Raw genomic sequence first — 144,179 nt, forward strand, 5'->3', positions numbered from 1 at the left:
TGAAGACCCCAGCACTGGGCACAGAAAACTACAGGAAAACACTGCTCACACCCAGACTTGAACCAGGGTCCTTTAGATTTATCAGTCTAACACTCTCCCAGTTGAGCTACTTCAGCCCCACTGTAGCACTAATTTTCACAAAACCTGTTGGAACATGATTATCTTCCAGACCTTTACTGTTCATACTGGCTCAGTGGACACTTTACTCTTGTCCTGTCACTGAACACTAGTGAGAAAAGCCTCAGTCCATCTTCTTTACACCCTCCCTTCAGATACTTATATACATGGATGAGATTGCCCTGAGCCTTCTCCTCTCCGGGTGTTCTACGGGATGTTGTGCGTGGCTGAACTGCAAAGGGTTTCAGAAGCAATGAGGGAAATGCAGAAAGTGAGTTTCATCAGAAAGTGTTAGGCGCAGGTTACCCTAAAACCTTTCTTCCCCAGTTTGAGAAGTCTTTAATCTACAGATAGCTAGGAGCTGTGAGAATAGACCAGAGACACTATTCTGTCATCTTCTTCTTGACATTGTAGTTGTTTCCCCTGAGTTCACTACTGTCCCAACCTTCCTTCCTAGTCTGCTATGCAGAAGCAGTGCCCCTACAAATAAAAGAGCCAGGGACTAGTGACACCCAGAGCTGGAAAACTCCTAAAGCCTTTTGGGATTTGGGTGTTTGACCTGCCTATTGTCCTGCAGGCAGTTGAACCATACCTTTCATCTCAAATACAATCCCACCACAAAAACTCCATTCAGGTTGTCTAAATGTACACATTCAGTACTATTTCTGGTACCTTAGGCTATACCAGCTATCCCATAGCTCCTACTCCAGAGGACTGTAGGCTTTCTTCATAACCCATCTCACATCTTTCAGCCCTTCAATGATGGCTTGAATGCTCTTGGGCCTCTTAAAAAGCACCAGGCACCTAGGAACACAAAATTTGCCCTCCTAGGTCAGATTAACGGTCCATCTAGTCCAGTTCTCTGTCTCTGAAAATAACACAGAGAGGTGCTCCATAGGAGATAACGTAAGTGTGGCTACAGTCCATTCCCCTTGAGCCATATTCAAGAAGCTGGAAGGAACATCTCCACCCGGTCATTTGGTATCTGTCTCTGGATCTATCATCAATGCTTAAGCCTTTCAGCTAATCATAAGACTGCAGAATAAGCCCATGAATTTGTATTATTTGTGGTCAAGCATAAGGAAACACCCAATACTACTTCTGAACAGAATGGAAACCTAAATTCAACTGGAAGATCACACACTCTGATTTATGCAATGAAATTAGTGTAAACTTTCCAGATTAGCATCTCCTATTGTTTCTGTACAGAGTTCTGTTGACTCAGTATTTCTAGGAATTTTCAAGGAAACTAGTAGAAAAATGGTTATTTAAAAAAAAAACACATTTATCAAGCCTTTATCAAGCATCTTTTAAAATGGTGAAATGCTAAAACCTTAAGTTTGTAATAACCTTGTGCATCAATGTTTGTTAAGTCATTTAGCTTGTAACTGCTTTTTGAAAATCTCAAGTATGCAACAGGTTTATGATGAAGAAATTAATCTAGGCGTAACACTCTACTAAGTGTTATGATATACTTGACTTTGCCTTGCTTGGTGCTAATGACAATTAACCAAGAGCTCAACATTAAAATTCAGGTTTGTTCCAGTGAGAGTGAAAGTGGGTACTTCCAGAATTAAAGACTCAATTTGGACATGCACAGCTCAAAAGGGGTAAACATATACTTTCATGATCTTTTAAGTGTTTTATCCAAATTTCTTAGCTCTTGATCTTTTTTTTTTTTTTTTTTGCTTCTATCGGGATTAGAATTCAGTTGAATTATGGATCAGATTTCTCTCTGTGATGAAAGAATGAGAAATAGCTTCCACGTTAGTCTCGTAGCAGGGATTAGTGTGACTTTGTCTATACTAGACAACTGAAAATGACAATGGATTGTGTAGGTTTTTTTTCTTAAAACCAGAAGCCCATTGGAGAACAAAAGGATAATAGCATTTCTGGAGTTCAGTGTCACAGAGGGTTGCTAGTACAAAAAAATTGTAGTCTTTTTTTTTTGCATCACAAGGTTAATTTGAACAGACAATCCAGATCAGCTGTCACATTTGGCTAGCATACAAGTCTTGTTGTTTCAAGAATCAGAATTTATTTTGCATGCATTCCCCTACATTATGAAGATTGAAGGTTTGCTTATCATCTTTCCTAGTATGATTAACATCCGTATTAGCAGATGTTTCTCAAGCCAAGTGAATGGAGCTGTTGCTGAACTATTTTCTCTGTGGAGCTCACTACAGGATCTTGTACTAAATTTAAGGGTTGTTTCTCTGAAACTCCCAAGCCAGTGTACCACTGAAGAATCACTAGCATGAACAAAATGAATGTTTGCAAAATGGTGAACTACATTTGGAATGCTGTATGAAAGACAAGGTGCTACTGAAGTCTAATTTACTTTTTAGGTTAAAATAAACTCTGTAGATGTTTACAACAATTTTAAATCATCCCCATTCTTGTATCCATCATGTCCATGGTGCTTTTTGAATTAAAAATATATGATGTGATGTGGCTGAAATTGAAGACATTGTTACCTCTTTCTTAAACTGATGTTCAGTCTGCAATAAGTCTCTGATTCTGTAGTCACTGTCCCTTTTAAAATTGAATACTCTGTTTCCCTATCCATTACTCCTTCTTTTACCTCTCCTAAGTTATTTCCCTCTGAAGGCCTCATATGGGAGTTTGTGTTTTGGCATCTGTGGAGTTCGTGCCCCAAATATGTCAGTTTCTTTCAAATTCTGGTGGGGATGAGCTACTGGCTAGTATATCCTGTGCATTTAAGTGAACAGCCAGTATCCGCTATAATTATGTGTACAGTGAAATGATTGTCTTACAGAAAAAAAGAAAAAAAAAAACTTACTTTTTTTTTCTGTCCTTCCACTTTAGAGTAGAATAGGGTGTGTAATAATTTAAATCTGTGGCAAAATATGAGTCCATTACAACCATGTGAAAAAAAAAAAAAGTTCAATATTAAAACATGTAAGGAGCTGAAGTTTCAGGTTGTTCAAAATGTTACTTGTTATCTGCTAAGGGGATTCACCCTTTTTTCAAAATTCTTGTCTTCCATAGTGGAATGGGGGGTGAGCTTGCTAATAAGTAAAACAACTTTTGACTTCACTGCTAAAACACTATTTTTCCAGATCAGTGAGGAAATGACTAACATAGGGAAGGGATATAAAATAATCCAAATCTGTTTTCTGTCATTAAGAAAATCTGTCATTAAGAAAGAGCATCTCAGAAGAGTATTCAAGGCAGCTTAGGCAGAATCCTTCTAGCAGGATATTTGTATGAAAACTAAAGTAAAAGAAATGTGCAATGAAAATGGAAGGGTGAGAAAAGACTTGAGGTAAACCATGTACCTGTGGTTTAGAGAGATCAAGATAAGAAGAGCACAAGGAAGGAAGATACCACAAATCACGAGAACAGAAATGCTTTATTTTAGCCTCACATCCAGTGTGGAACTTGCGGGGGAGGTCTCAGCAGGGTAGAGGAGCGCTGTACCGTACGAAAACCTGCAGTTATCTTGCATTGTAATACAACATTGATTCTCTCCCCTTGCCCCACCGACCCACGTGCACACACACTCGGGCCATTCAGAAGACTACCTACTTACCAGCTCCAAATATTGTGGCTGTTAGGAGAAGTACTGAGGTTTTTATTTGATTCTGTGAACTCACGTAGAAAACTGACTGACCTTTCCAGACTTACGATCCTGCCTGTCTTCTTTCCAAGTGGTCTTGTTTGTATTCACTGGCTGATGAAAGTGCTTTCTGATGAAACAACTACACCACTTCCAAAAAAAATGCAGCTAATCTTTAGAGGAGTGAGGAAGATGTGAATCCCTTAAAAAGCAAATGCTGTTTTACTGAAAGTTTTATCAAGTACGTTGAATTTTGCTACTATTTACTTAGGAGCCCAGTATCTGTAGGAGTACAGTGAGGTGCAAGTTTACTTAAAACCAGTCTTTCTGGTAGCAACCGAAAAATCAGCTAACTGAGGTGGTGATTTTATCTCTTTTTTTCAATCTGGCCTCTTGTTTTGATGTGTACTTTACTTATCACTTTGATTAGAATTTTTATATGCGTTTCTTTGCCTACTTCTATTCTGGAAACTAGCCATTCAGAAAGCCCTTGAATCATGAGGATTAGTGGAAACGGATCTTTCAGAGTTGCCTATGTTCATTCCTTTTTTTCTCCCATGAATCATTCTAGCACGATGAATGCTGAATCCCCCCTCCCCCCACCCCATAGGAGGAATTGCACAGTGACAGCTTTGGAAAAAATTAAAACAGAAGTGGCCAACAAAGGGGGGGTTGTTTTGTTTTCAAAAATATATTTCATTTTTAGATAGTCTGAAAGTTTGACTGTGAAAATACCACATTCTTATTCAATAAGATTGAATAAGATTGGACTGATTGGACCTGATTCTAAACAGTGATGATTCATTGTTTCTGTAACCATGGAAGGTTAAGTTAGGGTCTAGTGACAGGTAACAGTTAAAACTGGAGTATATTTATTCATTTATTTTACATTCTGGAACAAGTTAACTTAAGAATATAACCCAAGATACTGATACCTGTAACAAAAACCAGCATTGAAGACGAACATCTACAGTTCCTATAGGACCTTTTGTGGCCTGCTCAACAGATGAATTTGAAGGCCGCCTATGTAATTATTACCAGTAGAGCTCAACCCTTTTACAGTTCTGCTTTTAAGATTATTAACATGATTTTAATACATGTTACACCAGTTCAAATCAAACTACATTTAAAATATATTCTTGCTTTGTTGTTTGTGGGAATCATTGTATCATTTGTGCAATTAGCTTTCAAAAACAAGAATCCTAGATGGTTTTCAATGCATGTTGATAGCATTTTATGAATTAATGTTTCTTAAATTTTTGCTCCTCAATGTATGAGACAGAAAGACAATCCTTGGCCAGTCAGCCATGTGGAGAAATCCTATTTTTTCTTTAGATGTAACTCTAAAGATTAGCCAACTAATGATGATATATTGTGCAAATTAAGTATTTAACATTCCAAAACATATTGACGTATTTGAATTCAGCTCACCATGTAATCTTCCTTGTTCCTCTTGGCTGATGCACAGTCAAAAGTTCCATTATGTACTATTGAACTTGAAACCAGATTAATGTCTCAAACTTTTCTTTGTTAATAAGTTATATGATATTAGGGAGAAAAGTAGCTTTTTGAACTAATTGGTTATTAGATTGCAAACAACCACAAATAGTGCCCCTGTGAAATTCTACTGGCTGCTCATCAGCATAAATGCATTACAGCATAAACAGTGTCTTTAGAATTGTCCATCCATTTTGTATTCAGGGAAGAACAGAAACTAAGCTTAACGACTGGAGTCTTAACCAGAAACTGACAATGATGATAGCATGACAATTATTCTCTAGAATGCCCCTTTACTAGACTGATTAGACTATTATTATATGGCCTGCCTTTCCTTGGGATGATTATAATGTATTTATCAGAGTATGCTTTGGGGAAAAGTGGGATTCCTTATTCACTCCCTTCTGTCATCACTGTGTTCCAAGGACAGGGTCCCTACAGCGAGAGCACGCAGGGACTGGAAACCTGTTCGCACTTGTCACCACTACCACAGAGCAGTGCTGGGACTGTCCTGCTGGTCATTAGCGGTTGAGGACACTGGCACAGGAGCGGCATGTGCAGAAACGAATTCCCGAGGACTATCTTGCTTTGATTTCCCGTCATTTTTTATTATGTATGGTTGTTACTTTGCTTTAGTCTAGCAAAGTGAACTAATGTTAGTTTGCTTTAGTCCTCTTTGCTTTGAGTCAAAAGCCTTCTATTTTGTACTGAGTTCTTCAGGTCACAGGTCTTTGCTTGGAGCAAGATATAATTAAATTTAGCTAGCAGTAAAACAAAGAGAAATGGAGGGAAGAAGAGCTTGTAACATTTTTTCTCCTGATGTTACTAGTCTAGAAGGAAGCAAATTAGTTTTCAGAAGACATTTCAAAAAGCTGATCTTAGAAGCACTGAGATAGCATAACGACAGAGGTCACATAAAAGTAATAATTTGTTTTCTGTCCATTTTGAGGTATGTTTTTATACTTGACTCTGCTTACGCAAAATCAAACTCTGCATACGCATGGATTTATAATGGTAGCCACTCTTCAAAAGATCAGTGACGGATGGTGAAGTTGCACATCTTATCCATTTAGCCTCTGAGACTCTCCAGCATTCATAAAACCTTACACTGCCATCTAATACAGCTGCGGTTTGTTGTCATTTTGCAGTGCTTCCAAACAGTCTGAAGCTTGGGGTTAGCAAGAGCATTACCCCATGCAACAGCATTGCCTGCTAAACACACCTGGTATTTCACCTTCTGTTTCTGCCTCTATTGCTTTTTAAGTCATCAACGCGGCTGCTTATTTTAGGGAGTAAGAAGTTTTATTTGATTTCCCCAATGACTAGAAATCATCTGCACTTCTCTGAGATGGTTTGGTTTGCTCTGCTAAGTAACGGAGTAAGAGGCAGCTTCTAAGGAACAGCCACAATACGGGCAACTTTCCTCAGTGCTGAACTTCTTTTTTTCCCTCCTTAATTTCATGTATCAGTTCATGACAGGCATTATGACAGGTACTACGTTTGTACAGCCCTCGGGAGTTTGTCGACCAAGCAGGCATAAGAATTGGTTTGAGCCGCGGTGTGAATTTAGGACTGGATAAATTCATCCCTTCGGCAGTTGGTTTCTTTTCTCCCCGTTTTTCTGTGCTCCGAGGCAACACGGCTGCCCTGGCATATGAAAGCAGGTGCTCTCAAACTTTGTTTTTAAAAATACGGTCTTTTCAGAGGAACCTGCGCTCCCCTTACCTCGCACCCACGTCCCCGAGCCGGCTACCGTGACGGCGCCACAGCAGGTCGGCGGGCAGCCCCGTGCCTACCTCGGGGAAAGGCCTCGTCCCTCCGCTTCCCCGCACACCTTTACAGCGGGCCTCGCCCCCGATGCGCCCTGCCCGCCCCCTCCCGCCCCGTCCCGGCCGCCTGCCGCCCTGGGGCAGCCGAGCCCCCGCCAGGCCCGCGCCCTCGGGCGGGGGCGAGGGGAGGGGCGCCAGCGACCGAAGCCCAACGGCCGGGCCGCGCGCTCTGCCCGGCTCTGCCCCGCCCCGCCCCGCCCCGCCCCGCCCGGCGTCACGTGCGCGGCGTCACGTGCCGCGTGCAGATGGCTGCGGCGGCGCCGCTGGCCGGCAGCCCGCGGCCCTGAAGGGGAGGCGGCCCCCCCGGCCCGGCCCGGCCCGGCCCGGCATGGAGGTGTACATCCCCTCCTTCCGCTACGAGGAGAGCGAGCTGGAGCGGGGCTACACGGTGAGGGGCGGCGGGGCGGGGCGGGGCGGGAGACCCCCGCGCCTCGGGGGGGCGATGTGGCGGCGGCGAGCGGCGGCCGCGCCGGGGGCCAGGCCGCCGGGCAGGTGCCGGCCGGAGGGGCCGGCGGGGCGGGGCTGCCGTGCCCTGCCCTGACCCGACCCCCTCGGCGCGGGAGGGGTGGCCTCGGCGCCTCGGGCCTCTCCTCCCCACGCCAGCTTCGTGCCACGGAGCGGTGGCGGCAGCGACAGCGGCGAAGGCGGCGTGGCCAGCGGGTGCGGAGAGGTGTTGCTTCCTTGCCGCTCGGCCCTGCTGAGAGGGGCACGTCTGGGCGCTGGGTCCAGGTCTGGGCTCCCCAGCGCAGAGGTTGGAGCGAGTCCAGCGCGGGGCCAAACGTCACGAAGGGACTGGGGCAACTCTTGCGTGAGGAAAGGCTGAGAGAGCTGAGACTGTTCAGCCTGGAGAAGAGAAGGCTCCGGCGATCTCATCGATGTGTACAAATAGTCTGAAGGCAGGGAATGCAAAAGAGGAAGCCAGACTCTTCTGGTTGAGCCTGGTGACGCAACAAGTGGCAATGGGCACACATCAAAATATAGGGAATACAGTTTAAATATAAGACAAACCCATTTTGTTACCATGAGGGTGGTCAAGCATTGGTACCAGTTGCCCAGAGGACTGAAGTCTCCATCCTTGGAGGTTCTCAAAACCTAACTCGACGTGGTCCGGGGCAGCCTGCTTTAGCTGACCCTGCTTGACCAGAGGAGTTAGTCAACACAACTTTCAGAGGTCCCTGTCAACCTCAGTGGTTTTCTCATCCCATGAAGGTGTTGGGCTGTAACGCTTTTCCACATGTAGCTGGGTCAACACAGAGGATGCTCTGGACGAAAGCCCAAGGCGTTTGACTGAAAGTAGATATTCAAAGCTAGTGTCTTTTATTAAATGTATTCATTCGTAGTTCTGAGCTGTTAAGAAATACCAGGAAAAAAAACCTAATCCTGTAGAATTGCCAGAAGACTGATCCATGTAGGCATAGTTATATGAAACAAGTGCGTTTCTCCCTTGCATCTACGTGATACTAATGCTGCATATTATTTGGTCCTCAGTACTGGCAAGTATTTACAAGCCTTGTAAACCACTTTAGATGCATTAATGTGGAAGTGTAACTGCATTAATATTTCTGCTTCTTAGTTGAACTTAAATGCAAGTAGTCCCCTACAACATGTCTGCGTGATTTTGGGGAATGAAATTGGCTTTAAAACATTCCACTTGAGTGTGATTACAGTAGCACAGACTGATCCCAGCATATCCCAGTTGGGCAGGTTAGTTGAAGTGACAGAGTGATTTCTGAGATGTGCATATGACACAAATAGGATTTTTCATAGCAATATATATTTTTAGTATTTGTTTTTAGTGTGTTTTTTATTTCTTTAATAGTAATTCTGTCAGTAAATCCTGCTATCTAGGGGATTTGGGTTTTGAAGTTTTATAAATGTTAAGCTCTGTAAGCTTCAAAGAAATCAGAAATGAAACTGTCTCTTTCTAGAAGTCTTTCAAGAAGATGATCTTGAAAGTAAAAATGTTTGGTTATTACAGCACTGATAATTATTACAGCACTGTTCCTCTCAGGTCACTGGTGATGAGTCAAACATGCGTCTGAAACTTGTTCTAGCTCAATAAAGTTTGGTAGTTGCTCCTGCATGATTACTTGGCCTCTTCAATCAGATGAGGGGGGTTCTATGCCACATCCCATACAAAAATTATCATGCTTTATGCTACTAGATACATCAGTTCAAGGATTTCCCTGAGCGTGACACTGTACTAGAAGTCATAGCTAAAGTTCCTCTGGGTTGGGCATGCATGTTAGAGAGGATATGGAAGTCTGTTCTGATAATAACATGGTCTTTTTTCTTTGTGTTTTAAAGAGCTTATGGACTATGCATGAGCAAGACTTATTCTAATGTAATGTCAATTTGTTACATTGCTAAATAATTTGCATAAGTATTGTTCCAAGCATAGAAATTCACGGCCGATGCAAATGAGTACACTATAAGCCCTCCCTCCAGCAAAACTGAGGTTAATGAGAGCTTACCGTTGCTCTGCAATAGGTAGGAAGATACTGTCTAGGCAGATATTTACCTAAGAAAAAACAGTAACATAAGAATTGTTTTGTATTGAGCAAAAAGGTGATTTCACTTGGACAGTTGGAGCTTGTGAATGCTTCTGTGTTCAGACCACAAGAGCTCTCATTCTTGTGGACCTCATGTCGGGGTTAACAGTCAGAAGCTGTGGGTTTGGTAGATACTGCTATAAAATATGGGGATTGCAGGCTGTTGAAGACTTTGTGATTAAGTAGATGTTTCACCAGTTCTGTGCTACCTGAATCTGATGAATTAGAAAAGTTGAGATAAGCAGAGGAAGTGGCACTGTGAAATGTTGAATCTCTTTGAAATGTAACCTTCAAATTAAAGGGGATGGGTGCAGTCCTGGGCTAGTGCAGTGTATCTGAGTGAAGTATGTTTTCTTTCTATGAAATTGTCTAAGTAATTCAGTTCCAGTTATTTTGCATCATCAGGCTTATGTATAGTATTAACATATAAAACAGTATGGTGATGAAGGTCAAAGAAAGTGTACCCCCCCTCCTTCCCACCGATGAACACGACTGGCAAACTGGTAACCAGCGGACGAGGAAAAGGCTGAGGTACTCCACAACTTTTTTTGCCTTAGTCTTCACTGGCAACCTCTCTTCCCACACCTCTCGAGTGGATGGGCTGCAAGACAGGGACTGGGGGAGCAAAGTCCCTCCCACTGTAAGAGAAGATCACATTTGAGACCACCTGAGGAACCTCAACATGCATAAGTCTATGGGACCCGACGAGATGCATACCAGAGTCCTGAGGGAACTGGCTGCTGTAGTTGCCAAGTCACTGTCCATGATATTTGAAAAGACATGGCAGTCAGGTGAATTCCCCAGTGACTGGAAAAAGGGAAACATTGCACCCATTTTTAAAAAGAGTAGAAAGGAGACTCCGGGAACTACTGACCTTTCAGCCTCATCTCTGTGCCTGGGAAGATCATGGAACAGATCCTCCTAGAAGCTGTGTTAAGGCACATGGAGAGCAGGGAGGTGATTCGAGACAGCCACCGTGGCTTTACCAAGGGCAAGTTTTGCCTGACCAGCCTGGTGGCCTTCTATGATGGAGTGAGTGCATCAGTGGACAAAGGAAGAGCTACAAATGTTGTCTATCTGGATTTCTGTAAGGCCTTTGACACCGTCCCCCACAACATCCTGCTCTCTAAATTGGAGAGAGATGGATTTGATGGATGGACGGACTGTTTGGTGGATGAGGAGTTGGTTGGATGGTTGCATCCAGAGGATAGTGGTCAACTGCTCAATGTCTGGATGGAGATCAGTGATGAGTGGTGTCCCACAGGGGGCTGTACTGGGACCAGTACTGTTTAATATCTTCATCAATGACATAGACAGTGGGATCGAGTGCACCCTCACCAAGTTCACAGATGACACCAAGCTGAGTGGTGTGGTTGACATGCCTGAGGGATGGGATGCCATTCAGAGGGACCTGGACAAGCTCGAGAAGTGGGCCCATGTGAACCTCATGAAGTTCAACAAGGCCAAGTGCAAGGTTCTGCCCATGGGTTGGGGCAGCCCCCAGTATCAGTACAGGATGGGGATAAAGGGATTGAGAGCAGCCCTGTACAGAAGGACTTGGGGGTACGGGTGGATGAAAAGCTGGACATAATGTGCTCTCGCAGCTCAGAAAGCCAACTGTATCCTGGGCTGCATTAAAAGAAGCATGGCCAGCAGGTTGAGGGAGGTGATTCTGCCCCTCTACTCTGCTCTGGTGAGACCCCACTTGGAGTACTGCGTCCAGCTCTGGAGTCCTCAGCACAGGAAAGACATGGAGCTTCTGGAGCAAGTCCAGAGGAGGGCCACAAAAATGATCAGAGGGATTGAGCACCTGTGGTATGAAGAAACGCTGAGAGAGTTGGGGTTGTTCAGCCTGGAGAAGAGAAAGCTCCGAGGAGACCTTCTGTGGCCTTTCAGTACTTAAAGGAGGCTTATGAGAAAGACGGGGATAGACTTTTTAGCAAGGCCTGCTGCTACAGGACAAGGGGTAATGGTTTTAAAGTGAAAGGGGGTAGATTTAGGTTGGACATAAGGAAGAAATTTTTTAGGCTGAGGGTGGTGAGACACTGGAACGGGTTGCCCAGAGAGGTGGTAGGTGCTCCGTCCCTGGAAACATTCAAGATCAGGTTGGACAGGGCTCTGAGCAACCTGATCTAGTTGAAGATGTCTCTGCTCTTTGCAGGGGGATTGGACTAGATGATTTTTAAAGGTCCCTTCCAACGCAAACCATTCTATGATCACAGGAGTACTACTTTACACAGTTGATCTTTTACTATTCTATTTCCCACAAGTGCTAACTTTCACAGAATTAAAGTGTTTTCTTGGAGCAGCTGAAACAAGGAGCTATCAGAGATGATGTGATTAATAGCAGAAAAGGATGACAGAGCTTGGGGCAGATAGAAGATTGCTCGCACGCAGGTTCCCCACCAGCCCAGTAACGTGCCAGGGAGTTACAGAGGGTGTCTTCTGCACTGTGACTATCAGGGGCCATTGCAGAGAAACAGGGCTGAAGAAGGGGTTTTTGAGAAGTGTGGTGATGGTCATCCTAGTTTCTTTGCTAGAAACAGTGATGGTGGTGACCTCCTGCATGAAATGACAGACTGGAAGGAGAGTCCTTCCTCTCTGTGGTGGCTCTGCATGGCTACCAAAACATGCTTTCCTGACATCTCTGGGTTTCTGGTTCCTTATCCTTAGCAGAACAGAATCCAGTTCCTCTTGGATTCAGCCTGCCACTGTGTATTCTCACTGCCTGGAAAGGAAAGACACAAAAAGAGTGTCATTTTCTTTAAGGAAGCTCATTACCAACTTCCTGGTTTGTTTTCAGCTTGCTTTCCCTGAAACCTGTTGTTTCAGATGATTTCTGTGTTATGGCTAGGCAGCACTGGAAAAGTGGGATGGGCAGACACCCATCAACCACCGGCTAGCTGTAGAAGCGTAATGCAGTTCTGGGGAGAGGGTGGAAGTGACTTGCCACAGAAACTGGAAACTTCTCCTTAGCATCAAAGGGAAAACTACAGAGAAATTAAGAAATAGAAAGGGTGGGGTCTTGACCAGTGAATGGTCGGTTTAGGGAAAGAAAAGATTAGAAAGAAAAATAAGGGAAAAGTCTATGATGCAACACTTGAGATAGGGCTCTGTCAACCAAGTAAGTGGGAAACTCGCTCCTTTCAGTCTTTGTGTCAGGAGCTCAGCTTCACTAAAGCACTATTCCTCTGATATAAAACCTTGCAAGCCTTTTTTCCACCACTCCACCCCGCCAAAAAAAAATATAGAGTAAACTTGCAATTCTTCCAGTTCTGTTTAGGGTATACATAAAATGGTGAAACACAGAATAAGGAAAATGTCTGTTTTCCTTGTGGACAATTAGATTTCATTGTCAGTTTAAATTGATGACACTAGCTTCCAAACTATTGAGCCTGTGCTAATAAATGCAACAGTTGTTCATAATTTGGCAGTGAATGACCTTTAAATGTAGACGCTTACTAAGGATGTCCCTAGGGAACAATTCAACTTCAAAATGACACCAATGTGTTCTTGTTATCATTTAAATATGCTCCCTTTGTCAATAACAGAATAATAAATACTAGTTAGATTTCTAAAGTTGATTCAGATGCTAGGAAACTTACTGAATAAATTAGTGTACATTTGATTTATATTGACCAAAAAAATTTTACAATGGTATATTGCAGGTCAAGGTGACATACATTTAAATGTGTTGTAGAGCAGAGGGCATACTTGACTGACACATGTGCTTACTACGTTTTTAATTAACACTTCCAATTCTACTCCCCAAATTGTTCCTGGAGTTGCAAATGCTGTCAAAGAAAGATAGGACAGGTAAGATCCTAAAGAACTGTGGATTTTTTGAAAGTCCATAGACTTTACCTCTGTGGAAGAAGCAGTTTAATTACTAGGCTATACTCTTGTTTATGGAAGTATAAAACTACAAGGACTTAAAGTTTGGTATACCTTATATATTTCAGCATTCTTTACTGTTAACGTAAATGTGCATACAGTCAAAAAGGGAAGTTGTTAGATGCTCTTTCATACGAAGCCTAAGAATAAGCCACAATAGCAAGTGATAAATGTGAAAGATAAAAGGGGAATATTTATAAGTATTTTAGTTATAACGCATGGAGGGAGTAATTATGTGAATGAGTTTATGTAAAAACAGTGTGAGGTATTACTATGCTAACCCTTTCACTGAGTCTCTGGACTGTGTGAACTTGGTAGTTTTAGAAAATCTGAACAGGCTCTGTGTGCCTTGAGTATGAAATTTACCAGTGTGAAGACTTCTTGCTTACCAATCTGGCTTGTACAAGCTCACCAAGTGTTACCTTGTGTCACAAGTCCTATTGAAATCAGTGACAGACCAGCTATTCCAAGTTCAAGGAAGCTAAACAGAAATATTAGATCTGTTAGATCAATTAGATTTTTTTTATTGTCTTAGTGTCTTCATAGAGAATTTTTAGATGTCCTGGTATCTCCACAAGGGAGTCAGAGTGGGTCTGTACAGGTACTTTTCTTTCTTACATGGGAAGATGAAGAGGATAAAGATAACTTGACAGATGCCAATGATTCTGTAATGTCAGAAAAATGCTATATGAGACCATTGTTTTTTTCAGTTCCAATGAAGGAGCATATATTAGTGGAAGAAATAGACCTGATAATTAAGGCCAAAGATTGCTGTTATTGAAAATACTTTTTTGTTTTGTTTTGTTAACTTGTGCATTTGTCAATAGTGATGATTAAATTTCTTTCCTCTAGTCAGTTTTCCCACTGACAGACTTTAAGTTAGTGATATGAAACTGACCAGTCAGTATGCAACGGGAACTTGAAGGGTATAAAGTAAGACACAGAGAATTTTGCAGTGCACATGAAGGCAGCTAAGGCAGAAACTGGAAAAAGGTAAAACCAAAGTGAAGAACTGACTGAATGTATACATAACAATCAGTTAAAGCTGTTTCCTTTTTTTGTGTATTTAATCTGCTTTGGGGTGTAGACAGATTAGACAGAGACGTATAGCTCCAGTGATCTCTAATTGTTGTGCAATTGCTCAACCCCGCCTTGATTCACAGTCATGAAATCCTAGTGGAAAGGGCCATGCAAGATTTCTCTGAGCAAGAAATCACTTCTGATGTATTCCTGAGGGGGGGTTCAGCAGTAGGATAAAGAAGCAGCAGCCTGATTACCTATATCAATTTACCATCTGAAAGACCAAAAGTTGACACATTATGTCAGTAAACCATAACTGCAAAACATCCATTACCCAATTCTCTCCCAAGATGTACTGATTTGTGGTTGTGATGAGGAAGTTACATTTTCAGAAAGATAGGGGGTAGCAGAGCATTCAAACATGCATCACAATAAAGATCTATTTGAATTCCATTGAATCTTTGAGAGGTAGTAGTGGCAAAACTGTTAATAATATAACGCTACCAATAGAATTATTTCATCAGAGGGATTCATGCTTAACTGCTCCTGCTGGTGTTTTCTGTCTGTCTAGCATCAAGTCGTGATACTTGTAAAGTCTTGTCAACAAAGGCAGCGTTAAGCATATGTACATTCTTCACTTCCCAGGAGTGAGAACACAGCAGGCTTTAAAACGCAATATGAGGGAAGATGTAACAGATCTCTCCATTTTTTTATTACTGTAACGCACATTTTAATTGGTCTTTGAACTTTTTAATGCCTGATGTAATTCATTGCAGGTTTAATTGATAATTAGTCATCATTGTCATGGCATTTATGAAGTTCATTTGGAATTTCAGTATATGATACCATTTTTATGTTAGGTGACTGGTGAGTCCTGAAGAAGCTGAAGATGTGTTTTTTGTCTACAGCAGTGACTAGGTTATTAAATTAATTAAGTTAGTATTGCAGGAACAGTTTTAGAAAACTGTCTTTTTAATAATAGGTATTTATTTTTAGAATAACTGGAAACTCTAAATGACAATTCTTCAAACCATTACAATTCAAAATTATCCATTGGAAAATACCATCACATATCCCCCACTTACAGATTTTACTTTTTGCAGTCTTTGTGAAGAATGTTGTCTGTGCTACTAATTTACATGAACATATTCTTCTTGACTGTAGCTGTCTCTCTTTTTAAGTTCCTTCGTCAATTTTTTGTATGGAGGAATTTAAAGGATTGCTTGGAGGCTGAATATATGTAAATCTAAGCGGTTCTTGTAATGATTATCTTTGAATTCACAAGAAATAGGGAAGAAATGCAGTTGCTGGAAAGCCTCCATTAGCACACTTCCATGGTGCATACCTAACGTAAGTACTTCCACTGTACTCAAATGTAGCACTGAAATTCAACCACCAAGTGCTCTGCCACGCAAGCCTGTCTTCTCTATGTTCTCCCCACTGCCAGGGCACCAGGAAGACCGTTCTCCACCTCAGCAGAGCTGGGTCGAGACTGACTAAACTTTGTCTTCAGTGGCCTATTGAGTAAGAAACACAATTAGGTCACTAAGCTGCAGTATAAAGTCCCGTCGATTTCTTTCCATATTGTAAATGCTTATTGTAAGCAACCCTTATTCCTCCTGCTTACAAGAATTATATGAGGACTTTTATCAACTTTTCATTTCCACTTTTCTATAAGCCTGAACTTTCTGTGGCATGGGGAAGTCTAAAATAGCATTTTGTAGAGCATTTGGGAAGGGGCTTTTGATGACAAAGCAGAAGTGTGGTCATTCTCTTTGAAAGTGGCACTGTACCTTTAATGAGAAACGAAAGGGGAAGTGTATATAGTCTGTTAACAGGCTGTTTATTCTTAGATGTCCTGATGATAAAGATCTTGTAGCTAGAACATGGATACTTTCTTTCTGGGAATAGTCTATTTTTTTTTTTTTTTAAATTATTTCAATCTATATATCATGTTACAAGCATTTCACATTTCGTATACCAATAAACACTGTGTCTTTTTTTTTTTTTTTTAATAAAGTATTTGGGGCACAACAGTAATGCTTGGATACTTTTACGCATTGAAATAAGACGGGACAGAAAGAGCATGCCATGAGAAAGGAGCACCATCTCCATTCCAGGTTCTAAACAAAATATGTTTCCTCTCATTCCTCCTCTGCTGGTGCAGTGAGAGCTCCACCTCCTGTTCAAAACAACCTTCAGCGTATAAATAGGTAATCTGAGAAGATGCTTTTGGATGTTGAAGCTGCCACCAGTGTAGCTAAAGTAATTTATAAGAGATGACCAAACCTCCACTGCATCTTCCATTTAGTATATTATTTATTTGTATGTCACAGTGTTTGTGGGCCCCAGTTAAGCCCAGGGCCTCTAGGTGACAGTTGTTGAATTGTGTACATGGTACACAGAGTTTCAAAAATTGCTCTTGAAAGGGGTTGCCTGCACTTGGTAATAGTTGTTTGCCTGATGAGATGCTGTGGAAAGTAGTGTCTATCCAAAATGATATTGTTATTGATTGACTACTTAATTCTTTAATATAGTGAAAATGGTGTAAAACTTCTGTGAAAGTCTTTTCTCCTGCTATTCTACCTTGAAAACTGTGAGATAAGAATTACTGATCTTCATTATTTTATTTTTTATATTCCTTGTCTCCTGCTGTAATTGATTCACTTTTTAAAAATGGATTCCCTTTTTATACCAGGGCAGAAGGTATTCATGTGCTGCAGTATCTCCAAATTGGAAAATAATGAAATCTAAAGCTTTCATATCATCTTTTACATAAGGACAAACAAAGAATCTTGATTATGTGGTGAAACAATCAATTGTTCAGCAGCAAGTTTGTATTGATTACAGCAAGCTGCTTTTATGAAAAGCGACCATATGTACTTCAGCTAACTGCCTTTAGTTCTGGTCTTACACAGGCTTCTGTTTCTTTGCATATAGATTCCCTTCTGTACTCTTTACTTAATAATCAAGCTCTTTCTAGGAATAGGACTCCCTGGTCATGTGTCTTTCTTGCAGTCAAGCTGTGATGGTAGTTACAATCTAACTTTCTTGTTCTTTTGAGATGTGGAAACGTAAGGAACGTGTCTTCATTTTAATCATAAATTAATGGACTAATAGATTTATAGTAATGTCAGGGAAAGTTGTAAAAATATTTACTTTGCTTGTGAGAGGTGAAGAAATGGCCATTCAGGAAAAAAATGCAAAACAAATTTCGAGTTGAATGCTATGCCATTATAGAATTAGAAAATATACTAGCCTATTGCTTTTCTGATTTCTCCCAAATGCTAAGAAAAATTATGTCCCACGATGACAAACACTACATGAAATTCCAAAACGTTCCATTCTTAAAAACAAGTTAGAGAACAGTCAAAAGCTAGGTTTTAATAAAGGATCCATTCTCCCTGTAAAAGCCAAAGACCTCGCTTGCGTTTTTACATTGTAGTGAGGGAGCATAGAAAGTCAGTAAATACTGAAAACATCTATTTTTGGTATTGAACAGAAGATGTCAGAGACCTTTCCTTTTGCTGAGCGCTCAGAATGTGGATGTGTGATTGGTAGGAGTACAATCTTTGCACTATTTCCTCTGCATGTTTTAAAAATTCCTGTTTGACACAGAGATTACAAAGTTCAAGTAGATTCTGAAGTACAGCTGAGCATGCTTTTTTTAAATTTCCTTTCCATATTTCTCCTCTATATCAAAACCTGTTCTTGTGGTATTTTCGGTTTTACCTTCCCTTGGCAGAAATGTTACGATGTCAGACTTCCAGGTTTTACCATAAATTCTTAGTGCCAGTTGGGAAGAAGGAAAGAATATTTTTAGGTGTGTTTTAAAACAACTTGGTAAGAACTTTTTAGGAGTGTTATTGAGGATAGTAATTGTCTCCTCTAAAATAAGACAATCCTTATGTTGGCCTGAATTAGAGACAAAGCAGAAGAATATACTCTAAGTTAGCACTTTCAGCTAAGAAGTCCTTTAGCATTTTCTCTTTACCTTTTGGTGCCTACTTGCTACTATGTATTTATCTGAAAAATAAACATAAGGAGAATACATTAATGGGAATCAGAAACAGTTTTAAGGTACTGTTTAGAAGAAGGTGTCTTTAAGGTACAATCATTTTTTCTCTATGTGCATTTAGTCTTCATATTTGAATTTTTCCTTTACTACTAGATGGTTTGTATCTAACTGCAGCTTCAGAAAACCTCTAAACATAGTTTTAAGGCTGAAAGAACCTGGTGCCATCTGGTTTGTAATACAGAATTCTAAATTAAAAGCCTGTTTTTTGCCTAGACCATGGGAGAAGGAAGGGAATTTCTTCTGAAAGGCAAATGCTAGGTAAACTAAGAAAAGATGACTAGAAGTTAGTTTCTTAAACCGTGAAAGCCACTGCTTTTTCTATTTTATTTTTTTTTAAGTTTGAATGTTGTGAATGTCATTGGTGTTTTTAAAATCAGTGTCCAGGATAATACCACTAACAAAAAACTTTCCTAATTGCCTAGGTGTTTAAATAATACATTTTGTGAACTGATACAGAAAATGCAGTTACTTTAGTTTTGAAGTGTATTTGGTGTCTGGGAAAGAACTGGCAACATGCTGCACATTCAAAACTATTTTTTGGTACTTGCCAACTAAATTGTCAAAAATTGCTGATTTGAAAGGGGGTAAAAACCTGCTTAAAGTAATCACAGATATAACTGTTATCTCTTAAGGGCTAAGAACTTAATGCCTCGTTTCTCAAATGAGTTTTTACAATAACGAGATAGCTGTATCACACTCTCAAGTGAAAAGCTCATGAACTTGCCTGCATGGTTATTTCCAACCTCTACTCTTCTAACAAGCTCCCAAAGTTGTTGTTGCTTATAAAAGTGGAAAATGGACCTGATAAAAATGTTTAGTCTGCAGGGCTGTGTTTTATTTATCATATCACAAAAGAACAATGTTTTGTTGCATCATGGTCAAAATAGAAGCGACCTTGCTTGTTCATGAGTGCTCAAAGCCTAGAGATAAGAGGCAAAATAATAGAGTACAATAGAAAGAGTGTGGTGTAATTATTTGTGGCTTGTCAAGTGAAGCCCTCTCAGGCCCCAAGTGATTCAAATCTGGGAACTCTGCACAATTCTGTACACTAACCGTAGCCAGCATCAGAGAAATCTCACCCAGCTTCTCCGACAGTACTGAAATTGCATCAGTTTGTCATGCACTGAGCATGCCAGCTTCACACAATATCATTTGCTTGCAAATGGGCCTGGCCCCAACGCCCTGAGACACATTCTTTGGTATCTGACTCTTGGCCTGTGATTTGTCATGTCTCTAGTGCTATCGGCGTAAAGTAATTTTAATAGATTCTGATGGTTTGCTTGTGGAAGGTAAAGAATGCACTACAGATTGTGTCAGGTAGCTTTCTATGGCATGTAGCATGGTAGAGGCCCTCACGATGATGATAGCCAAACAAAGAGTATGGAGAAATGAGAACCCTATTTTGAGTGGTATTTAATGCTCCCCTTCTCAACACCCTGCTGTGGACATCCTTGCTAACTCAGCAGGTTCAAGAACTTAGCAGATCAACAAAGCAGTGTTATTTGTGTTTAAGAGTTGTTTACAGATGGAATATATAGCCAAAAATCAGTGGTTTTATTTATTCCTATTCAAAAGGAAAAGTATATAAGATGCGTAAAAATGTTGATTAATTTTCAAGAACTAAACTGTATATATTTTTTCCTTGGTGTTTAACTCTGTATTAGTTGTTCGGAGTTTTAGTACTCTCTAAATAAAATCACTGGATTTTTAACAAGTATGTTCTTTAATACTGTATTAAAAAAACCAAAAGCTTCTGCAATTTATACTGAAATGTATCTTGTATAAAATTACGTAAATATGGTCTAGAATATAGATTCCTGAAGAATTTCTTCCTAGATTTTAATTGCAATAGTTATTTGATAATTATTGGGTTACTAAGTCTTTGGAATAGTTTTCTTGCATTACGAAGTAAGTATGTGGCATTTTTTTTTACTCTTCCTTTGACACCACTGAGATGAGATTATTTTGCCATTGACAACTCTGATCTTTGCATCATTTTTTCAGCTGACTTCCTTAATTGATTGCTACTTTGGTGTTGGAGCCTGCAGCATAGCTCTCCAGAATTCTGCTGACACCAATCGATTAATGTGAAGGTGTTAATGTTAGTGATTTCATCTAAGAAACATTCAAAACCGTGTCAGTAATCTGGTCTTAAAAACTGCCAGATCATTGAATCTTGTTATTTTGAACATGTTTGTTTGGGTTAACAAGGATTTCTCTGGAGAGCCAAAAAAAAAATATTTTAGTGAATCCTGTGGGAAAAGCAGATTTTTATTCAATTGTTGTACATTAGTATAGCATACATGCACATGCCTTAATATTTAACAGACTGTTTTAAAATATGTTCTTATTAATATTTATGGTATCTCTGAGGAATTTATAAAAATGCTTGAGCACAAACTAGTTCTTTTTAGTTTTACCTAGGGAATTTCTGACAGCAGTGTAACTCTGAGCACCCCGCTAGCAAGTCTGTGCAAGTCTGCCACTTTCTTCCCCACTGTAGCTTCCACATTTGCTTAGCAGTTTTGCATAGCTAAGCAAAATTTTAAAATGAGCCTGTGTTTTTTCCTTTTTTAGTCTAAGTATATTCAGAAAAATACTGTTGTGTTATACAGTTCCTCAGAGGAATTCTGGGTTAGGATCAGAACTCGCTGTTCAATATTGCACATAAAAAGAAAGAAGGAAAGTTTCTTTTTCAGCTTGATGTAGGCCAGCTTTTTAAAGTACGTTTTGCTTTTATTTCTTCTTGGAGTTTTTTTATAGGATGACTTCTTAAAACAATGTAGATCTTTGTGATATTCTAGCTTGTGTGTATGTTATTTGTGCATCAGTAGAACAGCTCTGCCTTATTTCCTAGGCAAAAAATGTGGTTGGTTGTGGAAAGCACAAGTTAGTTGAATCCAGTGAGCATGCTGTTAACACCAGTTTTGTTTGTACTGAAGGCAATCTAAATCAGTTGCCACTAAGCAAGCATCAACACCAACAAAGTACTGTGGTTGGTGTAATCTCCTTATATTCAGGTGGGGACAGAACATAGACGTGCATGCACACACATCCACATATGTTTGTACATGTGTGGGTGCAGGTACACAGAAGCATATGCATATGTCAACAATGGAAGGATTTATTGGGTTGTATTGCAGAGGGGTCTGTCTGGGGTCCTGTATGAGTTGATGTTTTAATGACTTGGATGATAGAATAAGAGTGTACTTATTTAAATTTGCCATCAACACCAAGGTGGAAGTGACTGTGAACGTGCTGGAGAACAAGAGTAGAATTAAAAATAATTTTGGTGAATTGGAAAAATTATTTAATAAAGGAAAATGGAGTACTAATTCAATAGGAACTGGTGCCAAGTGCTATATTTTTCAAACATAATCGGTAGCACAGAGTGATCCGACAGATTAGGTAACAGATATTCCTGAAAGGATCTGGGGCTTATCGTGCATCACTAAATGGCCACATCACTGATGTCATACCGTTGCAGAAAAGGCAAATGCATGTTGGGGTTTTGAAAGATGAATGTAAAAAAGAGGTCAATGATGAGGAGTGTATAGTATGCATGGAGTACCATGTCCAATTTTAGGTACTGCATTCTAAGAAACATGTGAGTGTATGGGAAAGAGTGTTCACAGGAGAAGGCAGCGTAGGAGAAAATACGACTTGTTACACTGCTTTCTGGATCTCTGATCAGTATGAAGAATGAAATACACCAGGGGCTGTTTAGATTGAAAAGAAAACACTGAACAGGAGCTTCATAACAATCTTCAGTAACATAAAAGGCTGTTGAAAAAAGAAAGGAGGCAATCAGTCTGTGGACTGGAGATGCTGTGGTCCTATGCTGTGCAATTTCCTGTCCTATCCACCAGAAGTAAGAAAGACTAATTACGAAATGATGCTGAATAATAAAGATACTGCAGCACCAGAACACGCTTCAGGAGTAGCGTATGGAAACTCCCATCTGTATGAGGCTTAGATGTCTCTGTCAAGAATAAAAAGTGTAGTTGGTCCTGCCTGGAAGCAGCAGGGTGAGCCAGATAACTCCCAGAAATACAGAGCCAGAATAGACCTCAGGTCTTTCAGTACTGGGAGATAATATGCAGAAAACCTATGTAAGCAAATTGTGTGGATGTTCTGAAGCCCAGCTGTCTATCTCCCAGCAAAGTCTTCCACAAGCTTCTTTTTGTGAGCCGCCCTTGACACTCAACAATTGTTCTTTGCATTATTTAAAAAATTTTACCTATATTGATCCCCTAACCTCTTATCACTTAGAAATTCTGTGGCTTTCTAGAACTCTTGAGAGTTCACCCAAAGTAGGTCTGTTCTCTTCTTCTGGGAAATGTAGGAGCATCTCATGGTGGAACAGTTGCTGAAACAATCCTGAGCTTCTCCACCTCTGACTCTGCATGCAGGAGAAGAAACATCGTTTGTTAGTTTGCTCAAGAGAGCCTTTTGCGAGGTCTTCCTGGGAGGTTATCATTCTTTTCTGCTCCCAGCTTTAAATTTTGAGGTGACAGCAGTGCTTGGAGTGGACTTGTCACATCAGATTTTGTTGTTTGTTTTTTTTTTTTTTCTCATTTAAACACTGCTAATATTATTCAGTAAAGCATTTGTGTTCAGTATGTATCTTGTTTAGTACTTCAGAATTGGACCACCTATATGTGTTTCCATAACTGTAAATGTACGTAACAGTGAAGGGATGCACAGAACATTAGGGACAATTGTCTCCCTCTATAAGCTAGTCAAGAAGCTGCAAAAACTCAGTGCCACTCTTACCTCAGTACACCTCTTCCTATGTATAATATCTGCCATAAAATGAAAGCTTTCTAAATGTTTAAATTGCTAGATGGGTGGCTTATTAAGACATGACTAGATTGGTGGCTTAGCTGTGAAGCAGAAGGCAGGACAGGGACAGGAGTGACAGGAATCCTGATCAGAGCTCTGGGTCTCCAACCCCAGTCTAGCCCTTTGTCCTCATCTGTCTGTTAAAAAAGGAGACAGGCACATTTTCATAAGAGGGGAAAGCCATGCAGGAGCCGTTCCCAGAGTTAACACCTGAAGAGCACAGACATGTTCCACCTCAATCCTGTCTCATCTGAAGAGGCATGAAGGTAGACTGTACAAGTCTGGAAAGTTAGAAGGCTTTTCAAATTTACTAATGACAGAGATAACAGAACAAAGACGAAATAGTTTGTGCCACTTACTCCCAAATATTTTCAGAAGCTGATCAAAGAATTGTATTTTTTAAAATAGTATTCCAGGGGGATTTGTAGGGCAACCATTGTTGCCAAGTTACGTGCCTTTATCTGTGGAATTTATTGTAGGTATCACCTAATCTTGCATTTGGTTAATGAATTAGTCAAGCATGTATTTTTAACTTTGTGGGATGAGCTGCTGCTTGTTAGTGTGTGCTTCAGCGCTCAAAGATCAGTGTCATCTCCTTTTCCTGGTGTTTCTTGCATGTTCATTGGTAATGCAGACCTTGTCTCTGCCCTGATGCAGGAGACATTATGCGATGACTCTCAGTAAAGTTCTTGTGTGCTCGTTCCCATGTGCGTTCTGTTGGGCACTGACGTGCTCCATTGCGTCGCAGACTGTGTATTTTGCCAGAAGTCGCAGGCAGAGCAAGGCAATACAATAGTGCTCTGCCACCTGCCACTCTAGTCTTCCCTCAATCCTCTTAGCCAGACACATCCACAGATAGTTTAGCTTCACTGAATTCTTGACATATGTAATTCATTTATTGCTCATGTTTAGATGTAGCTTTTTGCCGTTAACACCAAGGAAATTATCGAAGAATCTTCTGCAGCTCCTGCAAGAGTAAAACCTTAAAACAGAAGGCTTGGTGCAAAATATTGGGTGTACAGCAGTATGGTGATATGCCTCTGTCCTGAACACTAAATATAAACCCCTTGTATTTCACTGCTGTCCTTGGTGTTAGCAGGATGTTTGATGTGAACTGATATAAAAATCCCTAGTACGCAAGAATCATGGTCACTAACAAGGAATAGGATTACACTGAAAAATTTTAATTCCTCATGGTTCAGGCAGACAAATTCTATATTTCTTAAGGTAACAGGGTGAGGTTATGGTGGGCAGTGTGCTAAGTAGGTAACACGAGTCAACATTTACTCAGTCCCCAGTTACAAACCCATTTCTACCTCCTGCATTACAACAGTTCTTAATTTCTAGTTTGTAGACAGTAAAACATTATTCCATTTACAAATCATGAGTAGACTTGCAGAAGAGCATTGGGGACTAATTTATCATTCCCCAGGGAAGGCAAGTTAGTAGCCAGGTAACCTGTCTGATGGCTGACATACATTGACTGCCAGCCTTTTGGAGGCCTCAATGCTGGATCACCCAAGTCCTGGAGACAGAAGATTTAACTTTGATTGCTGACTAACATCCAGTTAGTTTGATTAGAGCAGCCTACTAATGTACGTCTGGTACTGAAGCTGGCTTGGCAATAGCTTTGGCGTTGTGTTATTTTCTAGTACCACAGAGGGGGAATTGGGGTTTCTGATAGACTTAGGGCTCTTCTCTTGGCGTAGGCAGCTTGGAAACATAAAAAAATACCCTTTCATAGAATCATAGAATATTTTGTGTTGGAAGAGACCTTTAAAAATCATCTAGTCCAACCCCCTGCCATGGGCAGGGACATCTTTCACTAGATCAGGTTGCTGATTAGGTCCAACCTGACCTTAAGCACTTCCAGGAATGGGGCATCCACAACTTCTCTGGACAACCCATTCCAGTGTTTCACCACCCTCATTGTGAAAAATTTCTTCCTTATATCTAATCTAAATCTACCCTCTTTCAGTTTAAAAGTGTTGCTCTTTGTCCTGTCACTACGGGCCTTTGTAAAAAGTCTCTCTCCGTTTTTCTTACAGGCCCCCTTTATATACTGAAAGGCCACAATAAGGTCTTCTCAGAGCTTTCTCTTCTCCAGGCTGAACAACCCCAGCTCTCTCAGCGTTTCTTCATATCAGCGGTGTTCCATCCCTCTGATCATTTTTGTGGCCCTCCTCTGGACCCACTCCAACAGGTCCATGTCTTTCCTGTGCTGGGGACCCCAGCGCTGAATGCAGTACTCCAGGTGGAGTAGTGTCTCTCGCCAGAGAGGAGTAGAGGGGCAGAATCAGCTCCCTTGACTTGCTGGCCACGCTTCTTTTGATGCAGCCCAGGATACGGTTGGCTTTCTGGGCTGTGAGAGCACATTGTTGGCTCGTGTCCAGCTTTCCATCCACTGGTATCCCCAAGTCCTTCTCTGCAGGGCTGCTCTCAATCCATTCATCCCTCAGTCTGTATTGATACTGGGGATTGTCCCAACCCATAGGCAGGACCTTGCACTTGGCCTTGTTGAACTTCATGAGGTTCACATGGGCCCACTCCTCAACCCTATCTAGGTCCCTCTGAATTGCATCTCTTCCTTCTTGCGAATCAACTGCACCACTCAGCTTGGTGTTTGGTTCAGTTCTGTTTAGGTGGCACTTACAAGGCCTGGGATCAAACATGTGCAAGACCGACCACAACAATGCTAGAATGCTTGCTCACTGAATAGTGCCAAGATCTTGAGAAATGTTTTTTCATTAAGCCTGAAGGGATTGATTAAGTTGTACACCGACAGCATTATTTCTTGAATTCCCTGACTTTGGAGTACTTGACTTTTAACCTCAGTGTTCTTTTGTTGTATTTTTTTGACATAATAATGTCTAAATTTATACTTTTACAGTGGATGTTGTAGTACTCTGTATTTCAGTGAAAACAATAGCAAAGTTCACTGTATAGTTTTTGGGGAAAAAAAAAAAAAGCTGAGTTACAGGCTTCTTAAATGTTTTATGGCATGTCACTGTTTTTTTTCTTTCATTCTCCTTTGTATAACATTGTAAATATTTAAATATGGCTCCCAAAAATAAAATCTCTATAAAATGTTGAACTCCTGTTGAAGGCTCTAGGGATTTGGTGCACTCAGTTAGAACTGGTTGAATGCATTTTAAAAATAACTTTTGGCTGTAATTGTTCACTTCAACAACTTTGACTAGTGGTCAGAAGTAAGAGGCAGGTCGCCGGCCAGCCTGCTGGTGACCACTGAGAAGCTCTGAGGTCCAGGTTCTGCCTCTGGGTTTCAGCTACTCCTGAGCAGCTGGGTAGAGGAATGACTTTTGTAAGCTCCCAGTATAAGCACATATTGAGCAACACTGGGCTGACTTGGTTTAGACACCGTGGAAACTTGCATTCACTACAGGATATTCCTGTAAATTTGAAGGGATTTTGAAGCAGAGAGAGAAGACTGGATTTCTATTTCTATTGCTTAAGCTTTCTAAGCAAAGTTTTCCTTCAGGAGTGAGAATTAGAACTGCTTTCTCTTACTAGATTCTTGGGATTAATCCTGGCCGAAATAAATTAGAGGCAAATGTTTGTTCTCTTTCGTCAATCTCCTGTACACTTTATGTTGTAATCATATTTGTGTTATTAAAAAGCTCAATGGTCAAAGAAGTGCACTTAGAATTCACACTTAGCGTAAGCTTTGCTGCTTTCTAGTTGTTGTTGATCCAAGTTGGGTACTGATTTCACACATAACTCTGTATGTGTGTCTAATATACGTATATATTTATAAAAAAAGAGACAACAGTCAGCAGTTCAAATAAACAGCCGTACTCCTCTTTTATTAATCTGTGAGTGTACTCATATTAGTGTTAAGATCTTGAACTGATTCTCCTACATTAATTGCTTAAATTAATAAAATAGTGTATTAGGTGATAAAGAGTGTGTATTACAGAGCACATTATTGGTTACCTGGCTTATTAGTTAGTTGTGTATTAAAGCAGACAGTATTTAGACAAATAATTAGATATCTCTGGGACGTTGCTTTTTATGTATAAAATAAAAGAGTAGCAAGCACAGTCTGATTCATGGAGGCTTATTGTCATAATTGCTATTCATGTTTAATCGGGAAAGTACAGGAAGTATAAGTTTTTCTAATTTAAAACATCTAGTAGACTGAAATTTGTTTCTCCTGGGTGTTTGTTAAGAAAATTTTTGGAAAAAATCGAGACTCTTCATAATAATGTGGCTCTCGGCTATAAATACTGGTATATAGTAAGCGTTCTTTACAAGCCATTCATGTGATTATTTTGTTATTTATAATAACAAGAAGACTGAATGTTTAAAAGTCCATAGAAGGCACTGGAGTATTTTTGCCTCTACAGAGTTATTAGTATTAGTCATTCTGTAACTTGTATAAGGTATGCATGCTCTTTATCTGAGGATTGTCCATGTAAGTTAGCTCAGGTTCACTCCTTGGAGTGATGGTTTTTGTCGGTTTGTATCTTTGCTGGGGTGCCTAGCAGACCAGTAGGGGTCACTCTATGCATTGAATTTAGGAAATATGTAAGTAATTTTAATTAGTATGCTAGCACACTTGAAAATAATAAATCCTAGAGAAGGGTTGTACTCGTTATTCATTATATTACTCTATTGTCTTTGAGTTGGGAGTTATCTGTACAAAACATATATAATAGTTATCATTTTATAAGCTAACTGCAAAGTGTGGGTATGTCAGAGATTGGATGTCTAATGATACAGTTTCACTAGGGTCTAACTTTGAGAGAGTCTTCACAGTTTGCTGAAAAATTGAGTGTACTTAAAAGAAAGTGGTTCTGTTTGGAGCTGCAGTATTTCCATGCCCTAACACAATAAAAGGGGCTGGAAAGTCTGGTGAGGCAGGTCAATGGGCCATGTAAATGCTTCAGTAATGTTTTCTTCCATTTCACTCAAAAAACAACATTAAGGCCATTTTAACAAGTCTAGCAGAAAGATACCAAGCATGTTTTTCCTTCTAAAATGTGCATCTATTAAATGAAATAGATGGCTGATAATATCCTGCTCTTGTAAGTCAGGCAGTTAATCGTGCAACTAGTTGATAATCAATGTGGTCACTTCAAACCAATATATGAGATCCATCTGTTCCCAGTTTTTCTGTAGTGGCAATGTTGTGAAATACCTCCTTCCCTCCTGCCCTCCCCTAAAATCTATATCTTAGGATTTGAAATGTTTTCTATATAAGGCTGAAGAAAGATGAAAGGACATAAGTATCTTAATCCTTTTGTAAATCAGGCATTTATCCAGTTTTACATTAAAGACGAAGACTGAGATTTGTTGTTTGTAATACTTTCATTACTGAGATTTCTTAATGAGGGATACATTGCACATAATTAGATGGAACAAGCTATGCTGTTTTCATGTCCTTCCCGGGATCTTCTCTTCCACACTTATTGCAGTAGTTTCTGTACATATGTTATTCGGTGCTGTAGTTGTGCCTTCAGGAGCTCACATATGGATCTGGAGCCCTATTTCAAAATATTTTGAAGCCATTGAGAACCTTCAGTGTAAGTGGTCTGTGGAGAAAGCCCTGTTTCCCAGGAAAAACCACCCCAGTCTGGTGCCCTAGCTGAGATCCAGGACCTGAAAGTTCAGTTTCTGAATCAGGCAAGTCACAGTGGTCTGGTAGTTTGCTTCAGAAAAGCATGGAGAACCATGTGGAGTCAGGTGGAGCTGAGAGAGAGAGTAACAGCATATTTCTAATACTCATAGTCTTTGTTTCAGAGGCTGCCTGTAAGGATAAAGTGATTAATTTCTGTAATACTGGTATGACAGCAGATGGGAGCAGAAAGAGGTAATAGCAAGATGGTAGGCAGCAGCATTGCTTGTTTTTCTGTGCCTGCTGAGATTTGCTTAATGTGATTGATGAGCAGTATCTGTAAACTTGTGCTCATCACTTTTGCACGTATTCCACTCTGATGAGAACCAAAGATCTGCACAAGTGTGTGTCTTTCTCCCTTTTTTCAACAAATTGGTTGAAATTCTAGTTATATTGGTAATTTGTGCATTATAATAAAGAATGTCTTTGTTTCTTCCTTTCCTTAGCTATTGTCTCTTTACTGAGAGTTCTATAGCATGGGAGAGAGAGAAAGGTGGAGAAACAAGTGGTGGAAAAGGGTATAAATCTTTTCCTTGTATTCTTATTTTATAAAATGGATATTTTGCTTGATTAAGTATTCTAAAAAGTGACATCTTACAAGCACAGAAATGTCTTCAAATGACTATGATATATTTTTGATTGGAATAGAATAACAAATTTAATAATCCTGTAACAAAAAGCTAGGAGCATCTTTTCAGCAAATGTTACTTGAATTAACAAAATTACTTTAGCTTCAGTGTAAGTATTTTTTAGTGTAGCATGAGACTACTTGTTTTGTCTTCTTCTAATGTTTGTTCTCTGCATCTCCAGTGAAGTCACTGTAGCTTAAGTGAATCACAGCTTTTCTTGATTCTCTCTGCCCCCAAGTATACTGGTTGTTCTGGTCATCTAAGCCTAAAATAGTTTAACACCTTTATATGTAGCCTATATTTCTTCAGAACTGATCTTTGAAACAAAAGCTTGCTCTCCTTTTCATTAAAAATACATTATTGTCTTCTATTATGCTTACCAAAACTCTAAAAGATTGAACACGTGAATAGTTTCACCTGTTCAGTTGATCAGTATGTAGCAAAATTCTTCAGTGGCTCAAGTTAATGGCATGTTGCTAACACGGTAGCAACTGAGATTATTAGTTTCAGTTAGGTAATACTAATAGTTACCGTAGCACGTACTACTTGACATAACCTACGTATGATTTATTCTGACGGTTAATGACAAATGAGTAGTGATAACTGGGAGATTATAGTATGCTTTTTTAAAAGGAACTATTTGGTTAGGGCAAATGATTGTTGTATTATTCAGTGATTAATTGTATTACTTTTTGCAATTTTTTTCTTCAAAAAAGCTATCCATTCTGAGGTAAACTGAAATAAGTCTTTTCAGGAGAGTTCAGGGGTTCGACATGAATTCGGAAGATGACAAAATGTCAGCATACTGAGCTACACTTTCAAACAGCAGCTTGATGAACGAGATACTAGAAAAAAAAAAACCAAACTGCAGTCCTTTTGCTTCTTCATCCATGGGGGAAACACACACTTGTCTCTCTTCAAAATGTATCCAAAGAGTGGTTTTTGAAGTATGTTGACAACATCACCAAATTTGCATGTTCAGACCAGATAAAGGGACCCAGGATCTGAGAAGATAAAAATATTTTATCACTTTATTGACTGAAACAATGTTTCTGTGATTTTAAATGAACATGTGATTCTTTTTTTCTTTAGGTACTGCTTTTCTGTACATACATTATAAATTTTGATTCTATTTATGCTTTTTTTTCTTAAATCACAGATGTAGTGATTTACCTTTTTTAAACTCAGTTTCATTTTCAGGTATACATGCACTTAATGTAAAAAACTTAAAGTGAAAATTAGTAAAAAAAAAATAAAAAAAGAAAAACAGTTCACAGGCCCAAATGGTTAGTAATATAACTGAGAGCTGATAACAGTCGAGCCACCTAGGCAGGGTGAAAAGGCTTGTTACAACCTACAGTACTAAATGTTGTACTGTTTTTGGAAGTTACTGCTTGTACACTGAACTTTATACAAAACACTAATTGGTCATTTTGCCAAGGAGCAGAGTAAGAAGACTGATGCTGGAGGAGGGAGCAAAAAGTGACATGGAAGTCCACTGCGGGAGTTGTCATAGATCCTCAGTGTGGGTCTGTTTTGAATGATGTGCCTTCAGTGCAAAGATGAGCCCCTGCTCAAAGGAGTCCTCTTCAGTGATGTATTTTCCAATGGAAAGATCTGGTTATGTGATGCAGGTTGTAGTGTCTCATGCTTTAGGATTCAAGATAGCAGAGGCAAAACTGTAAATTACTGCAAATTAGTAAACCTTGTAAGTGTTTGTGACTACATGCATTTGTTTTTCTTAGTCTTTCAGGATTCCTTTTAAAAATATTAGGTTCTTGGTTTATTGTAAACCTTTTATAAGACAACAGCCTATGGCACTAAAATATATACTTCTCCACTAACAAAGAAAGATGCCTCTGATGCATAATGAATCCAAATATTAGTTTTTCTTTTGACTTTGACTTTAACTCCATTGAGTTTAACTAGGAAAACAGAAAAGTCATTGCTTCAGCTTAGTGTGCCTGTCTAGAAAGAAGCGATGATACTGCTACAGGCATGCTTTGAGCAATGGCTTGGGCATTTACCCAGTTCATATATCCCTGTCATAAAGAGTCAGTTTCTGTTCTTTTGAAGTCAGATGCAGTGATGTAGGCTTTTTGTGAATTATTCACAGGGAAGAAAAAATCTTCTGTCTCTTCTAGAATGGAAAGAAATGCCTGTGATGTATGCTTTCCTGTAATGAAATAAAGGAATATTAAAATAATGCCCTAAGTATGAGCAAGTCATTTAGATTATTGCCTGCTGCAGTTAGGATCTGCTTTAGGAAAATAAAAGCTGACTCTAAAAGGAATTAAGTAGTAACATTATCAGATGTGAAAGTCATTTTTTGTTATCTAAAGATTGAAAGAGTGAAGTGTATTTATTATAATTCACTTTCAAATTCTGCGTGTCCTCTGTGTGTCCATATGTCAGCAGCCTGTCACAGAGTCACTGTTTCCAGTCTTTTTAGCTCCTATTCTATTACAGTGGAAATGTATGGCTTCTTGCTTTTCCTAAGAGAACTCGCTCCAAGGTATGTCCAGCAAAATTTGGGAATGATTAATACTGAGTACTGTATCCTTGATTTTCAGGGTGATCCAAAATAGATTAACTTCATTGAATGAAGAGAGATGTTTCTTGTGCTTTGGATAGTTACTTTGCACTTCAAATAAAGCAAATTGTTCTAGATCCAGGGTTAATTTAAAAGTAGGTTCACTCGGGTTTTTTGTCTTTTTCATAATTGGTTATGAATTGCTGCCACCATCAGTATCAGTGTTAAGGCTTTGAGCCCAGATATTTATGCGTATCAGACAACTGAGATGAAGAGAATTTCCTGTTTTCTGTATAAGCACGAAGTACAAGAACCAGACTTGGAAAGGACAAAATGTAATTTTTCTGCAACTTCTCATCTAAAGATATTCTTCTTGATAATTTTCAGTTCTTAGGAAGAAAAGCTTATGTAGTAAAGGATTTTGTGGCAGACATGCAGAAGACTTCTTTGTCTTTGTTTTCTTTGTTTAAAAAAAAAAGTCAGTGCTAAAATAAGTTTCTTAAATATACATAAAATAGCATTCTATCTATACTGTCTGTTGTCTGGAGTACTTCCTCTTCCCTTCCTGCTAACTTCAAGAAGATTACAGAGAGTTTGCTTTTCAGACATTTGGCATCACATACATTGAATGTGTGACTGTTTTTTTATCTTCTGTTTCCCCCTTAGATCTGTACATATTAAATATGCATGTTTTTGTGTATGTGCAAACAAATGCTGACAGCTGACCATAGTATCTGAGATGACAGTTTCTGTTAGATGTGTATCAAGCTAGCTGTGGAAAAATGTTTAAGATATATTTGAAAGCCATTTGGTAAGATTAAGTCCTTGGTTTCATTTTTCTGAATCATTGTAAATATTGGCTTCTGGGCTGAAATTTTCCATCACAAGTAATTAGTACACGTTGAATTCTTCTTAAGTTTCAGTGAGATCAATTAATCTGCTTCTGAGAAAAAAACAAAGGGAAAAAAGTGTTTTGTCAGGGTTAATAAAATAAATTCAATCTTGTAACTGTTGTGCTGCTTCTTTTTTTTCCTTTGGAGTAGAAATTGGGAACTTCTATTAGAGTGGGATTTTATTAGAGTGGTAAACATAATTGCTCTGTACCTGGAACTCCATCCAAACTTAGCCAGATGACCTCTGAAAATCTTGGTTTACCTCAAGGTTTTATTCAGTCTGAAAGCAAAATTCTTCTAGATTTTTTGCAGCAAGTGCTTTACAAGAACATGAAGAAAAGAACAAGACACTTCCAGGAGTTATTCTTTTTGTCTGAAAGAAGTTTCAGTGATACAACTGAACTGAAAATAGCAAGACTGCTGTCATCTTTTTCCTTCGTTAATAAGTCATATACAGGATAGTCCATGTTGTTTCTACTGAGAAATAGCAGAAGATGTACTCTGCTTGTTTAAGGCATTAGTCACTTGCATTTCTCTGTTATTTTTAAAGCTTGGATTTCTCTAGTTGCATAGGACTTGGATTTAGTCAACCTCTGGTCTCATGCTGCTTGGCTAAGTCAAGGGATAAGAAATGCCTTCTCTGAGAACTGAGTCTTTTATCTCTTTCCCCTTAAAATGGAAGAAAACTTCTGAGTATCAGAGGTGGCCAATAGTTTTGTTTGGAATATGAAAATTGTTTTCAATTATGAGTAGTTAACCTGAATGTAAGGCTTAACTTAGAAAGGCTGAGCAACACTTACCCATTGTGAAGAGCTGCTTTTGGACCATCAGCATCTTTTCCCCTTCTGGACTTCTTTCTTTGAAACAAAGATCTACTTGCTCCTGTCTACTGTAAGATATGAAATGGACAGCAAGTTCTTCTGAGGTCTGTGCTGTGATCAGTGTACCCCTAGAAGTTTAACGATTTCAAGTTATTCAGGTACTTGTTGTAACATGCTGGCTTTTTTGAATCACTGCAGTTTACTTTGTACTAAAATTGCTTTGAGTTTTCCAGTTAGAGTGCTAATGCAAACATAGATTCTATAAGGTTGTATACTGTAATTACAACCTTACAGGTTACTCCGTGGAAAATGAGTTTACATTGACATGGTTTTCTACTCAAGATAAAAAAAAGAAGAAAGTAATAAAAATAAGAAAATTAATATTTTATCTGCAGGACAGTTTGTATGGAAAGCCTCTGTCCAAGAACTCTTCAGCATTTAAATCAATACAGTTTGAAAGACTCTCATGCAAGTTGATATAATAACCTCTGAAATACTAATGATGAGTTATCACTTCCATTGGGAAACTGTACCAGTCCCAAGCATAAAAATGGTCATTTAAAATGTCTTTACTAAGCAGCACAGAATTCTACAGAACTAAATCTCAAGTAGATCTGGCTCCCTAAATGGTAATTCCATCTTTTTTTAAAAGGTCAGCTCAATTAGATTTTGGCAAGATTGAGTCTTCAGTGTCTCCTAGTGTATTCATCAGGACACATTGGCTGGTAGTTTGCAAGTGTTCATGAGCAAAACAGGTTAGTAATACATTGGTACCAGTACAAATAGATTGTCCTCATCACCGCATAGACAAAACACTCATGAGAACTGTGCAATTCTTTAAGCACTAGTGGCATGATATAATGAAGTTGTATTCCATTAAGCACTTGTATACAAGGGAGCAAAATGTCATCACCTGAATGTGGCTGCATTTCTGTGATACAACCTCATCTGTTCCGTCAACTAGTTTTGCTCTGATCAATAAGCAGTTTTCTGTGGCCTTTCACTACTGTCAGATGTCATTGAATGATGTAAATACACGTCAGAAACTAGAAACTTGACAGCTCACCTAGACTAAAGAGAGAAGTATGGGAGGGGGTGTATTGCTGGGATAGACAGAAATGACAGCTGATGTCTGCTGTGTATAAATGATTTGATATTGCTACAGACAAGATTTTTCATTTTCCATAAGCATGCAACAAAATGACTGTGGCTTGTACAAGTCAAATCATTCAAAAAGACTGAAGAGAAAAAAAGGCTTTCCATATTACAGGATAGCACTGAACACAGTGTTTTAAATGGGCCACTTACAGGTTACCTCTTATTTTATTCTTGTCTTTTGATACTAAATCTTGTGTCCTACTTGCTGTTAAAATGAAGGAAGATTAAATAAATATTGAAAATGTTCTCCTGGGCAGCATACAATAGGTAAAACGTCTACTCATGCTAGCATACTCTTTTAAAGCATCAGAGAATTCACTTCTTCAATATTTCAGCACAGAATCAAAAAATGCAGGGGTTTTGGTTGGTTGGGTTTTTTTTTTCAGTTGAAGCTTAAAAAAAACTTCAAAATTGACAATAGGAGAGTAAAGAAGAAAATAGTTATATTCCAAAGTGGGGAATTGTAGCTGAAATGTGCCATATTTTTCTCATTGGAATTTTTTTGGTTATACCTCATGATTCCAATGAGGATCAACTGCCACAGGAGTTTGTACAAAGAGGGGAGAGCTTAGTACTATTCAGTATTTCATTTATAGTTGCTGTATTATGGGTCTTACACTGTGGGACAGGCTCTTGCTCCGATTTTACCATAAGGAGTTTACAATGCAAGTTCCAGATCACAATTTTCTGGGAGGAGAGGAAGTTTCTGTAATAGACGATTGGGGCTGCATAAACATTTAAGCTGTTTGAACAGGAGCATGATATTTGGCTTCTCATCTTGAAGGTTGGTTTAATCCGTCCTGTGCAGCACAGACGTCTTATCTTTACCATATTTGCTACCACATAAGAAGGAAGACGTGGACGTTGTGATTTTGAAGAGAAAGTAAATACATCAGTAAACTGAAATCTATTTCTAAAAAATCTGTTGTTTTAGTAATCTAAAGTAACACCTGCTGATGTATTAACGGAGAGATCTGTACTCTAGCCTACCTGCAATAGCAATCTCGCTGATACCAGGTTGTCCTCCACCCTGCTTTCCTGGCCACTGGCAAAACTGCTGAGAAGATAGAGGTGTTATCTTTGTGTGACAGTGCGTGCATGTGTACACAGGTGTGTAATGAAGCTACCTATCTATCATATCCAGTTGAGTCTTCGCTACCTTAATAACATTATCAGGCTTTAATATTCTTATCCGTTACACTGAAGCGTGATTTGTATGAAGAAAAGCTCAAGAGCCCTCAGATTTGGTGATGTGCTTCCCCTGCGGCAGGCTTTGGGCATGTGCCATGTGGCCAGTGCTTACGTACTGGAGATTGGTCTTCACCAGTCACTCGCTGTACTGCCAATGTGTACCAGGATGTCTCAGCTGAAGGGCCTCATCTCAGAGCAGGAGTCACGATTCCCATTGACTTCTGGAGTCCTTGGTTTGGACTCTCAGGTTACCATCACCTCTACATCTCAAAGGGGTTTTCTACAGGGCTTTCAAACAATAGTTGTCCTCAGCTGGAAAACTTAGAACAGGTTTCTTGAGAGGGGCATGAATCTTGGTTAAGAATAACCAAGCAAAAACACTCTAAATTAACTATATTCCCTATTTTCTCAGACATCAGGTCTTACCTCCACCTTTCCTTTACATTGTTAATTATTTGGTACGACTCACCTTTGTGTTGTATACACGGAATGGCTAGGTGCTCATCTGTCATTATACATTTGTAATGAGTGCAATGGAAAGTAAAGTAAGTGATGCTAAGTCTTTAATTACTAGTCTGCTAGCATACTTGAATTAATTTACTGTGTATTATGAACTATTGTGATGAAAGGAAGGCTGCTGGAAAGCTCTGTGTAGGCCTATGTTCATTTTAAATCAGAAAATTATTTTGATTTCTAATTTGGCTTATGAATGCACTCCGAGCCAGTATTGTTTCCTTGCAAATGAGAAACATTATCACTCTTTCTGATACATAAAATGACCAAAATGATTTTACATTAGTGTGAGTGGAATAGTTGTCACAAAAACAGTCGTGTCAAGGTATAGCTGTTAAGCAGCATTTTTGTTACTGACTTTATTGTGGCCAGGATATTACCCACTTTTTTGTGAGGGAGAAAGGGAGATGATTGACTTGTGGGATGGAGGAAATCATTACACAGAAGGAAAATACTCTAGCTGCAGCCTTCTGTGTCTGGACTCACATATCTTGAGAATGGTTACTGAAATTCTCTAGAAGTTAGCAACAGGGCTCTGGTGCAACTTAGTGCTTTCCTGTGCTTTAGGATACTTTTTAGGTTTAACACAATCTATGTGCATTTCCTACCTGTTAATTTTTTTTTTTTACAGGATCATCTTTATTTTACTTTGAATACTTGGTTGCTAGTACTGGCCAGTGAGATTAGATATCTCATAGTCCAGTATAATCCCTCCAACTAGTGTAACCTCCAGAAGACATTGAAAATCCCCAAATGATGAGGATAAAATGCCACTTTTCCATTGTTCACAATCCCACTCTTGATATGATATTTTAAAAATTCTTTCTAGACCTATTTCTGCAACAGTTCTGAAATACACTTGCAATCCTAAATACACTGCACAGTGATATAAAGATTAAAACTCATTTGTGGTAACAGGGAGTTGTATGGTTGCCCCAAACATATACGGATCATAGCAATTTTCCATACCATTCTGTTTTTTCTGTCTCTGTATTGTATATATTAAAGTAAACACATAGCTGGTTTTTTTTTTTATTTATTTACAGATTTTGCAGTGTTTCTGTCACTTCAACTTCTTGTTCCTTATTAAGACTTCAGTGATACAAACCAGTAGCTCAGTAATTGCTTTCTTGAATCTGCCTTTAATAATTACATTTAGTAAAGCTGTATCGAAAATTAGAAAGGCAGAGACTAATGGAAAACTAGATTTTTCACTGAATTAGAAAGCAAGACAATCCATATATTGACAACATTTCAAGTTGAAACAGATCAGGAAAACTGTTTTGGACTGTCTGTGCAAAGAGGCAAACACAGGCCTGATGTGCAGTGGCATCTGCATTTTATACAGGCAGAGAAACTATAAGAGATTTCATGTAAATAGGTGTCTTGAGAGGGGACAGTACAAATCTGATTTGGAAGCAAGTCACTTGAGGTTTTTTTTAGTCAGAGAACCTCTTTTTTTTGCATTAACAAAAAGTCTAGAAAGTACAACTTTTCACTGATTAAAATACATTGAAATAGGAGGTGGGGGAAAGAGGAAACATGTTTTATGTTCTTATTTTAGACTGGACCATAATCTGCAGAAGAATGTTTGTTGAGGTTGGTATGACAGCACTGTGAGTAGAAGCGGGTAGAAGAGGGAAGGTATTGGGTCATTGTTTAGTCATTACTGGGACTTTTCACCAACAATTTAAGGTATTTGAATTCCCATTTTTAGAACAAGCAAAAACATTAAAACTATTTTCGGACTTCTATTCTTGTTATGTTGAATGTTTTAAATGCTTCTTATTACAAGCATGCAGTGTATTTATTTATTTGTTTGTTTGTTTGTTTATTTATTTGTTTATTTATTTATATATTAGACACAGTGTGTTCATTAATAAATGGATGCTTTGTGGTACCTTAACATTAAAAAAAAAAAACAACAACTTTAAAATGTCTACAAATCTTGCAGTCTGAATAGATCGTCTCACAGCTATGTTTTGTTAGTTGGATATAAAAGCTTGTGCTTACAAGATGTGTATTTTAAACCAGGTTTATTTACTGTTCTGTCTCCACATGCTTTCCCTTTTCATATAGCAACTGAGCTGTTTTGTTGATAAAGATCATTCAAGTATGTTTGCATCTTCTGTAGTGTTTTGAGATTGGGCCTTGCTTCGGTTATCTTCTAAATAGACACTGTGCCTAACAAAGGTTATTTTGGTATCTTTGAGCATTGATGTACTATTATTAGAAACTTCACCTTAAATCCTAATCACGTAAGATTGAATTTAAATAGTAACTTTCATTGTGTTATATACATCTGTTAATCAGCATGTAATCTTAAATGAATGATTAATACATGTTGGTAATCTGATAAGCTTCTTCATTAATCCAGCAACTTTTACAACATACAGAGAGAGCCAGTTGTTGCTAGTTAACTTTTGAACCTTTTTTGAGGCAGTGTGCTATACTGTTCAGTGATGACAATGAAGGAGACACTATTAGATCACCAGCAATCTGAGAAATTTCATTCTTGTTTGTAGAACCCATAAAAGCTAATATTATCCTTGTTTGGAATGGAAATAATGAATGTATAAGAAAGCACTGCCGGAGTCACAGAGGAAATGGAGAGAACCACAAAGATGAGGCATGCTTTGGATTCCCTCTTGGCTCTCTGGAATTACCATTTGAGCAAACCAGCATTATTTGTAATTTAGGAAGGATGTTGTCAATTTTAAATAAATTCCTGTTTGAACAGTGACTTTTGGACCTCACTTTTTTTTTCCTGTACCTGGTGAGAAAGATGAAAGGCTCCTAAGAAGAGAAATAGTGTGAAGCTAATGGGAATATTTATTGTCTCCCATCCCACCTGCCTTCTTTAAAACATTGCAACAGGATCTTCACAGAAACAACAGGTTCAGGATATCATTTGATAAATCAGAATAAATTTAACTTTTCAAGGTAGTTACTCTGCAAAGCTGAAGGGCAAATTGCTGCTCGATAACAAAAACAGTACATGTTTGCGACAGAGGAAGTCGTGAATGTATAACTGTATCTTCTAACTGTCTTCCAAAAAATGAGCACAGAAAAGGAAGCAATTTTTTTTTGTTGTCTTTTTACTTTTCCTCCTGACTTGGAAGGAGCTTTCATAGGATCATAGAGTCATTTAGATTGGCAGGGGCCCATGGAGGTCCAGGCACCCCCCACCCCACCCCTGCTCAAAGCAGGGCCAGCATAGATCAGATTGCGCAGGGTCTTGTCCTATCATGTTTCGACTTTCTCCGCTACCTCTCTGGGCCCCTGCTCCAGTGTTTATCTAATGTAGACTTTCTGATGAAACTATTAAATAGGCCAGATTTGGCACTAGATCTGGTGTTAGTCTTATTTTTCTAGAAAAATCGAGTGAGCTTTGCATGCAGTAATTTTCCATTGGTTCTTTTAAAAAAATGGATAGGAGGACATTTGATAGAAAATGTTGTTTTCAGTGCAAAGAAAGATTTGGGAATAGGATTATACACTTTACAATATTTACTTCTATTTCTGATGGGTAGAATTTTACAAGCTATTTATTTTGCAGATTGATGTGGTGACGCATCTTGGGGGAAGACTTTTTTGAAACCCAATATATTGGGTAATACGTACATAAAGCAACAACCGTCCAAAAGCATTCAAGTCTGGGTTTTTTTTCTGAAATTATTTTATAACTATTATCTTGTCACTGTAAACTGCAGTAATACTTCATATCTTCCTTTAAGACCATTACAAATCCTGTCAGTCTTTGCTGTCAGAAATGTTATGTTCAGTTTTAGCAGAACATTACATTTTCATGTAGAATTGATGGTCAAGATCTTACAAAACTAATATGTAATACAGGAATAAGAAAATGTCACCCTTTTAACACTAGCAGTTTTTTACCTACACATATTAATGAATTGATTTGCTCTGTTTTCTGTGGTCTTAAAGAATAACAGAGAAGTTTGTTCTACTTAAAAATCCTCCACTGTTTTCATTCAGTATTTGTTAGTAATTGCAGTGATTAAGAAGTTTTGAGGAAAAATAACTTTTTTCCTTTTATGTATTTCAGGAATACCTGAAGTGTGAATACTTGTTGATGATTTTTCAGTTATGTAGTGTCAGTGCATGCCAAAAACACTGGCTAGAGCAAAATTCTGCAGTGGTTCATGGTTTTGCAGGTTAATGTCTTCTTTGAGACTTTTCTTCTCTCATGAGGTAGAGGAGCAAAGAGATATTTTTCACTGAGAGTCTCTTTCCTCAGGTAGAAAAATCAATACTGCATTCTGTGGAATAGCTCTTCTATTTCCTCCTCCACCTCTTCAAAATATCCTGGAAGGAGGAGTTGAGAAATGTTGGATCTATGTGTAGAACAACTGTGGTCCCTGCAGCAATACAACTTCTCATGTTAAATCAGCTAGATGCCAGCACCAACAGTGTGTGGAGGAGCTGACTTTAGGAGATATTTGGGCTTGTGTGTGCACTTGCCAGGTTTGGTGGTGGGGTTTTTTGATGGTTTTTTTCCCCACATTTTATGTGCAATCCTTTAAAAAGCCTTCCTGACAAAATCAGGAAGAAGTGAAAAAGTGCCAGGGTTAGTTTCTCATGTCCTGAAATAGGGATCTGTACAACAGTATGCGAGGTGGGATGTGTTTGCTGTCTGTGTGGGTGTAAGCACATTGTACATCTCTGCTCTGCACCTGCTGGGTCTCTGGGGGCTTGGGCTTGTATCCTCAGGCCTCTGAATTGTGCCCAAGTGGGATGCTCTAAGTAGGTTTTCCTAGGAAAAAGCATGAAATAAGTTGTTCAGCATTGCAGAAGCACTTGGATTTTAGATCTAAAGTTTCCAAAGTAACCATGATGTTACCATTTGCCTTAATCTCGAGGCCATACTTTCTGTACATACAGTTTTCCTGCCTTTTTAAATGTTTTTTAGTTCTTACATGAAAGGAGCCCCTAAGGACATTGTCCTTTGCTCATTTGTTCCCACAACACTCTGAGTCCTGCATGCTGAGCTGAGCGGACATACGGTGGGGAAAAGTAGCATGTGACTGACCGCTGCAGGTAACTATGCACAAGGATGCTGGGTTGCATTGTGTGAAAACCTTAAATGACACTATGAGTACTTAAATTCACAAACATTGTTTCTTAATGGTTTCCCCTTTTTCTACTTTTTACCCCTGAGCAGGCGACTGTGAATGAAGGGAAGGGAATATATCATTTGGATAGGTACTGCCCCAGACATACAACCAGTGGGCATGGAGCTTTTAGGTCACTAGTATAGACCTCTAGACTAAGAGGCACTGGAGTTTTTATCATCCAGCTGCCCCACCAGCATTGGAGGGAAGGAGAGGAATACCATGTGTCACCAATGGGTTTTCACAGCTAGCAGATGCAGTGACATATACTTCTGATTCATACATGACAAAATCATGTGTTCCCTTCAAGGTTACAGGAGCTGGAGTGCTTCAGACTAAAAGCCCCTTCTCCTGCTCTTCCTTGGCCTGCTTATTTTAATGGTAATGCAGTATGGTCTTTTCAGGTGGTGTTTCTCTGTGCCATAGCATAGATGCCTGTTCAGCATCACTTTCTCACAAAAACTTAAAAACATTCTCCAATCTTTTTTCTGCTCCCTAACATCATAGTGGCTCCTGAGTCGTAGAAAAGTATTCTGTAGGCCTGAAATTTGCCCTAACTTTGTGCAGATACCATAAACTTTCAGTCAGTATGGACGCACTGTGAAAATAACAGCACCAGCAGTGCTGATGCCGTTGGAAAACCTATGTTATGCACATACTCTGTGCAAAGTTTTGTTAGGAGTTAGGCTTTTTTCCAGAAGTTTATGGGTTGGCCAAATTTGCCTCCCAGCTGTCTTCCTGGTCATCTTGTCCACATCTTAGGGGAATTTGAGTGAAATGGTTTGGGTTTTGTTTTGGGTTGGATTTGGGGTTTTTGATTGTTTTTTTTGGCGTGTGTAAAGCAAAATATATTTTTCTTTAAGTATGTGTTTGGACTGTCTCAGCAGTAACTTTCTAAAAATATTTTCTGTCTGAATCACATACCTGGTATGGAACAACTAAGCCCAAAAATTAAAGATTGGCAAAGCTATAAGTAACTGAGAACAGTCTTGTAATGGAAAATATTAGATTATTCTAATTACTCCTAACACTTCCATTAACTCCTATAATATGTTTTATTAAATTAACTCCATTTCAAGTCCTCTTGAAGTGTTATTGAGATGATAATTAAAAATAGCAGTAGTGTGTGTGAGCTGCAGCATGGAACAGGAAGGTGAGGAATTAACTGGTGTAAGGTGAATGTCCCTTCATTAGCCCCTCAGATTTCTTACCTATGAAAAACATATGTGGGTGGAAGAAAAGGTAAGTAGGGACAGAGGCTGTACAGAAAGATCGGCAGCTGGAGATAAGATGGCACCTCATACACATATAGGATAAGGTAAGTCGCATTTTCTTTGCCCTGTAAATAGAGAAGTGCACTTTCTGCAAATACGTAGAAGAGTCAACTTTTGCTGCAACTAAGAACTTGAAGTAAACTAAGCAAAGTTTACATTCCTTCTGCAGGGAGGCACTAGAGCCTCACAATAATAGAGCCTTTGGAACAAAAAATATTTGAAGAAGTTATTTATGGCAGTGTTTTGTGTGAATAAAAATGGCAAAAGTTTTCTATTCAGTACAAAAGGTGAGAACCAGGAAAATGCCAAAATTCATTGAGGTTTGCATAGAGGAGTGAAGTTTTCACTGATTTCATAATAAGGCAAAAAGAAAATTTGAAGCCTCAGAATAAGGGAAGGAGTGATATCTGTGACAGTGCCACATTGTATCTGTAATGACTTCTTATTGCTGTCATTTTTTTCTTGATAATACTTTTGAATTTGTCTAACTAAATTTAGAGGTTTAAGTCTGTATGTATTTAAATAAGAGACTTGGTTGGTATCTGCAGGTGATGAACATCCAGAGTTTTCTAGTACAATAAATGAAGATTTCTTTTGCACCCAAGAACCAGGACATGAAATGTGACTCTCAAATTTCAGCTAAAAATGAGCATATAGACATTGTTTCCTCACAGTGCTGTGTTTAGGAATCTACTGGCTTTTATTACTGAAGCATTCAAGCCAAGTTAGATGTTCGGTAGTCTGTACTTGACTGTGTCTTTAATTTTGTTCTTCCTTGAGGAAAGGGCACTCACAGATTTTTAGACCTGTGAATGATATTTTTTGACTCTGATGCTTCTAGTTAACATTTGAAGAGATTGGTGCGTTGTGTTATCTTCAGTTCAAGCAACAGTCAGCAATTAAACATTTAGCACAATTTTCAATCATCCATTGCCTGTCGCTTTGTTTGCAGTATGCACGCTTTTATTTCCACATTTCCAGCATCAGACTCAATTTATAACTTATTTAAAGTCTTTCTGAAATGTGTTGGATACATAATACTTTATCTGGCTGAATACATGTGCAGGCATGTAATTACTTGATGTTTGCCTCACTATCTTCCAAGTGATTGAGAGGCCAGTTGCAAATTAACATAATTCTCACTGAATCAATTTTCATTGTCTTTGAAATGATAAATATTTAATTGTACAGCCAGTGTTCTCTGATAGGTTATTCAATCTTGTATCGCAAAATTGCTAATAGGATATTTTGATTATATATATTATCCTGGATATTGGTTTGTATTAGTTTTTCTACTGCCTTTGAACCTATACAATATGTTGACATAATTGCACTGGATGTAGCCTCCATAAGCAGTATAGATGTTGCCTTTTCTCAGACATGGATGTTTGAGTCAAATTCTGTGCTGCCTTAGCTCGTCCACTAATGCCAGTCCAGTCCTGCCTGAAGCGTCTGCGATTCAGCTACTTGCTGTGTTTCATACTGTAACTCTAAGGGAAGCAAATTAGGAAATATTTTTCTCTCTTCCCTGCATTCTTCCCTTGTGTTCAAATGCATCCCTCTGAACTTCGCACTCACCCTGCTCCCTTTTGTGGGACGCCTGCACCTCTGTGACTGCACCTCCTGCAGACGTACCCCAGGGTAGAGCCGGGCTGGTCCCCTCGGCACTGAGCTTTGCCCACACTTTGCCACGAGTTCTGCAGCTTGTGCTGCCCGGGCTGCTGCTACTGTTCTGCTGCCAGTAGTACCTGACCTAGTTTAAATATGGCTCAGGAATATCTGCGTTCCCTGTGGCCACCAAGCCAACTACAAAATAAATGCTTTATTAGTCACAGCATGTAAATTCAGAAGCTTAAAAACTTAAAGCTTAATTGGGGCACAATATTTTATTATTTTTGCACGCTGTTTGTGATAGCTGCTCTTGCGCTTTCTTCAGTAGTTGCACTGAGTTTGTTGCTTCCATTCTCTCCACCTTCCTTACACGTGAAGAACCATCTGGTTTTCTGCAGCTGAATGTATTGATAACTACATCCTGGTAACCTGTTTCAGGTCTTCTCTCAGTCACAGCAGGCTTAGTCCGGTAAGAAATGAAACTGCCCTATAGCTATTTGAGTTTATTTCTTCGTCCCACTTTGAATTACCATTCAAAAGAGATTAACCTGGCAAGGGAAACCTTTGGTGAGCAGGATGGCATTCTTTGATAAATTGATACGACTCTTCTTTTCAGAAATGAGTGCTGATGTTTGAAATAGTGCTGTCAGTTGCATGTAAGAATAACAAGTAATAGCAGAGGTAATTTGGTTTCCATTTTGGAAGGCAGACCAATGCTAATTTAGTGAAAGTTTGGACGAGTTAACTCCTTGGAAGGAAGTGCCTGAAAAGGTTGCATGCATCCTGACTGCTCATCTTCATTATTAACAGAATAGCATTTCAGTCCTCCAGTTTGGGGCTGAAGACAGGCTAATCCCAATATTTAAATGTAATATACGAAGGATCTTTGCTAAGCTGCACGGACATTTAGAAAAGCAATCTCCTTTGACTACTGCTCTTGAAAAATTATTTGGATGAACTGCTTATGTTGACAGGTAAAGTGGAGCAGAGACTTCTCAGATGGATTACTGCAGAGACCCTAATAAGAAAAGATGCAAGGTGGATATACAGTATTTCCTTCCCCTAGTATTTACTCACCATGAAGAATGTGGAGCTGATTTTTAATAGCTTGTGTATACTGTAACTTGACTAAATACTGTTGTGTTTCATGTTCATATGTGTTTAGTTAGTCATTAGCAGAGGAAAAGGCTAAATTCACATACCATGGTAGACATATTGTGGAATATGAGGCAAGTACAAAGCCAGCCCCTTTGAAGTTTAATGCTCATCACCCTGCTGCATGTGTACTTCTTTAGTGTGTTCTTTGACACCATTTGACATTCTTGTTTGTAAACAAAACATCTGTGCTTTGGAGGTCTTAGGTGGCCCAGATGTTCTCCATACAGCAAATACAAGTGCAAACAAAGTAACACAGACTTAAAGTTTCTAGAAAAAACTTAGTCTTGTGTCTAGCTTCTTGCAAAAAGGAGTTTCTTGCAGCTAGTTGGCTGCAGTATGAGGACACTTTCATTGTGGTTAGGAGTTGCATCCTGCCTTGAGAAGTGAGAGGACTCTTTATAGGCTCTCCAGATGAAATCGCAAAGGATTTTGTGACAAAATAGAAGAGTCCTTATATTTCATCAAACTTAGAATTCATCTGTTTCATGTAAATATACTTTTGCTGTCAGTTATTTTTTGCAATATTCAGTTTTATTCCAATGTAATATTTCTATTGGAAAGTTCATCTTTTCCATAAAAAGGCTCATGGCTGTTCTATTAGTAGAACACTTCCAATAAGAGACATTGAGATGATCCAGATGGACAAATAGAGCAGGCTAATTTTTTTGTCTGTGTAACTGTAGGCATTAGCATGTGTCAGGAACTTTTTCCTTTTTCAGTAAAAGATCAACACATTTTTCCTTAAGTTTGATTCTAGGGAAGTTAGCCAAATAAGTGACCACAGTGACAATGAGATTTTAAAAGGGTGTCATCTGTGTAACAGTTGTGCTCTGCAGAGCTAATAAAGAAAAATATCAAAAGCAAGTCAGATCTTGTAGCTTCTTGGTTTGGTTACAAATTAGATTTCCATAGTCAGTGTTTCGCTGGCAAGGGAGAGGCTTTTTAGCTTGGAAAGCCAAGTAAGTTATTTTTCAGGAAATGACAGAGAAGTTCCTATGGGATTTTATGAACCATGTGTTTGGAAAAGATTGGTTTAAAGAGAGTTGAAAAAATCAGAAAATTACTTACTCTTATATGTCAGCTACTCTTTCATTCAACAGTGACAGCTCCGTAGAAGCCTCCCTCGAGCTTCCCATGTTGTAGGAATTACAAAACTGTCTGACTGGGTTTCAGTATAAATTGTTTTACTACCTCTTCCTCTGAACCCTAAGAAATATGACATACACTTCTCAAAGGCCATCTTCAGAAAGAATACCCCTGAGTCTTATGCATGCCTTTTGTACGTAATTCCTACCAACACTGCCCCATTTTATGCGTGGAGGAGACCCATACTGCAAAAGACCGTAGGAGAGGGAATATCCTTAATTATTTTGTAGTATTGGTGTGAAAGACAAACTGCACACTGAAAGGTTCTTGAAGAGACTGTGATCTGTTTTAGCTAGGTATTGGTACCAGTAACACTGGTAAGTGTTAGTAAAGAGACAACTTTTTCAGTAAATAAATGGCTGAAGCTTACATAAAATTAGTAAGGAAACATTTGAAGTAGGAGCCACATTTATAAGAACATGTGCTTGTGCATGGTCTTAGTTACGCATCTTTTTTTTTTTAGTAGCGAAGGTCCAAGTTAGATTGCAGTAACACAAGATTTAACAGGAGTCAGTGAAACAACGTACGTGTCCTCTCAATGGGTTTATGTCACAGCAGAAAATCTCTTTGTTGTATTATAAAAACAGTAAAGCTGCTTCTCCAGGCCAGGAGAGGTCAGGTAACTGTTTCATGCAGGCTGGAGCTGTTGGGAATATTCTGTGGAAATTTTGCAGTGAACATTTCACTTCTCTGAGATGGTCTTTCTCCTTCACAGACTCTGCACAAAGGAATGTCATAATTGCATAATGTCAAGCCTTGATTTGTAGTTAATAGAACTATGTACTTTTTTTCTTGTGCTGTAACTTCATGTTGTACATTGTAATTAGGACTAAGCGAAACAGTCTGATTTCATATAACAGATGTGGCAGTGCTTGAGGTGGGGGAAAGGGGCTGTTTGTGGGTCCAACCCAACTTTTGAGCTGACTTTAGGTAATATAAGCATATCTTGTAATGGATAATGTAATGGATCTGAATCGCTTTGGGGCCCTTCAGTAAAAGTGAACACTTGTGTAGAGTAGAGCTGTACCGCTGGAGGTCGAAGCACAGGCACAAGCGGTTTCCCATGTCAGCAGAGAGATGGAGGAGCTGTGGGCACATTGCCGGCCTCTGAGGACCACTGCTCCAAACGTCTGCCCTAGCTGAGCTGCCCATCTGCGGCTCCTGCTTTCTGCCTGCTCTCGTGGCCGTCAGGAAAAAGGGTTCAGCACGTGTGAAGACTGCTACTGGGAAGGACAGATGGCTCTCAGCCCTGTCCCTGTTCATCCGCCCCCCCAACACTCTGATTACTCTGTTTCTAATATCTAGTCTTTCGCTTCTTTACTGTCTCTTACAGCCACTTTCATCCTTTCTTAGGGCCCCAGCAAAACCAAAAGGATCAAACAGAGCTCTTCAGGGCTGTTATGCTTCTTTCTTTACTGTGCCCCAACTTGTTTCCCAGTCCTGCGGCAGGAAGGGAGCCCTTTCCTTACATGAAGACCATGCAGGAGCTTGTGTAGGGGCTGCTTGTGTAGGGTGGGGAGAGCGATTGCTACAGGGAGGAGGCAAAGATGTGACTATAAGCAACCTACCTAAGGCACAGAAGGTCTTAAGTCTCAGCAAGTGAACATGGTGGGGATAACCCAAAGTGAACAGTGGGTGCAAGACAGGGGAGAACTAGTACTGAGGGAAATGTGGTTGGAGAGGAGAGAAAAAGGTTTTCCCTCACCTCATGCCTCCGTGACCCATGTCAGCCTCTCTCTGCGCCCTTGAGCTGCCCTGTGCCCACTGCAGAACTGAGTTTTGCTGCCTCCCTTCCAAAGGGTGAAGTCAGAATAAGTTAATTTGTTTTCATTTGGGGGATAGCGAGATTCAGTTTTATCAAGGCTGCTATGAAGTTTGAGTTGGCTCTGAATACCGTCCTCGTCTCCGCCTCTGCTGTAGAGGGCATTCAGAAGTATGGAGCATTGCCATGAGGCACTTACACCCCTGAGATACCGAATTGCTGCTGCAACTACATGCAGCTCTGGTTACCACCACCACCCAGCTGCTCTTACTGATTCTGTGGACTATCATTTTTCTCCTGGATCAGTTGGATGGGAATAAGTTTAAAGTCATCTTTTGATCTCTACTATATTCCATGGTCTTGTTCTAGTCATAGCACAACTGAGACAGAAAATGTGCCATTGTCTGAACAATAATGAAACACTAAACACGTGGAAATCCTATTAGTGTTTCATGGACCGTAGCTGTCATTTCATTTGCTCTGGAATTCCTTCCATACGGTCATGACAAAGGTTTAAGGTTGAGTTTCTTGACACTTTGAATGCATTAGCTGTTGCTCAGACAAAAGTCTGTCAAGCATACTGAAGCATCTAAAGGGATGTATTTCTTTCTGTAAGTAATATATTAAATAGAATTAGTGTTGGTAAGCTTGGTCTTGAGAGAGAAAAGCACAGTACTAGAATTTTGTGGGGTTTTCTTTCCTGGTGAATGTTAGACAAATGTATCTGTTTTTTGTAAACTTCTCTTTTTCTGCTTCTGGTTTTTGTATCTCCTCATTCTAAACAAGTCTGCCCTAAATCTCTTTCTCAATTGTAATTTTTCAGAAGTTTATATACTTTGCAATTAATTTTTCCATGTATAAATATACACAATATGATAGCATTAACTTACCGTAATTATAAACTGTGTAGTTAATGTAATTTCCATGAGTAATAAAAGTGCCATCTGTGTATTTCTCATGTAATAGAAAACCAAGCTGAGAAGTTACTGTTCTCGTTAATTTTCCTCCCTACCCCTGGTGATGTTTGTCATTCTTGTCTGTGTTTTTTGTTAAACTGATCACTCTGGGTTTTTTGAGACAAAGTTACTGGAGCTGCATATTTTTGCATCAAATCATCAGATAAAAGATGTCCTTTTGTATCCAGTGTAAGCATTTGACATAGGGAAGAAGTGAAGGAGGGCAGTATCAGTGTTATTTACCACACAGTTCTTGATGTGCACTTACAACACTGGTGTGTTTACAGGAAGGCATGAGTGGTTCTTGTATGTCTTATTGGTTCCTATTATATTCCATTTGTTCTTTCTGTCTTGGAAATTCACAGTGATAGAGTACCAATTGTTTGCCCATATATAATCCAATTTAGTTATTATGTAGTACTGTCCAATTTCTGCAGAAAGAAGAGAAATATAAGTATTATTCTTGAAAACAGTGAAAAAGGATCATTCAGTTAGAGGTTTGCTAATGATGAGAAACGGATAAATTCAGGAAAAACAGCAAAATTAGGCATACTTGCTAACAATAAGAAATGAAGAAAATGGTTTCCAAGATCTGAATATAATCCATATCATTGAAACAAAGTGGAGGCAAATAAGACAGGCAAAAAAACTGTTTTTTTTTTTAAAAAAGTCATATGTACATCTGTTTTGTAATTGGACCTGAAAGTTTTTACTATCTGATTAATGAAAAACCTTAGGAATTCTTCTTGAAGGGTTTTCTTCACAGGTTTGATGGTTATGAATTGCAGTGGCAGATCTGCAATTCTGCTAGGCAAAAGACCAACATTGTTCATACTGATATCCAGTCCAAATGTGTTTCTCCCGTACATCATTTATGTGGGTTAAATTCTGTTGGAAGAATGCTTTTAATGGATAATGATCTTCTGGCTTTATGCAAACATTGTTGATAACTGTTGTGGTAGTAATCGAGAAAGGCGAGTCATTTCTAGTTTCAGAGTAAAGCATTTTCTAATTGGTGTCTTCGTATCTATGGTCCCTTGTGTTCTAGTCAGGATGAACTGCAAATCTTTCAGTGCAGTGTAATTTCTGGTATTTCAATGACTATGGGAAAAGCATTTTACTTGTCTTATTCAATGATTAATTGTTGCATTTTTCATTTAACTAACTGTCACTTATAAAAAGTCATATGTCTTTTCAGAGTTATCTGTTCATAGAACATGAACATTTTTACAAGAAAAGTAATTTCCTTGCAGTGTTGCATTTTTTCCCCCATAGTTCTTCCGTCTTTATTTTGGCACTTCCATCTATGTTCACCAGTTTCCTTACATTGTTTTTCTGTCAGGGCCTGCAATTGCTCAGTTAAATTTGTGTGAGATTTGTCTATAGCTATTTTGAATCCATGAAGAGATCCTGTCTCTCTTGTAAGCTAATGTATCTTTCTGTCTTTCACACAAAGTCATGTTGTTATATGAAATAGTGGCACAGGAACTTACTTCTTGTGCTTTTAGTTTGCTCTTGTGAATTGTGATCTGGTAAACAGTGAGGAGGCAAACCTGGGATTTTTGCTGTCTAAATAGTCATTTAATAATATGAAGTTCATAAGCATAATATGTGTTATTTCACTTACTTGCATTTCTGCTTTGTAAGTTAATTTGTAAATCAATTTAATATTTAGATTTGCATTAAACGAAAACATTTACAGATTTTCCACTTACTTATCACAAATTCCTTTGCATTTCTGAAATACAGGTGCCACAGTGAGTCGGTTAGAAATGGCATGGGTTTTGTTTTCAAATAGTACTTTTCAACTTCATGCATAGCAGAGCTGTTGTCCAGCTTTGTAAATTTTAGGTGGCTGCTAAAGCTGGATCCAAGGGCTCTGGACGGTAGGAGGCAAAGTTAAAGCCTCTGTACTGGTACAAACAGTTGAGGGTGTAAAGGTAGCAGATTTGTGGTTTTGGAAATGACATCACTGTGCACAGGAGGCTGTGGTTCTCTCTTCTCATGTCTTCTGCAAAAGTGACTGGCAAATATATTCTTCAGTGTCATCTTGGTAGCTAAAATCATGCACACAGTAATTAGAACTTTACTGAGCATAAAAAGGAGGCTGAATAAATGCTGCATGCTTTTTGGTGTTCTGAAGCCATTTCTGAAATTCCTTAACCAGTGATGAAACACAGAACAAAACAGATACATGCTTTGAAAAGAAGGTCCACAGAGGGATTTATATTTCCTTTCTTCCCCATGTTCCAACTACTCTCCTTTATGAAATGACTGGTTTATAGACTTCAGAGGGAAAGACATTTCTCTGAAGTTGCACATATATGACTAAAAGCAAAATGGGACTGCACAAGCCAAGCGATGATTCACAAGAAAGTTACCTGTCAAAGGAGTGCTTATAGCTGAGGCAGGCGCCCCTTAGACTTCTCCAAATTGCTTGGCAAACCCTGTAGCCAACAAAAGTGCTAAACTAACAGTGGTGTGGAGGCTCTTAGCTGACTGAGGTGTAAGTGAGTGTTATGAGTTGCTCGTAATTGCTGGAGATTTAATACCAAGTTAATTCAAAACTGTTGAAACACCTTAACTAGTGACTCATGGTCACTTCTGACTTAACTAATTTTGTATTCTGTTATCCATTCTTCACACCAAGATATCCTTGAAACTCGTTCAATGCAGTGGCTTTCCTGTACAATCCAAAGCATTTTGTTACTTGCAGAACTATTTCTTTCATACTGTGTGTAGAATATAGGATGTAAATAATGCTTTCCTCTCATATAATTAGGATGTTAAGTCTCAACTAAAGAAAAAAGCCTACATTGATTTTTTCTTTGCATGTGATTCTCTTTACAACTCTTAAAACACATTCCTAAGGGTGCCTTGGAGTTTTTTCACGTGTAGAGGAAAATTGTTTCATAGCCAATAGCTGTTCTCCCAAAATAGTCTAAATAGATAGGGGGAAAAGAAAAAAATCAATGCACCCAAATAAGGTCATCTGCTCGCAGTGATTAGGACACAGAAATAGTCCTTTTCAAAGAGGTAGAATGTAGCACAAGTTATTTTGATGGATTACAACGATCTGAACTAATTTTGCTAATGTAAACATTGGTGTGAAATGACTGCAGTCCCATCCATACTGCATTCAAACAAAGGTAGACACATTTCAGTCTGGATTAAATAAAATGTTGTCTGTTTCTAATGTGGTTTGGCTAGCCGGTGAAAACAATAGCATTTTGACCTGTTTGAAAGGCAGGTTCTAGTGGACAACAGAAAATGTTTATCCAGCATGGTTTCTCTATGTTTGCTCTGATCAATGCTAGCTGAGCATGTTGTGACAGAAACCCCTTTTTTCTGCATTCAGGCATAAACACTGTTTGCAAATTTCTTTCAAAGAACTTTTTATTTGGCCTAAGTCTTGGGTCTTGATGTAATCATCTGTCCTGAACATTGTCTCTCGTTGTCCTGGAAATAATTATTTCCAGCATTTTCTAAGCAAAACAGAAAACAAAGAACTCCTAGATAGACCAGGCACCTTTTCTGTATTGCTTTTCTGCTGATCTTGTCTTTATTTAATAGACTGTGTTTTCTTGAGTTCTTCAAAATATTTCTCATCACTTGCCCTCAGAACTGACCTGGTGACCTGAGAATCAAGAAAATGTCATGTTAGTGACTACTAATTAGTGGATCCAGAGAGCTGCTTCTCCTGGCCTTTCAACCTTCCAGAGGCAGAAACAAAAGCTGTCACATGTATCATACAAAGAAAACAAGCATTTACCATGTTTGTTGTTTGTTTTTTTTTTCCTAGGGTGTAGATAGTAGCACAAGCTCAATTGAGACTACAGATGAATTTGTAGGTTAGGAGGAAATTAACCTGTGATATAGTGTTTGCATTTATTTATTTCTCCTTTTCCATGCATAACATACTGCATCTGTTATCCAGTTCTTACTGATCACGTGTGAGTGTGTTAGTATGCCATATTGTAACAGGAGAAAAAGAATGAATCTTTATTTCTTTTCTCTTTTTTTTTTTGTTTTTACCATGCTTTGTTTTAATCTTTTTTTTTAACTACTTCAAAATGTATTAAATATTTCTGAAAGGAAATATTTTAATGCTTAGCAGTATACATTCCAAGCTTAACTTGTCTTTTTGTATGTTTGTTGAACAAACTTGTCAACAGAAGATTCAGCCATGCTTCCCATTAATCACTGTTGTACTTCTACGCCTTGTGAGTCATCATGGGTTTTTTGGGACCACCTACTGGAATGACCATGGTAAAACGTGCAGTCACAGCCATGTCACAGAACTGTTTGTGCAAGTACATTAATCTCCTTTTTATTATTTATAATTTTCAGGTCTTTAAAATAGAGGTGCTAATGAGTGGAAGGAAACATTTTGTGGAGAAGAGGTATAGTGAATTCCATGCACTTCATAAAAAGGTAGTGATCTCTTTCTTTATAAGATGTAACTTTGTTTTGCCTTAGTTGTGATGATTTCCTCTCTTGAAGTTGTTACTATAAATGGTTTATCTTAAATAAATCTTGTGATTCATGTCTCTGGAAATGAGTTCCCAACTAACTCACTTTCTTCTCTATTTTGTGGAAAGGGATGATGACTTCTCAGATGTTACTAACTCCACTTTTCTTTTTGGTTATTGTTTATGTGCTGTATTGCTAAAATGCTGTCTGTAGTATGTTTTTTTCCTTCTTGTAAAATCACAAAATAAGACACATTCCTATAGCAAATAAATACGTTTTTGGTTTTTGTCCAATTAGGCAAATAATTTTTTAGTTCTATAAATTGTATTGCTAACCTGTAAAGCTGAGGAAACAAATTGTATACACCAGGAAAATAGACATGAAAAAGACTGAGTAGACCATCTCGCTCTGCTGCTCTTCATACAGTGAATGTGATATTTTATATCTGCTAAGCTTGTCTTACTAATATATAGAAGGGAACTCAGTACTTTCAAGATTGGTTATCCACTAATTATTCTTTAAATTATTTTGATCACTGTTAAAGGAAAAGTATGATTTCTCCTCCCCAGGGTGAACTGGATGCTGCTATACAGTTGTGCAGCTGAACGGCAAGTTTTACATTTTTTTCTGCCTTATGGAGGCCAAGTATTGTGAAGTAGAATTCTGGAAAAGCATTGCAACCTGTTACCAGTGGTGGGGCTGCAATGAAGAGCTTCAGTCCTTTGTTCCTAGTTCCTGGATCAACTGAACATTTGTTGGTTTGTAGCTCTCAGTGGCAGTGGAGTGTGTGCACACTCAACTGCTTTGACTGGTGCTGCTTGCCTTCAGTACAGAAAAGCTTCCTCTGCAAATGGCGGAGAGGAGCACAGGCATTTACAGCTCCTGCCACTGCAGTGTCAAAGGAGCTTACTCACACAGGCGTGTTTGCTGGTGACCCTGAATCAGCTCAGGAATCATCTCATTCAGGGAAGAAGCATTATCCTGGTGGCAGAGAGGATGGATTTTGTCAGCCTTATATAGTGTATGGATATAAGCAAACTTGGGTCAATGAAAGGCAACTATTGACCCATCTGTGTGTTGGCCCTCGAAAGTCCAAAGAATAAGAATATGTTTTGCTTTACTGCACTGTAATTAAGACGTACTAGTACTTCTTGCCTTTTTGTTTCTTGCCCCAGTTGTGGTATCAGCTGCCACTTTTTAATACTCATTTCCTTGTTTATTGTTTTAATTCAGATATGTCTCAGATATTTTCCTCCTGTGTTCACACTGAATGTGACACCACATGAGCAAGTGTCAGAATCAGTAGTATAACTCACTCACCCACCATCATGCCTTGTACTACGTGTGCTTTATTTTACACAGGAGAATAATCCTGCAATTGAAAGTAAAGCAGGTGAGTAGAGGTTATAAAACTAAATAAGTTAGGAAACATTAAGAGGGGAAAATCAGGATTTATATGCTTAAAATGCAGACCATCTCCTCTAGTTAGAATAGAATATATTTTCAGTTGCAGGGGACCTACAACGATTGTCTAGTCCAACTCCCTGACCCCTTCAGGGCTGACCAAAAGTTAAAGCATGTTATAAAGGGCATTGTCCAAATGCCTCTTAAACACTGACAGGCTTGGCTCATCGTCTACCTCTCTAGGAAGCCTGTTCCACTGTTTGAGCACCCTCTCAGTAAAGAAATGCTTCCTCATGTCAAGTCTGACCCTCCCCTGGCACAGCTTTGAACCATTCCCAGGTGTCCTGTCACTGGATACCAGAGAGTAGAGCTCAGCACCTCCCTCTCCACTTCCCCTCCTCAGGAAGCTGTAGAGAGCAATGAGGTGGCCCCTCAGCCTCTTTTTCTCCAAATTAGACATACCCAAAGTCCTTAGCTGCTCCTCACAGGACATGTCTTCCAGCCCTTTCACCAGCTTTGTTGCCTTCATCTGGACACATTCATGGACCTTCACATCCTTCTTAAATTGTGGGGCCCAGAACTGCACACAGTACTCCAGGTGAGGCCTCACCAACGCTGAATGCAGCGGGACAATCATCTCTTTTGACCATCTGGCTGTGCTGTGTGTGATGCTCCCCAGGATGCCATTTGCCCTCTTGGCTGCCAGGGCACGCTGCTGACTCATGTTGAGCCTGCTGTCAGCCAGCACCCCCAGATCCCTTTCTGCAGGGCTGCTCTCCAGCCACTCCTCTCCCAATTTATACTTGTGCCTGGTGTTACTCTGTTCTAGGTGCAGGATCTGGCATTTGGACTTGTTAAATTTCATCCCATTAATCATTGCCCAATGCTCCAATCTATCTAGATCCCCCTGCAAGGCCTCCTGTCCCTCCAGAGAGTCAACAGCACCTTCCAGTTTAGTATCATCAGCAAACTTGATAATGGTGCGTTCTACTCTGCATCCAGATCATTGACAAATATATTGAACAGAACTGGCCCTAGGATTGAGCCCTAAAGAACACCACTGGTGACTGGTCGCCAGCCAGATGTAGCCCTGTTCACTACAGCCCTTTGAGCTCTGCCTTCCAGCCAGTTCTTCACCCAGCACACCATGTACCTGCTATCCCACAGTTGGACAACTTGTCCAGAAGGATGCGGTGAGGGACAGTATCAAAACCCTTACTAAAATCCAGAAAAACTATATACACTGCCTTCCCTTCATCCACTAGGTGGGTGACCTTATCATAGAAGGATATCAAATTAGTTAAACAGGACTTTCCCTTTGTGAACCCATGTCGCCTGTGCCCGATGATTGAATTGTTCTTTAAATGCCTTTCAGTAGCACCCGGTGTGATCTTCTCCATAATTTTTCCAGGAACTGAGGTTAGACTAACAGGTCTGTAGTTCTCTGGGTCTTCCCTCACACCCTTCCTGTAAATTGGAGTAACACTGACTAGCTTCCAGTCATCAGGGACCTCCTCAGACTCCCAAGGTCTTTGGTAGATGATTGAGAGGGGTCCTGCCATAACATCCTCTAGCTCCTTCAGTACTCTGGGATGAATCCCGTCAGGCCCCATGGTCTTGTGAACATGCAGCTGGTACAGATGGTGCCTTACAATTTCAGTGTCCACAGATGGAAAGTCACTGTTTGCACACTCATGGTCCTGTGACTCAGGGGACCAGGCAGCCCAAGGTCTCTCAGTATTATTAAAGACTGAGGCAAAAAAAGCATTTAATACCTCCGCTTTTTCTTCTTCCCTTTGTTGCTGTCTAATTTCACTGTAATTTCTGGAGTTGCACAATTACTCCATATGAAAGTCACGAATGACTGCAGTCTGGCTCTCAGATTTGTCTCCTTGTACACTGCTTCCTCTGCAGTAACTCGCTTTGCAGAGATTTCTCCTTAGAACACCAGAAAAAACATAAATGATAGTCCTTTTGTCTCTCTGCAGAAACAGCAGCAAAATAAACAAACCTGAAAAAGAGGTATTCTAACCAGACACTTTGCACCACTCTTCAATTTGTTTCATCCTGCTCCTCATCTGTTTGCTGTCTGTTTATATTACTCTGCAAACTTGGTGGTGACTTTTTCTTATTTGTTCCCTGTACAGATGCACAGCACCCAGCATATTTTGGCAACAATATACCTCCTTTCTTAAGTTTTACTTTTTGAAGTTGTAGTAAAATTTCAGTAAACATGGTTGAACAGCTTGTGCTCTGAACCTTTCCTAGAGCTTTCAGTGTTACAGAAATCCTGGGGAAAGCATCCTCTGGTAATAACAGTATGTGGTTTCACCCTTTCTTTTCTTCTCTGTTTTGTGTTAGAGCAGAAAATCTCAAAGCTCTTAAAAAAGTAGGGTGTGTGTTTGTTTTTTACAGGAGAATAATATTTTGAACTTGTATCTCAGTTGTTCTTTTTGGACAATTTGTTCACATCCCGTGACACTATTTATACTCAGGTCCAGATACCAGTTTGCTTTCAGCATGCCAATAGGGTATTTATTTTTTGTTCCTGTCTTCCCCTGTAATTTAAAATGTAAGTTTCACTCTAAATTGCTGTGAGTACATGGCAATTGGAAAGGTATCTTTAGACTTCCTGCATATCCAAGGTGCCCTTAGTGCTGAAGATGTCTGTAGTGAGCAGGAGAAAGAAAGCTTCTGTAGAGAACAACCGTGGTAGAAAATGGGAATAGAGGCTGAAGGGGAGATGATGGTGCCTTTCACTGGAGAAGGGCATGCTCCACTGGCATTGTATGGAGGAAGGAGGACTCCATTGCTCATATAGGGTATTATTAATTCATCAGAATGCCAATTAATGTTTTGATTTTTTGTTGTTGTTGTTGTTAAACAAAGCCATTTCCAAGAACATGGCTGGATGTGTTTCCTTCCTGGGTTCAACCTTTCTCACATTCCAGTTGTGTAAAAAAGTAAAGCCCCACTTCCTGTGCAATCTGGCTGTAGTGGAAAATGTTCAAACTCTTTTCAAGACTACCGTGCTACACCAGGAGTGCAAATTATTCCCTTGACAGAAAACATGCACTGCTGTTGGCTTTTTTGAAATAGTTTGCATAGGCCATTATACTTTGACCTGGTTATGAATGACAAACCAGGCCTTTCAGGCTATGCACCATTCACATTGCAGTATTGTATTCAAGTCTGAACAAAAGTTTTGTTATTTTCATATGGAGAGTTTTTTAGAAAGAATTACATTCTTTCTATGTGTATAACATAGTTAAAAATGCAACCATTTATTCGTATTTATTCCCTAATTCTTTTTTATACTTTTTTTCTTTACATTTTTAAATATTGGTAGTTCTTTTTAAGCACCAGAATGCCAGAAGGTGACAGTGTTAAAACTGCTGCAGTGAAATCTGCACAAATCTTAAGTTCCATACATCTTGCTTTGCAAGTTATTTGTAATTTCAGAATAATTAGTGTACGCTCTAAATCATACTGACTTTTCACACTTGAACAAATAATTCTTCACTTGATAATCTGAGCCATCATTTAGTCTTGCAGGAAATAGAGTCTACAGTGTGTCAAACAGGGATTAGGTCAGTGTATGGACAGGAAGGTATTAAAGACAACAGTTGTCCTCAGATAAATATTTCCTGTGTGGGGACAGGTCTGAAGCAATATAGCTAACACATACATAGATTTGCTTAAGATTCTTTGACATTGTAATAATTATTTGTTGCAATATGTTCTTGGATTATTGTAAGCACAAGAAAGTGGGTTTATCATTTATTCTTTGTACCTCTGTATAGCATGTGCTTTATACCTACACACAGTACCTATGCTTGCACATTTAAGCAATTGTTTGTTGGATGCTTTATATAACAGGGCCACAGAGCACAAAAGGATTGTTAATCATCAGCTGAGGTACCAGCCACAGAGTATTTATCTTGTAAGCGGCTAGGCCTTGGTGGGCATTCATATTGTTTCAGATTTGTCTCCCCTCATCTGGAGCATTGTCCTCATTTGTTACTCATCTGCAGGTGCTGTCATAGTTCGCAACAGCTGTGACCATAGCTTCTTCAACATTCTTGACCAATTTAGAGGGAAAAATGAGGGTTTATATTCTGACTTTAAGATCAGTCAGTAAAAGTACATGGGTTTGGGGTTTTGTTTTGGTGGTTGTTTCTCTCACTTCACGTTTAATTGTAATTTAGCACTCTTAAGAAATAAGGAACTTGCAAAATGTTTCCAGAGCAATTGAGGTTTCCTTGCTGCAGCTTCGTTACTTGTGATTGTAGAGACGTTGATATGTTGGCACTGCTTTTTCCTATAGTGACATCTCAGCAAGCTCAAAGATGAAATGTAAATTCTCAGTCTCCCACGGGTATGCATGTCAAAGTCAATTTTGAGTTTCTTTCCTTGCCTTCCTTGCCTCGGATTTACTCAGAGGCAATATCCAACAGAAAGAATGTCTAATAGTCACCTTCTATTAAAATGCAATGGAATCTATTCCAGTTGTTATTTTTGCTCTGTAATTTTGAGGAAAACGTTAATATTCTTTGGTTTTGAAAAAATATGTTGCTTCAGCAAGAGGATTCTTACTGTTGTCAGAACGTATGTTTGTATCTGTCTATATACACTCGTGTATGCATATACACATTTCCGTATATATCTATAAAAGCTTTCCTGTGGGAATCTTTAGAGGAATAGTTATGGAGCTCTCTTGGAAATATATTCAGTGGCAATCTTGCTATTTCTCTGTGTGAGATATTAAACACAACTGTCAATCTGTTGGTGCAATTTGAGAGTGCAGATATTTTGCTGTCTTGATTGCCAGCTCTCCAGAGAAATGGTTAGATCTCCTCCCTGTACTTCTCTCACCTGTTCATAGTTGCCTAAATCTAGAGTTAGAAGTTGTCACAGTGTTTTGTCACCGCGCTTAACAAGGTCACATCTGGGTGCGTCACGGTGACGTTGTGAGGTATCATCCCAGGCTGACTAACAGGGAACTCATTTCAAGTATTCTCATGTAGTTGTTGCTGTTTTGTTTTAAGGCTGTTAGTCACAAGAAATTGTTAGTAGGCTTCCTCTTCAGGGCAGCTAGATGTGGAGATTTTTAACTGCAACCTGTAGGTATGAAGCCTGCTGTTATTTCAGTGAGCTGATGGTGAGTAACTTCATTGCTGTGTGTTGTCCTTTATGCATGGTTATTTTACCTGTACTGCTTCATCTCTAACATAAATGTGTTTACTTCAAAGGGATGCTATTATACTTTGTTTCTGTCTGTGTGTCTTTTCGGTTGCAGCTCAAGAAGTTCATAAGAACGCCAGAGATCCCTTCAAAGCATGTGAGAAACTGGGTCCCCAAGGTTCTGGAGCAACGACGGCAAGGCTTGGAGTTGTACTTGCAGGTGAGTCCCTCTTCAGCACTGTGAAAGTGAAAGCAGCATCCATTTTCAGAGTGGTAGTATCCAAAGCATTTGGAGATACGGCAGGTATGTTTTACTGATAGGCAATTTTAGAGGTGGGAAATGAACTGGGTACTTACCAGCAGTGATGATTCGTGTTCACTTAGCAAGACTAGCAGCTAGAAATCCAGACTGTTTTGCATTTTTTTCCTGATTCTGGCAAAAGCTGTTGTCCGACTTTGGGAAACCTACTGGTACCTCATTTTCTTGTGCCTAAAATGGGGAAAATAATGTTATTTTTTCCAAAGTTGTTCTGACTGTACCAATCAAAAGTGTTGCAGAAGAGATACAAGGAGGCTTTATTTAATTCACGTCCATTTAGACACACTAGGAAAGAATCAGCTCATCAAATTCATACCCGTTTACTGTACATGCATGGATCTGAATTGTTCATCTGGTTGAAGTAGGCACTTGTCATCCTATATTCATCTCAGTCGGTTTGGAAACTTGCATTTAAAGTCCCAGATTCTACGTATTTGGGTTCTGATTTTGCTACAGACTGTAAAAGGAGTGTTCAGGAATGACTTTGACATATAGACATCTAAATATACTAGTGATAAATCCTAGCCTTTTTTAATAAACGGAACTTCTACTCTTACCATGATTGCTTTAAAAATGCCCTGTAGTGTAGTTTCACAGCCGTTTCTCTGGTGACAAAGCCAGATTAAAGTGTTCCTCTAGACATGTTCCCAGTTCACTGCACCTTCAGCTGTACTGATGCAAGTGCTGTTTTATTGAAAGGGATCATAGAAATTATCTGAGTCAAAAAATAATTGTTTTGGGAGGAAGGCAAGAGTGAGAGTATTCTATTTTTAATCAGATCAGAGTAGTAAAAATTTCAGAGATCTGATTTATGTCATCATCCACAGTTGCAGTGGCACAACTGGAAAAATGGTGAACTGCAAGATAATGGACAGTGAGCTGCATTCATAGAAAATAGATGGTAACCTGCACCGCTCAGGAACCTCCCTGATTCTCAGGAAGGTTTGTAAAAGAAAACTGCTTAAGGAGGAGAATAAAATTATAGTGTGACATGAGACAGTATTACTTCTGGCATTAAACTTTTAAAAAGAAATTTGGAAATAAGGAGAAAAACACAGCTCAGATTTTGTTCTGAGATATATTGAGCATTTCAGGCAACATAGTTAATTTTTATTTTTTATTTTTAAATATTTAGTTAGTATTGTTAAATTGAAAAATTTAATCCTTTTTTCTTTCTTGCTCTATGATATTTATAGCATCTTTGGCATCTAAAAATTACATTTATTGTGTGGGTGAAAAAAATTGCTGTTGGAGAGACTTTGGTTTTGAAAAGGAATAGCGCCTTTTTGGTTTTGATGGCTGTTAGCACAGCTTGCTCCATCATCAGTATGTTTTTCTCTTACAGCCATTTGCTGTGAATTTTGTATTTTTTTCTGATTTTCATACAACTGTCTTTTGGAGAACATCGCTACTAAGGCAGATGTATCGATTTCTCTTACGAGGTGGATTTTGTTAAAAAAGATACAGGGATAAATTGGTTAGCACTTTTTAATTTCTGATAAACTTTGAAAGAACATCTCCCCCTACTGGAAGAGTTACTCAACTCTTGTTCTTGTACATTTAATTAACATTTCCCCTCTTCTGTCACCATTGGTTATCATAGGAACATGCAATGGTTTAGGTTGGAAGGGACTGCTGGACATCATCTGATTAAAACATGGCAAACCTCTAAGTTATATCCATACTAACGTGCATACTAAATTAAAACAAGAACAAAATTAATGTTCTTGTCAAAGTCAATAATTTCTGTTTCTGCTAACAGAAAGCAGAACTAATCATCAGTATAATTTTAACTTTAAAATCAGGCTCTCATTATTTTAAGACAATTAGAAGTTCATATTAAGGCACTTCAGTTATCAGAAGGTTTTTAATAGTGCCAAGCATTTTCCAAGACACTGTATAGGAATGTGCTACAATTTCAGAAGACATGATCAGTTTTTGATTTAATATCATGTATATAAAATATTGCAAGCATACTTTCAGGCGGTACTAATGGGAGTTCATCTGTAAGAGGAGCTTGGCTACTAGCATCACTAGTCAGTGGTGGTACTAGTAGCCAGCCATTTGTGCAGCTGGTAAACTATTATGGAGTCGTGGTAGTTGTTAACTGTTTTTTCACAGCCAGCCAGAATCTCATGCAGAGATTGAGCATTTACACAGATGTTGCATTCAAATAATTTGTTTTATGTGCTACATATTCGTTTCTCATTATTGCACTTTGTACCTTGAAAACATGTACAGGCAAGCAGTAATATGCCATGCAGACAGCAGTCAAATACGGACCTGTGTCTGACATGGGCTAATTGTACTGGCTTCTTAATATATTTTTAATTAAGTAGTCTTCTGAAGTTAAATGCAGATAAAAATAATTGCATGAAATTAGAATAGTAGAATCCGTCTGTATCAAGTACTAAAGAAAGCAAGAAATTCCCCTGTCTGAGCTGGAAGGTACTGCAGTTGCCAGTACCTTGTTACTTCTTTGTGACCTTTTCATGATGAAACCGCCCTCTTAAATAATTTCAGCACAGGTCGTTTGTTTCTTGGAGTGGATGGACAGAAGCTCAGAAACAATTCATTATATCTTTCTGAAGAATAGCAGAATTACAAATAAATCAAATATTATTAAATTGTGAGGTACAAATAGTAATTTTCTTAAATTTTTCAGAATCCACTGTCAGCTAATATTCATCAGATAGCTTATTTTTCTCTTGTTTTTGAAAGGCTGAGTGGGGATTTTTTCTTGTTATAATAGATCAATTTTCATGGAATTGTGAAAGAATGATTTATCTATCTATATTATTTTTAAGTGACTTTCATATTTTACAAGTTTGGCCGGAATTTACAACTTTCGTTTTTAATGCTATGGAACAATTGACAAGTAAGGACTAGTATGTGTAGTAATTCAACTGCATATATAATAATAATACAGAGCCCTTGTGAATACTGAGAACAATCAGCTGACTGACAAGAGGAAAGAAGTATTATGTTTAATTTATTAATGAGGAAACAGATGCAAAGATAAGTGAATGACAGAGTCTGGCCCCAAACATTAAGCAAAGCCTTCAGTCTCCCCTCTGTGCCTGGCAAAATTATGGAGAAGATTATTCTGAAAGACAACACAGTCATTGGTCCCAGCCAGCATGGGTTCACAAGGGGGAAGTCCTGCTTGACAGACTTGATTTCCTTCTATGACAAGGTTACCCACCTAGTTGACCAAGGGAAGCCAGTCAATGTAATCTTTTTGAAGTTCAGTAAAGCCTTTGATACTGTCTCCCACAGTACCCTCCTGTACAAAATGTCCAGCATACAGCTGGATAAACACATAATGCAACAGGTGAGCAATTGGGTGATGGGTCAGGCTCAAAGGGTTATAGTAAATGGGGTTACATCAGGATGGTGACTAGTCACTAGCAGGGTTCCACAGGGATACATCTTGGGGCCAGTGCTCTTTAATGTCTTCATAAATTACTTCGATGCAGGTAATGTCTTCATAAATTACTTCGATGCAGGACTTCCTGGATTCCTATCTAAGTTTGCTGATGACACAAAATTGGGAGGAGCCGTGGACACTCTCAAGGGCAGAGAGGCCCTGCAGAGAGATCTAGACAAATTAGAGAGCTGGGCAATCACCAACCGTATGAAGTTTAACAAGGGCTAATGCCGAATTTTGCACCAGGGACAGGGCAACCCTGGATGTACATACAGACTGGGGAACAACAGGCTGGACAACAGCCCCGCAGAGAGGGATCTGGGGGTTCTGGTTGATGGCAAGTTGAACATGAGCCAACTGTGTGCCCTGGCAGCCAAGAGGGCCAACCATGTCCTGGGGTGCATCAAGCACAGTATTGCTAGCCGGTCAAGGGAGGTGATTGTCCCGCTCTGCTCTGCACTGGTGCGGCCTCATCTTGAGTTCTGTGCGCAGTTTTGGCTACCAAAGTACAAAACGGATACAAAGCTACTAGAGAGTGTCCAGAGGAGAGCCATGAAGATGGTGAAGGGTTTAGAGGGGAAGCCATACGAGGAGCAGCTGAAGTCACTTGGTCTGTTCAGCCTGGAGAAGAGCAGACTGAAGGGCGACCTCATCATGGTCTACAGCTTCCTCACAAGGGGAAGAAGAGGGGCAGGCACTGATCTCTTCTCCCTGGTGACCAATGATATAACCCAAGAGAAGGCAGGAAGATATGCCAGGGGAGAGTTAGGTTGGATATTAGGAAAAGGTTCTTCACCCAGAGGGTGGTGGAGCACTGGAACAGGCTCCCCCAGGAGGTAATCACGGTGCCAAGCCTGACAATATTCAAGAAGCATTTGGACAGCAACCTCAGACATATGGTGTGAATTGTGGGGTTGTCCTATGCTAGGACAGGAGTTGGACTCAATTACCCTTGTGAGTCCCTTCCAACTCAGGACATTCTATGATTCTTTGAAATTAGGACGAAGCAATAAGCTATTGCTCCTCTGCTGATCCGTGGTAACTGTCTCTGTGCCTGATCTTAACCTACAATACACAGGACTTGAGCTGGTTTAGTCTTCACTAAATAAGAAAATGCCTGTTACTGACAGTGGAAGAGGACTAAACCAGCTCTAATTACCTTATGGTGGCTATCAACTAAAAGTTACTATAAATGAATTAGAGTGTGATGTAAGTTCTGACTTAATAGCTACTTATTTGTGTATTTGAGCTTGTAGCTTGTAATACAGCAGACAAGAGAAGCCAGGTGGTTTTGATTTAAAATTTGTAAAATACATCATTGGGTTACACTATTGCTGACAAAAATCTCTCTGATAGTAGTACTAGGTTGCACCAAGATTTGAACTTAGCTATGATTTGTTTATGATTATGAAATGTCTTCTCTTGATATGTTTCCTGAAGAGTTTGGTGTTAAGAAAAGGCAGAATATACAGATTTGAGATAGCTGGTGGTGTAGGGACCCTCTAATTTGAGAAAGGCTGCCAACTGGACCTGCATTCAAAGTCTGTGACTCCTAATAGTATGTGTGTGAGCCTGGAGAAATATGTTTGCTTGAAAGTACCGGAAGGTAAAGGTAAGTGTGGAAGATGATAGGGCAGACTGTTAATCAGCATTGTAGCTTCTGAGTGGTGGATGGTTGTTTGGTTTTTTTTAATCCACTGTATAATCTTGGACTGACCATGTATCACAAAGCAACACAGAAATATGGTCTGCTTTGGAAGTCTATTTAAAGGAGATACCAATCACTTGAAATACTCCCTTTTGCACAATTATTGTTGTGCATGAGTTCAATAAGTCATCTTGTGGATGAACCAACGGAACAGGTAGTTGAGGTTTTATTCTGGACATTGAAGACATTGTTGGGATTCCTAAGGGCAGCACTGAGGGACCTTATCTAATTGGTTATTGAAGCAGCTGCAGTTACATTGTCAATCTGATCAGTATTTGTTACAAATAGATTTTATATGATGTACTCTTGGAGGAGCAGTTTTTATGGAGCTTATTTCCAGTGAATTGGTAATGGGGAAGAATTTGATCTAGCCACCTGCTCTCTACTGATTTGGAGTTAGGTCATATCCTTGTCCAAGTAAGCTGACACTGGATGTTATTGCCATCCAGTCTCTCTGCCCCAGGGACCTGCCCTTTGACAGGTCTGCCTTTTAAAGTTCAATGGAATAGATATTTTCTAACCCCCTTGGGCAGAAGAAATCTCATCATTTGCTGATATCATCAGTCCAACAAGATAACAGGCATCGTTAACAGAATTCACTGTGAAGTGGCACCCACACCTCAGCATGAGACTGTGTAGCTGCTGCTAGTCTTCGCTGAAATGATTTGGTTATGGAGAGATATTTTGGATATATAGCCCGTATTTTTGGTGAGCTTCAGAATACTAACTTGTTTCTTGTGGTCTGGGTGACTTGAAGAAATTCTTCTTGTGACTGGCAAGACTGCAATATAAAACAAAGGGCTGTAAACCTTCTGAACTGCTCTGTACATATGTAGGGTCTGTATGTACATACATCTCTAATGAAAGTTAATACATAGAGCCAATATTTCTCTCTCGGCTGAGGTCAGGAAAACATACTTGCCTTTTGTTTACTCTTGAACTTTTTACAAAGAGAACAGTCCTGATTCCTGGAGATAAGATTGGTTAAAGTGCTGCTTGGCTGTGAGACTTGAAGACTTGATGAACTTCAACATTCCAGCAGTTTCGGGAATCCAAATCTTCAAAATGAATTATAGAGTTTATGAAACTGGACTAGATATTTGTTTTCCATTTAAGGAAATAATCTGGAAATCCGAGAAGCACTTTGACCTATATTTCAGTATTCCTTAAAATACAATTCTCTTTAAAAATATTTTAACTACCAATTCTTCCTGAAAAAGATAAGTAAAACCATATCTGTTATGATTTTGCTCTTAAGAAAGTTGAATCCAATCCTATACTCCTTAGCTGTCTTAGTTTCCAGCAGGGTGGAGTTAGGAAAACAGCGGATGGAGTGATGAATAATGTGTAGTTGCTTTATGAGTAAGTTCATCAGAAATATAAAAGAGAAAATAACCCATTACTACATTGCATTTTTTTACTCTTTTTTGGGGAACAGTTAACAGCAACTGCAAAAAAACAAAGACAAATGAGCTATTTCTGTAGTTAGTGATTGCAGAAGGAAAACTGTCTTACAGAAAATTTGCCCCAAGGTGTCATTTCTTCATGGGCCATGATGATTTTCTTTAATTACTTCAATAAGTATTGATACTAAATTTCTTGCGGTAAAGTTTAAATAAATAAATAAATAGCCTTTTCCGACTGGACAACAGGTATGAACAAATCAATAAATCTGGATGAAAGGATCAAATAACCTTCCCTAGCCCCAGAAAAAAACCCTCTGATTTTAGACATCAATCCAAAGTGTATTCTAAAGCTTTTGAACTAGCTTCTTTTAAGTTGATCTAGTTGTGTGCTGTTGCTTCATAAAAATTTAGATTCAATTAAAAAAATTAAAATACTGAAAGGATCTTTTTGTTGATTTGGAAACTCTGTTGCATAGCATTTCAGAACTAAAACAGTGTTTCATATTGCAACTGAGCATAAGAATCTGCTTTCTTTGAGTGTCAGTCATTGCCGCTTTTTGCTATCATTCTGGGGAGTGAGATAATTTGATTTCACAGGTTTTTTTATCTAATTGTGAAGAAAAAGAGTTTTCCATCACCTAGTGGGAAGTTTCATTAGTTCTTCGCTGCTTAACTGATTCAGTTTCTCTTGGCCTCTTGCTATCCTAACAAGCAGGAATGTGAACCCAGTCATTTATAACCTTGTCTATCCTCAAGAAGACTAGAGAGGTCTCTGCTCTAAGAAAAGCCATCTAGACTCCTGATGCCAGTCTGCAAGTACTCCACATTGTGCATTGACTAGAGTTTTGCCTTTCAATAGTCAAATACTCCTCCTCTGTAACTGCAGCTGAAACACTGCTTCAGAGCTGTTTTGGCTGCAGTAGGATCAGAAAGTGGAGAAAACAAATCCTTGGTGATGCATAGGAGTTTTCACTGTTTTCTCTTCTCTGTGAAGTGGAGGAAAAAATGTCCCGTGGTAGTACATAAAAGTCAGCCTGAGCTCTGCTAGGCAGAACGAAAGCTAGGATTTCATATAAAGACAGGGAGATCTTGGTTTGTGGGTTGGTTGAAGCTGACATAGTTCTCTAAGATCAGAAGCAATCTGTAAGTGCTTTCTAAATGAAACAGTTCTTGACATTCCATTATCAATATTAAAGAAGAAAAAAAATGTAATGTCTGTAGACGTAGACGTCTTTGAACCAGTGCTGTTGGAGCTGTTCAGAAATATTGAGATCTTTGTGTATGATATGTGCACTTTTATGAGATTTTTTTTTGCTTTTGCCCAATAAAAGTAAATCAAGTTGGTTACTATTTAATTCTCGAAATGTAATGGCAAAATGATCTTAGAACTATTCAATGATCATTCAGCTATTCAAATTTTATTTCTGTGCAGTTCACATTCATCACATTTATCCACTCTGTCAATGTTAATATTCATTACAATTGTTTTTCTTTTATATTCTCAGAAATGCATTCTGTATCAAACATTTAGTTATTCGTGTATACCTGTGTGTCTTTGCCAAAAGGTGTTGTGAATGCAAAATTTTTAATTGGTTCAAGGGAAGACTGGAAAGGTTCATGGAAGAGCAGTTTATATCCAGCGTAGAAGGTCCTCAAGCTGGAAATAACTTTCAAGGCTGCTGGAGTATTGAAGGAAAATGTCTCATATATTAGTCTTGCTCATTTATACTCTTCCTTGGTATCCATTTATAGCCATTTTTGGAGATGGGATACAGTGCTAAATGGACCTTTGGTCTGAACCATTATGACCTTTCTTATATAGTCCTTAAAGTAATTAAACACATACTTGTGTTTCAGCTTGTTATTAGATTTGATTAAACATTAATGTGTTTTCATGAACTGAGCTCTGTATGTATCATGAACACTATTCTTAAAAGAAAAAAGATTGAATCATATGGTTGAGAAGACATGGTTGAATCATATTGATCTAATGAAGAGGTATGCAGTTCAGATGCCACTGTGCAAAGCCTCTTGTAAAGGCTAATGCCTTTTAAGATCAAATGCTTTACACATGGGAGGCAATTGGCTGTATATTTAAAAGCTGAACTCGGAGGAAGAAATTCTAAGCTATAAAACTTTTGTGCAAAATGTGGGCCTATTTTTGTTCTTCTCCACCTTCCTCTGTGCATGCCTGACCTGTGGGTTTTGTCCCACTAGGCTTCTGTTCAACCGTTCCCCATGTCTGAGAGCAGTAGCTGGATAGAATTCACTTTGAGTTCCTTGTGTCATTCATTAACCACCACAAAGATTTCTGCAGAGGCAATCCTTCCCTTTGTCCTATGTACACATTTGCTGTTGGGATCTATTTCTAGCTAATTTAAGATGAAATTGGCTTATTTGCAGAAAAAAAAAATTCCCATCAAGTCCAGAACAGATGCTTATCTTCCTGATTGCTGTTTCTAGAAACCAGTTTTGTTCTAAATGCAGGTGAATACATTGGGAAGAATGAGTCTAGCGTTAGAAAGTTGCAAGTAAAAGTTGGATTCAGTGAAGTAAGATTTAACTGATGTTTTGCCCCACATCTATTAATCACATTGGAAATTCTCTCCATTATCCAAAATTATTCTGTGTCTTCCTTCTCTAACTCCATTTAGTCTGCAGTAATCAAGGTTGAACTGTACCTGTAAGCAGCTCTAAAAGCAATGGTATGATAAGTATAAAAAGACAAAATGTTCTTTGTCCTCATTAAAGATTGTGAGCAGAGTGTTAAATAATATTAATGGCTGGGATTGTCAGTACTTAACAGTACTTTCCTAGTACAAGTGATTTTATTGATCGATACAGTCTCAATGTAACAGGGCAGATTATTCTACTGATTTTATCGAAACCTTAACTAAGTTTGTTAGTGTGTACCACATATCTTTAAATAGATCTAGATGATGATGTAGATTAAGAAAAGCAGACCACCATCCATCTTTTTTTGATCGGTTAATAACTTAAATCCATCATTGCTGCGACCAGCTCTTTTAAGATTCTGTTGTGCATACATGTTTCTTTGGCGGTACAGATACATAGCTGGTTTTAGATGGCTGTGGATTTTAAAGAAGCGTGCTTGACACATGCAGGATTGCATGTTTGTTAAGAGGAGGTGGAAAGCAAGAGAAAACGGGAAAGCAAAATATTTCTGTAGATAATTTAAAAGAGAGCCATTTATTAAGAGTGTCTGTTTGCAGAGGTGTTTCCTGCAGAAATATTCCAAGCATTTTTCAAGCATGCTTAGGAAAATTAGCTGGTTTATGTTTTAAGAGTTATGTTTTTTGCTTTTCAAGTGGGGCTACATTGTGGTTTATGATTCATATTGTTTCCTTCATCTTCAATAATCTGTCTGGTTTTGCTGTATAGAGTTGTGCTGCATGAACTTCTCTCTCATTTCACTCTTGCATGTTAGAGCTGATCAAAATAAATTTTACTCAGTTAAAAGCAGAATTTACATTAGAAGTCATGACAGGTTAGAAACCATGCCTAAGTGCTCATTCTCTTTTCATTATACTGTATATCATAACGCTATTGTATCACATACTTTTGCCCAAGTTAAGATGAACATCAAGCTGTACTAATTGTGCATTTATATACAGTGAGAAATGGTCTCTGTCATGACCTGCATATGCTCAGAATAACTGTAAGATATTTTAAGAGGAGGGAGAAAGAAATGAAGTTCTTCGGCTAAGATGTCACAGCCTGTTAAAGCAGAACTAGGGATATTAAAACTCGAGTGCTGGCACACTGCTATAGTTGTTATAGGCTGCTGATGGCCAATTGCTCTAATAGCGATGATTCCTTCTAGAGCAATACAATGTGTGAGATACTTATTTCATTTAGCCACAATGAAAGAAAAAATAGTCACCTTCCTTTTCATGAAGGCAACTCCTCATTTGACATGTAGGCATTAAATTTTCTTTTTCCTTAATGAATATTTATTTTGCTTGAGCTTCTTCGGGGGGGGAGGGGGCTGTCAGACAATTTTGGTCCATTATAGTAAAGGAAAGGAGGAGGGAGCTGTAATTCTTGGAAAGAGTCTTTATTATTACCACCTGAAGTATGGTAGAAAGACTCAGTTTCCCCCATATTTTTAATCAATATACAGCATTTTAAACACATTTTCATTTCCTACTTTGTGTTGTTTTACATAAGCTAATTCTTAGTTTTTGGTGTACAAATGACTGTTAGTTTTTTAAATTGGACTTTCATGGCAAGTTAAGTCTTAAGGGCTTTTTCTTCAAAATTAATCTGTAAAGTTACTTAATGAGTTGCCAATGAAGGGAAAAACTTATTTTCTAGTGAAAGAGTATTTTATTATTGCATGTGTAGTGCAACACAATATGTTCTGTTATAGTTGTTCAGTAGCACTAAATTAGCATGTAGTTTAGACCTAGGTCTGCCAACTCATTGCCTTTATGCAATCTGATAGTATTCTTTTGCCTACACTCTTTGTGTGACTGAAGACCAATCATTAATATTCTTTACGCATTTATAAACTGCACATGAGGGCTGGGGAAGAAAGTTCATAAAGAAGTGAATAATTCTGTCTTTATAGCACGATTTGGATTTGCACATAAGACACAGGCCATGTTTGGAGGTGAGAGGAAGAAAATGAAATATTGAATATATGCTGAATAACTGAATACCATCCATTCTATGCTTTGGATGAAGGACTGATTCTGGGGGGAAAAAGTGTTATAGGATCATGTAAGCAACATTAAATAAATCCTTACACGTAAGGAAGCTGAATTAAAGTTTGATTGATGAACTTAACTTTTGAAGTGTACCATAATAGCTACAATATTTTTGTCTAACATTGTTTGTATTATTTAGCGTAGACCGTTCTGAAGGAAAAAAAAAGAAAAAAAAACAAAAAACTGTGGAATTAATCACAAGGTTTTACCAGAAAGATACTGAATTAAATAAGCAGTAATTCTTGAGCTTCTGCTTTAGAGATGTTGCAAGGAAAGAGCACAGGAACAGAAAAATTCTTTTCAGGAAGGGCTGCTTAACCAAGAGTAAAAGCTAGTCCATCAGTAGCTAAGAGAGGTAAGCAGAGGAGGAGATGACTATCTTCCTCAGATAGGTTGTGGGAAGGTAGTCAGTGAGCCTTCTCCTTTGGTCCTGCAGTAAATTGGACTCTCCTCCATTAGATATAGTTCCCTTGTGTGTATTCCCTTTTCTTGGTTTTTATGCAGTCTTGCATGTCTCCTTTCTGAAGGATATGTTGAAGGATTTCAGACTGAACTAAGAGGGGAAGGTCCTGTGCTCATAGGCAGCCTAGGAGAATAACAGATGCTTGTTATCTTCTGCTAACGTTAGTCTGTCTCCACACACATCAGTATTCCTTGCCTTTATTTTTCTTTTTACCTGCTTATTGTCTCTGTAATCTGAATAGAAAACAGATTTAATTAAGTGTAAAAAAGCTCATTCTACTGAAACTGTTGATTGTAGAATGTCTTGACTGAGGCAGGCTTGAATTTAAAGGCATGTGCATTTACAAATGAATATACATTACTGAATGATGCCTAAATTTATAATTCTGATATGGATTTTTCCTGTTGACTTTAAAAACATGGACATTAAAATAAGAAACTTTCACAGAGTTTCTTGTGATAAATACTATGAATTATATAGAAGAAAATATTCAAGAAGTATTGATATAAAAATTGAGTTTTGTGATGCAGTTTCTTCTTTTTAATGTCTCATAACTATCGTTGTCTTTATCTAATATACTTTTTCTTCTGTAGATGAAAAAAGTTTGCAGCAACAAGGCATGAAGTAGAAGTAGAACCTTTAATTTCATTAGGCACGTTGTAACTGGTGAAGATTAATGTATATATCTCTTGCTAATTCTTTTCAATTACTCAGTTCATATAAATTCCCAAACCTTGTTAATTATGCTGAAGTCAAGTGGTAATTTTTAACAGTATTTCCACAGCAAGGGAATTTTCCTGGTCTAACCTTGCCCTCCTGTAGAAACTCTCAGCAGATTAGGCATTCTGACTCTAGTCCATTCATTTTCAGCACAAGCCTAATTGCTGCCGACTGCCTGCCACAGGTACCCTGGTTATCGTACATTTAAGGGATGCAGGTTCTTCTGAGAACAAATAAGGAAAGATTAATTGTTTGTTTTGTTTCATCCCAAGAGAAATGTGGGAGCTTAATCAAGAAAAATAATTTCTTCTGTTGATTTGGCTTATTTGTGGAAAGGGATAATTGTATAGAGGCAGGCATAGAGCTATGCATTTTGAAAGAAATTTTGCCATTTACCTACTTGGGAAGCAAAGATACAGCAAAATGAATGTAACACAGCATTGGAATTGATGGGGATGGTTCACATTTCTCATAGTAAGTAATTTGGCTGCTGGGCTTTTATTTGAACCAATATTGCTAGGTGGTATTGTCATTTGTTTTGTCTGCTTCTTTGGAAATCTAATCAAGGAGACAATAGTAGGGGGAAAAACGCTTTTCCAAATTGTCCTTAATTGCTAGAGCACGAAGTGAGCTAAACACTCTGGTATTTCCAATTAAAGAACTTGTTTCCAGCAAGCACCATTAAATCTATCTTTCCCAATCTGATAAATAAGCTATCAAAGAGTGGAACAGATTAATTGAGAGCAATTAGTTCAAAGCTCAGTATAACAGTCAGAGTAAACCAACGTTATCAATGAATGCAAATTTTACATAAAGCAATAAGAAGCGCTGATGCAACAAAATAGAGTTGAGAGTAACCACTAAGCACAAAGAAAAATTTTATCTGTGATACAGAAATTAGTTTTATTTATTTCTCCGTGCAACAAAAGCACTAAAAGCCGTTTCTTTTCAAGACCTCTGTTATGGGAATGTCAAATTGTATTTGACACCTTTGCTACATACATTTCTCCTTCAACATGCTGCAGGAGATAACAGACATGGGAAAATCACAGATCGTACAATTCAGAGCCAATCACAAGATTTACTCCAATTGCATCTAAAGCTCAAGAAAGCCCTGCTTATACTACAACATTTGTGTAACTGTCTGGTAGATGATAATCTCTAAGTGTGGTTTACTTATGTTAGTAACCAGTAACCCCTGTGTTTGGTAGAGACTTAAGCCTAGCACGTTAGATTTTGATGCCTCTTTAATACAGGTGGATGTCCCTAATGATATGTATCATAGGGGATTTTGATGGTTGTTCCTTTCTTCCAGCTGTCTGTGCATGCCAAATGGTGTGGACCCACATGGTGTAAGCATCATTCTGCGCATGGGTCCTGTGGATATTTCCCATAATGACAAACCATAGGAAATAGCCTGGATGTCACCTTAGATATTGAAAGAAATTTATAGGCTTTGAGTATTAGTATGTTCAAAGAAAGTATTGCATGTTGGTTCAGTTGTTGATATTTGTTCCATATATAAGGCTTTGGAGTAATGTGCTCCATCAAGAAGGCGGCAGGAGAGGATACGTGTAGTCTGTTACACACTAAACGGACTAATTTCTAAGTCAGTTTTTACAGAACTACCTTGGCTAGGTAAATTGCATCAGTGCTGTGCATGTTGACATCACTCACGTAAACTGACAGCACAAATATACCAGCTGCCACAGCTTTTAAACATGCTGTCTTAGAACAGCGGTTTGTGTGGTGCATCCCTGGCCTTTACAGCAGCGATGTGGCTGGAGTCTGCTTTTGTAGAATTACAGTTTTAAAATGGTTGGATAAAAATCTTATTTCTTATGCTGTTGCAACCCACTGGGTATGTCTATTCTAGGAAAATGAAAAGGTCAGTGATAACTTTCCCAATAAAACCTTCTGAGAAAATGTCATTCCAGTTATGTGTATCTGACTGGGGAAGTTCATCCTCCATTTTTCAAGCATCTTATTTTTTATTTCCAGAATATCATCATCAGTAGGGAAATACAGTATTCCTAACTGTTGATAGTACGGTGTCATATCAGCTCATGAACTGATGATAACAGACATGCTGCAACAGACACTTTGAACAGAGGTCGTTTACAGTATTTTTCTTTGTATCCTTGCTGGCAAGTCGCTAGGAGATCACAGATGTATTCTGAGTAACTGTGGTTTTCTGAGCAGCTTCCCTGTAACGTTGGCTTTTTGAAAATGTTCAGAATGTCCCCAAGAAATCATGAGGAAGTTAGACGAGTGAAACCTCTCCCAGTTTCTGCAGATGTCAGGGCATCCAGATCTCCAAGTGTGTGCTTTACAGCGTGGGATCCAGCTCTCACACCTGGTTCAGTGGGGACGATTCCTAATGTAACATGTCAAAAGCACTCGTAAAGCAACAGAGTACGGAGGAGCAAAGACCACGCACAGGATTCACAATCAACAGTCTTGCAACCACCAGCATTTAAGCAGCCATCCCTATGTTATCCCATCAGATGTTTCTCTATGTATTTGGACTCATTCAAGGTCGTGCAGTGATACATGCTAATAGTTTTGAACAGCAGCATGCTGGAATGATGAGGACATGTACTGCAAGAATAAGTTACCATAGGACATTAGGGTCTTTTTATAGTGTTGGAAATAAAGGTTAGTGGGTTTTGTGATTAATTTGTGTTCCAATGATGCAGGATGCTGTTGATAACTGTGGTCCAATGCAGATACTCAGGGACAGTGTTATTAATGTAAAAGTACAGACAGCATTTCAGTGAAGAGGTCTAGTAGCCAGACTTGGCATCTAAAAAAAATGGAATGTGGCCAAAAAAAAAAAAAAAAGAATCTCTAGTTTGTCCAATTATTTTTGCCCAATTTTGCAAAGTGGTGATGTTCACCAAAGAAGTCAGAGGGACGTCCACTATCGGACCATTGACGCTGAGATACAGGACAGGTGGAGAAGCTGTGCTTGTCCATGTGTGGATAGAGAGATCTAAATTATTTTCCCTGTAGTATATTTCCCAGTTATAACCAGCATCTTATCATTTTTACATCTATATGTTATCCCAACCACCATGTTATCATTTTTGTATCTATAGCAGATTCTTTCAACTTCATATGTCACCAGCATCTTCCCGTTTGTTGTTTTGTTTTGTTTTTTTTCCTGAAATTTCATTTTGTCCCCTTGACTGGTTATTCAATTTACGTATTAGTCATAGTGTTGTCTTCTGATGGTCATGTGTTGAAGGTCACATCTATGTCCAGTCAACAGAGAATGCAAGGTTTTTTGTAGACTTCAGTTCTACCATAAATCCTTTCTGAACCTATATACTATATCCACATCCACTTTGATTTTGGGGCACCACTTCTCCAGATGTACTTGCACTGATGGCATACTGTCTTTTATTCGCTTATCATGGAGTCTGTACAATCTGATTAAGCTCTCCATACCACAGTATTATAGTACTGTTCTGTCCTTTCATTGAGGCACCAAGAAATGTGACTTAAAATAACAATTGAACCTTAGTTTCAGATGCCAAGGCTTACTTGTAGGGTAAACCAGAGCCTTCAGGAACAGAATAACCACTGGGAAAGAAGGGTGCCACCCAGCCTTTTTGGAAATTCTTCTTGCATGGGAAACCCAGAGACCAAGTATTTGTGCCAAAAATTAATAACAGAAGTAAAGAAGATTTCTGTCTAAAAATGCCAGAATATATGATTCATTAATTCATGATTCCCAGTTTCAACCTCATTTGTGGACTTTACTGGGCAAAATTAAGTAGTTCTGTGGTTCCTGAGTAAGGAATGTCAAGCAATTGTTAAGTGTGAAGATAACATTGAAAACATGAGATTTACAGAGAGCAGCCTGGCATTCTTGCAGTTGTTTAATGTTATGATAATTTCTAACAGAAATCCAGATAGCTGTATAACTTCTGTTAGGGGGCTAACTTGCAATCTTGTTTCTCCTTTCTGAAGAAGTCAATCCCTGTCTCAATAACAAGAATGTGGGGAGTTTTAGCCAAATCAGAACATTATCTGCAGAACTGCTATGCTGTGATAAATGCAGCCCTGTGACTGATGCTGCTTGTCTGCCATCAGCACAGAAGAAGTAAATAAGCATTTGCTGACCATGTTAGGATGGTCTCTTTTCACAAGTAATTGCATTATTCCTTACCTTTATCAAGGACTCCCTTGCTAGTGAGTTTTGGGAGGGACAAGTGTCAAGGAACAGAACCATAATGAAGTACCTGCAATTGAGCAAGGATTACATTGCTCCGTTAATTCTGTAAAAAGTTGTCAGTTTGCCACCCAAATAAATGCCTAGAGTGCGTAAAACATGGAGCAGAGTGACCTCTAGAAGAAAAATCAATGGCAATTCATATTTCATATGTCTATAATTGCTTGTGAGAGCATGGCAGCAGTTTGTTTATAGAGCGGCTCGTTCTACCAAGGATTGTTTCCTGAGTTTTTCTTCTTTTCAGTGGTGATGCCTCTCATGGACTGTGAATCACAGCCAGATGCTGCAATAGACAAGTTGTATTGGTGGTGATTTTTTATTATTGTTTTCACATTACTGTCTTCAGAATTGCTGCACTGTGCCCTGTTTGAACCAGTGCACTAATCTATAGTCACAAGTAAATCGTGTTCACAGCTGTTTCCTTGGAAGACTCCTGAAGCTGTTTTTTACCTTCTTTTTAGTAGGCAAGGCTTTATCTTCTGTGAAGTTATCCATTTGCTAGTATTTTAACCATCGAACTGAATCCATTGTGTGGCCTTCATTTTTAAAGCAATTTGTCAGAGAGGCAAGGAATTCTCACAGTCTACTAATTTAAAGACAGAATTTTGAAAATATCTTTTTTCCCTCCGCTTTGCTTTGCTTTGTTTTTTTCATATTTTTTAAGAAGCTGTTGTAAGATTTGTATCCCCACTGAGGACTGAGATGTCATAGGGATAGAGAAAATGCCGCTCACTTTATGGATTACTGTTAGGTCAACAAAACTTTGGCAGCATTGATTAACTTGACAGTGAGTACAGCAGTACATTTATCACTTATGGCTGTGCTGTAGAAAATCTAATAAGAGGCAAACAATTCCCTTTAGAGCAGTAACAGGTTCACTGTGGCTAACAGTGCATGCACTGGAAATTTCTGACTTTAAATTATACCCTTGCTGCTAGTTGGGTCATTGACTAAAAGCTACTGCACTTTCACTACTATGTTCTGTATTATTAATTTGATCAAAATTGTTTTGGCTTCTATAAATGCAATCAAGCTGTATATTGGAGTTCATATAAACTCATAAGCATTTTTGAAGAAGGCATGCAGAAGGAGCTTGATCCAAGCTTTGTTATGTAGAAGGGGCAGATGCGTGTTACAACTACAAATGTTTGGGGTCTTACAAGGTTATAAAAGAAAAATTTTGAACTGTGGCTTACAAATCTGCCTCTAATTCACAGATTTAAATAAACCCAAAACCCAAACCTATCTTACATTTGATAAGTTTCATTGGTTGGTCAGAAGGACTTTTTTCATATGTGCAAATGTGCACTTTATTAATTAACAGTAATTACCTTAAAAACTCTATACAAGTTGATTTATAGATATGTTCTTCCAGTTGTCTTGTTTTTGTAAGAATTATGAGAATTGAACAACGAACAAGAGATTTTCTGTCTCTCCTGTGTATAAGTGCTGCTGCTTGACTGCAAGTTAGTGTTTGGTTCTAATCTGATTGTGAAATTATTTTTTATTCAGTATTGCTTGGTTTCACTTTAATAAATCTTTTCTGGAAATCCATGACCAGTACATTGGGAAGTGTCTTTGCATTGCAAATATAGAGAAAATAAGTTGTTGTTGTTTTGGTTTTTTTAAGTCTTGTACTTGGTAGTTCTCTTAAATGGAAGCCCTGCATAAGATATTCTTTTACAGAAGTGTACCAAGCTTTTTTTCCAGTTCAGATAACCGAAAGTAAAGGACATATACCTGAATAATTGTGTTGTGAGGTGCAAGAAGGAAAGAATAATGAAGAAAATGCAGTATTAAGTGCAGATCAGAACATACAGTGTGCAACGAAATTTGTGGCTTTGTGTTTGTGATATCTGCAAAATTGCCATTCAAATGACAGTAGTTAGGTTTTTTTTAATATTGGGATATATGGCTCACTAAAGTAGAGAGCCTTTGTGACCAGCAACTGTTATTTCAAGTACTTTGTATTATTTTAGGAAACTGTTTAAATTGGAGGTTTTGTTCTGCGATATCTGTAAAAATGATGTCGTTTTCTTTGTTGGGAGAGAAGTATTCTACTTGAATCAATTGTCAGGAGGCTTAATGTAATAAGGCAGTTTGTGGTCTGACTAAAAGAAACACTGTGCAAAAGAAATTCCCATAGCAGTTTGTTTTTAACAGAAAAACTGAGTTCACCTGAAACATAAATACATTGAAAACCAAGACTTAATAAGGCAAAGCAGCTTTAGAAGGAAACAGAGTGGGTTGCTGTCCAAAGTATGTCTTGTAATTACTATGATTTAACCAAATATCTGTGTTAATGATAGTATAGCTCTGTCAACAGCATAACAGCAGATTCTTTGCAACAAATGATCAGGCAGGCTGGCATAAGTACCCTTTGCATAGTGAGGGGAAAAAAAAATGCAATTAAAATAGTGCTTCCTGTTTCATTCTCCTTTCTTTAATTTGCAGGATAAAAGTTGTGCTTCTCTCTCTCTTGATGCATTTTAGAGGCAACGAGGCAGATTTCCACACTTTTTCCTGGGTTCATACAATGAAGGAGTTACCCTACTGCCTGCCTTACTGAAAAGAGACCTGATATTGATTAACTATCACACTGGCATCAGAACTACTCTTAGGATTCAATTTTTTTGTTGTTTTGCATATTTTATTGATCAAAAGTGGTAAATGAGCATCAAGCGTGCAAGAAGACGATGAATTGTTTACTTGCATAAAATAACCTTTCAATAAGGGAAGATGCATTGCTCACACTTTTGGTGCTGTTCTGCTGCCCGAAGCAGATGGCATTCAGCTGCTATTGATTTGCTCCTATAGTTACAGAGCAGCATGTAACAAGGCATGCTCATTTCTCTGAAAGAGAGGTGAGGTTTTTTGCCAGGGTGGCGGGAGTGAAAAAGGAAGGACAGGGGGTTTGGGGATTGTTTTGGGGTTGGGTTTTTTTACAAGAAAAGACAAGGAAAACCTTGTGACTTCTATTAGCATCTCCATGCAAACAGAAAGCAGGGTTTGTATGCTTACAAAGAAAGGGAATTACTTTGTCTAGTTCTAACACTTCTGGTAACATTAATTCCCACTGCAGATTGAATCCATGAGCAAGCAAGTACTTAAGATTGTAAAGAACATCCAGAATTTAGCATCGCAGACTCTACACCACACTTCTTAGCTGCTGTATTTTTTATTTATACATGTTTTTTCCTTGTGTAAAAACTGTCAACTCCTTAGCAAGACAAAATCATACTGCAATATGCTGTGCTTGATTCTGCAAACAGTTCATTTCACTGATGACTAAAGAATTTAAGAATTTGCTGTTGGACCTCTCCTGTAATGGGGGGGGGAGGGGGGGGACACACAGATGGATGGACAAAGAGAGCTTTCTCTGAAAGTTTATTTGAAAGGATATTTAATGCAGAATTTTGGCACAAACAAGATCTTTAATTATTTGACAGATTTTGATGAAATGTAGATAGAAGAGGGTTTCAGTAAATAGAGCATAGGAATGGTTGTTGTAAGACGAAATATGTTAGATAATTTAAAGTCTTATTTCTGGAAGAGTAGTATGGTGGGTGGTACTGAGAAGAGGGGTGCAGTCCTCAATCAATCTGTTTTAGCATAGAAATAACCCGTCTGTCAAGATCCACAAGTGTGGTCGCATTAGGGTTAACAAACCCAGCCTCTTGATGACAAAACTGGACCAGTTAAATATTTTGACAACATGATTGTCACATATTCAAATCTTCCTTGCCCACCTGACTGTTATGCAGTGACTCTTACTGCTGGAAGTGCTTACTGTTGATTTTTGGACAGTCTTGAGCATCTTCCTGCTCTGTTGTTGTTTGGGAAAATAAAATAATTTCCTGGGTTATGACTGCCCTGCTATCCTCCATGTTATTTATATTGTCTTCCTTTTTAATGAAAATAATCCATGAATTATGACCCCTGCCAAAATATTCTCACAGCATAGTTAGTAGCTAGTTATTTATCAAGAATTTAATTTAAACGTGCATATTAGTGTCTGTTAAAAAATGTCCTACTTCATCTGTTCAAACTTCTGTTCTCTGACATTGATTCCAACTTGCTTGTGTAATTTATGAAATGCTTTCTAAGCTTTTTTAATATCCATATGGTTAGATGTGACTACATCTCGACCATTTGTTATGCTGCTTCTGTAGCATAAGCAGGCAAGAAGAGATTGTCTGAATCTTTGACTTTAACTTGTTGGTTTCAGTTCAGAGTAGAAATTTCTTATGGATGTTTTTCAGAGAGAACAAACCTTGGTGAGTTTTTCAGAAAACAGATGCTTTTGAATCAATGGCTAATGCTGTCAACACAGCATTTACCACATTGTTCTAAGTTGATTGGGTCTTGTTTTCCTATGGGGCTAGGGAAATGTTTTAAACATAAGAATTATTACAAACAGAAGTTAATTTAATGGGACCTGGAAAAGTGCATGTTTTTAAACAGAGTTTTCTCTGTTACAGTGGTTCTATAATAACAGTTGCTGTCACAAATTAAAACAAATACATTTATATTATTGTTCTGTTCATGTGGTGTCTATTCATACTGTTAGGACTGACTCTGGTTTTCCTCAGTGGCCCCCTCCCCCCCATTTCTGACTTTGTTAGTGGTCAAAACTTACTGTGTGCTTCTTTGCCCTTGTGTAAGCAACCACCTCATTAAGTACAGAATCAGGATATCAGACTAAATTGTTAGTATATAAATAATTCAGAAAAAAAAACAAACCAGATTTTTACCTTGCTTTTGCTGCTAAAGGTAAGTAAATGTCTTGAAAATGCAACATGTATTTTCTTGTTAAGCTGATTAAAGTTTAATGTAAGCTTCAGAGTTTTTAAAATTAAGCTTACGGATTTCCTTGCAGTTACTCTTCCAACATTGCAAAAATAGCCTAGACTCCTTATTTAACACCACATTTTGTGCTGAAAGGCCTACCAACACTCAAAACTAAAAAACAAAATGCCAAAAACGCCACCATATAAACCTAAATATATTTGGTCACCTATGTTACCCCTTCTTTACCTCTGCAAAAATGACACAATGAGTTCATTAACCCCAGGTGCAGTGAATTGCCTCTGCTTTCTACATTCTCTTGTTTGGACTTTGGAGTGGGTACCTGCTGCTTAGTCTAATTAGTTTCAGAGGGAATGTCGAGTCATTTCTCAAGAGTTTCCTCTGACCCAAAACCTCTGACAAGAAAATATCAGGGAGACAAAATAGGAAGCAATTGTGGAGTTGAATAGCATTTTTGTTACAGTACCTTGTGGAAACAATGCAGATGAGGAAATCATCCTCAGATGATTTCTAGATTTTTGATATGACATTTGCATGAAATTGTTATTCTGGTGGAGAGAGAGACTTGTTTTCATAGCTAACTTCCTCAGTCTTTGTCAACCACCTGACTCATTCGTTGTTCCCAGCAAAACCAGCAAAATGAGTTAGAGCTGAGGGACATTTCTTATGAAGCAAAAAAAGAGGTGGAAATGCTATTTCAAGGCTATTCTTAAATGTTTCAGTATTTTTCTGGGCTTTTTCAGTTCTTTTGAAGATGTGTTATTTGTCCAAAACCACATTATCTGACCAAAAAATCCAACATCCAATCCAACATCTGCGTCTTAACAGATAGTCCGTGACATTATCCAGAGAGTGGGGTTTTTTTGGGATCAAGAGAAAGTCGGTCATGCTGCAGAGCTAGTCTTCTGTTTCTCTGACTGCTGAGGTATCATTCTCTTGCGTTTGGCTCTGAAGAATGGAGTAGAGCTTAGTTCTTTAATCGCTGGCTTTTCTTCGAGCTCGCTCATAGCTTTCCTCCTTACAAAGGACTATTTACAAGCATAGCAAATATAGTAGATAGAAATATGACAGTGTAGGAAAAAATAGTAAACATATTCTGTGCAGAAATAGGTGATAATTTTTTTCAAACTCCTCTTTGAAATGAAACATAATAACAAGAGAAAAATATTTTTATATATTTTAGTATGTCTAGAAAGTAGACATGAAAATACAAATACAGCAGCCATTCTGCAGCTAAAACTGTGTTCTCTGTCAAACTGTTTTTAATGAAGTGTGAATTACTTTAATATATCTTGCAGCCTGTCTACATAAAACTTCTAGTGAATTGAAATAACAGTCATTTCACTTTTACTTTACATTCAGAAATTTATTTTCTCTCAGATAATTTGTATTCAATACAGGTAAAACAAGGAAAGCAATATTTGGTTCCAAGTGATGTTTTAAGTTTTCTTAAAACATGTGTTGTGTTTCAGTAATTCTTTTCTGTTTTATCTTTGTTTTTTCCTAACATTATTTGGCTTTGCAAATCTTTAAGTAATGTGCGTGTTTCTAAAATAAAACTTCTCAGAGTTGACAGCAAGTGTCGGAAGTGTTGGATTATCATCCCTGCATCACCCGTTCTTCTTCACTGCCTGCAAATGGGGATGCTGGCTGCCCACCAGGTCAGCCTCCAGTTTGGTCCTCTTTCCCTGGCAGTCCTTCCACAAAGCAGAACAGAGCTCACATGTCCCCTCAGCAAATCTCCACCCTCATTAATGCTTGGAGAGGAAGGAGTTAAGGGGCTGTGGGTGCACAAAAGCCTACAAATTACCTTTCACCATGGGGTTTTGCTGGTGAGGACTGGCAGGTGGGAGCAGCCTCTTTCAACCACCTGAATGGCACAAAGGATGAGCAAAATGGAGGGAGGAGAGAGTGAGTTGGCCATCTCCCGGCCATGCTCTATCTTCCTTCTCTGGGAGAGCCATCTGCTACTGCAGACTTGTACAATTAACCGTGTAACTCAGCTGGCATAGCATAAAATAATAGTTGGAGCAGATTAGACCAGCGGTTCCTCTGGGAGAATAGCGTGCCTCTGATAGTGCTCAAAAGCAGGTACATGAGGGAGAAGAGAGAGAATATGCTTTGATAATTCCTCCTTAATACGCTCTCCATTTCCATGCATTTTCAGTTCAATGAATTCCTCTTCCATCAGTCTATTCAGTCTCTCCTTAAACACATACAGATTTTCAGCATCTGCAATGTTCTGTGGCTCATGGTTCAACTACCTGTTCTATGAACAAGTCCCTCCTTCTATCTAAAGCCCTTCCTTTTTTGTAATAATAATACATAATTATAATTTCTAATAATTTCTTGATTCCTTTTCTAATAGTTTCTAATAAACTATTGATTTGCTTTTTTTAATTGCTGCTGGATAGCAAGCTTATCTTTTGAGGGATATGTTGTAGTCCCCAACATTTCAGTCCTCTGGTCACTAACTAAAGCCCATCATTGTCTGTTATTTTTTTCCAATATGCATCACTCTGGGCTATGTTCTCCTAACCTCTCTTTCAGGACTTGTAACTACTTTTTTTTCTTTGCAAGGATCATGGCTGCTGGGTTTGCCTTAAAGCCTTTGGTGGGGTTCTTTGTCAAAAGCCTTTTGGAAATGAAAGTACACTCTATCAGGGCCACGTTTATCTGTGCTTGTTGATCCTTTCAGGGGTTGCAGTAAGTTTTGAAACAGGGTCTCCCTTAACAGCAGCCCTGTGATTCTTTTCCATCCAGATGTATTTATCCATGTGCCCACTAATTCTGCTCCTTACTGTAGTTGTTACTGACTTCCCTGGTACAGGCATACTAATTTATAAATCCCCAGTTCTCTCATAGTACTCTTTTTGTATTTAAATTATGTTTGTCGGTTTTTTTAGTCCTCTGGTTCTAAAGCAACCATAAACAATATGGTATAGACTGATGTTAATTCAGAAAATTCATCAGTGAGTTCCCTTAGGCCCTTTGGAGGAATACTCTGTGATCCTGCTGACTTGTTACTATAACAAGCAAATACTCTTCTGTGTATTTTATGACCTCAATTAGAGACATCCTTTGATGAGGATCCAAACAACAAAAAAAGGAAAACTAAAAGTATATGCTGAGGGTACAGAGTTTAAATCTGACAGTGATGAATGATGATGGCTTGATGATGGCTGCTTATGGCTTAGATGGGCATACCTTGCTGGGTAAAAACTGGCTGGATGGCCAGGCCCAAAGAGTTGTGGCGAATGGAGTTAAATCCAGTTGGCGGCCAGTCACGAGTGGTGTTCCCCAGAGCTCAATATTGGGGCCCGTCCTGTTTAATATCTTTATCAATGATCTGGATAAGGGGATCAAGTGCACCCTCAGCAAGTTTGCAGGAAACACCAAGCTGGGCAGGAGTGTTGATCTGCTGGAGGGAAGGAAGGCTCTACAGAGGGACCTGGACAGGCTGGATCAATGGGCCAGGACCAACTGTATGAGATTCAACAAGGCTCAGTGCTGGGTCCTGCACTTGGGTCACAACAACCCCACACAACACTACAGGCTTGGGGAAGAGTGGCTGGAAATTGCCCAGCAGAAAAGGACCTGGGGGTGCTGGTCAACAGCCAGCTGTGTGCCCAGGTGGGCAAGAAGGCCAATCGCATCCTGGCTTGTATCAGGAATAGTGTGGCCAGCAGGACTAGGGAAGTGATTGCTTCCCTGTACTCGGCACTGGTGAGGCTGCACCTTGAATACTGTGTTCAGTTTTGGGCCCCTGACTACAAGAAGGACATCGAGGTGCTGGAACGTGTCCAAAGAAGGGCAACGAAGCTGGTGAAGGGTCTAGAGAACAAGTCTTATGAGGAGTGGCTGAGGGAACTGGGGTTGTTTAGTCTGGAGAAAAGGAGGCTGAGGGGTGACCTTATTGCTCTCTACAACTCCCTGAAAGGAGGTTGTAGCGAGATGGGTGTCGGTCTCTTCTGTGAAGTAACAAGCAATAGGATGAGAGGAAATAGGCTCAAGTTGTGCCAGGGGAGGTTTAGATTGGATATTAGGAAAAATTTCTATGCTGAAAGGGTAGTCAGGCACTGGAACAGGTTGCCCAGAGAAGTGGTTGAGTCGCCGTCCCTGGAGGTATTTAAAAGATGGGTAGACATTGTGCTTAGGGACATGGTTTAGTGGTGGACTTGGCAGTCTTAACAGTTGGACTTGATGATCTTAAAGTTCTTTTCCATCCTAAATGATTCTACAATTCTATGGTTCTAAGAAAGGATTATCACATACTAAGAAGACAGGACCATGCACTAAACGCCGATATTTAGAGGTGTCATGGTTTAACCCCAGCCGGTAACTAAGCACCACACAGCCGCTCCCTCACCCCACCCCTGGTTGGATGGGGGAGAGAACTGGAAGGGTAAAAGTGAGAAAACTTGTGGGTTGAGATAAAGACAGTTTAATAGGTAAAGCAAAAGCCGTGTACACAAGCAAAGCAAAGCAAGGAATTCATTCACTCCTTCCCATCGGCAGGCAGGTGTTCAGCCATCCCCGGAAAGCAGGGCTCCATCACGCGTAATGGTTACTTGGGAAGACAAACGCCATCACTCCGAATGTTCCCCCTTTCCTTCTTCTTCCCCCAGCTTTATATGCTGAGCATGAAGTCCTATGGTACGGAATATCCCTTTGGTCAGTTGGGATCAGCTGTCCCAGTTGTGTCCCCTCCTAACTTCTTGTGCACCCCCAGCCTACTCGTTTGTGGGGTGGTGTGGGAAGCAGAAAACGCCTTGACTCTGTGTAAGCACTGCTCAGCAGTACCTAAAACATCCCTGTGTTATCAACACCGTTTTCAGCACAAATCCAAAACATAGCCCCATGCTAGCTACTATGAAGAAAATTAACTCTATCCCAGCCAAAACCAGCACAAGAGGAACAGCCTTAGGACTGAAGAAACACTTGCAAATTTGGAAAATCTAGAACTGACATTTTCAGTACCAGCTTTATTTGCCTTAAACTAGAGTATGTATTTATGATAGTCTTTAATTACCTGATCAGATACTATTGTGGATTTTTGCTTCTTTTTCCCATCTGACCTCCTCTTCAGTGCACAAGGATCAGCATAGAAGGACAGCAGCATCTGACTGTCTGAGAAACCAAAAAACCTACCAGTTTCCAAACTTTCCAGGTGTTGTAGTTTGCAGCCTGCATGTTGACGGGTTTTTTTCATTACAGCATATTTGTATTTAGTTCCTTTAAGCTTTCAGAAAAGAGTATTGCAGGTTTAAAGCTCTTCTGCTTTACCTATTGTTGTATTATGTATTGTAAATGTGGTTGCTTTTTTCCAAACCTTCTTCCCCTGTACTCTTGAGAAGACTTTTCCAAGCATAACTACCTAATTTCTTTACCATCCTAGATGTGTATTTTCTGGATCTACTGATTGATATATATATATTATTGTCTAAGGTATTCCTGCACCTGTTTGTTATCAGCAGAATTATTGACATGGTCTTAATTACTTGTTAATTGTCCATTGTCTTAGTGGTCCATTGACTTTTAAAAAGCACTTCAATTCAGCCATTTTAAAATCAACATTTATTTTGGTGTCTTTCTTTGTCATTAATGGATCTGCTTACTCTTTGTACTACTTTTTCCTGTTACTTATTTTTAAAAGCCTTTATTGTTCCTACTAACTTTTTTAAATATCATTAACTCGTTCTGCCCTTCTGCTTCTTTTCCTTTTGCTCTGTTGATTTCTTCATTTCTCATCCAGCTTTGTCTTAACCTTCAATCCTTTGAGCAGTGTCTCAGGAAATAATATTGACTGCTTCCTTTCATTTTTATTTTTCAAAGGAACTGTAGTCTGTTGTACTTTGTTTCTAATCTTTCAAGGGCTAGTCTCCTGTTTTGCTGCAGAGAGATTCACTGTTTGCTCCCGCTACATTATGTTCCCAGTTTTCCAAAAAAATTCAATATGGTATTTTTCACATCAAATGGGTTATATTTGTACACTTAGGCTCAAGTCAATCCACTTTGCACTTAGTAGTCAAGTATTAGTTGGAACTGTAAATGTGTAATTAACTAGCTTTCCAACTAAAGTACTCATTACCTTAAAACTTACTTGGTAGTATTTTTAATCAAAATTAGTAAAATGCTTTAAAGTTAGGTTAGGTAAGGCTTAAGTAAAAAAGTTAATAGCTTATAGACACTGTCATGAATTTCTGCATACATATTTTCAGTGGTGATCCAGCAGTCATTTAACCTGTTGGGCTTCCCTTCCATATAGTTCATTTATCCTCTCTGTAGCTTGAGAATGCTGTGATAGATGGATTTGTCACTCAGGAGATATCTGGTGAGTTTTAAGCTCACTGGAAGTATAACAAATTGATCTGAAAGTTGGTGTGGGAATTTTTCTACTATTCTCCAGTCTTGAAGTTCAGAGGTGCAATTCCCCTCTGGGCCTTTTTTTTTTTTTTTACTTTTATGACTTTACATTAACTTTCAGATAGTAACTTCTGGATCTTTGTTGGAAGTATTTTGACATATAATACCTACAGTCAATATCTTGTTCCCTTTCAAGCTCTGCTGTGTAGATGGCACTCTTACTGTTGACTTCCCTTTGATATACAGCCTGGGAGTGTTAGCTAGCTGGTACTTCATATGGAGCATCACTTCTGTGTTGTATGTGTGTTTGCATGCTTCTTGTATCTTTATACAGAGTTGTAGGCGTGTTTGTTAACCTCCTCCTGTTCTTACTAAACTGTCCATCAGTGAATGTTTCTGGTAGTACTGAAAAGTTAAGTCCTTACTATGACAATTTAAGTGACAATTTATTTAGAAATAATTCTTGTTGATAACCTATATCAACATCCTCACTGAAGAAGGGAGTGAGTTTCTTCATAGGTCTTTACAATGGGTAACATAAAACATTATTCTATCTGCTATTACTTTATAAAAAGGAAAGCTTGCTCTTACAAGTCTGGTTCCTTCGTCTACTTGGTTTTTAGTTAATATGTTCTTTTGGTAACCTTTTTATCATTTCATGGGACTGTGTAAAGCAGTTCAGGAAAAGCAGGTTAATAGAAGAATATAGACTCTAAAGTGTTCTAAAAGATGTGGGTTTTGGTCCCAGTGGAGACTGACACTCCAGCCTACTTACTGTAGCTGGAATGTATTGATTTTCTTCTCCCCCATTTTAGCTGCACCACTGAATTAGGTATTGTGAGGCATCTTTCCCTGTGAAGAGAGGAAAAACTGTCATGAACTTTTTCACCCTAGCAGTACAGCATTTCAAACTAAACCCGATTGAATGGAAAAGTCTGTAAGGACTCTTAAAAACCTTGTAACGCAGCTCCCCACTCTCATTTCTTTCCTTCCAACAGCTGTTCCAGCAACCTTGAGAAGTATGATAGATGACTGTAAGAAATTAATTTTTAAATCTTTTTTCATTAAAAACAGCAACAATAATAATAATAAAAATCTGTGAAAACGATGCCTTCCTGTGGCATGATCTCCTAAGGTTAGCCAAGTGGTCTTGTTCAGGTTTTCAGCAGATGTTCAGTTACTGTTATAATTGGCTGATGAGTAGGTTTGGACCTAACTAGAATGCCAGTGTTCGATTTCACAGTGTCCTCTGTGAAGATATGTCACCATTTACCCTGGCTTTAGTGACAATTTTCTAAAAAGGAAACTCGTGGGAAATCATTATGCTGTTTATATGTCTCCCTTGTTGGAGAGCATTATCCTGTGATATTTTAGCACTGTTTTCCACTGCATGATGGCATCTAGCTAAGGTTAAGGCAGAACAAGTCCCTTTGCAATTTTGTGACTATATTTTACTTGCTGAAGGAGAAAAGATAACCGACAATTAAGTATTTCAGATGTCACTGAAGAACATGTGCAACTAATCAATGACATCCTTAGGGAACATGATTTTATGAAACTGATAAGGTAGAAAAATTGGGATTTTTGTGATTTGTGTTACATAATAATAATTGCACCCTTTTGATGAAAAAGACATTTCTGCTGATGTAAACATCAGGGTCTCCCTTGTGGTGTTTTTTTTTTTTTTTCCTGAAGCACGGAGTAGTTCATTAAAATGTGACAGTAACAGATAAACACCCTTTATGATTTTCTAAGAAAATATGGCGCTTATACTCTTAGTTCAGCTGAAATCAATGAGTTTGAAAAATGTAGTTCTGGAGTCACTTCCCAAATCACTTGCCAGAGGTTGTGTTAGGTGTTTTAGTTTGGGGGTTTTTTTATTTACTTTAGGAAGGAAATACACATGCTGTTTTTTTCTCTTAAATTAGTCTGCTCAGCACTCTGAGGCCCATATTTGAAACTCATTGCTATGATCTTGATAGAATTCAGATGAATTAAAAATTCACATTACTAACAACCTAATTGTGAGGGTTTATTTTTTGGAAAATATATATCTTTATGTTTCTGATTGCAGAGCAAACAAAGTAGCAGTCATGTTTACAAGCCAGTGTCATATATTCACTTGAATGAAGGCTATGGTTGAGGATGTTACATCACAAATTATAGATAGTGGTTTAGAGACTATACCTGCTGGTTCCTTTTCTGCTCAGCTATTATTTAAAGATCATCAAGTTTGCAAAATACGTATTTCTTACAAGTTTCAGTTAGAAATCTGTTGTGCTATGGGTTGTTCCAGGTAAATTAAGCCGATTATGATAACATTTATTTCTGATATAAGAGTATTTTTTTAACTTGAATAGAAAGTTGAGAATGCTTACATTTTTCTCTGGACATCCACTTTGGGCCACGACCAGAGGTAGGAAATGCAGCTCGACAGACACATCTAATCCAGTGTGGCTGGCTTTTTTTTGTGGTTTTTCCCAGGTTTTATTTTCCTCTTTTCCTTTCATTTTACCATGTATATTAAACAAATGGATTATGTGCTGGTCTTTTTTTGTATCAAAGCCAATGAAGTCAAGCCAGAAGATAATTTGCCCCCTTATTAGTATAATTAACTTGTACCTTCATTTATTTTTTAATTCCTTAAAATGTACATCACATTGCATCAGTTGAAAAATCCTCCTTTGCTCAATGCAGTTATTCCTCCCTTCATAAAATTCTGGAAATGACAAAATTCCCAATCAACAGAGGCAGCATCCAAAATACCGTGCAGTGCAAAATTGCCTTTCCTTTTCTGCAAATTCTACATTTTCAAGTTTATTGATCACCAAAGCAGAGTTACTGACAATTAACAAACTATATGGATTAACAGACAACAACAGATGCTATTTGCTTACGTCTTTTTGTGAAATACATTTGGTCAGGGCAGGGTTAGCAGGGCTTGGAGTGACTTGATGCATGTCGTGAAAAAAAACCTAAAAGAAATAGAATGAGATATTAATCTGGAGTGAGTGGAAGTAGAAGCAAATAGGTTTGTAAGAGCTGTAGGGAGGTTGATGTATGCTTCTCTTCTTCCCTGACAATCACTGTTTTGTTCAGGACCCTCAGCAGGCAGCTCAACTTTTGGAAAAAGCTGTCAGGAGGTGTAAGGATGAGGTTGCACATAAGCATTGGATGCCCTTAAACATCTTTATACAACTTTTTGCAGTTCTTCATTGCATATAATTAGTGAGATGGTTTTATTTGAGCAAATCATACGCATTGTTATGCAATTCACACACCCTCTGAATATGCATCCAGCTCCAGCCCTCCTTCTGTGCATAACCTGAATGCAGAACAGGATAAATTTTGCAGCAGTAGAGTGCTGATTTTGCAGTATGCAAATGAAGTGGCATTTTTTAATGCAGCATCTTCATATAGAGGTGAATTGAAAGGCTTAACACTTGCCAATGTTTCAGACCTCCCTGTTTGTTACATCCATTAAAATCTAGAACAGAAAAGTTCAAAAGCTGCATTTTTCCCTGTTCCTTTTTTTCAAACTTGTTAGTGATGGCCTGAGCTGTTGAAGAAATGTAGACTCTGAATTCAGATTTGCAAATGTAACAAAAAAAGAACCAGTTCTCAATTATCTTTGTTTTCAAATCTGTTTCTGCCTTTACGTATATGCACATCTTATGTAATTTTTACACTAATTGGGTTTCATTACACAACTAACCATTTGCTATAAAACCTGCTATAAAATCTAGATGACCTCTAGATGTCTCTTCCAACCTATTTTTTTCTGTGATCCTTTTATCCTCTACATACCATCGTGTCTCCCTAGTGATATTGTAATGTAAAAGAATACACACGCAGGAATAAGTTACCTCCTGAATGTAAAGAGAGAAATGTTTCTTCCCATCAGCAGTCTTGTTTCTTCTCTAGGTTTTGTTTCTCCTAGCATAGGGTGTGAAAATGAACAGGGTGAATGTGGATAGCTTTACTTGTACAAGTCATTTTATTTATAAATCTAGTGAAGTTTCTTCCATGCATACGTTCACTCCGAATCCCAGCCTTCATGAAGCTCTTTAAGGAAGAGCTTGTGGCTTTCATTTGCCTGTGAAGTACATGTGTTATCAGAATGTATGGCAGCGTGAACAGTAAATAAATAGGGGCTTAATCTTTCAGGTGAGAGATTGGTTGAATGCATGAACTGTTTTGTTTGTCTTGTGAAAATTAAAGATCAACGATTATTTTTGGTCTGCTTCTATGAAAATGTCAGAGATCTAGTGTTTCCTTTAAAAGTCATTCTTTCCTGATGAACATGCACCTAAGCATCTCATTTATTTGCTACATATTTTTAAGTGTACTTGTAATTAATTTACTGAAAACTCAATCATCTTATCAGTGCAGAAACAAAGGAGGATGGAGTCCGGCCATTATGTCATTGCAGTGGAAGAATGTGGCAGGTGTAGCCAGCAGCTCTTTGGTCAGAGCTTTGTCCTTAGGAGTCACAGAGCAGATATAAGGAGTACGTTGTAAGCTGATCTGTCAAGCCAAGCGAAGAGTTTCCCTTGTTAGCATTTACCAAGGCATGCATTAATAAAATTGCACAAAGTGGAGACTTCCTTTTTCCACTGATGTGCCAGACAGGAGTCTTCTCTGAGGTGAACCTGAAAGCACTGAGCCGTAGCTGCTTTATTTTATGTTTTAAATAAACAGAATTTTATTCACAAATGAGTGTGCCAATAACTTAGTTCCAGAATCAGACATCTCTACTTGAGAGGCATCTAGCCTGGCACCAGTGATGGCAGGTGAAAAAGAATGTGGTAGCATAAGCTGAATGTATTTATATGTGATTCATTAAGAACTGTGGTTTTCCTATTGAAAGGAAGCACTCCAAAACAGGTGTAAAAAAAATGGAGAAGAATTGAAAAGTGTTGCAAGTGGGAAATGTTTTGGTAGCTTGAACAAAAGTGTGAAATATCTAAAATACTAAAAAATCTTGGGTTTCTATTGTGCCTTTGTTTTTTTTTTTTTACAGACAGTCATTTTAGAAAATGAAGAGCTCCCTAAAATATTTCTGGATTTCCTGAACGTTCGCCATGTACCCACCTTGCCAAAAGCAGAAAGCTGTGGGTAAGCTCTCATTACTGAAAAATACATGGAGGCCAAAAGGCCCATATCCACTCAGTGCTGATGCAATTCCATTGACTTTAAATGGTCCTGAGGCCAACTCTAACACTGTAAAATAAATGAGCATTAGGTTCATGTTAAGTATGTTTATATATCCCCAAAAGGTGGTAAAATAAATCCAGCCTGTTCAAAGACAGAAGTGAGGTTTAATGTAATATTCTTGGAAAGCAAAGGAGAGTTTAGATGAGAAAAATGTGATTTTCTCATAGATCTTGAAGTATCTACTGAAATTAATTTCGTAAGATATGCATGAACTATCACTAAAGTTGCATAGAAAGCCTTTGCGTGTGTTTTATGGTCATAGTAACTGGACAAAATAGAAGTTCATTCTGTGATCATTTTATGATCTCCCTCTGTGTGTTTGAAAATGGGGTCTTTCACCTTTCTGATAACAACTACCCCAATGGCCCCATTGCCCTTCCTCTGGGAAGGCTTCTTGATCAGGGTGAGAGAAGGGAATCTTAGGATTATTATGAGTGTAATGACTACAGAAGTACCCAAAACAGTGTAACTGGAAACTCTGCTACCATCTGCTACCCTCTCTAAGGTTTGTAGGGAGAATAATTTCTTTTGCTGTGCAAGCTGACATAGTTGCAAAATCCAGCAACGTTACCAGAACTTGCTCCCCAGAAAGCTGTGCGGCCCTTTTCCACTTCGAGGGAGGCTATGTGGATCTGCAGTGGAGAGAAGGCGAATTGAAAAAAGTGGAAATAATTTTGAGGCCCTCTTACACTCGGAGGTGTCTATGGCCCAGCGCGGTCCCCAGAGTGATTCAGAAGCTAACAAACTTGTAGTTTTCACTTGTAGTTACTGACATCAGCTAATACCCTCAGTGGGACTGTACCCCATCACTTCATAGATACATAGATAGATATGCACGTGAATCTGTTAGAGTAAAATGGATGCTGTCATTTCCAAGTAGTGGTTGTTCTAAAATGATTCTATCATCTCCCACATTCATTTCATCACACTGCATTATGCAGCTACTGACCAGAAAAAGGTTGCTCCCTTTGATGGTTCTTAAAGGATTTGTTTTTTTTTTATTGTAGAGTTAATTTTGTTTTAACCAAAGTTTCCTCTCACTTTACTTGCAGCTCTTTTGATGAAACAGAATCTGAAGAATCAAGGTGAGCTTGATTGCTACTCTTTCTAGGACACCAGATTAATAAACTACTTGAAATTATTGACGTTTACTGTATTTGTTCCTTGAAGTTGACAAAATAGCAGTAGTTTAGCATTAGAATTAGATGTGTTTGTTAAATATGGCAAGTTTCACCAGCTGTGCTAGCTCCATCCATTTGTAGTGTGAATTGAGCATCCTTATGCTTGTATCGAGAAGTTCCTTACAAAACCCTAATAGAATTACTGCTAGCTCTGAAATATTTCTGGGAATGTTTTTTACCCACTGAAGTGTATTATTCGTAGCAAGAAGATTTAGCAGAAGGAATTAGAGGTTTGGGTTCTCCCCTATGATTCTATGATTCTGTGTGTTTGACAGAGCTCTGTATGTATCTGGTTGCACTACTTGGCACGTGTACGTACAGAGCAGAGCCGAGAGGGCTGGCGCTGGCTGGGGGAGAATGTCTGTACCATGACCAGGGTGGGATACATCCCTGTGAGGGGCTTCCAAGGACTTTCTCCCCATGGGTGAGGTGTACAGCAGCCACTTTAGGGGCTGGAAGAACATGGTGAAATTTTGAGTGTCTTTTGTGGCCTGAAGAGCCTGTAGACCATGGAGCCTGGTTGTAGGTGATCTTGTAGCCTGCATTACACCACGTACCAGGGGGCAGAGCAGGATCAGGACGTCTCAAAGCCAGCCGCATGCCGCCCGTCCTGAATGCAGCCCCTTCACTTCTAGCTTCACATTGACGGTTTCACTGTGTGGCTGAGGAGCAACGAGCTTTGCTCCCAGGAGATGGATCCTGCCCTTTTTGGGCAGCACTGGTGTGCAGAAACACACCGGCCTGGCTCCTGCGCGGCTCGACCATCTTACTTTATCAAAGCTAGTTTGTAGAATATTCTGTTTGCTCTCCCTTGATACTGACATCCCTGTTCTTGACCTTTCCAGCAAACTGTCCCACCAGCCTGTGCTGCTGTTCCTAAGGGATCCATATGTCTTGCCTAAAGCCAACGGTAATCAAACCTGTCATCTGTTAACAGCGCTTTACTGATCTTGCCCTGCACCACATAAACCACACTATTATTAATACCGGCCTAGTCAAATGACACTGGTCCAAAATCTAATAACCTGCCAATAAAACAATAGTTCTTGTGTAAGAAACCATTAAAACACTAAGTGGGCTGGGTGATTTATAAAAGGGTGGAATTTTCTCCCCCAGTTGTTCTCTCAGACAAACCTACCGAGAATTCAAATCAAAAGACAGAAGAACATTGCCTTTCTTTTCTTGTTGACCCTTTGGGCTGTTTTGCCTGAAGGATTTGAACTTAGAGGCCCAGTCCTTCATAAGTGCTTTTCCCCTAAATATCAGTCGATCTACTGTGAGCGTGTTTGTATTTCCATTTGGATTATAACGGTTTCTTATCGTTTATAACCTCTAGAGCTCTTTATGGAAAAAAAAAAAAAAGAATGTATACTTTTAAGTATAACTGATGTTTCACGAGACCTTTACATTAGCCTTCATCTCTTAATACATGGTTCAAAAGAGTATTTGAAATAGCTTGTTTATAAACTCTTTTTCTTTTTTTTTATAAAAAGTTGTTTGCATTATTAATTCAGAGAAGTTACCCTCTGTCTTACATTAAATGTGTGCAGGGAAAAAAGTACCTTTTGTAGTAGTGTGTTCCTCCTGGTTCTGTCATTTTACTTGTTTGAACAGTTACTTCCACTAAATTTTGTACTAAAAATGTAATACAATTTCAAGAAAGAATTTTCTCTCAGAGCTGCAAATTCATATTTTTTTTTAATGTGGCATTTTTGTTTGATTTTACAAAATACTGTGTTGACATGAAGAGTCAGGTTCTTGAGCTGCCTTGAAAATCATGAAATTTTTAAGAGTAAATTTAGGAAAGAGCACTTCTTTGCTTGTAGTTTCTTAGCCAATGAAGTGTACTTCCTTGCAGTTTTCTCAAGATATACATAAATACCTGAAGGGAGGGTGTAAAGAAGACAAAGACAGCCAGGCTCTTTTTAGTGGTGCCCAGTGGCAGGACAAGAACATCAGGAACATCAGGACACACTTTGTCACTGTGAGGGTGACGGAGCACTGGCACAGGTTGCCCAGAATGGTGGTGGAATCTCCATCCTTGCAGACACTCAGAAGCCATCTGGACATTGTCCTGGGCAACTGGCTCTAGGTGTCCATGCTTGAGCAGGGGGTTGTACCAGATGACCACCAGTCATTTCTTCCAGCTGCAACCGTTCTGTGATTCTGTTGTTTTTTCAAGCTGTTTTTCAAAACCATAGGCACTAGACTTATGTATTTTGAGCGGGTTAAATAGTCTCTCTTGCAGGCAATGTCCCCTCTAGCTAGTAGCGTGGCCCAACAGTATTGACCCTATGGAGTCTTACTGAACTTAAAGTTGTAATTCTACAGTGAAACAGCGAGTGCAGAGGTCCTGTGTGACCAAGGTCCACATTGGAAGACACATTACAGGGTCGTTTAGTTCTTACTTTGACTTGGCACTAGTCTGGTCATGTGGACTGAATGCCCATTTGCGGCTGGAGTGCAAAGCACAAAATCGAAGAACCGAAGCACAGTAAGGGGAGATGGTCACCTCACAAGGTCACTCCTGACCCAAGTGACAACAGTAATGCAGAGGCACCCACAGAGTTATCTCTGTCTAAAAGTTGGTCCAGATGCTACTACCTATACTAATATTTAGAGTAAGCCACATTGCGTGTCTTAATCTTACTGTTTAATGCTCTTCTTAATTGCAAACTTGGATTCCTTGAGAGCAGGGTGTAAATTATGAACCTCATTTAATTCCATGCCATTCCTGAGAGAGAAAATGGATTTCATACAGTTATCCTGAAAAATGAAGATGGTGCTTAATGTTTCCAGCCCACATGTAAGGTTTTGCTCTAAGACTTCTATTCAAGATTTTGCAGTTTTGTGATGGTATTTATCTTCCTTCCATAATGTGTACTCCGAGTAAGGCTAGCTTCCTTTTCTTGAAATCATTAGGAACTGTATAATGAGTTTTGCAACTACTCTTTTAAGTAGTGCTTTACTTGGATTAAGATAAAAGCCTCTTCTAATGTGTGACATGTTTAAATATTAAGTAGGCCTGATTAACGACATCTGAAACAAAGGACTTTACAGGCTTTTGCCAAGGCATTTTTTGGCCTTGACAGACAATATTTAGAATTTCATATGGCAGGTGAATATTCTTTGTATTTGAAGACCCTAAAACATCAAATTCATTTGCACGTTATTCTTTAACTTAATGAATTAAAACACAAATCAGAATGTGAGTTGTAGTTTAAAAAAGGAAGCAGAAAACCAAGTTGTAAGTCTAGAGGCTCTACTAGTTGACTCAAGCCTAGTTAGAAAGAAACAAAGTTTTTACACAACTACTATTGCCTTTAATTCTTCTTCTTTGTTTTTAGTTTACAGCACAGAGAACACGTAGATGAGCTTTCTAAAATTTTCTCTCTCAGGTCACTTCTTACTTTGACAGATTCCAATTCGTTTGTAAAAAGCAGCCAAGGCTGTTCAAACTATGACCAAAAGTTAAGTGTCCATTAGCAAATAACTATTCATTGTATGTACTCTTTGAAGAAGGTGAACTATGACAGTTGTTTGGATCAGAAGTGGAGTCAGTCTTTCCTGGATACAGGAATGCCTGTGTTAACGTCTTCCCATAAAACAGGAAATTGTGTATTTGTGGGGTTTTAATGAAATAAATAGTTGTTTCGGGAACACAATACTCAAAGAACCATTTTTTTTCCCCCTCATTGCACTGTCTTTATGACATATAGTCTTGCCATTATTCCAGTGGCTGGACTTTAAGCGTTGTTGCGTTGCAAGACAACTTTCCAAAAATAAGATTCAAAGTTGCAAACCTCATTGATTTTCAGACTTCCTTTTTCATGCTGTATCTAACACAGTCTGAGTGCACGAGCACATCACTTTTTGTGTAAGGTGGATGCTTCTTTTTGAGGACGTGGGAAAAAAATTATGTACTATTTTGAAGAAAAATGAAGGAAAAAATCTAAAAATGCTGCAAATTTAAAATTAAGAAGCTAAAAAAATGGAACCTCAGATTTATTGTTACTTGTTTGAAAATTGTTCTGACAATTCTTTAAGCCATGTAAGTATCACAGATCAGCAAGACTGTGCTTCGGTGTATTTATACATTTAACTTAAATTAATATGCTTGATTTTTTTTAAGCAACCAAGCCTCGCAGTAAATCTGATGCTGTAAAGTTGCATCATTTTTTTAATCAATACTCATTTTCCTATATATACTGTATGTTATAGAAGAACCAGTAAAAACTGGTTTCTGGAACAGCAGCATTTAATTTAGAAGGAAAGCATCAGATTGTCCTTACAAGTGTATTTTTAATAACATTAATGACAACAGCATAGGGTTATTCTACCAGGGTGATTTGGGATAGCTGAGCTTGCAGGACTTGAGGAATCATTATTGGATTCAAAATATTAACAAGTAATTTATAATGATGACTTACTATGAGAAGCTGGGGAGAATTATGCATGTATTGTTTATGGTGGAGGTTGCAGTTCATTAAAACATCCCAAAATATCTCTGTTTAGAACACCTTTAATACACTGGAATCACCTTATTAATACCTATGAGATAACACCTTTAAGCTAATAAGGATTTTTTTTTTCTTACCGAGCCCAAATCTACTTTTTGCTCAATATTTTTACCTCCAAAATTATTTTAGCAGAAGAATTAGGGGCAAAACCTAATTCTCACCCACATTAGGTGATCTAATTTATCAAGTATTTAATGATTTTTTTAAAAGTTGCATCTGCCCTTTTTGAATATTCTGTAGGCTTATAGGTGAAGGAAAGATTTGATTAGTGTGGAAAGTTCTGTATTAGAAATAGTCTGTTCTTCTAGGCAAACCCATTTCCTAGTGTACTAGCAATTTTAAGATCGTAAGATGTGATCAGAAATTCCTACTCTTAGTGCCCAGTGATTTAAGTAAACACTTCATTAAAAATGCAGGAGTTGGTGCATTTGAAAAATATTTTCACTTCATTAATGTACATCCTGCCATTCCTCTGTGTGGATCTCTTAGTATGTTCTATCAGGCGATTCTTTCATGCTGAATTTAACATGAAAATTAAGTTCTAGTTTCCTCTACATCTGTGGTAAGAACATAGTGGGGGGGTTTCCTTCAGATATTACAGGATGACTTTTTGTAACATGTGACATTTTATGTTGATTAGAGAGCCTGAAATTTTCCTGCCTCAAATAATCATCTCTGATTGTATAGGCATCCTCAAGTCTTCTCAGGCTAAACATTGCTGTAAACCACAATGGAAAAACAGCTTTGAAGTATTCCCAGTAGCAATCTTGGAATTCCTTCAAGTATATTGAGATTTTGTTAGAAATTGAATTGCCAGTGTAATCCATCTTCCTTGTGAGAAAAGATTCAGATAAAGAGCTGGAGCCTAGCAGCATTAAGTATTAGAACATCCCTTTAAATCAATAAGCTACAAATCTGGCAGCGCATTCATGCAATGCCCAGTGCTACACTAAAGTGGCTTTAGTGCTGAAACAGCATTACTAATAGCACATCCCCAACACGGATAAACAGTTGAGTGATGCAGTAACCCAAATTATACGAGGCCTTACCTAGTTAAGTTTCACAAAAACATTTATATTGTACTGACATAGAAAAGAAAGCAAGGTTTTTTCTTATTTTTTCTTTTTTTTCAGATGACTTTCCAAACGTAGTTATAGAAGGCATTCTACGTGGAATATTTTATCCTCATTTACTGCCCAGGTAGAAGTGATGCGTGGGTAGAAGAAGCTGAAGCAAGTGTCTGCGTCATGTTTAATGGAATTAACAGGAATAAAATTCTGTGATGTGAAAATTACGCTCAGAAGCAAGAGGCACAACCTCAGTTTAAGTTCAAGCGTTATATCCTTTTAAATAAAATCAATGTCACTACGACTGCTGCTTTTAAAAAAAGAAGATATGGAAACAACAGTATTGAAGTTATTTATACCTTCTATATATTGACATGTTCTAACTATTTAACACTAAAAGCTGAAAGTCATACACTGAATTACACTAACCTTTGAAAATAATCAAAAGCTCTACTAATTATTTCTATAATTTCTATCATAAATTACACTAAATCTTTTTGCACCCGGATTTTTCCCAGCACATTACCCATTGCTGGCAGTGGATGGATTAAAAGTGCTGGCACTGAAGAGAGTGTGTGAGAAATTGCCAAAAGCCAAAAAAAGTTAAAGCAAGAAGAAACTGAAAGCAACTTAAAAGTATTTTGTTCATTTTTCTTAAATTATTTTGAACCTGCTCCTTATTATCAGGTTGGAAAAGAGCCAGTGCAGGTGTATGGAGCGTTTCTATTGGAAAACATGCTTCCACATTCTGAAATACATAGCTGTCTCTCAGGAAATTTTCTAGATTTCAGTTGAAATTATTTTATCTACCAGGAGATTTTACATGGCATTTACGCATCTCCATTCAGGTATGACATCTAATCTGTGTGTATGTTTACTCTTCATGTCAACTTGCAGACTGTATTCCATATCTTAGCATTTTATAAGTCACAGAGCATACAACTCTGTGGTAAGCTAAGGCAAGAATAGGATTAAGTAGTAAAATGATAACACTAAAACTGAGATAGACAGATATATATATATACTTATATATATATATATTTGTTCAGATTGAACTGGAAATTTGTATGTGTGCTACTGGACATTACAAAATAAAATACTAGAACATAAATCTACTGCTTCAGTGTTTTTTTTGTGCTTTTCCATTCAAACAAGACATTTCTCTGATCTTATACCATCAGAGATGGGTCTCTCAGATAGCTCTACATGAAGCATGAGAAAATACCTGGGTGTCCGCTCATTTAAAACCCTCAGCACTATGCCATCTGAACATGCTAGGCTTATAAAAGTGTATGTCTTGGGGGAAAAAATTAAGTGTAATTGAACAGCCAGTAAGTCATCAGGCTCATCAGAGGAAGGGAGTGTTGCACAAAAGCAGTAATGGCAAAGCTAGACATGAACAGGAGTCTGATCCTGGAGACGCATGGGTTGCCTTCTGCTGACTACTAAATCTGCTTTAAAGCTGCTTGGGGATGGTGAAAAGCCGGAGCTTGTATAAAGGGCAGGCCTGTGACTGCAGCACTTGTTCAGGTAGCAGAACTCTCTATGCTGTCTGCTGGATCACCCTCCCAGAAAGCTTTCAGCTACTCATGGAAAGCTATTTGGGCAAGAGAGTCTGAGGCATTCTTGCTCTTACTTCCTAACACTGCTTCCCAGTGCTGCTTTTCAGAGAATTTTACTTAGTAGAAAGAAAAATGAAGGGGAGTAAAATGGAAGTCTGATTGTCTAGTACTAGGCAAATTTAGAGGCCCTCGACAAGTTCTCTTCTAGCTCTCTTTCAAATAGGACAGTAATCCTTTCACAGGTCTCTGGAAAAAAGTGTCAGTATTTACCCTCAGGAGAGGCCCCAGGACTGTGGATGGTGAACCAGCAGAAGCACCCCTGCAACTACAAAAGATGTGTCAGGAGGACCCGAGGTAAATCCCTGCCACAGCATTTTCCCGTTTCCTTGCGAGGGGGGTGCCAGCAAGCACCTACAAGCTCTGTGCTGTAGTACTCGCTCTTCCCCTGCACCACTCCAAGTCTGGATACCTCGCGTGGGCTCCAGGACACCGTTCAGGAAACTAGGCACTACAAAGAGAAGTGGTGTGCTGCCTGCTGTGTGGCTGGATGAATCCTTCATCAGATCTTGGCATCAGCTCTTCTATCTTCAGTTCTGAAACACTGGAAACTCAAGAGAAAAAAATCTGCATCTCTTTCCTGTGGAGCAATATGTAACTCATTGAAGAACCCAACAAACACAGCTGTCTCTAAGTGGTAACTTACACTGACCTTGTTTAAAAGCTACCGGTTAAGCTGTCAGCTTAAGAGTTATTTAAGAAGCATTACAAGAATAATGAATCTAAAGTTGCATCCCTGACATATAGCAATACTGCAAGAAAAAGCATTTGAGCTTTATCATAAACAACATTAGCTAGGTGTTATAAAATTCACTCTGCTGTAAAACAAGGACTCTTTGTTTTAATCAGTTTCTAACGATCTTATTTAACAATAGACAGAGCTGCTCTTTCTGGATTACAGGATTGTATCTGAATACTGTGGTTTTTTGAAAGACACCAGGGACTTTATCTGACATGTTAAGATTAGAGAAATTTACCATCCCTGCTCTAACCTTACAACTTCAGTTCCTAGAAAGCAGCACGCCCTGAGTATTTTGCAGAATCAGCTGAGGTGAGAAAAAAGGCCTTGGGGAGCGGGGAATAAAAAAAACCTCTTTATTAAGCATTTACTTGAAATCAAAGTTTATTTATTCAAAACACTTCTGTATTTTACTTTTTTTTCATTTTTAAAAATGTTGATACTGTTACAGAGAAGAATAAAGAAAAATATTTTCAGTCGAAAAGGCGGAAACAAATATTGCAAAAATTTCCAAAGAGAACAAAATGACTGCATTTCAACCCTTGAAAAAATAGAAGTACTTTAAAACTTTTCATGAAAGACTTTTTCTGCAAGATCTAGGATTTAGTCGGCTATGACTTGAATTTCAAGGAGTGACAGTTCCATCAAGCTGTTACAGAAATGGTCGTATCGTCTATGTAGTTAGCAAATGGTAAGTATTGTGTAAATATAGCCTCATATGTTTTGAGGAGAAAACTCAATGGATAGTTGAGATCGGTCAAAAACAAGCCTTAAAGAAAAGTGATTAAGTTTTACTTTCCATTCTGGCTGTTGGTTTCACCAGTCACCTACTTCAACTACAAATGGTTCTTTTACAGCTATTTTGCCACTGTTCACAATCACACAGTCTTGAAGGGGCCGGTCATGTTCATCTGTCTGCTGGAGTTCTATAGAGTGCACCACAGACTGTTAAAAAAAAAAAAAAAGGAAAACGAAAAAAAAGAGTTCAGTTTATCCAAGGAAACTCCAGTGACTCAAGTCTGGTACCAGGTAAACAACTAAGTGCTCCTAGCATTATTATTTATTAGGCAACTTCTGAAATAAAGACCTTTACCCTGCTGAGTTCCCACATGCTTTTTTTTTTTTCACACGTTAACAGTTGTGCCACTCTGCAACCCACACACAGTTGACAGAAGCACATGGAAGGCTGTTTGCCCTTCTATAAAAACTTCAGCCAACAAAAATATTTTGAAGGGGCAACTGAAAATATCCTTTCAGCTGATCAACCTAGCCCATACAGGGTCTATCTGTAGCCTATGAGCAGAAAGTGACTCCAGAGATCATAAAGAATGAGCAGTACTTATTTTTCTATTTGTACAGCGTAACTGTGCTTCTAGAAATCTAATGACTGCTTTTACCTGTAGTATAGCACACACAGACACAGACACACACACAGATTTTAAGGGTGGTACCATGCCCTCCAGTCAGACAGGTACAGGTAAACTACCAGCCTCACACTAGGCAACTAATTAAAGTAGTACTTTTAAAGGACAAAATTCAGTTAGGAATATTTACTACCTGGCTTTGGATATTTGTCCATTAATCTAATTAAACTAAAACTTAGTCTAAGTCTGTCCTCAAAAATTTTCAGCTACTACTGTAGCTCATAAGAATTGAATTCAATATGAATGTGGGAGTGAGGGGCAAGTGTTCTGATGAGGTTTTCAAACTCCTCAAAGAACTGGTCAGTGCAGCAGTTCCTGTTTCCCCCATTCATTTCAAAACACGAATTAAATGGAATAATTCAAAAGGAAAACCAGACTACTAAAAGTATAATCAGTTGGAAGTCCCATTTTTAAACTTAAACTCTATTTGGCCTTTGATCAGTTTTGCAGCTGTGTACAGTTTGAGAGAATTAAGTAGATTATTTTTTTTTTAAACAGTTCTGAATATATGTGTTTGTATACTTTACATTCACATGCTTCTAAAAACCCTAATAGTGAAAGTGTTATCCATAACTAGCACATGCTACAAAATTACATTTTAGCTTGTAGAAATACAATTATTTCATGGCTAACAGCGTTAGTGAAACGGGGACCTGAACTTATTCCATTTGTAATCTGCAAAGGTGTCAGTGTTGATTTCAGTGGTTAGTGGTCCGAAACAAGAGCTGTGAAAGCCAAAGGCATGATTTAAGTTTCCATTTCTGCAGTCACCATTTGCTATTTCAGTTCTAAATCATCCAGCTCCAGGCTCTTCACAATTGTTTTCTACCATGTACGTATTAGATAAGCACTCAATTGTTTTGAGCCACAATGGTGTAAATTACGCTAACACAGATGTAACGTGCCAGAATTTGTCCAGATTTTCTTGCATGTATCTTGCCACTACTTGTAGCTTACCATTCCATCAAGGACTTTGCCAAATACTACATGTTTTCCATCTAACCAGGAAGGCTTTGTCACACTGATGAAGAACTGGGATCCGTTGGTGTCTGGGCCAGAATTAGCCATGCTAACCCATCCAATTCCATAGTGTTTGAGCTTGAAGTTCTCATCTGGAAACCTTTCTCCATAGATGCTTCTTCCTACGACACAATATAAGAAAGCAAACTTTAAAAAAAAAAATCAAATGAAAACAAACCCTTTTTGTTCAAAAATGGGAAAAACAAAGTATAAGTTCAGGACTTCAAGATTCATTGAGTAAGCACAGCACCATCACTGTTCCATCATCAGTGATTCCATAACTAAAAGCATTTTGTGTGTAAAGAAAAAGAAAAGCTAAAACACCACATATAAGAAGAGAATATTTAAAGCTGATGATGCTTTATCCTTTGAACTTAACAAGCAAGCTGAGTACCTTCAAAAGTCCTGCTTACATCCAGCACTGAAAAATAGTATACTTCACCCTGTTCAACAAATTTAAATTACATAATTATGGCTGCTAAAAATAAGGCCGCCATGTTTTGTGACAATTTTAGTCTTCACTTTTACAACTTTTCCTCCTAATAAGAAATTGCTTTAGACATGTTTAGAAATATATGAAGACCAATGGAAGTTAGCTTAAAAGAGTCCGTGTGGATTTGTACAATCATTACATAAGGATTTTTCTAAAATAGTTCAGATGAGAAAACATGTGAGTCCTGTTTAAACCACCATCACTGTGAAAAAAAAAAAGGCTGCCTGTCTCATTTTTATTTGTACAGTGCCTAGCACAATGGGGGCACTGGTCCCAGCACTGCCAGATACTACCCCAATAAACAGTATTAGCAGCCAAACAAACACTGCCTACCTTTAATGCTAAAACTGCGTCTTTGGTATTTTAGCCTTTCCCATTGTTCGCTGCAAGGAAAAGGAACGTGTGTTTTCCATTCTGTTCCAGCAGGGAAATCACTAACACTGTATGCAGGCAGTTCAAATTGTAGCACGTGAACAATGTGCGTGTAAAGGAAGAGAAGAAATCAGAAGCCAGAATGCATGCAATGCAAGAGATGCTGCACTGGGATTGCCCTCCTTAGTGGACTGAACTGGTCTTCTGGAGGCTCAGGAGGGAGAAGTGATAGACACAGCCAGAACTCACACCATCAGTAAGTTTATGGTTTTAATTTAGTAAGAGAAAAAAGAGGAGAGGGCGTGACCCTCATTTTCTAATTCCTCTACCCCTGTTTTGAAATTCCCTCCCACAGCACATTTCAGAAGGTTCCACAGAACTGGCTGAGCTGAGGGCAGAGGGGACAGCCTACTCCTTCCCTACCTGCCTTCCCTCTACGCGCCTTCACTGTTTCATCACAGATTAGTTTTCTGCTGGATGACTTGAACTGGTTCACGTTTACATGCAATCAATGAGTGCCCCAGGGAAGGAGCGCTGTCGCAAAGCCAGAGCAGGGGAAGGGCAGAGACATCCATCTTTTGGAGACAGTAGGTTGTAGGAGCAGCTCAGCTGGTCACGTGGCTCCAGCCCACCACACAAAGCCATGCTTTTTGAGTGGGGACAAGTCACAGACAGAAAAGAGCTATCTGCAAAAATTGAGGACAAAGGAAGCTCTACACATACTTATAATCAGGTAATCCAAACAATTGCAGCTTATGTTCCAAGATGCTTGGAAAAGTACTAGATGCTCTAAAACAAACGTGTTTTTTTTTTCATTTATGTGAGCTGAAAGAATGAGGGAATATGCTGTTTTGCCCATGTTTTCAGCAGACATTCAAAGAAAGGAAAGGGAACCTGAAAGATACGAAGCATGTTACCTCCTGATCCATCTCCAGCTGTAAAGTCTCCTCCTTGAATCATGAAGTCTTTGATCACACGATGAAATTTACTTCCTTTGTATCCATATCCTCTCTAAGAAAATGAAATAATTCTTTAAATGAATATAACCTCCAGTTCTATACAGTCATATGGAAATACGCATTTAGTGAATGGCCAGATTTCACAGACTATACCACCACCGGAGACAAATACTGGCAAGAAACAAATTAAACTGAGATGCAGGTGAATGCAGCTGGGCTGCACTGCCAGAAAGCAGGTATTTTTCAGGTGATCAAAGCCATTGTCTATTTGACTGGTGTCTGACCACAGTACCTCTACAGGCTAGATCTGCACAGCAGGGACAGATTGAGGTGGCGATATCCAACATCTCATAATTGCATCTTGTGAATCAAGCCCCACGGACCTGAGAAGACACACACCAGTGCACAGCCTTGGGGATGCCACCCTTGCACAGGCTCCACTGAATTAAGATCGACAGTTCACAACTGAAACAGCATTAAACAAATATTTACTTCCCAATCCAAACTTGAGTACATAGTGGAAGAAAACCGCAAACGTACTTCTCCAGTTGCCAGCACAATGAAGTTCTCCACAGTCTTTGGGACAACTTTTCCAAACAATCCAATTACAATTCTGCCAACATCTTTGTCTCCAATCTTCACATCAAAGAACACCTGAACATTTTCGTGAAGAGAACAAAAGCGATACAAACATGAGCGCAACAGAAAGGCCAAGCATTTGAAAGCATAAGGTGGTAAAAAACTGCTTCTGGCTGGTCTATATTAATAGTATCCTTCAATTCCTGAGGGTGCTGTTTAAGAAAAATCCTTTCAGAGCTACCAAAATTAGATCATACAGAAAACTGTCTGAGAACTGGTGACTATATATTTTGATTCTTATTGCTTTTAAGGGCTCAGTGAGACTGCTGTATCACAAGTTGAAAGGTAGTGTTCAAGAAGATTTTTCCAAGACATGCAGGTCTTCAAAGCTGTACGGAAAAGATGAAATATGAAAGTAAGGAAGAACAATGATGCTATTCCAACGTGGTGGAATAACAAGGAACCATAGTAGTGACACTACCCACAAACGACAGTTTGCTATCCACTCACAATCTTCACTGTTCTAGGCATTAGTATCTATGTGATTAAGTATAGGCGAAAGCCTAAATTTCATTAAATTGACAAACAGTGGGAAGAAAATCCTATGGCTCAAGCAAGGAGCTGCCTTCCTAAATATGAATTCAAACCTGACAGAGAAATAACCACGCTACATTATTCAGCTGATTGCCTAAAAGCTTCAATGTAGATGTTGCTAAAAAGTAACTTCAAAAAAGGCAAATGAGTTATAAAGCATTTTAATGTAGTTCAGAATATATGAATGCATATTTGAACGTGCAAAAATGTTCCAACAAGTACTGAAAATAGGAACAGCTGTCAGGAAATGAGCCATTTTGAAGTTCTGAAAAAGTTACATAAAGACTATTACAACTTCTAGGAAATGCAATGTGTATTCCTATGATGTGGTATTTGCTGTTCCTTGTGGCACTCAACCAAATATTACTTGTCTGCAATGCTAAGAAATTAGTCTAATAATGATAATAAATGGCCACAGTCTCTCCAATGTGAATGCCTCTTTCACGCTCTCCTACTAAACATTTCTACTGTTTCTTGATCTTCCGTGTGGTTTTGACTGTTGAACTCTTGGCTAACGCTATAAAAGTTCTATAAAGAAAATAAAATTCCTTTTGATACACCTCATTCATTTCCTTGGCACTTGGCGCTGAATAACATAGTTCTTAGATGTGTGGCTCCCAAAGTATTAACAGCACACTTTGACTAACTCCTTAACAGTTTTATAAATGTATCTCTCTGAATTTTGCTGCTAAGGTTATCTAGGTAAGGGTATTGACTGCCTACATTTTCTAAATGCACCTTATTCTGCTTGGAAATGTTGTCCTAGTAGAAGGACTGCCTGAAATACGTAAGCATATACAAGTGACACAACTGAGGCTACCAAACAATGACGCCAAATAGTAGTAACATCAAATGCTTTCACAGACCACATGGAGAGAAGTCCATGATACACTGTAAACCTAACCCAACCAGAAGGCTTCATTCATGGCAGAGCTGCTCACCTAAGCAGCAAACCCAGTACTTCCAAAAACCCTTGCTTCAGCTTATTCTGCATTTGTGAACAAACAGTTAAGTCCCTGGCTTCCTGTTAGCACTCCACATACCTATGCTACACGCTTGGTGATTTCTGGAAAGCTCTGTGCTTCCTAATTATGCACCACATAACATGTCTGTGCACATTTCTGGCCAGGAAATCAAATATGGAAATAGCTGGTAGCCCTAGATGCCATTTTTGCATAAAGAAGCCATGTTCTCTTAAGCATATTCCCTCAAGTTCTCTGGAAAGTCAATAAGCATGTAGAAACTAGTGAGCTGGTCAACACAGCAGTCTCAGATCTCCAAAAACATCTGGCCAGATTCTTCACCAAAAACTCTTAAAGAAAATAAATATTATAAATTTGAAGTCTTATTAATATTTATATAAATATTTAATCTTATTTACAATTTGCAGTAAGTATTTCAAGACTGAAATGAAAAAGAGTGCACCAGTAAGAGTGGTTGGTTCTCATGAACATATTCATACATAATTTAGACAAGATGGCGTATAGCAAAATGAAAAAAAAATGGCCAAGAGTATTCAATTATTCAGAGGGAAAAAAAAAAAAGAAAAAAGTTGACTGTGGAAGAAAGATCTCATGATTCCTAGAGACCTGGTAATATAATGACAAATGAACTCCTGGTAAACGCAAAATACTGCATGTGGAAGAGGACTATACAGCCACAACAAGGGGTCCTAAATTGGCTACCACTCAGAAAAGACATCTGGAGTCACCCTGAGCAGTGTGATGAAAAGCTTGGCTCCGGGCTTGTGAAGGTCAGAGAAGGAAAATGAATGTTAGAAATAATTAAAAATGGATAAGGACAAGAGATGGCCACAATTATGCCATGGTATACATCAGTACTGTGCATTCACACCCTGAGTGCTGCATGTAATTCTGGCTTCTCTATCGCAGCATGATAAAACCAACCTAAAAAAGGTAGAGAAGAGGGGCGGCACAGATGGTCAAAGATCTGGAATACCTTTTATCTGAAGAAACATTAAATAAAACCATGCAAGCTGGAAGAGAGAAAACTGGTGTTATTTGATGAGCCCTGTAAAGTTATGACTGGCTTGGACAAGAAAAACTGGCAGCTGCAGTTCTCTGTGTCACACAATGTCCCACAACGTAAGAATCAGAAAAAGGCATAAAATGAAATCCCAGACAGAAGGTCTGAAGAAGCAAAGCACTTTATGCATAATTAAACTGGAATATATTGCCAGCAGATGATCTGGAGGTCAAAGCTTATGAGATTTACCCCAAAAAAGAAATCAAATTCATGGACTAGAAGTCTATGGCAATGAAACTGTAGACAGTTGTGGCCGATGGTGGCAATGAAGTTCAGAGACAAAGGCAGAGCCCATGACTTAGGAAGCTGAGGCCATGCCAGAGGAAGAAGCTCTGGCCCTGCCCTGCCCTGTCACGCTTTTTCATCTTTCACCAGGAACCCAGCACTCGCCCTTGAGTGTAGGTGGAAAGGTACTTGGGGGCAGGAACATGTAACCCCTACTTTATCCAAAGCCGGACTAGACATCCCACACCAGCAAAAACTTTTTGGGAAGAGATGCTGGCGTGTTGCGATACCCAGGTGCATCCCCATCCCGCTGCCAGCCAGCACGGCCTGCAAGTCCACCTCTTGGGCAGCACCATCGGCAGTGACTGCACATGCCTCTGGCACAAAGCCCGCCCGGCCTCCGCAGGAGCCCCGCGACGCCGAGCCCCGCTGGCTCCTGGGCCACGGCTCCGCTGGCAGCGCGCTCCGAAGCACGACACCGTTAGGGTTCGGTTTTAACCCACACCAGGTGCCCCAGCCTGTCGCGGGCAGGAACGACGAGGCAGAGGGGAACAAGGGGGTAATAAAATGACAGATGACAACACCGAGAGTTTCAGCAAAGGGGGGGGGGGACGGGGGACGACACACGACACGGACACAAAATAAGTCCAGCACAACTGAGCCCCAGAGCGGCTGAAGCCCCACGGCTCAGCGCAGCGCGGACGCCGCCACGCAGCCCCACAGCGACAGCGGAGACCGCAGAGGCAAGGATGCAACTACGAATTTCGAAGTCACCATTTCTGTAAGCCAGAGGCTAACTGAAAGTTTGAGGTGTGCCAGTGCCTACTGAAAGGGGGCATGCCCAAAGGGGTTAAAAAAAAAAACCAAACAAAAAAAAACCACACTTATGAAACGGGAAAGTTAAGGCATTTGTCCAAGCCCTCCCCAAACCGCCGCAGGGGCCTCCCTTCTGCCCGGAATCCGGCCCGGGACGGGGCGAGCCGGCGAGGGACAAGCTTTACACTGTAAAACCGGGGTAAAAGGCAGCCAGGCGGCCCCCAGCCTCTCAGGAACCGCCGACACCGGGCGCGGAGCTGGCAGGTCAAACACCCCCTTTGGGGGCCCGCTGAGGAGACGCCACGGCCCCCTCACGACCGACCGACCCCGACTCGCCTCAGGCCGGCGGCCGCCGAGGCCTCCCGGTCGGCGGAGCCGCCCCCGGCCGCGGGCGAGAGTCACCTTGGCTGTCACGCTGGGTCCCCTCTTCTTGAAGCCCTCAGCCGCCGGGGCCAGGACGCAAAGGCAAGCGACAGTGCCGAGGATGGCCGCCGGCCCCCCGCGGGCCATGGCGCTGAGGCGAGCGCTGTGGCGCCTGCGCCCGCCGCCGGGCGGCTCCTCCCGCGCCATGTGGCGGGGGGGCCGCCGGGGGGAGCGGCGGGGCGGTCACCCATCCGAGTTGCGGCCGGCGCTGGCCCTGCTTAACTTCGGAGGGTGGATGGGAGGAGCGAGGCGCGGGGAGCCTGTCAGGAACGCGGCCGCGGGGGACCCCACCGGGGCTGAGGTGGGCGCTGGGAGCGGTGCGGTGGCGGCCGCCGCCTTCAGACCCCGCGGCTTTCCTCCGAGCGGGTTCTCCCACTTCTTGGGTGCCGGGGGCTGCCAGGGTGAGCCCCGTACCCCTGGCCGGGTTTGGGGTGGTTACAGATGGCGGGGGTGTCATGGTGCCCGTTCCTTGTGGGGGGCGCGGCGTGGGGGCGGGAAGCCGTGTGGCCTCCCAGGGGGCTCAGCCTCGCCACACAGGGGCTGGAGTTACCTGCAACGGGCTCAGTAGCCCTGCTTTGGACTACAGCCAGCCCATGTGCACGGGAGGGTTCCTTGAAGGTCCCCCAAGTGTGTGAAGTAGCCAGAACAGTAGATGTTCAGGGGATTATGAAAGTGGATCATTGGTCTTCTTTGGGGCGTTTAATGTGCTGAGCAGAAACAGGAGCCTGTAAAGCACTTGTAATACTTCTAGTTTCCTTTGTGTTCGCAGTAGAGGTGCACTGCTTGGCACCCATGTCCACACCCCTGGCTTGGAACAATAAGGAGCTGCACCAAATGGATTCATCAAACGCAAATGTCTTTCCCAAGCCATCACCTACCAAGACAGGGAAGGGGGATCCCAATCTAGCAAATTACTTTACCTTTGACACTGACCTGTTACCTTCTCTGCTCAAAAATCGTTTGCATTCAGGACCTGTCCCAAATGGTGCTGCTGCTGCAGTCCCTAGAAAATTTGCAAATTGTAACGCACAGTGCAAATTGTGGCCTCCCAAGTGCCAGCATATGAAAGAAAAATAATTAGTAGATACTGATACACTGCAAGCAGGAGGCTGACAGTGGCTTATGTAAACACACTCGGGATTAAACTCAGCAGCGCTTGTGTTTCTGGCTATATGGCATAGCACCTACACAAAGAGTTTGGTGCTGGTTGCAAAGCCAGCCCAGAGCTCGGGTGGAGTGCATGAGGGAGAATAGGCTCTGCACCGCAACATCTACCCTGTCATTGCCACTGAGCCTCTCATCTTGAGACTGTGCCTCAGTTAGCAGGTAGTAGACACGACAGTTGGTGCTGAAAAGTTGATACCTGCGCTGTGTGCTTTTCAGGTGGTCTGTCCAGCTGACCAAATGCCCACTAGCAGTTGAAGAGTGCTGGGCGTGCTCCTGGAACACATCTTCTGGTTTAGTTTCATCTGACAGGAATCTAGTTTGTGCATGTCAAGACCTCTCTGCATTGAGAACCAAAGCACAGTAAGTCAGGGGTGTTGGAAAGATCCACTTCAAAAGCGCACTCCTGATCCAAACTGAAACGTACCATAGGCGTACCCTAATGCACACCTTTGACTATAGATTGGTCATAGACTTTTTCACAGGGGGTGTCACTTTTCTCCTGTTTTCCATTCTGCCCCACAGGCTGCCTACACTAGTGCATCTGAGTACAATGAGATTTCTCATCAGGCGACTGTAGTAAAAGTTCATTTCCCAGCCACAGCAGAGAGTGTTGGTTACTGATTCCACATTACATAGTACATGAGCAGAAACACTGAAAGATCATCTTGCTTAATTAATGACTGACACAAACAGATCCCCTTTCCTCAAGAGGTGTAAAATACCTGTGATTGTAGCTCCTCAGTCAAAGAACCACCTGGACTTAACTTTGGCACCTGACTTATGTACTGGCATTTTGTAAAATTGAGGGCTTTGCCAAAGTCCTGCCCTTGAGGAGTCACTGTCAGCACCGAGGGCTATGGAGCTTCAGGGCGTGGTTCAAGATGTTTCCCTAGTTTCCATGTAGCTAATTAGATCTGTTTATCTTGTGCTGAAACAAAACTAGTTCATGTGTGTAGAGGTGGTTAAAGTACTTCTTTGATCCCATTGTTAGTGGTTGCTATATTTCACACTCACATCTTTCTTTAAATATCAAAGCAGGCCCAAAACTTTACTGTCTCCTTTGTGAGATTCTTCAATATGTCAGTGCACTTTCAGCGAATATGTGACTATGAGAGTTTACTCAGAGTAAACTGAGTATGTGTTTATTTTCTCTGCCGGTTTGATAAGGTACTGAGAATTTAAAATTATGATTCAGCTGCCTTCCTTGCATTGCGTCACCACATAATAATGGTGTTTGACTAGCTCTGGAGTTAAGATTTACTGCAGAAATATAACAAACTCCAAAGATACATTGATTTGTTGCAGTAGTTGGGTATAAACTTTATTATTGTACAAATATGTTAGAAAACAGTTAGAGATTTTAACTAAATACTCACAGAAACGTTTTGCAGCCCATGTATCTACATAATCACATAAATCACAATAGTTAAAATCCAGAAGGTGAAAACTTAGCATTTCCATCTCTCTTTATCACTACAATCTACCTTTATTACAGCTACCTATTCAGTATCTGTCGGTTCTGAAGTTGTAGTCATTACGCTTATGCTAACCGAGAAATTTTACAGACTGTGGGATGGAAAAAGGTTCCTCTTGGAGCATATATGAGGGCATGTTAAAATTCTTCAGCACTCTGAAGGTAATATTTTTAAGTTTGAGGTGAGTGGGAAGAGACCTATGTGGGACAGAGCATTTTAGGTATTCCAGGTGCATGCGAGTCACAAGATGAATGTTGACAGAAATGTGGGAAAAGGTGGAGCCATAACTAATTCTAAGTTTTGAATCTGAAAGAAGACAAATACTGGCTGATGAGACTGTATTTTCTCAGAGCAATTCAGTCAGAGTAGTACACTGGTTCAAATCATGCAGAGGAACAAGCAATGAGCTGGGAAGACAAGAAAAGATGGTCTGGCTGGGCAGCTCCTTAATTTAACAGTCCTTAATACAGAAGGACCTATTCAGTGTAGGTATGCTCAACAATACTATCCACGGTACTCCCTAGAGTTCCCTTTCACTCTCTCTTAATAAAAATGTTGGTGTTTGCAAGGATGACTTCCCTGTTTATTGAAGTGTAAATATGTTTCATCCATGTACAAGATGGCAAGAATGCAATGAGTGGTTAATAGCACTGAAGAGATTTAAAAACATGAAGATGAGACATGATCTGGTTTACATTATCTTGGAAAGTTTATACACATTGGTGACGCTGCTAAATAATTTTTGGAAGAAGATAAAACAGTGTTTAAAGAAGAAATCTCAAAAAGAGGCAGAAACTTAATATGTTCAATGAAAACTCAATTTTACATGGAAAATCTTTTCCTGACGCTGAAAGAAGTACATGTTCTTTCTGCAGGAATTTGATGTCATGGCTTTGTACTAACTGTGAAAAGAAAGAAATCCTTACAATACAACTAGGGAATAATATGCTATGACCTCTTTATTTTTCTGCTATTATTCATAACTATCTTGAAGATTTTTGAGGTCTCTGCAAACTCTTTACACATACAAACTGAGTACAGTCTGCTGAGAGCTACACTGAATTCACTGTGGCTTTGCACAGGGACAGTTTCTCTCTATTAAAAAAAAGTGCAAAATCGGGAGAGGGTCTAGAACAGAAGATCATTCTTTCCTCTTCCGTCCTCCCTGGCCATGAACAATTTGTTCACCTCTTCAGTGCAGCTGATTTGAAGACTGTTATCATTTCTCCCCTCAGTTTTCTTTTCTGTAGACTAAACAACCCCAATTCCTTCAATCTTTCCACATGGGTCAAATATTAGAGCAGGCGTCATCTGTCTGTGTAGTTTTTAGTTGAAATATTACCTTTATCCATAAATGTGAATAGAAGTTACAAATAAGCACATTTTGTCATTTCTTTTATTTTCTTTTTTAAATTGATCAACTGACGTGAGGCTGTTGTGACAAAAATTACATAGCCCATTAAAAGAATAGGTTCAAACTATATTGTGTTTGTAATATGGTGCACAGGACATTTTCAATTTTAGAGCTAGCAGACATGCATTATTTTGGTACTTGTTGTCTTCTGAGCTAATCAGGCCTTGAAAAGAATAATTCGCTACTGTTTGACAGTCCTCAGTTTAAGTAATAGTATTCGTAATGAGGTGTTTCATTGCTTCTGATGGGCTCTTTACAATTTAAAATGGGTACAGAAGAGAGATATATTAAGCGTATAGCATCTGACAGATTTTGATTTCTAGTAGTACCAGCATTGGCAGTAATTCTAGCACTTCCTTTCAGCGCTATGGCATTTTAGTGAGCTATGATTTATTGTAGTGATATAGAAATATTTCATATCCAAACTGCTCTAGTATATCATGTTATACAGGTAAAAAGAATTCTGGGCATGACATGCGTAATAATAATGCTTTATGGTTCTATAGGCACTTTCATCAACGTTAACTGCTTGACAGCTGTCAGGATAACACTTGGAGTAAGCACTGTATTCTGTAAGGCTGCTGTAACTGAGCTTTTATTTTTATTTCCTCACTTTGAAATGGGTTTTTGATTCTCAAACCTGAATCACTGAAAGTGTGTCATCTTTCCCAGGTTTGATCTTTGTCCATATTGTTTCACAATGCCATGGTATTACTTGTCTTGGGTTTTTAATGTAGCTCTGGCAGAGTAACTCTCATGTTTAAAGCCAAACTTTAATCCCATAAAGACTAAGGAATGACACCACTTCATCTTATACATTGCCTGAATTATAAAATGGTTAAAAGCTATAAAATACCAGGGCCATTGTGACTGCATATAATTCTAAGAGACCACAGTTAAAAAAAAAACAACTTAAGGCCCACAAATTGTAAGTCACTATATATGGCTTTCATGAATAATGAAGAAAGAGGTTTATGGGGAGTTTTGTTTGTGTTTTTTTGTCTTTTCCTTTATGTGACTTCAGAAGGATGGAGTGTATCATATGTGCTGTCTCTTCTATTAAATCACTTGTACAATGGCTTAGACTACTCCTGTCATCTGGTGCACTTATGCAAAATAAATGTGTCCTATGCTCCGGATAAGTGTCTTCCTTTTGCTGAATAGTTTTTAAGCTTTTTAAATTTTGTATCCAAACACAATTTGAAGTGTCACCCTTTCCACTCTAATGGTCAAAGCATTTATTTAGGTGATACCAGCAACGTGTTTTCAAAATAGTCCAGCTGGAGCCAGAACCATTTTTGCTTTGAGCACATTTGTTTACAGGATATCAGAGCTATCTGTAATTGCACATCTCTCTGCAGTGAGCATTTAGCACATAGTCATTCATTTCAATTCTGGTTTTCATAACGTCTGCAGTTGCATAAGATTCCTTAGGGGAAAAGAAAAAAACTAGCAGTAAAGCCTAGCTGTAAGGAAGCGTACAGTCAGATTTCTTCGTTTTCAAGGCAAAAAAAAGCTAAAACTTGGCTGAAAAAGCTAAAAATTCATAGCATCTTAAAATTATGTGTTTTTTTCTTTCTCTGATTATTATTTACATTAAAGATTCTAGTTCTCCGAACAGTTTTGCACATCCTTAACTATGGCTGTGGTCTCTCTTCCATGGAACTACTCACACCTAAAGGTAAGTACATAGGTGTTTGAAAAGTCAATAACTTTAAGTTCTAGTAATCAATACTTCTAGCCTGATAATGCCCAGAGGTGCAAATCAGGATATACAGCCTGTGGCTCTGGGCTCTTAAGAAAAAAGCAGAGAGAATTCCTTCCTTAAAAACGCAAATGGGAAGTAGAAGAAGTTGTAAAGCAACATCCCATCGCGTGACTATGGTAAAGAATTGATCCAGCTTTGCTCTTTTCATGTGGGATTTTTAATTATTATTAATATAGTTGCTGGGGTTTTTTTTGAGCAAGGGGAAGGTAGGGGAAGAGGAAATAGGAAGAGCGAAACAGAGAAAGCTTATTAATTGTTTAGGAGGTAAATAGCAACTCAGAAGTAACACTCAGAAGACAACTAACATACTCAGCATTGAGAAGGATTGGTCCCTACCTTCCAAATGCCAGAGAATATTGTAGTAGTCAAGAGGAAGAGAGGTGCTTGCAGCTGTTAGAGAAGAAAATGACAATGACAGGAGTTTTTCCTTTATGAGTCATAAAGAAAGCAGTCAGATGTTGAGAGCACTTTTATATGAAAAGTGATAATTTTAGAAAAGACCTGAGTATCTAGAACCAGGGAGAAGGCTGCTCCAACAAAATGTGTTGGAGGTTTGTTTCAAGATGAGTGAAAGGTGAGGATAAATGATATTTCTCTCTTCAACTCACTCTGGAGCCTGCTGTGCTGACAGAAGTACAAAGTTAGCTTCATTAGTACAGGAAATATGGCTTAGAAGATATAGAGAAAATAGATATGTGTAATTACAGTGTTCCTGAAGTTCAGCATTGTTATTACCATGCTAAAAGTAGTGTCTGATCAAGGACCCCATCTATCTAGTAGGTTTCTAATCAGTAAGATGTAGTGTTACTGAAAAGATTAATGCATTTACTATCTTACAGAGTATACTACATAAGAAAGATATCTTAAGCTCCCTACAAAGATTTGGGGCCAGTTCTTCACCTGCATATTTCCTTTTAACTTTGAAAGAGATTTCATACTTATGCATATGCAGTTGCCTGCATACACTTGACTTAGATACCACCCTATTTCTTGCATGTTTCAGGTCATTAAGAAAATATACACTGAAGTAAAGAAAATATTTTATTAGAGCTATCATATTCTTACTGGAGATGTTGCCAATCAGAGATCAAATTTCTGAGAAATACATACCATGATCCTTTGTCTATAGGAAATCATTTTGTACAAATTTTTGTATACTAAATGTGTGCAGTAGCTAAAGGAACTCTGCCAGGATTATGTAAGGATCTAGGAAAGGCTGCTAGTGCTGCTTACAGACAAGCAGTAAGTGCTTAGCTGTAGCCAAGTATATATGGTTGATGTTTTTCCTTAGTACCTTTTGTTTGAACAGTGTTATGGTCAGTCATACGTAAACTCCTGCACAGTGATCCTCGTTAAGAATTTCTATGTCACAGTATCTAGGAAAGTATGATGGTTTCTTGCACTTGGAAAAAAAAGCAGTATCCTGACTAGCATGATACAATAACTCCGCATGTACTGACATTTTAGTGGTGGTTGTGTGGGTTTTGCAACATTCAAATGAATGCCATTGAAGCTATTCTTCTTTCCCTCTCTGTTGTCTAGTCTAAGTTGATTCTCCCTATCCTAAGTTATTTCTTTTATAAAAATCCTACTCTAGAGTGTTTTGTAAATTCTACATTTTGTGCCCAGTAACTTGTTGCAGCAGTCAGTCTTATATTTCATCACAGAGTTTTTTGTAGTGCTGGAAATGAATGGTAATGTGAGTGTGTTATTTTTGAGAAAGGAATTGTACATAATTTGGAAATAATTCTGATGCTCAGTTTTGGAGAGCTGCACTGATGCCAGTGGGACCCTTTTGTGGTGGGTTGGCCTTGGATGGGCGCCAGGTGCCCACCACACCTCAATCCCCTCCTCAGCAGGACGGGGAGGAGAAAATAAGATGGAGAAAAAACTCATGGGTCAAGATAAAGGCAGTTTAATAAAGCAAAAGCAAAGGCCATGTGCAGAAGCTAAGGAAAACAAAAGATTTATTCTTTTGTTTCTTTCTATTTATTCATCAGCAGGCGATGTCCAGTCACTTCCAGGGAAGTAGGGCTTCAGTACGCCTGCCAGTTGCTCTGGAAGAGAAACATTGTAATAACAAACGCCCTCCCCGCCCCGGGCCTGCCACCCTTCTCTTAGCTTTATTGCTGAGCAGATGTGATGTGGTATGGAATACCTCTTTGGTCCGTTTGGGTCAGCTGTCCCAGCTATGTCCCCTCCCAAGATCTTGCCCACCCCCAGCCTCCTGGCCTTTGGGGGTAAGGAGGGCGCATGTTGGAGAGACAGCCTTGATGCTGTGCAAGCACTGCTCAGCAGTAGCCAAAACACTGGTGTGTTATCAAGACCTTTCTAGCTACCAATACAAAGCACAGCACTATGAGGGCTGCTGTGGGGAAAGTTAACTGCATCTCACCCAGACCCAATACATCTTTATATTTACAAGTCAAATGTGCAGATGTGCCTGAAGGATCTCAGCATTGAATTCCCATTATCAAAAGAGAAACCAAGAGGCCTGACATGAAAAGCTGGGGATTTTAAACACCTTGTTCACTTTTGGGAAAGGAGCTTTCAGCCATTGGGGAACTTTTCAGTATTGTTTTTAGACTTCACAGGGTAAAGCTAGTGGAAGAGAGTAGTGTTTTAAAGATTTTTTAAAAGTGTCAGCAGCCCCCCTAAGCCCTGAAGACTACACAAAGCATTTTAAAACAAGAACTTCTTACAAAATACATAGAATATACATAATGCATGGAAATGCAATTGTCTGGAATGACAATTTGCTCATACTGCTGTCACTTCTCAATATTTAATTCATCAGAAACTGATGCTGATGACATGTTTTCCACTTTCCATTGTATTCTCTCTATTTCCTGTGAAGCAAGACTACTAAGCCTTAACTGTGAGTATTTGTTCTTAGTACATTGCCATTAAATGTTTTACTGGTTTTTGGTTTTATCACCAATTGATATGAAGCACTGTAACATGTCAGAAAAAGTGGAAACAATCTGAGAAATTTAAATCGGTCTGAATAAACAGAGCAGGTCTCTGAGCAACCTGATCTAGTTGAAGATGTCCCTGCTCATTGCAGGGGGGTTGGAGTAGTTGACCTTTGAAGGTCCCTTCCAACCCAAACCATTCTATGATTATATGAAAAGGAATCAAATTTGTGACTGCAAGCAAAGGAACCTGGGATAAACAGCTCAAGGATCAGATGTGTTAATGTAATTTTACTGGGAAATGCTTTCAGAAATACGATTTCACATTGTGTTTTATATGCTGAAATGCTTAGTGCAATTGTAACATCATTGAAGCTTTTGTTGTTTCTTCAGTCTTTAGATTGCTTATACTTTGCTGGATGCCATATTTTCTCTATGTCTGGAAGCATACCTTAATTACATAATGTTTTGGATCTCACAGAGTTTTGGTTGACAAAGTAATGATTTGGATGCTAAAACAGATTACAGAATCCCATTTATATTATTTAATCCATTAAATTCTAGATAATCCTCATTAGAGACCCAAAAGCCTTACATTGATTATTGTTTTTCAGTTCAAAATAGACTTAGGTGGATTTAAATCAAATCCCACAAATGCTACCTGGAGGCTGATTTATTTTTATGTCAGTTTTTACATATCTGAAAATATGGCCCTGGTTTCTAGCAGAAGCAGCAGCAGAGTAGAAACAGAGCAGATGTTTCTCTGATTGTATCTAGGGATATGTCAATGGTATTCTTAGAAACAGAGAAATGTTGGCTTGGCAAACTACTGGTGGCATTTTTCTCCTCATTAAAACATCAGATTGATAAAGTCCATGTACTCCTCTGTTCCAAAATGTTCAGGCTTCTTTAAACATTAGCATTCTTATGATTTCATTGGCACTGCAGGCTTCTAGGGAGCTCAGTTTTTACAGATCTCTTCCTTCACATCTTTCCTTCCATCAACCTGACAAGTGAGAAAAAAGTCACGCCTAAGATTGCCAGTTGTGGCTGCTGCTGGAGGCAAGGGATTACAGTGAATACTTAAAATTCAGTTCCAGGAAAGCTTTTTTTTTTTTTTTTTTTTGGGGGGGGGGGGGAGTGGCCCTGTGCCCTGTCTCTCTCCTAGTTGACAGAAAAGCCAGCACTTTCTTAGATTTAGCAGTGTTCTGTGTCAAAATTCTCTAACTTCAGACAGCATAGCCAGGAAAGTGACAGTTTTATATGTATCCCTCTGTAGAAGACCTCAGTAGTGTTGTAAATCCGGAGTTTATTCACAACTGTTGTGCTCATACATTGCTATAAAAGCCGACTGATATATCATGTGACGTGCAAACTACTGTTTTCACACTTAGGACACCAATCTGTAAATTTGAACCAGTAAATCTTCTTGAACGTGAAGACAAAATTGGTACTCATTTAATAAACACATTGGCTATGTATATTATGTCTAATGCAGCAAATGTTCCCCTAGAGGATAAACAATGTCATCCACAGCTAAAGTGTTGTCTTTTAATGACTTGGTTCATAAATTATAATGTCATTAGGAAGTTAGATTCAAACCATTTAGAAAAGCAAAATGAGTGTTTGAAATGTAAATTAGAACTTGGATCTTTTTTTTCTGCCTCTTTAGCATCGCTGCAAACTCAGTTCTTACAAAGTGGTGTTTGCCTCTGTCAAAGCAGCATACTTGAACACACGAGCAGCGCGTTGGTGAAGCCTTCCAGCAGGGGTGTCCTTGTTGGCTGACCTTCTCTTCCCTCTGTCTTCTGTCTGCGATGCTTCCTCATTAATTGCATTCTCTGTCTGAGTAGGATTTTTACATTTGGTAGTGTAGGATTTGTACATTTGGCAGCTTGTAAGGATCAACTTGGCTAAGGACATTTTTCTAGTGAGACTAAGAGTGTCCACATGTGGTCTTTTCTGCCAGAAGGTGTGAGTGGTAGAAGAGACATTTCACAGCTATGATCGGATTAAATGAAGCTTATCCATAGTTGTGTCTGAACCTCTTACCAGTTCAAAGATAGAGGCGTGATTCATGCTTCTGCCTTTGGACCTAGAATAGGTCTGCATGACTACAGATTATCACAAGCTGTATTTCAGCCATGACCTGAATGACCAAAATTGTCAGGTGTCCCGATCCTGATTTCTAGAGGAAAATAAGATGACCATGGCTTTCAGATCAATTCATTAGACAGAACTCCTCTGTGAAAGCTGGGACAGGAACAGCTCATCTGTGAGGGACAGCTAAGAAGACAGGCATAAGTTCACACTGTGGTAACCTGGGATAAACATGAAGTTACGGCTTCAGGTTTCCTTTCCTGTCCTTCCCTTCTCTTCCCACTGACTTTTTCAGAGATTTAAAAAAAGTTTTAGCTCATCTGTCTGTCTGCACAGTGACTTATATCACTACCTCATTGCTACACAGAGACCAGTGCCCAGTTGCAGGCCCCACCTGTATTCTTCAAAAGTTACTGTTGGGAGAGTAAGTGACGAGTCCTCACAGTAGCAGCTTCCAGCAGTACAACGACAACTGTGTCGCTGTCTTCCAGTGGATGCTATCACCTCTGCTATTAAGACATCAGGATGCTAACAAGAAATCAAGTGCAACTAGCTCATGCTGAATCACAGCAAGGTCAAAATTGTGCTGTGAGATGATGCTTTGACTGCCTGTCAGAGATATCGTTTCCAGCAGTGTACAGACCTCTGTGTCACTCTATGAAGCCTTGGCATCCTGTCTGAAATTGGATAACCAGGTAGCGTCAGTATCTACAAATGCCTTATTTAACATTTATCTTGCCTGGAAACTTTGTCTCTCTCTGCTGGGCAAGGACCTGATAAAGCAAACAGTGAATTTTGAGATCTTGAACAAATCTCAGCTGCTTCAGTTGAAGCTGGCTGGCTGAGGCTGTTAGGAGCCCATCAGTCACTGAGCTCCTATCCAGCTTTGCATCTACTTTTCCAACAGGATCATCTTCAAAGTCATGAATTGTCTGAGGGAGCTGAATGAGGTAGAAAGCAGGTGCCCTTCCCTAAACCTGTGATTTTGTCACCTACTAATGTTGCCTTTCTGTAGCTACCTAGCAGTAATGTCAGCAAAACAAGCAAATTTAATAGAAAGTATGCATTCAAAGGATCTTCCCAGGCATTCAAAGTTACAGAAGCTAAAGTGATGCCTTGGGGGGTAGCAGGGGAAAGCAAGCTTCTGGCATGAGTAATCCCAGCTACTGTCAGTAATATCATGTGTTGTCAGTAACATCATGCAGGTAATAGCTATAAGACTGAGCACATGCTCAGGATTCTGGATAAATAGTTGAAATTAGTTAAATTACTTGCTTGATTCTAAGATTGTAGTCCATTAACCAGTTGCAAAGTATCTCTATTTTGTTTTCTGAATAACAGATGTGTTTGGAAGGCATCGTATTTCAGAATAATAGAATTGTTTTTTAACACAACTCTGGGCTTCCCAAGGAAGTGTTTTTCAGAATTGGCTTGGGGAGGGAAGAAGAGGTCTTTTAGATACTCCAGTGTCTTTCCAAAGAACACAGCTAGCGCTTCCTTCTCAGGGAACTGAGAAGTGATCATATATGATTATAGATAGCTATAGATCATGAGCTGTTTGCTGTTTTATCAGTAACATTATCCCTACAAACTTTAAAGGGTAGCAGACCCCAGTTATTGGCAGCTGCCAGTCCTGGAGCAGGAGAAATGAGTATAATCCATGTAAGAGGACTCTGTGACTGAGAAGCAGGAAAAAGGCTTTGCACACTGTCACAGCCATCTCTGACCCAGACCCAACTACTCATAAAAGCTCAGAAGCTGCAGTGGCAATTCCATTTCTCTCATAAAAATATTGGTGGTTGAAAAGAGAGTGTGGTATTTTGAGGATTTGGCTTTCAAAGCAGCCTCAGAATTTTACATACCAGCCTGGAAAGTGCTGCAAGAAACTCTGAAAGAAATTGTCTAAAAAAAGTAGCCAGAAAATGCACATGACAGTACAGTGAGTGGGCTAACAGAAGTGGTGAATGCCTGGCCTGACTTCAGGTGTCCTCAAAGCTGCCATTGACTTCAGGAGGCCTTAAATTAGGAGCAAAAATCTGATGTCAAGAGCTGTGTGGCGACCTAGTTCAGACTAGTATCACCACAACACCAGGGAAGACTATATTCAACTACATCAAATCTTGTGTACTTAGAGACTACACATCACTTTTAGCCCCATCTCATGATCAATGTGGTAAATTCAGTAGCACTTGGGGAACAGACTTACTCTAGTTTATCCTGGAAATAAGGGTATAATTATGAAGAGAAGAATCAGTGAAAAGACAAGCAGTTCATGTTTATTTTATATGCCTTTTTTTCCCCAAGAAATCCCAACAGCACAAAACCAAAGAGTAGTAAGAACAAGAAAGTAAGTAATAAGAACAAGGCCAAATTACACTGGAAATACATATTTTCAGCCCTGCCTTCTGTTTCCTTTTTCACTTGAAGGCTAAAGAAAAGTGTTATTAAAGTTTCCCAGTGACAACACATAGCCCTAGTAGTTACTACCATTGACTCTGAAAGCAGTAAGGATCATAAAATGCAGTTTTTACTTAAATTCTAGTTGATAGGATACAGCTGAGGTACTTTGCTTTAGGAAGAAAGAGGTTCAGAAAGTTTCAAGGATGAATATGCTTTTTATTTTCAAGAATTATTGGTATGAATCATGTAGGCATAACCTTTTTTGTGAATGTAGTTATAGATTGCATATTTCTATTATTTTAATTTTTATTTAATTCCATTTTCCTGCCTTGTTTCAACCACATAGGAAACAGGAGTAGCAATACTGGACTTTGAGAAAAACGTAGAGAAATAAGGAGAAATCACTTTGATAAGACTGGAATACTCCTTGGAGACCAGAGGATTTTTTTCTGCAGAAGGACTGAAGTAGATGTTTCGGAAGTTGCCAGACAATAGACACCTAAAAACTAATAACAGAGCTATCTTGCTCTTCTCTCAGCATGGCAGAACTACTACTGCCTGAGAGGTGAGTACTGTAGATAGGGAGCTGTTTTTTGAGTTCAGGTGCTTTTACTGACGACCCCTTTTTCCCTTCCAGAATGTAATGTCTAGAGGCCCAGAACCGTGATTATTCAGCAAGTTCCCAGAAGTTTTCATGGTTTCATCAGCCCAACGTGTAACTTCAACATATCTGCAGTTATGAGGCTGTCATTATAGCGTTACACCCAAAGGTCATTAAAGGAGCATTTCCTATTGAATTTCAGGGCAAGGGTTAGGGGTTTTGGATCCAGATCTTTTGTGTTTACTCGTAATTACTCAGAAAACTTTTCAACAGAAGATCTCTGCAGTGGATAGAATTGGAGAGGAGAAGTTAACAAGTCTGAGTACTCACTAATGATAATACTAGTCCCCCATGTTACATCAGGCCCCTGCATGTTACTGTATGTTATTGAGAATTAGGCAATGAATAATATTGATGAGAAGATTATTCGCTTTCTCTGTAACTGGAGCTACACGTTATTTTTCGTTGTTTCGTAGTCTACACTCCTTAATCTGCTTTTCTTCACAACCTTTTCCCTAGTCATTGTAAACGTGAACTGATATGTGTGTAAGAACCAGAGTTGGTACAGGGCCTAGCACATAGCCCATGAGATGCTACTATCAGTGAGAAGTCTGACTGTGAGGAGGCAGGATCTGTGATGTGGTATAAAAAACACCCAAACTGATGGGCATCCTTAAGGGTGCAACAAGATGAGCCAGATTCAGAAACTTTATTTATTGCACTGTGAGGATGCCCTTTTGTGTTGCCCCTAATCTGACTTAATTGTGGGCCGTTGCCAAAAAGAGGTGATCTTATTCTTTCTTCTTTCTTCCTTCTTCCTGTACATTGCAAGTGGCAAGCTCTATCCGGTCCTTTATGTCATATGAAACAATCATACAGCTATGCAGTGAGTCAGATAAACCTGCTGATCTGATAGAGAATGTACCCTTCTTTTTTGTAGATTAGTTATCTGGTGGATCAGTGAACCAGAACAGCTCACTTTAAAGCCTCATAATTAATAGATCCAGTTTTACATTGGTGAAGAAAAGACAGAGAGTAGAAAAGTGGGACAGTTATGTAAGATCAAACAGAACATGTAAATGCACCCTAAATAATAGCAGGTAGCTATCTAGGGCAGACTCAATTCTAGGATCTCATAGTCTGTTGGACCTTTCTGTACCTATTCCTTTCCATTCAACAGATAGGTAAATGCTTTTGTGTTTTTTCTTTCCAAAGCACTGCAAAGACAATTGACTAATTCAACAACACAGTTCCTCTCGGGATTTGTTGTAGATTCTGGTGATGACTTGCCCACGTTGCACTCCCGTGCTGTTGCCAGCTTCCTTTTGTCTGCTTTTGTACCACTTCTGGTGTCCTGTTAGGCCTACAGAACGGGGCTGACAGCAGTGGGCTTTTTGAATGGAATAGGAGTGAATTCCTCTTCCTCACACAACTGAGGACTAAGACAAAAAGGTTAAGAGTTATCTAGGTGGTAAATGATGTGGTTGGTTTTGTTCTGATCAGAACATTCAGGTAGTTGAGCTAAAGCATGCAGCTGTGTTCACACGTGCAATTCTTGCTAACAGCTTTCTTGCTCTGTTTTTTTCTCAAAACTCTTCCCTGTAGCATCACTGAAAGTTACATTATTAATTTCTATTATTAATCAACATACCAAATAACAAAAAACAGCTACTATTTGGCACAATTTTCATTTAAAAAGTTTTTATTTAATGCAGTTTTAATGCTGGAGTGGATGATTGGACCCCAGTTCAGGACTCCCCAGTACAAGAGACATGGACATACTAGAGAGTAGAGAGTCCAGCAAAGGGCCACAAAGACAATGAAGCGACTGGAGCATCTCTCCTATGAAGAAAGGCTGAAAGGGCTGGAGAAGAGAAGGCTCAGGGGAAACTCACTAATGTATATAAATACCTAAAGAGAGAGCGCAAAGAGGACGGAGCCAGGGTCTCTTCAGTGGCTCCCAGTGACAGAACCAGAGTCAATGGGCAGAAACCAAAATACAGGAGGCTTCCTCTGAACATCAGGAAATACTTTATCACTGTGAGGGTGACCGAGCGCTGGCAAGGGTTAACCAGAGAGGTGGTGGAGTCTCCCTCCTATGAGATATTCAAAAGCCGCCCGGCCATGTTCCTGGGCAGCTAGCTGTGGGTGTCCCTGCTTGAGCAGGGGGTTGGACCAGATGAGCTCCAGCTGCCTCTTCCAACCTCAGATGTTCCATGATTCTGTTAACCTCCTGTTTTTACTGAGCATTAGAACTTCTATCACTTACTGCTTACCACCCTTTCTGGTGACAAAATACAAGGTAATATGATTTCCCAATGTGTCCAACTGTTCTGTATGATTCATCCACAAGAAGAAATACCAGAATTACTGCCATACGCACTCTGTCTTTAATCTTACAAGAATAAACACTGAAGCCATTGAGGGTGAAGCAAATGGCTCAGTTTCCTAAAACAGAACAAACATTATTGTTATCCTCTTTTTCATCCTGCAGAAGCAACTGAAGAATTCTCTGCTAGTAATTAATATGGAAAAAGCATAAGAGAAACAAGGCAAAACCTATATGAATGTGGAGGCAATTTAGGAAAGATTTTGCAATATGTAGTTAAACCCCCAAATCTTAAATGTCACATTCTCAGATTTAGCTCCAAGAACAACATTGTACTCCGTGATCTAGCTGCCACAAATAGGACTTTCAGTAGCTTTACCAAAGGCTCTATTCATCAAATTTAAGGGCACAGGCAAAGGAAATCGATTCACTTCTGGACCACTTTCCACTGAATGACTTTCCACTGTGAAATTCATAAAAAACAGTCTGAATGCTGCAGTACTGTGGCTACTACCAGCTGTAATTGGATAAGACCACCGCAGTTTTTCTCAGGCTTTTAGATGAAGCTGTGGTCTTTGTGCTCCATCCTCTCTAGATCAATGTCACTAGTTCATTGTGAATTATTATTGCATGTACACACCACATACTTTATGCAAGAAGCCGGGATAGCTGAAGAATACCTAGAACTCTTGGATCTTGCCTCCCAGACTCATGCCCCTTGTGACAGAGAGGCCCTGTTACTGCATTGGAACAATTTTTGATATGTCTTATCATGGTGTATGGATTGCTGTTTGAATTTGTTTTCCAGGTTTAAGCTTTCTGGTTATTTCAATACCATAACAGAAATAGGGCTATAGCTGAAGCACAGAATCGAAATCGCTGTAAATGTTAAAAGTTACAGGTTGTACAGTATCTTCTGACAGCACAGAATTCCTCTACAGAACATGCCTCCAAGGCTTTCTGTAGTCTAAATCAAATTATCTGTCTTTGTGGGACTTCCTGAAAGATCAGTTGAGATCACTAGCTGTTTGGGAGAGACACATCATAGAAGATGCAGCCGTGGCATAAAGTAAACCCATTTTCCTGTGTTGTCAGTCTGCCTCAGTCCTACACTACCAGCAACGGTATCATGTTAAGGCATTGCACTAGACTTTTTTCCTGCTCATGTTTCTTGTCTAGGCACTAGCCTGCTTTCCCATATGGTGCAGAAACCTTCTCTCCATGTCTTCTGTAGGGCAGGTTAACTTTTTTGTTATTACACACACACACACCTTATTACTGAGTTCATTTCAGATACTCCTACGGCATGTCTGATTTTTCCCTTGTACTTCATAACTCTCATCCCTTTTATCTTTAAAGTTTAACATTCTGCTAACATCAGTTAAGCAACTTTTGAGACAGCCCACTTGAAGGAAAACAATATAAATAAAGCTGTTCTGACATCAGTTGTCACCTCAGAAGTGCCAGAGGTGAGGACAGTGCTTTATAAAGTCATCTGTTCTTCAGCTGCTGGGAATGAAATGTGACAGTGCAATCTCTATTTGTGGTTGGCTGTAAAAGGCAGAGGCAGTGGGAATGGCCTAATTCTGCTTCATAACCATTATGTTTGTGTCCTGGGACAAATAATAAAAGCCCCCCAAATACTGCACATATGTATAGCTGTTCACATGACATTTGTTCCATTGATTTCAAAGAATATATTCTTATGTATGAAGTCTAAACCCATACTTACTCCATGTAGGATCAAGACTTATTTTTTTTCACTGACTTGGTTTCTTCATCTGAAGGATAGCCATCTGCTATGTTAGTGATATTGATAAGAAGCTTTGTAGATAAAGATTGTGAAGGAGGTGCTAATTGCCACTATTTCTTTTTACTTGCTCCTACCATTTATTCTTTACCAAATTAAAAAAAAAATAATCTTAATGGAATACAGTCTAAGTAAAACTTAAATAAGGTTTGTGATACCTTACCTTTCTATTCATTTTTAACTGAACATAATTGTCTGCCAGACAGAAGCAGCTTCCTGTTATACTCCTGATTGCTTCAGGAAGTTCCAGATTTTCTCCTAAATATATACTAGCTGAACCACCCTCATAATATCCTAAAGGGCATACCACTTCTGTAGGCTTCTTTGTGGCAGATGGACTAAAAAGTGATGTTCTGAACTGCAAGTTAAATGCTGTTTGAGGACTTTTTGACTGCATGTGCACTTACAAGTTTGGAGCATATAAATGTGTACATAGATGTTTTGAAACAAGCCAGATCTGCTTATTATTCGAACTTAATTGCTGAACGGGCAGACTGCCCTACTCTCTTGTAACTTTTTATTGCAGGGAAGCTGTCTAATCTGGCTCTTCCTCCATCAACAGAACTTTGTGAACTGTTCACATCCCACTTTGAGAACAAAATTAAGATCATTGTGAGTCAGCTGCCCTCTAACGAAGCTGCCAACACTAACAATTCTGTAATTCCAAATCTTGAGCCTGTCACAATTCTCAAGCTACAAATACTTTTGGCATTTTACGCTCCAACACCTCAGGGCACTATTATATTTTGCCAAATCTTTGGTCTAAACAGTTACAGTTTTTCTTGATTCTCTAATCCCTCTGCGTTCTCACATTGTTAATCTTTCTTTGATGATGGAGAACTTCTTAATAATGCCACAAAGTAAAATAATTATCAGTCCAGTTTTTAAGAAAAAAGTCTGTTACCAATAGAAGATGAACATCTTCCGATCTAATATTCAATCATCATTCTTTTTTTTTATGTTAGTGATTGTAACACATTGCAAATGTGGCAATATCTTTCAAAGAACGTCTCTTGGCTTCCTCTCAGGCTGGACCCTGTCCTCTGCAATGTGAAACAATATTCTTAAGAATTTACTTTTGATCTTCATACCCTGACTGATGATGAATTTTTTGCTGCTGCTGCTTGACCTCTCTATTTCCTTTGGCATTATTTTGATCATAATAGAATATTAGGTATCTTGGCAACCCACATTGATTTAGCTCTTGTTTTCATTGAGACCTATTATGCACACAGTCATTCTCCCTTTCTCTTTCTGTCCCTCTCTCTCACGCATATATTCACAGGCACACACACTCAAGAGTGTCTTGTACAGACCATAGCACAAAGCAGGCAAGCGGAAATGGTCTGATGGTTAATAACCAACTCTCCTGGCCAATGTGTGGGTTTATTCACTGTAATTCAATTCGTAGATGTAGCACGTATACCATTTTTCATCAGAAAGTATGAAAGCTTTTTACAAAGATACGTAAGAACTAGTATCTCTGTAGAGACACTGTTGCAGACAGGGAAGTTTGCCTATTATATTACTGGGGAGAGTAGCTGCTCTGGGAACAGAAACCAAGCTATCAGCATATAGTAGCATGAAGAAAGGGGTATCATTACTGAAGTCTCATGGTTCTTCAGCCATCCTGTCTCAACCTGTTTATATGACATAGTTTTGTGCACACTATTCAGGATATAAACAGGTTTAGGTCCTGTTTTTTTTAGTTTCCATCTGTCTCAGTACAGATCATGTATGTCGTTTGCAAAATGTTCGTTACCAGGCCATTTTATCTGTACAGCACTGTCAATTGGGTATTCATTTGCCCAAATCTAATTTAATGCTATACAGTCTGGCAGGTCTGCTTAGGTATTCAGGTGTTAGATCACTCCATTTTACAGTGCAGTGTCTATTAGCACTGGTCTTTTGCTCAGCTTTTCTTGAAATGTAAAACAAAGATGTGTAAAGCTAAATCACTGGTCATTGGTTCCAGAAAGGAATTGCACCTAGTTTCCTTGTTTGCATTCTTTATTGATGCTCAAGGTATTCCTGCCTCGTAAATCAAATACCCTTTTTTACCAACTCTAATCTTATAGGCAGCTAATAGGTATTATTCTCAGCCTTTTTTCTTGGTTACATTTGGTATTTGTTGTGTTTCTTGAAAAGACTGCCAAAATACTTGTTCATTCCTCTTTGTAGATTATATTATTTTAAATGTTTTATATAGTCAAGTCCTCTTAATGTCATCATCTATTCTCCAGAATGTTTTGAAATTCTCTGGGATGTTTCAGTAAGTGATCTGACTTTCCTCAAGTAGAAAGTGAAATCTTAAAAGGTTAGGAAAATGAAATCTTAATTCCATTCTTCTTGGGTCATTGTTTCCGAGATTTGTAAGAATATATGGAATATTACGGGCATATTTAATCAAAAATGTATTTTAAATGAGTCCAGTAATCAAGCACCCAAGGTATCAAATACTAGTGATTTTCTTCAACAGACTTTATGTGGGAAAATGCTTAAAATATGGCTGTTAAGTGGCCGTAATTGTACCGTAAGGAAGGTTGTGGTTTTCATTGTTTCTTAGATTTACTATATTGCATTTGTTCTTTTGAGGGGCTCCAATGAAAGCCTAACCTGTGTTCTAAAAGTCAAGCTGCTTTTTTTCTGATCACACCATATAACAGATAATAAAGATTAACGAATCAAAGGTTAGCTAATAAATCTACTTATCTTATATAAATGGAAAAGTATCTAGCTCATTCTCCCACAGCTGTGTTGATTCTACACAACTACCAGGAATTAAAAGTGATAAAAAATATATTTTAATCACAGAAAAACAGAAGAAGGAAAAGCAGCTATGACTCAATGTAGACCAGGAGTAAGGCTGTTCGAAGGTGCCATTTTTATATAGCCACTTTGCTGACTACAGTCACACTTTGATTTTAAACAGATACAATTGTACCAATCTTGATGTAAAAGGCTTAGGAACTGTTTTCAGTACAGTGTAAACTTCCCATTAAATAAGCTGAAATTAAGTATGCTTAACAATAATAACTTTTATGAAATGGTAACTTCCACATTTTTATTCAAGCTAGTAGGTGACCACATTTAACTAACCAGTCTTTTTCTCAGGAATATACCTTGGTCATTCGTCAAGTGCAAATATGTTCCAAAATTCTAGTGAATACTAAACCAGATCTAATAAATCCTGTATCATACTCTGTTTTATGCAGAGTCTATTCCTTCTGACTGAACCCCCATTGATTTGCAATCTACTGCTTAGGATACAAAGGTAACATATTATATAGCTGTCAGATTGATTTCCAGAAGTCTGTATCTGTCCATATGTGCAGATTTTAATAGAAATGAATGGATATAAGTGTTTAGTGACTCAAGTTCAGATTGTATTCAGGGAACACTATATTGCCTACACACACATCAGCATACCATTTCCCTTTCTGGAAAACTCACTTGTATAAAAAATACTACAGAAAACAGCCATTGAGCACACTCCATGGAAGATACACTCTGAAAACTGTGTCCTTGAATGTTGTCTTGTTCAAAGCCTAAAAAGGGTTTGTGGAAAAACTGAATTCTCCTGCAGAACCTGAAAGAGGTTCTCAGGTTATTCTGAATTCAGTGTGTGAATGTTATCACCCTTTGTACATGATTAGGCAAAGTTAAAAAGAAGTTGTAATGATTCTGTCATTTCTTCACGTCATGTGGTTTTAGCTGAGGAATCATTTTCCCTCCAAATCACTATTCAAGAGAATTACTGTAGTCTTTAGCCATGGCATAAATCTATGTTAAAATGATTGTTACTGCTTTTGTCTGAAGTATGTGATCAAAGCATGCAAATCTTCAGTATTTTCCAGCAATGGTGAGATGGATGATAAAGGCTTGATTTAAAAATGAAAGCCTTGTACTCTGAGTGTCTGATAGTGTTTATTATAGCACTTGTCCTGCTGCAATCAGTGGCGCTTGGGATGTGCTGATGGCATCAAAATTTGCCCATTCTTATTATCCTTTACTCTTGCTTACTAAAAACATAAATAAAAAAGAAGAAATTATATAGTGAGGGAACTTCTCAAAATGCATGTTTTGTCTTTGCGTAACATCCTTACTTCCTTCCAGCCCTATTACTTTTACTTTGAAACTATTTATATAATCATAAAAGAAATGCTTTAATATAACATTTCTTTATGGTCTGTACTGCTTACATTGTTCTGCATGCACTCAAGGGAGTCTAATGTTGCAGTTCTATGTTAAATCTGTAAAGCCTTCGTTTTGAGGCTTTACAGCCTGAAAGAACTAAGAGGTGCTCAGAAAAACATCATGTGTACTTCTTTTTTTTTGCCTTTTTTCTGTACACTACTTCTATATCTTTACATTTCCTGATGCTTATTTCTGAAAGAAGTGTCTCTAGGCTCTCTTGCTAGCTACTTAGCTCTTCTGCCTCTGCTCTCCTGTGACTTTTTCGCAAATCTGAAGAACTCTCCAGAAGTTCCACAAAGAGCAAGACTGCATGGTGGCCAACCAAATTAACAGTCAAAATGGCAGGAAGAATACATTTTGAAAGGTATAGGACAGGGTTACTCAGGGAAAGGGAAGTTTAACAGAGCAGAAGAGTAAGATCAGGAGTGTATCCGCCTCACCTGCTTGGGATGTAACTAGAATCTGCTGTTCAGGAACAGAAAGGACAGCAACCTGGCAACAGAGAAAGTAAACTTAATTTCTTTCTAGAATCAGTCTGAACTTTAAAAATATTGCACGTTTAATTTAGATGGGTAGGACAGGTCACGATTTAGATTAGGTTGGATTTGTGTGATGAGTCAGTTTTTTTCATCTCTATAATGACACTCACTTGTACCCTAAGTCATTAAATAGTATAAGCTAAGTCACTGTTAATGTTTTTATGTTATCAGTGGTTTTTAGGGCATTTTATCTTAAGTAGTGCCATTGTATTGAAGTGTGTGGCATGTTTTAATAATCCATGTAGGTGCAGAAGAGACAGGAAATTATTCTGAAATGTAGAAGATTTTGAATGTCAGAGGACAGTACGTTAATTGACTTGCCTGGCATGCATTAAAAGTCTGTTCTAACAGAGAAATGAGTGGTTTCATATCAAAAGTAGCGATAACATTCCAGAATGTTATGAATCCATTTCAGATAAATAGCACAATAATCCATCCATATTTAAGAAGTGTAATTTGGGTTTGTAAGTCTGAAAAGAAGCAACACAAGTCATGATTAATTTGACTTTTGAAAAAACTCTGTTCAACTTCTTATACTGCTTGTCATTTAAGTTCCTAATCATATATTATATTGGCAACATGACTTTGGCTTTTTTGATATTCACTGGAAATATAAATGTAATAGGTTGAATATATTAACTTTTGGAAAATTCAAAATCATAAAGGCTCTAGTGGAAATGATAGTCCTTACAAGGAGCTTTACAATGAAAGAATAAATGCATTTCTATGACTAATTAGCTAAAATATGGTAGCAATAAACAAATTTTAAAGTTTAGCACTAAGCACATTCTGTTTAGTAGACCTTTTGTTAGAAAAGAAATCTTAAAGTTATCCCAAATTCCATTCTGGTAGAGTGGTGGAGGTCATTTTGCAAGTTCCTCCTGGACCCATCTTCTTTAAGCGAGACAGGCTGTGTATATCACAGCCTTCGGTGTCACACAAAGAGCATACACGGAGAATTTTTTCTCAGTGTAACTGTATGTGTGAAGAAATTACCAACTATAATTTATTTTTATCACCTGACAGCTAAAAATTACAGCATGTTCAGCCAGCACAACAAATAGTATAGGAGGTTCCTTCTATTCAGCACAAGACTTAAATTAACCTGCCTCTGAGGGTATTTTGCATTAATCTGACTGATATGGACTGAATAAGGATGTGATTCCTTTTCCTTTTTTTGTCTGAAGATTGTAAGCTTCAGAAGAGATTTAATAAGTTATTTTACGACAATAGCATCTTACGCTCTAAGACCAAATTCCAAAGTGAAAGTATAATACTGTGGTTAGGTTACCAAAATATGAAACACCTGTACCTTACTACTTAGATTCTGTCCTATATAAACTGTTCAACCTGTTTTAAAGTGCACTTTTTCATACTGTAAATTAAATAACCAACATAAAAGAACATCAGAAAATCAACTTCCATAGTTTGCAAACTCAAGGACCTTCAGTCTATGCTGTTCTGAAGGTCTGAACAATGTGTCTTAAGATCTCTGTAGTGGCCTTCTCTCACGGGAAGAAAAGCAGCAAAGGTAACCCTTTTGGGATGAAGTGCAAGGAGATGTCCCGTATGTGTGCGAGAGGCACTGTTTGCATACCAGAAGTGGAGTGTGGGAGGAACAGCATTCCAAGGTTTGCTCTTGGCTTTGGGGAGGAACCAAAGTCTTGTGATCGCAGCAGTGGCTGCAAGGGATGAATCGTGTATAGATTTGACACTATTGCAAGTGAACATGGGTTAGCCAGTGGCTCTGGTATGTGAGATTTGTCTATAGTGGTAGTCAGGGAGAAGCTTAAACTTTTGTTCATGCCATTTCACCCAGTCATCCACACGGAGCAGCAGTGGACACCACCTGAGTCCTCACATGCTGGTCAAGTCCCTTCTACCCCTCGTAGCCACCAGCTGTTTTGTAGACAGTTTGCACAGCAGGGGCGAAGATAGCCTGTGCCTAGGTCTCTGCTGCCTGCCTGCATAGTTTGTTGTCAAGAAGTTAAATGGAGTTTTATAGCTTGCTGTTTGATTCTTAACCCTTTGTTTTCTTCAATGGTTATTCCAAACTGCCAGCACAGGCATTACCTGATCGAGCTGCTATAGGCTGGCTCCTGCTTCCTTTGTCCTTCCATTGTATCTGTATATACCATAGCAGGGTGGTTGACCTCGTTTTTTTCTACTTTTTCTTGATGCAAAATCGTGTTCTGATAAATTATCTGTGTTTGTCTTTCTTTCAAGCATCAGGAGTTGCTATGAGTGCACTGATGTGCTTAATATCTTGGAGGGTTCTCAATTTTATCTGGCCAAGGTTTTCTTACTTTCATGAGATAAAACTGACCGTTACATTTTGGTCTAGTGGAGCCTTTCCCTGTGGTTATCAGCAACTGCTGGAGGCATTTTGTTTTCCTCTGTTCTGTGTGGGGTATTCACTTTCTAAGGTCCCCTGGGCATTTTCACTTGACCAATTCCTTTCCCAGTGCAGAGGCCCGTATCATCCCTTATCTTTCCATTTCTTTTTCTATGGTACATTGTATTCTGGAGATTTTTTTTTTTTTGGTCTCTTCTACTAAAAGTCTCAAGTTCATTATAGGGTATTTCAAGGGGAAGCAGGAGAGGGTAGGGCTCTTGCAGCATAGTAGTCAGGCACTGGAACAGGCTGCCCAGGGAAGTGGTTGAGTCTCCATCCCTGGAGGTATTTAAAAGACGGGTAGACGTGGTGCTCAAGGACATGGTTTAGTGCTGGACTTGGCAGTGGTAGGTTAACGGCTGGACTCGATGATCTTAAGGGTCTTTTCCAACCTTAATGATTCTATGATTCTATATGGTAGAAAGAAGGGATTTATTTTTTAACTTTTTTGGACTTAACAGCTATTCCACAGTTGCCTGCAATGGTAGTGTACTGAACTCAGTGTACTGAACTCAGTGTCCAAAGTGTTTCTTTCCAGTCTACACTTTCTCTCTCTTCTTTCTGAAGCCAGGAATCAGTACTTGCATTGCCAGTGTAGCTGAACACCTAACCTGTTCCAGCCAAAATCTGGAATAGCTCACAAAATCATGTATCTCTAACAGCTCTGAGTTTTAGTGTTGTCTTTTTTTACTGTCTGTTCAGCTGGATGGAGGCTAAGTACCTGTGACAGGATACAGAGAGCCTACTTGTTTTCTCCAAACAAGGGAGTTACTCCCGGTATAGATTTAGCACGGATGCACACGGTGAAATAATAAGGCCAGTCTGGTTGTCAGAAGGCAAGCAGGAAACTCAAAAAACTGCTTCTTGTTAGTCAGAAGGGAACAGTGCAGGATTTCACAATGGGGTGCTTAGGCAGGCTTCTAGCCTAAGGTGTGTGGTCGTTCCGTATATTTCCATACATCGGCTGTTTTAGTTTTGGCTCCCTTGCCATGAATAATTCACGCTGGAGCATATCAGAAAGTAAGCGTTGCTGCAGAAAATTGCCAACTGCAGTATGATTGCTCTCTATTGAAAAGCCCCTTGTTTTATCTATGTCATTTATTCTTTGAGTAGCTGTATTTCTGGATTCAGTTCTGGACTTCAGTTGCCATGAACCCATAGTTCTAGATACCATTATGGGAAGTACTTAACCACGTGAAGGACTGAAATGAAACATTTGTCTGGTAAAGCACCAGAAATTGAACTAAAGCAACTATTGGTAGAGTGGCAAGGACTCTACTGTAGTTACTTAGTTATTTTCAAGTGTTGATTTAGACTCCCTGAGAGTTCATCTTCATAGGCTGTTCAGTTTTATTCATTTGCCCAGTAAACTCCATTGGTCATGAGGTGCTATTTATTAATACTGCTGTAGCAGCTCAAAGTTTTCTACTTGGTGCCAAAGCTGTGACCAGACGTTTTTCACAGTACGCACAGTACACACCACACCTCTCTCCCAAAAGGGCAATTACCCTCTCCCCAAGTCCTTCTTCACACATGAAAGTTCACCAAAACAGCTCTTCCTGAATAATGATATCAGAATGAACACTTGTATTCCAGAATTTGACTTACTGAATTAAGTTTCACATATGGGCTTATTTTAAGCAAAAAATCATCTACCAGACATAGTCCAGCAAAAAACGACAAACATTAGCAGGGCAGGTGTTTCAGACATGTTCTTGCAGCCTTTTACCATATCGTACACAAGGCAAAAGAAGACACAGGCCCTGCTTTGAACTTTTGTTCCCTGGGGCTGTCAGTCTTTTCCTTTCCCCATCAATAGATTCACTGGTGATTTATGAAGGGAAAAAAAAAAAAAAAGAAAAAAAAAAAAAGGAAAAACTACCAGACTGCAGGCCTAGAAAAATCTGTTAGAAAAGTGTATGTTGTGAAAAAGCAATTAAGTGGGAAACATAAAGTGTGAGGTTTTTCTGTTTTTTCTGTTAAAAAACATTGAGCCATGATTATGACACTAAGCCAAAATTGAAAAAGAACCCCATAATTTCCATTTATTTCTGCAAACACTATGGTAAAACCACAGCACTCTCATGACAATACTGTCCATTGAAATGCTACTATCCTTGAGTTTTGTCCAGACCTTATCATTCTCATGTCACATGCAAACAATCATTTTTAATAGATTCCGTATTTATGAGAGCTATTTTTAGATAATACACAGGAAAACTCTCTGGACTACATCTTGCTGTTTGAAGTAGCCACCCAGTGTTGCTCAAGCGTTGAAAATGTTGTGTTGCTTAGTTTTGGAAAGCTTGACATCAGGGATTGTCTGCCCTTCAGTGTGCTCCTTTACACGATTTCTGAAACCGTGGTGAATGAAATACATGTAAGAGCGTGCACTCAGCCATGCAGGAATCAAAAAATCACAAAAGCTGTCCTTAAAGATGTCAGATGTGCTTAAAGTATTCTGCCTATTAATCTTGTTGTCATCCAGAGAATGGATGTTAAATTGTATAATCCTATCTGGAAAACCATCTTAATATACTGCATTATAGCTTAAACTGTGTCTTTGGTTTAAAAAAAAAAAAAAAAAAAAAAAAAAAGCCCAAAGACAAAACCTGTATTTAAATAGTTAATTTAATTCTCAAATAATTGAGAATACTTTTGGATGGGCCGTGCATGAAAGTAGGAATGAAATTAACCCAAATTTGTCATGTTTAAGTTCAACTTTATTTGTACCCTGACTTGATTTATTTCTACTCAGTCTTTACAACTGAGTAATTCCTTTTCTCATCCCATCTGCAGCGTGCGTTGCTTGGAGCAGAGTTTGTTTTGTTGATGGACATAAATATTTGAATCTGTCTGCGAGGGGAATTTGGTGGCTCGGGGAATTGGTAATAGACTGTGGAGCATTTCACCTCAAGGGTCACTAGTTCACATCCGTATCAGGTCAATAGTGGCAGAAAGTCATTATGCATCTGGCTGGCATCTGCTTGGTGGCCATTGCCAAGTCATTTAATAATCTCAGTCCAATTCCATGTGGCCAGGTGCTTTCTGTTCTCCCCAAAGCGGTGGCCTGCAGCAGACCCCCTCAGCCAGCCTCCTGCTACCTGCTCCTAAGGAAGGATCCCAGCCCCCGTTTTAAGGGACCCCTTCCCCTCCCCGACCCCCAGAGGGGCTCAGCCAGGGACCAGCACTTCCCAGGCTCCGCCTCACATCGGCACCCCCGGGGAGAGGGCGGCGGGGGCTCCGGCCGCCCCGCACGGGGGGCAGCCCCGGGCGGCCTCTGCCGCGCCCCTCGCCTCGCCGTCCTGCGGGGGGGCCCGCAGCCACGGCGCCGGGAGCGGCCCCGGCCCTGCGGCGCCTCCGCCCCGCCTTCGCCCTCCCGCGGGGGTCTCACCCTCCTCCCCCCGGTCCTTTCCCACGGGGGCGACCGGCCGGAGCGCAGCCCGCCCTGGGGGTGCCTCCGTGGGCGCGCCGCCGGCCCTGCTGCTTCACCTGGCAGCGCCGGCCGCGGCGCTCAGCCGCCCGCCCGGCAGGCGCCGGCTGTCTGGGGCGCGGAGGGAGCTCAGCGCACCGCCGTCCGGGGTCCCGGCTGTCGGGAGCGGGATCGCCTCCCTCGGCCCTGTCGCGACCCGCCGTGTTTGCCGCCGCCGGCCCGAGGCGGCCCGTCCTGCTCCGCAGCCCTTGCCTGACCGCGGGGCCGCGCTGCCGGCGAGGGGCGGGCGCGGGGGAGACGGCCGTTTCGGTCGGTGTTACCCGCTCTTGCCAGGCCGTGGCTGCGTTCTAGTTTCGGGGAAGGAGAAGGGGGGAGGGAAGCGCCTGGCTTCAGTTCAGGAAACGCTCGGGAGGTGGCGAGTGCCGGCAGGCCGCCCCTTCGCCCGCCGCTGCCCGGGGAGGCCCGGGGCGCGGCCCCGCTCGGCAGCGGCGGCGTCGCCGGGGCCGGGAGCCGCGCTGGGGCCGCCCGGCAGCGCGGGGCTCCGGCGGGTGGGCTGGCCTGCCCCGGGCCGTCTCTCGCCGGGGGCACCACGTTTTAACCACGTGTGTAGGAATAGGTCCGTGCATTGTGCAGAGCCTTCCTCCGTCCCTTCTCCTCCCCCTCTTCTTCCCTTCGAGGGAAACTAAATCCAAACGGTGAGATGTAGGAGAGCGCGAATCCCCGTGAATCCCATCTGAATAAATGTCTATATTAATGAATTATTAACTCAGCCGCTCATGACCTTAAAACTGGAATGAGGAGACGCCTAGGGCAAGAAGGAAAGCTGCTGAATCCTTTATCGGACTCCTGTCAGAGGTAACCGACCATTTGTCTTCCCCAGATCAGGAGAATTAATTAATATGAAAGGCAAACTTTTTAATTGTGTGTCAAACGAAATCAGATAGGGTGTCTCCGATTCAATCCCTTCCTAAAAGGGGTTTGGCTCCCTCTTCTACCCCCAGCCTAAAATAAAACCTTGGAGTTGCCAAAGAGATGGGCATCCTTCCTGAGGGTTATTTACAAAACAAAAAAACAAGCAAACAAAAAAATCCAAAGAAAAAAAAAATCGCGGGGAAAATGATGAATTTGGGTAGTTAATTTATCGATCTTGGCTCCTCTTCCCGCTTGTTTTATTTTAGAGGTCATTAATCAATGAAGAAAAACACCATCGTGTTCCCCCCTTGCATTTAATACACTTACCCTCCTTATTTATTTCTTTTGAACAAATTCCTAGCAAATATTCACCAATCGATTCGTAGGCGATGGATTTTTATAAAGGTTTGATCGCTTTCTAAACAGTCAATGTGATTTGTTTCAGTGCTCGTCCTCTAAATAATGAAAAAGCCTGAGAGAAGGGGAAGGAGGAGGCAGTAGTTAAAAACTCCTTTCTTTTTTTCTGCATCTTTACACACAGAAGTCACATCCAGGAGGAAAAAAAAAAATTAAAAAAAAAAAAAAAGAAATAGTAGCAAATAGACCGTAGACAAACTCGGGGGAGACAACAGGGACGCGCACAAGCGGCTCTGCCCGGGGACGCGAGACCAGAGGTCAGAGTGGGCTAAGGCCACCCCGGGAGGGGCAAGCTGGGGGGCTGGTAGCCCTGCTCGCGGATCTGCTGGTTCTGCCCTTTCCGAGGGGCTGGAGGGGCCGGGAGCGGTGGTGTTTTGGAGGGAGCGGTGGTGTTTTGGAGGGACCGGGGCCGGAGCCAGTCTCTGCCCTGACGAGGCACGTCGCTGCCCTCCCCGCCCGCCCGCCGGCGCAGGGAGCCGCGCTCTCCCCGCTCGCCGCTCGGCACCGGCGCTGCCCCGCGGCTCCCTGAGCTTCCCCGCCGTCCCTCTCCTCCCTTCTCAGCCTGGGTCGAGTGAATCCGGCGCGGCGGGGGTGGTCGTCGTGAAGGAAAAGAAGCCGAACGAGGAGGCTGGTTGGGTCCGCCGGCCCCCGCCGCCCCCGCCTGAGTGACAGGGAGCGCCGGCCGGTGCTGCCCGGCCGCGACGCCCCGGACCTGCGGGCAGAGCCAGCGGGAGCGGGGCCGGGCTGCCTGCGGGGCCAGGCTGCCTGCGGGGACCGGGCTGCCTGCGGGGACCGGGCTCCTTGCGGGACCGGGCTGCCTGCGGGGACCGGCTCCCGCCCGCCCGCCGACCGCGCCGCCGTCTCCTGCTGCCCGCTCGGCCCTGAGGACGGGCGCAGGCGGCGAGCCTTGTACTTCTTTCTTCCTCTTTCCTCCGGTTAGGTTAGGTCCCAAAGTGTCAGGGAAGTCTATGAATTTTATTCTCCCACCTTGATCCCTCGAAGCGCTACTTTTCTAGCTGTAAAAAAAACAAAACAAAAAAAAAACAAAACCAAAAAACCCAACAAACTGCAGTAACAGATTAAAGACCTCCTAATATGAACCCGCATGCAATATTTCTGTTAACAACTCAAAGCAAGTGCAGATATTGACAATGTACTTAAGCCCATTAGCTAGGAGCTTTTCCCCACTTCATCACGTTTTTCTAGCGTGAAACGAATTTTTAGAGATTGCTGCCACTAAAAGCAATTCAGTGTTTTTAAAAGATGTCCTGTAAGGAAAACAACAATAACGCAGAGGTGCGCATTTGAGAAAATGAAGAGAGTCGGAAAGGGCGGAATAAAACTGTGACCAGGAGGGAGCTGGCCAAGGACGAGACACTGTGTTAATGCAGTGAAAACAGAGAAAACGAAGGGCGCCCATCGGCAGATGAGCGCGTCCAGCACCGCGCCAGGCGCACGCTGGCGAGTGTGCGGCCAGGCTGCCGCCCCGCACCTCTGTCCCTCGGCTGGCGGCAGTGTTTCAGGACTTCAGAAAGTGGATTAACAGCGCGAGAGGGCTGAAGACTCATTATGTGTTGCACAATGGAATTGATCAAAGACATAAAGACGGTTTTCATAGCCAGCTTCATAACTCATAAAAATCGGGGTTTTTTTCCTGCTCGTGTTTCCCTTTAACTAAGGTGTTATCAATCTATACAGCAGATGACGGATGACCTTGTCAACATGACGCCAGTCAAAACATTTTTTGCCCCAGCCCTGTTCGAATCTGTGTTAAAATGTCCTGCCTTAGACACAGACAAAGTCTAAACAGCAGCAGCGTTCCCAGGCTGTGCGAGAATGAAGGGTGGGAAAGAAAGAAACTGGGAACCGGGGAGGGGGGAATGGCAAAAAGAGTTGACACGTGCCCACGTCGCGTTTGTAAGCAGCTG

At 39.6% G+C, this 144,179-nt stretch overlaps 2 protein-coding genes across 5 annotated transcripts; one reads left to right on the forward strand and one right to left on the reverse strand.

Annotated features, from left to right (window-relative positions):
- The first annotated feature begins 7,257 nt into the window (after positions 1-7,257).
- On the forward strand, positions 7,258-102,181 carry SNX24 (sorting nexin 24). Of its 3 annotated transcripts, none has more exons than XM_087741490.1 (7): positions 7,258-7,414; positions 54,181-54,264; positions 61,007-61,111; positions 94,109-94,203; positions 95,355-95,387; positions 96,329-96,393; positions 101,137-102,181. In XM_087741490.1, exons 1-7 carry the CDS (start codon positions 7,355-7,357, stop codon positions 101,205-101,207), a joined length of 513 nt encoding a protein of 170 aa, XP_087597616.1. In that variant the 5' UTR covers positions 7,258-7,354; the 3' UTR covers positions 101,208-102,181. The 3 variants fall into 3 exon arrangements, with proteins under 3 accessions (XP_087597616.1, XP_087597618.1, XP_087597617.1); XM_087741492.1 differs by having other exon boundaries at positions 101,204-102,181; XM_087741491.1 differs by lacking the exon at positions 54,181-54,264.
- Positions 102,182-103,788: 1,607 nt separating this feature from the next.
- Positions 103,789-112,551, reverse strand: PPIC (peptidylprolyl isomerase C). Of its 2 annotated transcripts, XM_087741528.1 has the most exons (5): positions 112,359-112,551; positions 108,237-108,350; positions 107,655-107,748; positions 105,810-105,994; positions 103,789-104,373 (listed from the first exon to the last, which is right to left on the reverse strand). In XM_087741528.1, exons 1-5 carry the CDS (start codon positions 112,524-112,526, stop codon positions 104,245-104,247), a joined length of 690 nt encoding a protein of 229 aa, XP_087597654.1. In that variant the 5' UTR covers positions 112,527-112,551; the 3' UTR covers positions 103,789-104,244. The 2 variants fall into 2 exon arrangements, with proteins under 2 accessions (XP_087597654.1, XP_087597655.1); XM_087741529.1 differs by lacking the exon at positions 108,237-108,350.
- Positions 112,552-144,179: the final 31,628 nt, after the last annotated feature.

This window comes from Nipponia nippon, unplaced genomic scaffold (assembly GCF_047370975.1).
Source record: "Nipponia nippon isolate SJK-2023a ecotype South Korea unplaced genomic scaffold, ASM4737097v1 scaffold_8, whole genome shotgun sequence".
In the NCBI taxonomy this organism is placed as follows: Eukaryota; Metazoa; Chordata; class Aves; order Pelecaniformes; family Threskiornithidae; genus Nipponia; species Nipponia nippon.

Bases quoted from the DNA above. Each gene is read 5' to 3' on its own strand.
- SNX24 (XM_087741492.1), top strand. From the start codon at position 7,355: ATGGAGGTGTACATCCCCTCCTTCCGCTACGAGGAGAGCGAGCTGGAG. The intron at 7,415-54,180 runs GTGAGGGGCGGC...TATAATTTTCAG, and splicing joins AGCTGGAGCGGGGCTACACG to GTCTTTAAAATAGAGGTGCT. The intron at 54,265-61,006 runs GTAGTGATCTCT...TTTCGGTTGCAG, and splicing joins TCCATGCACTTCATAAAAAG to CTCAAGAAGTTCATAAGAAC.
- PPIC (XM_087741528.1), bottom strand. From the start codon at position 112,526: ATGGCGCGGGAGGAGCCGCCCGGCGGCGGGCGCAGGCGCCACAGCGCT. The intron at 108,351-112,358 runs GTGACTCTCGCC...GAAAATGTTCAG, and splicing joins GACCCAGCGTGACAGCCAAG to GTGTTCTTTGATGTGAAGAT. The intron at 107,749-108,236 runs GTACGTTTGCGG...TCATTTTCTTAG, and splicing joins TTGTGCTGGCAACTGGAGAA to AGAGGATATGGATACAAAGG.